The following is a 144,179-nucleotide window of genomic DNA, read 5'->3' as shown; positions in this document are numbered from 1 at the left end:
TTCATTTTTGCTAAAAAAGCGTCATTTTGAAAAAAAAAAACATTTTTTTATTGCTTCTAATTTTAGCCTATTGCTTATCGTTTATGTTAGATAGCCAGATAGTTCACCACTTCATGGCTAATTAGTAATTAATTATTTTTATTACAGTTAATTTGATTATTTGATATTGTTCAATGTTCAATTAAAGATATAGTATTACAGATTTAGAATTTTTAATTTTGTGTGTTCTATGTTGTATTTGTATAAGAATAATTATAGAGGATTTGAATGTGTAATTTAAAGTATTTGTTATAATGTATGCTATTATTTTAATTTATTATGTGCTTTAAGATTGATATTATTAATTTTGAAGGGTTAGAATTGAGTAAATATACATTATGTATGTTATATATATATAAACTTCATAACAGGTGAACCCGTACGAGTCTACGAGTTAACTCGCGAGTCGAGTCTAGGTCAGCTCCACGAGTTTACTTAGACTCGCGAGTTTAATAACCTTGAATTGCACGACTGTGTAAAACATTTTATTCTGTCAGTGCATTAAAATTAAACTCTATATATTTATAAAAATACTTTTTACTATTTCTAAAACTTAATCTAAGATCATTTAATAAAAATGTGTAAGATAATTACCATCTCGACTAATCTCACATGTCATTATTACAAATGCTTAATAAATAAGAGGATTAGTGCCAATTAATAAACTAGTATTAAAATAAAAGAAATATATTTAATCCTTCTTACTTTTTGGCATAACATGTAGGTATACAAACATAGATGACTATGAAGGTGGCTTCACAAGCTCAGACATTGAAGATTTATTGAAGAACATAGAATCCAACTATGAAAATTGGGTTTCAGCATTCTCCTTAGGAGTAGTGGATCCAAATGATATGGCCTCAGTGAACAAATTCAGAGAGTGCTTGCAAAGAATGAGAGGTGAAGTTGCACTCTCACTTGCTAAAACAGTGTTTTGCAGTGACTATAGAGATATTCTTGAGAAAGTTGAGACACCATGTACCATAATTCAAACCTCTAGTGACATGGTTGTTCCACGTAGTGTAGCTCAATACATGGAGAAAAAGATTAAAGGGAAAGTTACATTGGAGATCATAGATACTAATGGACACTTTCCTCAGTTAACCGCACACCTTGACCTAGTTAAGGTGCTTAATGGGGTTCTAGGCTTTGGCTTCAATCAAATTTAGGTGTCTTCAGTTTGTTCATGTTTTCTCTAAATAGGTTTGTATCTCTCGATTTGTCTTTATATATATCTATGTTCATATGTAATTGTAGAAGCAACCAAGTTGAGTTGCTCTAGTTAGCTCACTAGTCCGCTTAAGTAAGTGTCAGTCGCTTTGTGAATGCAGCAACCCATTGACCAGCAACAAATTCGTAAATAAAGCTCCAATCAGCGGTGAATTAGTCCTTAAACTGTCAGATTGGGAGATGTCATGGGAAACAAATAAAAAATATGTAATTGTAGAAGCATATAAGGGTCTCTTGGTCGATTGTTGTGGAAATAGTGTGGTTTTTGCCAATTAGTTATTGATTTGTTTGTAGTTTGAAACCCTCTTTTTTTCTTTCTTTGTTCAATGTAGTTTGTACTTTTAGAATTAGTGGTGTCAAATTGCCAATTAGATTTGTGCAAATGTACCTTATTTATATTTAGTTTTTCTTCTCTTTTGTTTTTTTTTTTTTTTTTCAACATGAGGTTGAAAATGAGTCTCCTCTAATTTATATTTGGACACCCATTTGCACAAAAACATATACCATTTATTTTAGTCTTGAAGTAGTTGCAACTAGAAAAAGAAAGAAATAAAGAAAAATAATTCAGCGCCGAAATTTTGACTAGAATGAAGTCTAAGAATACCAAGAATTTTGGATCGGATGTGAGTTCTTTGACCATATTCAATGTCTGAAATAGACAATTATTTTTTCACAGATTCTTGAGAAAAAAGTAGTCACAAAAATTACCAATGTGAGCATAAGCATATACCAGTACTAGTAAATATAGTGATCATGCTTTGTGTGTTAGGAGCACTCTCCTATTCTTAAGCTTCTTAGGAGATCCAAGTATCCAAAATTTTCAGGACTGATGTACCTACAATAAACAGAACACATGAATCATCAAGATTTTGCTGGAACAACTCCAAGAATAATCTCGGAATACAAGAGACTATCCCTCTTCTATTACTTTGTATGAGTTGTAATCACAATTTATGTTTCCAACTGTAGAAAAACGGTTTAGCCATCCAAGTGCGGACGCAATTCTAGCTTTTGACCTATTGATAAACACTTAATCCTCCGGTTGAAATTTTCGTTTTACTAACATAGACATAAAGCATGGAGATTCCAAGGTAAAATGATGACTGCATTACCATTTTATACTCATGTTAAGATAAAAGCATATGCAAAGATGCAGAAGAAGATTATGAAAGAGATACCCGTGTCGGAACAGGAAATCGATGATTACAAGAGAGCAATTCGGCTTGAAAAATTGTGTCTTCCTTATAACTTCTGCAACTTGCCTAATTGGTATCAACTTGAAGCTCTCCACCTCTCCATCTGATATTTTATTTAACTAGTTATTTCAGTGGGCAATGATTTGCCGAAATTACCTTTTGATAGTATAATTGAAGAACATGTTTAATAGGATTACCTTCATTTTTCGGTATGAAATTTTCAGGAAGCTTCAGATCATAACAGAATAGAACATCCCTCTTGTATCTGTACCCATCTATGTCCATATATGAAACAGCACTGACAGGTTTAGCCCTGTGAGGAAAGCAATGTGCCAAAATTAGACAGCAAAAGAGTACAAAAGAAAAAATCGTAGCTCGTGCTAGACTCGGATGGAAGATGGTGTGATAATGGGAAACTTACCTGATAGAGATGGACCTGGGTATTCCTGCTTCCTCCTCGCATTCCTTCGCAACATTCTCCTTACAATTGATTCCATGCGGCTGCAACAGTGCCAATTAATTCGATCGTTAAAGATATACATTGACTGAAGGTAACACTCAAATATAGTAAATTTATTCATTTGCTGATACAGGTTTCGTTCGATCATTACACATAGTTAACAGTGTTCAGGTCCTAACCAACAAAAGCTGGAATGACAAACATTTCCCAGCTCTGTGAATAACTGATTGCATATCTTATATTTTCAATTTAAGTTTGAAGCTTCAAAAACTTGCTAGAAATTAAAAGGGTTCGTTTGCAATAAATAAACAAAGAGACCCAACAATGAAAATTGAGTCAATGAGGACGGATGCAAGATAATAGATGAATGGGCTGGATATTTGAAATGGCGAGAGAATGTAAGATACTAAAATTGAAGCGGAAAAATGTGGAGTTATTGATATTGAGAAAAAGAGATCTCAAAAAACACTTAGAGGAGTGTTCAAAATACTTAGAACATGTTGATATGCCATGAGTTGCATATCGTTGATGTGAAAGATACTGAGGATTTCTGATTCCGAAATTCATGCTTCACAAATTATATATTGCAGATAAATAATTGGCCTACTTTGCAAAAAAATAAATATGAAATTACACACCAGTCCTCCAGCAACTAGGTGATCGAGCATTCCGGGATATGTTTGTTTTGTGTTACTTCTCTTCCCTACCCACAGGTGCTTCTGCCCATCAATCTCAACATAGCCATTCATATGGATTCCATAAGCCTAATCTTTGAAGAGGGAAAACAGGTTCATGAAAATTTATAATAAACAATAGCTTCAGCATATAAACAGGCCTATCAATTAGAGAGACTCTTGTGATACTTTGCAGTTATTGTAAACAAAGAATTCAAAATTGGCAACTTTCAATTCCACAAACTAATATAAACTCAGGCTCTATTTGGTTTGAGAAAAAAAATTTCTATTTCTAATTTTAGGATTTGGTGAAGAAAAACAAAACTGAAAGCAGGAAAAATAAAATAAAATCCTAATTGTTGCCCAAAACAATAACTTGTGGCTAAATGTGTTTCTGAATAGTAGAAATAACAACATAGATTTAGGGGAAAATTAATAGGCCTGGATGATAGAAAAGATTTAACATCTGACTATATGACTTCAAACATATGCAGTAACTGGGATAAGTTAGAAAGAGCATTTGGTAATTAAGTACATGGAGCATTTTAACACACACCTTTATGCCAAAATACGGAGCTGCAGCACGTTCTAATGAAAAGAGAACAGGTGAGCCAAAAGATGATACCACAGGGTAGAGCTGATAAAATATGTACATGAAGCATGTGTAAGGCATTAGAAAACCACCAAAAAGGAGGATGAAATCTGACATGTTCCACAATTATAGTAAGTTCATAACCAGTACCTCATTCCGTATACCTGGAATATGCTTCTCACCCAAACACTTTATTACATATGTGACCGCACTGGTTCTTTCCTCGGCCGTCTTCAGCATTGGATGCAAGGAAACACATTCACCAACGGAGCCTCCATTGGAGTTATCTTTGATATAAACGAACACGTCGCTAAAGCTCTTGAAATTCTCAACAAACCTGAACACGAGAAAAATCTAAAGAATTGATTAAGCTAGTATGCAACAAGATCAACCAATGGACGCTCATGCTAACTAACTAATTAACTAAATAAGCATGCATGAACATAGATAGCATAAGGCTGGTACGGTATGCAGTTTGTTTTGGCATGCGATTCGCTACTTTTGTAATTTAATTACAAGTATTCGTTTAAAGAAAATTCGTTACACAGTATGCAGAACTGGAATTCAGAACACTATGTGCAAGTAATTGAGTGAACCAAGATAAGTAATGACATGACACAACACAAGAATTCCAGTACCCAAAAAGAGAAAAAGAGTAACAGTTTGAACAAATCTTACCCAGCGTGAACGAATCCAACAGTTTGACCCTCAATGACAAATGGAAGGAACTCGGATTGTTTCCCCTGAAATCAATCTCATTGTCAGTAACATCAAATACTAGTAAACTCAATCATGCAAAGTATGGAAGACTCTACTATTTAGAATTAGCATGACCCAAATTTCAAAAATCAAAATAAAGAAGTAATGAATTTTTTTTTCTCGAAATTTACTCAGAAAAACTCGGCCCGTAAAGGGAGCATAGTTCAAGACAATTATAAACAAACCAAACATAGTCTCAATTATGTCACTTCTATCTAAGATAGTCCCTAATTCACCAAATCTTGTATGGATATTTGAAAAAAAAAAAAGGCAAGGCATTAACTTTGCTTCAGAGTTGTGTACCCAATGAGGAAAAGAAACAAAAAGACGTAGAAAGGTGAGAACTTTGCTTACAGAGCCACGATTGCACAATTGGACTTTGTGGAAGTAGCCATGGAGATAGGAAGAGTTGTTGTCTTCTTCTTCTTCTTCTTCTGTAGATTGAGATACGCGAAACACATCTTCCCAAGTGAAGGTTCCAGTGGCTAACGCAGAAGAAGAAGAAATTGAACAAGAAAAGAAGCTGGATTTGATGGAAGAAGAAGGAAGGAAAGTGGAGGGAAAGGGGAGAGAGGGTTTTGAGGAGTACAAGAGTGAAGAAAACGTTGACAAGGGTCGACACTTACATAAGCACCAACCCATTTTCAAAGACTGCTATTCTTGTATGCATATGCTGTGTTTTCTTCAAGCCTATGAAAACCCGTCATCCAACCGTTTATTGGTTTTGTGTTCAATCGATTTAAGTTATGTTCGCCAAATAATTGAATTATAATAAAGCAGGCTGCTACACATCTATATAATCATAAAATCAAGTTGGTAGAAGCTCAAATAAAATCAGTCGCGTTAAATGGAGAATGAAAAATACGCGTCCGACACGAAAGAAATTTCTCCTTTTTCATTTGCGCTTCATTATGAAAAAACATTACATCTTCAACACGAAACCAATACACCAAAACACTTATTCGCTTCAAATCTCTCTGAACATCACTCAATTTCAATCACATTTTCTGCAGAAATCAATACTGCAAAGGAATCGGAAGAAGATTTCGCAAGCAATAACCAGAAACAAACGAAAACAGCAACAAAGACTACCAAAGGTATAAGAAAACTACTGTTTATTTAAAATCTTGCAATGTCGCGTTTCACCTACTTGCATTTTAGTTTTACTGGTTTGATTTGCTTCGTTTAGTAGATTGAACTATTGTGAACGATTTTTACAGTATAACTAGGGTTTGGAATGAAATTTGTTGTTATTTTCGTTCAATTCAGTGGATAGTATAACTAGGGCTTTAAAATATATGTGCTTGTTCTTATTGGTGTGGATAGTTTAACTAGAGCTTTGTTACTATCTTCAGTACTTCTTTTGCATGGAAGAATACTATTCTTGTTGATTGAAAGTTGATCATCATTTATTAACCACATGAACATTTTTCGGTTCGGTGGCCTTTGTGATTTTGGTTCTGTGCATGAACATTTTTCGGTTCGGTGGCCGTTGTGATTTTGATTCTGTGCATGAACGATTTTCGGTTCAGTTGGTTGTGGCATTTTAATTACCTTGATTAAGATATATATGCTTGTGCTTGTTGATGTATTGAATAAGTTTTGTTTAGGACAATTGGCATTTTAAAGAAGCCAATTTGCAAAGGTCATTTTGAAAGAACACCTAATTCATTAAATTTAAAAATCTTTTCTTTTGAAAGATGTTGATTTGATTAAGATATACGTGCTTGTTCTTATTTGTGTGGATAGTTTAACTAGAGCTTTGAAAATGATTGTTACTATCTTCAGTACTTCTTTTGCATGGAGGAGTAGTATTCTTGTTGATTGAAAGTTGATAATCATTTATTAAGCACATGAACGTTTTTTGGTTCGGCACCCTTTGTGATTTTGGTTCTGTGCATGAACGATTTTCGGTTCGGTGGGCTGTTGCATTTTAATTGACTTGATTAAGATACATGCTTGTACTTGTTGATGTATTCAATGAAGTATTGACCAAAATTTTTCATTACAGCAAAACACAACAAGAAAATGGCAACAATGAAGGAGAAGGTACATTATAACGTAAGCAGATTAAATATATTTATCCGCTTTCATTCGAATAATATCTATTTTGTATTATAAATATATCCTCACATTCTGTTTCAAAACTTGCAGAAAACTCACTATTGCAGATGCCAAACAAAGGCAATAGCAACAGTGTAAAGGAAAATGAGTCAAGAAAAGAAAGATATTGTGGAAGAAATGGGATTTGGTATCCTGGCAAATGTCCTAGAAATGAACGTCTCTAATACACTGTTGAAAGAATTGCTTGATCGGTTTGATGAAGAGAAATGATGCCTGAAAACTCTCCAGGGGAAAATATACATAACTCCTCGAAAAGTAGCAGCTGCCATCGGCATAACCAACGGAGGCAATACATTTTTCACTTACTGCTTATTTTCAGTTCATTGGTATCCAGAAAATTAAACTGACCATTTTTTACTGATTTTTGCTATTAAAATATTATAGAAAATCGTTTTCCTGAAAAGGTTGATTACAACGACCTGAATCTAGCAGACAAGGAAATATTTGACAGCGTCAAAAATATTTTTTTGGCGACTTTGACAAGGAATGTGTTGGACATGAGTGTAGAAGGGGAGGAGAACCGGAAAAAATTCAAGAGGACTTTTGTTGTCTTCATACAAAAGTGCTTCTTACTCCCCACAATGGTAAGTGTGGCCTCCCCAATCCATAAGCCACCAATCTTTCATGTGGACAACATTCGGAAATAGAATTGGGCAAAGCATGTGCTCAACTTCTTGATGAAAAGAGTTGAAAACAAGAGAAAGAGGAAGAAACAGTCTGTTGATGGTTGTGTTTTTGTATTAATGTTGATATACTTCCACGAAACCAAGTTTCCCCGTCCGTTTGCACCTGATGCTCCCCCTGCACCATGGGTGGCCCATCGGACAAGGAAAATGATGATTGAACGGATTTCATTCAAAGCAACAAAACCATTGGTAAATATTCTACTAAAATTTCCCAAAAAATTTACGTTCAAATGCTTTTAAAATACTCTACTAACTAAATAAACTTCTGTTTTAGGTTATAATTAATTTATTTGTCCTACTTGCAATTCTTAGTTTGTTGATTTGAATGTTTCTGCATTAAGAAACATTTTTCTTGATGATTAAATAGTTTTCATGTACTATTCACCATATGAATATTTTTCGGTTCGGTGGGATTACTTCATTTGGTTCACCGGATTGTTAATGTGTTTTTTTGATGATTAAATAATTGAGTCCTTGTTTTTGTTGTAGGGACTTCTGTACAGAAAATAAAAAAGAAAGAAAAAATAAAAACAAGTAACTTGGACAAGAAAGAAAAAGGAAAGAAAATAAAAAAGAAAACTGTCGAGATGGATTCTTCTTCGGAAGAGGAAAGATTCTTTGAATCTGAATCCGAAAGCAAGTAAGTTTAATTTTGATATTGATTTCATTTAACTTGTATTTGCTTAAATTTGTTCTTATGTACTTGTTCATATGTATTACAAAGAAGAAGAAATAAAAAAAAAAAAAACGAAACAAAGAAAAGAAAACAACCACTAAAGGTGGTTAAAAAATAAACCAAAAAACAAAGCATGTGCCAATAGATTTAGAAAGTACAAGTGAATCTGAAAGCTAGTAAGTATTGCGTAATTTCTGTGAGACGTTTTGATGATTGCATATGTATCAATTTTTGTTCAGCAGATGAATTAATTTCGGTTCGGTGAGCTTCTAATTTTCGTTTTAGCACTTTAATTTAGTTCGGTTCAGTGGTGTCTGTCAGCTTGGTTGACTTCATTGTTAGTGTCTTATCTTCAGTATAAATTTGATGTGTTTGTTTGTATTCCAGAGAAAATAAAATCGAGAAAACACCCGTAATAAAAAGAAAATAACTGCAAAGGATGTCAAAAACACAAGCCCAATCTGACAAGGAGTAAGTTTCTCGAATCATATTTTCTTTTATTGATACTTACATTTTAGGTTCCTTGATACTTATTTTATGAACTTTTAGAACTGAACAAGCAAAAGACAATGCTGTCGAAAGAAGAAAATAAGCATTGGAGATGATAAGGGAAAAAAGATCAAAGAAAAGAAATGTTGGAGCTCAGTCAACAAACATTACTCCGGATCACTTTGACTCAGCAGAGGCACAAAATGAATTCTCTCAGACGTAAGATTCACTTTATTATTCCCGAGTTCTTTTTCTTTCTTTGCTTACTTTTGCTACAACCTTTTCTAATTCCTCAAGATTGAATTACTAATATTTATTTATCTTGCTTAGAGTGCCGACTGTAAATCTGCATAGCGAACAACTGTTACAGACTCAAGGAAGCTCTACACGTTCTGTAAATGTCGCGAGCAATAACAGGTAAATTGGTTCACTGCATATTGTACTTTCAGTTCAGTGGTTGCCCAAAAATGAATTTAATGTGTTTCTAGATCTCTGCTTTGAATCTTGGTTTCTAATTTTAATTTGTTATGTTTTTTAGGAAAAATACGCCTGAAAGCCCGGTAAAATATTTTAGAAAAAAGAAAATCTTCCCAAGAAAGGCTTCTAAAACTCCACCAGTGTAAGTTAAAAATATTTATGTTACTCTTTTAGATTTAGGTAATAATTCTTGTTTAATTAATCACAAGGAAAATGTGTTTAAATGTCACTAGAGCTACACCTGATTCTGAGCTACAAATCATTGAGTTTTGACAAGAAACTCGTTCTCAACCTTTGGAAGTGTGAGTTTTTCAATGTGCAAATTCCTATTTTTCAAAAAAAATTCTAATTATTCAACATTAACTTTATCCTTGTTTACATTCATTAGACCTCCTCTTGCATTGTCTCTTCCAAATTATGTTCAGAAAGAGTTGATCAGAGATGACTTCATCTATGTTCCTCCATAAAATGAAACACAACAAACTTCTAATAATGAGTAAGTTAATAAATATTTATTCACCACATGAATCTTGTTCAATGTTTACTGCTTATACATGGTTTAATTATGGTTCAGTTGAAACCAGAAATGAATTCAATGTGTTCTTGTCTTTGGACTCTCTTATGTTTATTACAGCTGCCCTCAAGAATCCAAAAAGTAGGGTGTTCCAGTGTCTCTTACGAGTTCTGTAATTGAAGACTTAATGAAAGATGACTATGTCTATCAAGTTTCTGATGAAGAGTAAGTTTCACATAAATTTTTTTTTATTAATTTTAATGGTATAGGATAATAATTCTGGGTTGTTATTGAACTGTTTTCTATTTAATGCAACGGCCCTGCCAAAGAACAAGAGTAACAATCCAAAGAAACTCCGGTGGCACAGCAATCTGAACAAGAAGCACCTGTTGATGTGTAAGTTTTACTACTTATATAAATACCGATAATGTTTACTGCTTATACATGGTTTAATTATGGTTCAGTTGAAACCAGAAATGAATTCAATGTTTTGTTGTCATTGGACTCTCTTCTATTTCTTATAGCTGCCTTCCAGAACCAAAAAAGTAAGGTGTTATGGGGTCTCTTTACGGGGTCTCTTACAAGTTCTGTTATTGAAAAGTTTTTCAAAGATGACAATGTCTATGAAGTTTTTGATAAAGAACAATTCCAAGAACCTCCAGTGGCACGGCAATCAGAACAAGAAACTCTAATCTTGTCATCATTTGATAGGTATGTTACTTGCTTTTCTTTAATATCATTTTTGTTTAATATCATTTCGGTTCATTGTAAGTTTGGATTTAGGTTCACTATTTGTTTGGATTTCGGTTCACTATAATGATTAATATCATTTTTGTTTAATATCATTGTTAAATATCTATCATCTTGCAGTGCTGCTCAACCTAGGCAAAAGGAAAATGAAAGGCCTTCCTTTAGCCTTGGGATAAGTCCACCAGCATCTCAACCAACTCAGCCCTCTCAAGAGAGTGTTTCAGAGCTTGAAATCCTGGCAGAGGCGGTGGTAGATGCTGGAGTGACAGCAGCATTAAATTTGCTAAAGCAACATCTTCCGAGCCAACCTTACCAGCTGTTGAAGTTTTCAAAACTCCGGAAAAAAAGATAAAAATCTCGAAGGAGTTGATCGAAAAGTGTTATCATTAGATGACACATGTGAAAAAGACAAATGACAGTAGCAACGAATATGAAGCAATATTTGTCTTGAAACATGGGCACTTTATGAGGGGTTAAGAGAATATTTCATGTCTCTAATGCTCAAAGAACAAGTGCATGCCTCGGTAAATTCTTTTCCAATTGTGTTAACAATAATAATTTTTCTAAACACTCTTATACAGTTTATCTCATAACTTTTCTTCGTGTAGGTTGTCAGTATGCATAGCATGATTCTCAACCAAATCAAAGTTTGGCGGTATTAGGAACAAATATACATTGTGCCGCTGGATATTGTGGTAAGCTAAATTTCTTATTCACTGCTGATTCCTTTTCGGTTCAGTCAGAATATTAATATTGGTTCACCTGATTCTTATGTGTTCTGTTGAGTTCTTTTGCATGAAGAAAACTTTTCTCTTGATGATTGAATATTTTTCACGTTTTATTCAGCATATGAATTGTGTTGGGTTCGGTGGAAATGTGATTCAACTGATATTCATTTTGCAAAATTTTATGTTGGGAACACATGACGTGGAGTACACTGATAAGAGGACAAACAAGGCCTACAGGTTTGATATTGAGCAGTATGCCCACCACCGCCAGTTTCTTGACAAAAGAAAACTTGCATCGCATCCATTTGTAAGTTGCAATTTCTAAAAATTCTTTGATAATTCTCTTGTTTGCTATTGTTTCGACTGAAATATTCTATAATTTTTCAAAACTTCAGCTATTTGTCCCAATTTGCAATGGAGGGCATTGGTGGTTGTGGATTGCTAATGTCAACAAAAAGAAATTATATGTCCTTGACCTTATCAATAAGCTGTCAGAACATATACCTAATTCGAGGAAAAAACTGAACAAATTTGTTGTAAGTTATTTTCTTGTAAATTATTCAAATTATTTCGTACATGAGAGGAGTTCGGTTCACTGTTGTTGGTTCTCTTTATTTACTTTTTTTTTTGTCTCTTTTAGTGTTTAATAATTTCCCAGATGAGGGTGTACACTGGGGCGGAACCCTTAATGGAGGATAGACTAGAAGAGGAAGCAGAGTATATCCAATTGAATGGTCAACGTACAGAGTAAGAATCTTTCTCTTCTATAGTGCTATTTTTAATGTGTTTTATTTTGTATACTATTGATCGTATTATGCTCAATTCTTGCTTAGCTATGATTGTGGAATATACGTGATGAAATGGCTTAAAACAATAGATCCACGAAAAATCAAAAGTGGGAAGAGATATAAATATAAAGCTTGGACACAAGTAAGTACTTTCTAAATTAATAAACTTCTTTCTTTTCTTATTTCATTCAGCTCAGTTGATAGTGTAACTAGGGTTTTGAAGTTAGTTGTTACTTTGTTGAATAGTTCTTTTCCATGTAGAAATACTATTCTTGTTGATTGAAATTTGTTCACCATTTATTCACCACATAAACAATTTTTGGGTCGGTGGCTCTTATAATTTTGATTCACCAAGTGAATGTTTTTCGGTTCGGTGACCTCCTTTTAATTTGTTCAGGGTTTAGGGTTACTGTGATTATATTTTTACAGTATAACTAGGGCTTTGAATGAAATTTGTTATTTAATGTGATTTTGATTTACTTGATATTTAATGTGTTCAGGGTTTAGGTTTATTGTGATTGCATTTTTACAATATGATTAGGGTTTTGAATGATATTGTTTTTATTTCATTTGGGTTCATTTCTCATGTAACTAATTCATTTCAATTGAAATGTAGAAAGAGATTGATGAATTCAGATACCAATATAGTCCAAATCTTCTGTTGCATGAAATGAACAAAATCAGAGACCAAGTGATTTGGGAATCTGAAGCAATAAGACTCTCCAAGCCATCTGCTGTCCTCTCCAGCCCTTATTGTAAATTCACATCTGGGAATTTAGATAGAAAATAGCATATACTAGTTGTAATTAACAATATTTTGTTTAACTTGTTTAAAAAGCAAAAAATGCTTACTTCAAATGTATATATGTCAATGTATGTATCAAACAATGCATATACTAGTTGTATATAGTTTGTTTAACTTGTTAAAAAAGCAAACAATGCTTCTTTCAAATGTATATATGTCAATGTTAATGTATATATCTATTCTTAATATCAATGTATGTATCAAATGTTAATATTTATATTTGATTCAAGATGGATTACTCATCTGAGATGTTAATTTATATATCTGTTGGAACTGTCTGGCTGCTGTTTTATTCTAGGTTCTCAGTGATTGCAATCACTATATTTACCAATACATTACAAACTCTAAAAGAACATAGTGAACCAAAATTAATACACTGGGCGAACCGAAAGTTGAAAACACACTGAACCCCTAAACCCTGAACCCTAAACCATAAACCCTAAACACTAAAACCAGAACCCTGAACCCTGAACATTGAACCCCTAAATCCTAAACCCTAAATCCCTGAAAACCATAACCCTAAACCCTGAACCCTAACCCTGAACTCTGAATTCTGAACCCTGAACCCTAAACCCTAAACCCTAAACCCTAAACCTTAAACCCTAAACCCCAAACCCTAGACCCCTAAAACTCTAAACCCTGAACCCTAAATTCTAAACCCTGAACCCTTAACCCTAAACCCTTAACCCTAAACACGGTGAACCGAAATTAATACACTAGGCGAACCAAAAGTTTGAAACACACTGAACCCCTGAACACTGAACCCATAAACCCTAAATCCCTAAAACCATAACCCTAAATCCTAAACCCTAAACCTTAAACCCTGAATCCCTATACCCTAAACTCTAAACCCTAAACCCTAAACCCTAAACTCTGAACTCTGAACCCTGAACCGAAAAACAAATTATAATTATTCAACTTAGAAATTAATATACTAGAGGAATCGAAAAACTGCATATATCAATATAGAATTTCACAAAAAAAGTGACTATTCATTAAAGACTATCAACATTCAGAAATTAAACCTGCTGTAACCATGGTGAACCAAAATTTGCTCATGGGTGAACAAAAATTTACATTAATAAAAACTAAAACTTGTACAATCCTCTCTTGGATAATTCATATCTGGTGCATTATAAAGAGTGGAGCTTGACTGAATCGATGATCCAGAGTCTAAAAGGTTCAACTACAAAAGATTAGTAAAATGAACAATTGAATTTTTAACTAATCAAAAGTAAGTCAATTTTACCTCGCTTGGAGTTGTCTTTTTCTTTTTCTTCATGGCATTTGAGATCTTTTTTTCCAGGTTTGATCCAAGTCTGTTCTTGGGCCGACCTCTTGTTTTGACACATGGTGGGCTTTGAAGGTCATTCATATTGCTTAATGTCGCTTCTTCGTGGGTTAACAAAATTTTTCCTTTGCTTCTCCCTTGATATTCTTCCATCTCCGCCATGACCTTGTCAAATGCTCGGTGCAAAATTCCGGTCAACTCTTCAGACTCGGATGCAAATTCACATATATTGTGTGACCGAAACACCAATTCGTCAAATCTCTTACTTCTTGGCTCCAGTAGAGGTTCATCTTGGCTGCTCTTGATGTGTGTATGCCTCCTCTTTATATTATTGCTCCAACGTTCTAATATGTATTTCGGTGCCACGTTATCCACTCACTCAAAGCTTAAGACACTTAGGGAATGGCGGCATAATATGCCCCTAGACTCAAACAGCAAGCAATGGCACTTTACATCTCGTGATACTGCGTCATAGGTGACGACAAACTTATTGAATGTGGAGTTGGAAACCTGCTCTATTACTTCATATGTTGTGAAACCTAGGGTGGAATGCATTGATCTTGTGATACAGTTCACTTTACCTCTGAATTGAGTTTGAAATTCCCTGAACTTCTTATGGGTATATACATGCTGAAACTGCGCCTCTATTGCTGATTTTGTTGCACACGGTATCACGGTGTGAAAATCTGCAGCATTGAATTCTCTCTCTACTTGCTCTCTGCTTGCTAAGAAATTGTCGTATTGCTTCACGAATTGTCTCAAGGAGCTATTCCGTGTGATGAACTTGTTGAAAAATGAATGCATGCTCTCGCTCCTTTGTGTGCTTCTCATCCTAACTCAAAAGTGGTGATCCAAGTAAACCGGAATCCATATATGACGATCCTCGTACAGCTCTGCAAACCAAACCGAAGCCATAAGGTCTGGTGAACCGAAAACAGTGCATGCTTTGGAAAAAAAAGATATGAGCATAAAAATAATTCGAATTTAAATCTCAATTACCAGAAAGCCACTTGTTGCCTCCGCGGCTGTACTTTCTAAGAAAATCGATCCAGTTTCTGTCAAATGCTTCTTTTGTGTACGAGTTCCAAACAACATGGCTCATCTCTTGTTAAATTTTGTTGTGTCCCTTGTAGCTATTTAATTTGCTTGGAATCTTCTTCATAATGTGCCAAATGCACCAGCGGTGAATTGTTGTTGGCATGCACAACTCAATTGTCCTTTGAATCGATGCGCATTGATCGGTAAGAATACCTTTTGGTGCCTTCCCTCCCATGCAACGTAGCCAATACTCAAATAGCCATTTGAATGATTGGATGTCCTCATTTTTCATCAGTGCGCATCCAAGAAGTGTCGACTAGCTGTGGTGATTCACGCCAACAAAAGAACTCAAAACCAAATTGTACCTGCATAAATAACAAGCACAAGGTTGTGAACCAAAATATATACACTCACTGAACATCAAAAATATGTTTGAAAGAACCGAATACCTATTTGTGTTATAGGTGGTGTCAAATGAAACCACGTCTTTGAAATAATCAAATGCAGCCCTGCTTCTTGCATCAGCCTAGAATGCATGTTTAATGCAGTGATCACCTTCAAGGTTGAGCTCAAAGAAGAAATTTTGGTTCTTCTCTTTCATTCTTACTAGGTACATCCCAAATTCTTTGGCATCGTCTTCTTCGGAAATATTTCATACTTCCCTTGTGATGTAATTCCTGACGTCTTTTTCTATAAAACCTAGTTTACGGTGGCTGCCAGCTACTGCCACAAATGATTGGTAAGTTTTGCTCGGTCTGATTCTGGCTTTCTCGTGGGTTTCAATGGTGCGACGCACGAACATGCTAAGCTCCTTGTGTTGTTTGAGCATCTCAGCCTGGTCTGGACAACAAGGATGTGAATGATTCAAAATAACTTTGAAAATTGTCCAAAGACCAACATCCTTCATTATGTGTACGTAAATTCTGGCCGGACAATTTAACCCAGCTGAAGGGTTTGTCTTCAAAATTGGAGATATCTTTGATTTCCACCTCCCCTCTCTGGAGCATACAATTAGTTGATTCTTAATCTTGTCTTTGTCCTAAGTCGTGTTCCTTATTTTGGTAGAAAAACCGGCACGTTTGGAATAATGTTTGTAGAACTTTCCAGCTTCTTCTAGTGTCTTGAAAATCATTCCCACTTTTGGGAAAAAATTTTCATCCACAACACAGCTGGTTTGCACGGTGAACCGAAATCTTAATTATGGTGAACCGAAATCTTAATTATGGTGAACCGAAATTTTAATTATGGTGAAACAATTATATAGTGCTTAGGGAACAAAACAGAATATATTCGTCTAATTTTTTTTAGACTCCTTTCTGCATACCGAACCGAACACATGCACATGGTGAATCAACTCTTTAGTACTTACCGAACCGAAAAGTTACTCACATTTACTCACATTTACTCACAATTACTCACACCCAGAGTTACTCACAGTAACATATTATCAATTCAATTCAATTCAGATATAGATCACCTCAATCTATTCAATTCACTTCAAATAAAATTAGCAATTACATTCCATTGAATTCGATTCAAAATTCAATAATCCAAACCTCATCAAATTGATGCGTTTCGGAAGAATTATCCAAATCGCACTCATTTAACTGATTTGAAGTTGATTCATTCATTGTTTCAATTCAGAAGTGCAAATCGAAGAAGAAAACGAAGAAGAAGATGAACGACGAAGCTAATTGCGTTGAAGTCAATCCAGATCCATAATGCAGAGAAGAAAAACGCAAATAGAGGAGAACAATAAATTTAATTAGGTTGAAGAAGAAGGAGAACAGGAAGAAGAACAATAACAAGAACAAGAAGAAGAACGCGAACAAGGTTTACGTTATATGAAAATGTTTACGTTGAGAAAGGTTGATCACGCAAAATAAGAATTACGTTATATACGTTATATAAGGCGCGTGTAAAACAAACGAGTGTGTGGGGCGTGGAATGGAAGGTACTTGGATACCATCCATATAATTTTTACATGGATGTAGAGCTTTTCCGAATTTAAAATTATAAAACTGTGACTAATTTATTATGGATTTATTTTCAATAAATTAATAATAATATATACTTTTTCAATGTATATAAATAAATAAATAAATAAATAAATAGTTACGTATTAAAATATAAAAATGGTAAATAGTTATTATAGCTATAAATGTTACTAAAAATTTATTATAATATTTTTTTAAGTGTTACAAAAAATATTTATTGTAATATTTTTTTAAGTGTTATATAAAATATTTATTATAATATTTTTTTAAAGTATTACAAAAAATATCTATTATAATATTTTTTTTAAATATTATCATGAAACAAAGATTTATTATAATATTTTTCATAATATTATATTATTATAGAAGATCAATTATGATATTTTTATTAAATATTATTGAATCTTTAAAAAAATGTTAATAAATTTTTTTAGTAATATAGAATATACTTAATATTTGTTAAAATATTATTAATTATTACCTGATATAACATATATACTATATATATACTGCTGTTTGTTGTATTTATAAAGAGTTAGCCTTAGTTAGTTCTCCCTAGTTTGGTTAGTGCAGGTTAGCGTAGTATATATACATATGTAGTTTGTTACTGTAGCAGTTACTGAAAACATTTCTTGAGAGAAGTCATAATGAAAACTCTCTTCATTGGCTCTGAATCTGAACTTGCTTACCTCTTCCCTCACACACCTTCAACATGGTGCGGTGAGCGTGGAAGCCATGGTTGAAGAGGGAACAACTTGATTTCTGATCTTTGTGACTAGAAAATTGATAATGAATCCATTCCCTTTTTAATCTCCTGTTTCAATTTCTCCATTCAATAGTTCTTTCACTTCTCACTTCGACATCGTCTTTGACCTAATTTCTCGATTCACCACAATCGTTCGTATTCTCACATCAATAATTTTTTTTTCCAATTCCTAATTTCTCTGACCTAATTTCTCCCCTCTCGATTTGATTTCTCAGATTTATCCCTTCCTCCTCTAAATTTCTTTTCTTCTCTTCTCTTGGACTCTCACGACAGTGTTTGATGAGAGTGTGTTAGTCTCCTCGTATGTTCATCAAAGAGTGAGGTAACAACTCCGATCAACGAGATCAAGGGAAGAAGGCCTGAATTCTCATCATTGAAATTCATTGAAGTTGTGCCGGAAATGGCAGATTCAAGTTTGGAAGGCTCGACAGGTGGTCCAAGAACCATGGATATGAATCAGATAGCATCATTTCTGAGTCAGATATCAGCGATTCAAGCGCACATCGCGAAAACCAGTAATCCAGTTCAAGATCCAACAAATGCCTATTTTCTTCACCCATCAGAAAACCCAGGTATCCCCATAACTACTGTTGTTCTTACTGGTCAGAACTATAGTACATGGAGTAGAGAAATGTAGAGAGCACTCAAATCAAAGAACAAAATAAAATTCGTTGATGGAAGCATCACAAAACCAGAGAGCACAGATCCATTGTTTGAAATATGGGAAAGGTGTAACACTTATGTAATTGGCTGGATAAATCTTTCACTTAGTCCAGATATTCGTCAAAGTGTAACATGGAACAATCTTGCTAGTGATTTGTGGCTTGATCTGAAGCAACGCTATTATCAAGGGGATAGGTACCGTGTTGGTGAATTATATGAAGAACTATACACATTAAGACAAGGCAAATTGGATGTGACATCCTACTACACGAAACTCAAAACAATTTGGGAAGAAATTGACAATTTTCGGCAAATACCATCATGTGAATGTGGTATCACGTGTCAATGTGATCTAGGAGTAATTAGAAGTCAAAGGGAGGAAGACAGAATTGTGAAGTTTTTGAGAGGATTGAATGAGCAATATTCTACCGTGCGGTCTCAGATCATGCTCTTGGACAAGTTGCCGAGTCTGAATGTGGTGCTCTCCAAGCTTACTCAACAAGAGAGACAGTTCCTCAGCCTTGAAACTACCTCAGACATTCAAATTTTGGCGGCACCTACCAATTCCTTGAACACTGCTATGCCTTCTCAAGGCAGAGGGAGAGGAAGAGGTAGGGGAGGCAGGTTTCAAGCTGGGGGGAGGAGCAGAGGAGGCAGAACAAGGATGCAGTGTTCGTTTTGTGACAAAACTGGACACACAGTAGATACGTGTTACAAGAAACACGAACTTCCTCCTCATCTAAGGCAAAGAAGCACTAACTCTGCCCCAGCAATGATGAATTGCTTCAACACAGGTGAAGAAATCGATGAGAGCAATGATGATCTCGGTTTCAATCAACCCCAGTTGGAGGAGAAGAAGACTACAGGGAGCGATTTCACTCCAGAACAAAAGGAAGCTTTGCTGGCCTTACTCAATAAGCAAGACGTGCAACATATTCATAGTGTGAACCACATTTTAACTCAACCTCAGCCACCTCCTCATGGTAAAGTGACACATATTCTGCATTTTAAATCTCACATAAAGGCTCTTAATGTTTGCATACAAAAGTATAAACCTTGGGTAATAGACACTGGTGCCACTGACCATGTGTCATATTGCCTCAGGGATTTTTCTGAAACATTTAAAATTGATCCGATCATTGTCAAACTCCCTAATGGTACTTCCACTGTGAGCTGCATCGTGGGAACCATTAAGTTTTCAGAAAATCTTTATCTTACCAATGCATTGTACATTCCTTCCTTCAATTTTAAACTCATATCAGTGTCGAAGCTAACTGCATCATTGCATTGTAAAATGACTTTTTCTGATATAAACTGTGAGATACAGGACAAACACACAGAGAAGATGATTGGTATTGCTAACTCTGTTGATGGTCTATACATACTAAATAAGCACAGCACTGCCCCTCTTGGCGAACACCATACTACACACCATATCACAGCACCCACACAAAGAGCACATATGCAGCATTTATGGCATGATAGATTAGGTCATATTCCTCATAATAGACTAGCTGTTATGAAGCAAACTTTCAATTTCATTGATTGTACAATAAATGAACATCCTTGTGACTCTTGTCAATTAGGAAAACAAAGAAGATTGCCTTTTTCTCAAAGTGATACTATTTTTTATAATAATTTTGATTTGATTCACATTGATATTTGGGGACCACTTGCTGTTTCGTCTATTGGTGGCCATAGATATTTTCTCACTATAGTGGACGACAAGTCCAGATTTACTTGGATAAATTTGATGAAGTCTAAGGCTGAAGCAGCATCTTTGGTGCAAAATTTTGTTAAACTTGTCAAAAACCAATTTGAAAAATCTGTAAAAATTATTCGGACTGACAATGGTCCTGAATTTTTAATGCCAACCTTTTATGCTTCATTTGGAATTTTGCACCAAAGGTCATGCATTGAGACGCCACAGCAAAATGGTGTTGTTGAACGAAAGCATCAACACATTTTGGCTGTGGCAAGGGCCATTATGTTCCACGCCCAAATACCTAAGTGTTATTGGAGTTTTGGAGTGATCCATGCAGTCTATTTGATAAACCGAATTCCCACACCTCGTTTACATGAAAAATCTCCGTTTGAAGTACTGCATAAATCACTCCCCCATATCTCTCACCTTAGAGTATTTGGTTGTTTAGCATATGCAAGCACGATCAAGAATAGCAGAACAAAATTGGACCCTCGTTCAAGAAAATGTGTTCACCTCGGTTTTAGGGAGGGTACCAAAGGTTATGTGCTTCTTGATCTGATTTCAAAAGAAATTTTTGTATCTCGAGATGTCAAATTCTATGAAAATCATTTTCCATATAATGCTTCATTTCAGTTGCCTATTGATTCTCCCCAAGAACCAGTTTTTCAGCAACGTAATACACCCCACGTCATGCATGATTATGATTTGTTTGACCACCACATAACCGATCTGCACACCCCTGCTTCCAATCCACTCCACACTAGTCAACCTACACCACACATACACACTGCCACACAGCCCACAGATATTGAATCCTCGAGTCCAGCAGTACATGCACAATCCACTCACTCAAACATTCAACATCATAATGTACCACCATCTTCTCACCCCACACCGAGAAGATCATCACGCATTAGTAAACCACCAGCATACTTAAAGGATTACAAATGCATGAATCTTACTAATAATCACAACAGAGAAACTTCTTCCAATCAACGATATCATATCTCAAAGTTTTTATCATACAAATCTCTTTCACCCATGCATAGTGCATACTCATTAGCTATCTTGAACATTGAGCCTAAATGCTATGAAGATGCCATACTTGAACCTTGTTGGCGAGAGGCCATCCGAGCTGAATTGGATGCTCTGAATGAGAACAAAACCTGGACATTGACTTCCCTTCCGAGTGGTAAGAAGGCGATTGGCTGTAAGTGGATCTTTAAGGTCAAATATCACCCTGATGGTAGTGTTGAGCGACATAAGGCTCGTCTCGTGGCAAAGGGGTTCACTCAAGTCCCCGGAATTGACTATAAAGACACGTTTAGTCCCGTTATCAAGCTAGGAACACTGCGGGTTGTTTTGGCACTGGCTGCTGTCAAGGGATGGCATTTGAAGCAAATTGATGTTAATACTGCCTTTCTGCATGGTGAGCTTGATGAGGAAGTGTACATGAAACCCCCCGAAGGTCTTGCGATAGCTCCGGATCAGGTTTGCAAGCTTGAAAAGTCTCTATATGGGCTTAAACAAGCTAGTAGACAATGGAACTTCAAACTGAAATCTGTTTTGCTAGAGTTAGGATATAATCAGTGTAAATCTGATTACAGCATGTTTACTAAATCCCAAAGTACTGGCTTTACAATCATTTTGGTTTATGTTGATGATTTAGTGTTGGCAGGGGACGATTTGTTTGAAATTGAAAGGGTGAAACAGACTTTGCATGACAGATTTCGGATTAAGGACATAGGTGATCTCAAGTTCTTCCTTGGTTTAGAGGTTGCTAGGTCTTCAAAAGGCATAGCTTTATATCAGCGAAAATATGTTCTAGATCTCTTGCGGGACACTGGCTTTGAGCATTGTAAGCCTGCCTTCACTCCCATGGACTATGGGACAAAATTGAGCAAGGATGATGGAGATAGTCTGCCTGATTCCTCCGATTATAGGAAAATCATTGGGAAACTGTTGTATCTCTCAAACACAAGGCCGGATATAAGCTTTGCAATTGGCAAGCTCAGCCAATTCTTGGATTGTCCCACAACTAATCACTTGCAAGCGGCACATAGGATCCTCAGGTACATAAAGAACTCTCCAGCAGCGGGGCTATTCTTCTCGGCCAATTCCGATCTATCTCTCACTGGATTTTCTGATTCTGACTGGGCTGGATGCCCCGACTCGCGACGATCAGTTTCAGCCTATTGCTTCTATGTGGGTTCCTCCCTTGTCACTTGGAAGAGCAAGAAGCAAGTAACCGTCGCAGCTTCTTCCTCTGAGGCAGAGTATCGGGCTCTTGCACTGGCCACCAGAGAAGCTCAATGGCTTAGTTATGTGTTGAAAGACTTAGGAGCACCTCTTGGTAAACCTGTAAATTTGTACTGTGACAGTAAATCTGCCATTTATATTGCTACTAACCCAGTATTTCACGAGCGTACAAAGCATATTGAGGCTGATTGTCACATTGTGAGGGATAAATTGCAAGAAGGCTTAATTCATCTTTTACCAATTTCTACACATGAACAAGTGGCAGACATCATGACTAAGCCTCTGGCACCAGGACCGTTCAACACATTGTGTAGCAAGCTTGGGTTGTTGGATATTTTTGTGTCCAACCCTCCCAGCTTGAGGGAGGGTATTACCTGATATAACATATATACTACATATATACTGCTGTTTGTTGTATTTATAAAGAGTTAGCCTTAGTTAGTTCTCCCTAGTTTGGTTAGTGCAGGTTAGCGTAGTATATATACATATGTAGTTTGTTACTGTAGCAGTTACTGAAAACATTTCTTGAGAGAAGTCATAATGAAAACTCTCTTCATTGGCTCTGAATCTGAACTTGCTTACCTCTTCCCTCACACACCTTCAACATTAATATAAATAGATAATATTTTAATATAATTTGATAAAAATTTTTAAATGTTAGAAAAAAATCAAGTATACAGTAGTGATACTTTTTCCCCCTCACATTCCAATCCCTTCTATCCTACTTACCAGTTGAATCTTTACTAGAAATAAAGCATGTTTTAAAATGTTCTTGTGTTTTATCCCTTTCCTTTTTTCGTTAATGGCTTTTATTTCTACCTTTGTCTGACATAGTATATTAATTATAGAATGCTAGAAAAAGACATGAATTATTGTTATATAAAACACAGTAATACGTAAAGTTGTCATAAATTCGTCTTACTTGCACAACTTTCAATAATAAATATACTGCCGCTAAATATATTATTCAGGTATTTAGTATGTTGTCTGTCTAATTATAAAAAAATTAAATAATTAATATTTAATTTAAAAATATAAAAACTAAAAAATTTTAAACATTTAAAAATTATATAAAAAATAAAAAATTAGACAAAAATTAGATACTAAATAAAAAATACTATAAAATTAATTATATATTGATAGTTGTATATCGAAAATATATTAAAATTAAAAAATAATATTACAAATATGTTACTGAAGACTCAAGTGTCGGTAACGGAATTTAATTAACCTTTTTTAAAAAATTAAAATTACATTATCCGACGGCCTCGTCATCAATAATAATATAATAAATAAAATATAACAGTGTGTAAAATTGGCGTAAATTCATTTATTACACATTTGAGTTCAGACTTTAATATTGATATATATTGCATTTTTGATAGATATAAAAAAAAAAGAAAAATCTCACAAAAAATATTAATTTTAGAATAAAATATATTTTTTATTTTTTAAATTAAAAAATTAAAAATACATTTAATTTAATTTACTTCAATTTTATTTCCAATATTTTATGGTTGTTTCAATTATTAAAAAAAAACTATGATTATGGTAGGTAATTAAAATGTCACATATTCATTTTAATAAAATGTATAAAAATATTTTTGAATGTATCCAAGTTTTTTTTATGTAGTAAAGAATACCTCCACAAAATATTTTTATATAATTTATTAACAAATATATACGATATTTATCATAAGTTTTAATTTTAATAAAAAGTGTTATTATATTAAATAGAGTTTCAATAAAGTGATATGTTGTACAAATTTTATCAATATAATAGTAATACATTTAAATTATTTTATCAACATAATATTTTATTTATAAAAACATTAATCAAATAATAGCTATTATTTTTGTTCTTAATATTTGGTTTCAATTTTAACCGTAACAAATAAAAACACACAACCGAATAAAATAAAAAAAATATTTTTATTCATAAAAATTTAAAACACTGAGATATTTATTCATGAATGAAAAAATTAACTTTGTGCCTACTAATATAATCTTTATGTGATAAAAGTATCCAAACGCTAATTAATAATCATATTTTTAAGTGAAATGTGAGTTTCATTTATTCATAAATAATTTATCAGTATTCTAAATTTTTATGGATAAAAATAATAGTTTACTTCAAAAAAAATATTTTAGCAATAATAGAAAATTATGTTGAAAACATAATTATTCTTGTATAAAGACAAATTCTAATTAATACAATTAACATTATACTTATTTTCATAAAATTATATTTTATTAGGAATAAATTTTAAAAAAAATTAATGCTACCTATATATAATTATAAATAAGACATACTTTAAAGTCACGAAAAATATAGTAAATATTTAAATTAATCTTGAATGAATTTTAGATGTGACACTTTAATTTTTAACAAATTTTTATTATTCTAAAAGTTCTAAAAAGTTATTTATGTCATCAAATTATAAAAAAGTTACTCTACCTTCAAGAAACTACTCTTCTTTCAAATCCTTAGAGAGATAAATTTGTCTAATGAAAATATTTTTTTATTTAAAAAAAAAAGTTAAAGAATAAACTATGCTATCTAACATTCTTCATAAATCAATTTGAATGCTTATTCTAAAAATTACAAAGAAGACGGGCAGATACTACACACATTTTTTAATGTATAAATAACACAATTAATAACTTAAATAATTAATTATGGTGGATGTAGAGTTTGTTGAATATGTATGTGTTGTGTTCACACTGCCCTTTAATTTTAGTCAATACATTAATGGATGGCTAACCGCTGAGTTAAGGCCAATTAATATTTATTGTCTTTATAATGTAGAATCCATTTTTAGCTCCATGAATCATGGCGGTTAGAAACTTTTTTGACCATCATCAAGATTAATTATGTTAAATAAAATTACGTAAATACATATCGATTCGGTTGTTCTATACATACATATTTTAAAAAGTATAATATCAGAAAATAGATATTGTCACTCGAATTTTAATTATGTCATTTTTTTTTTTTACAAAATTCACGTATATAATAAAAAAAGGAATCATTTATAAAGTGATAATTATCAAAAGTAAAAATAAAATTATCATTTTTCTAAAATTATATATTTTCATCTAATAGATATATATGTGTATAACTATATTACAATAAATATGGTAATCATATCATTTTAAAACTGTTGTTAAAATTAAAGTAATATTTTTTATTATTAAATAATATTTTTTAAAAATATTATTTAAAAAAAGTTATCAAAATATAAAAAATATAATTTTAATTTTAATAATATTTATATAATTATTATAGCCATCATAACACATAATCATACTAGAATCTATCTATATATGTATATATACTTTTTTTAATTTTTTCCCTCACATTCCTATCCCATCTATCCTACTCACCATTTGATGTTTTGACTGGAAGTAAAATATGTTTTAAATTCTTCTTATGTTTTATCTCCTTTTTTTCTGGATAATAAATTTTATATCTATCTTTGCTTAATATAGTATATCTGATTCTAGAATGCTACAAAAAGGCTCGGATTACTATTATGTAAAATAAAGTAATATGTAAAGTTGCAATAAATTTATTTATTACAATTTTGACTTTGGACTTAATTGTAATATATGACGCATTTTACAGTAGATAGAGAAAAGAAAAAATTTAAAAAAAATATTAATTTTAAGTTTTAGTATGTTATATTATATTTGAATATATTTAAAATAAGTATAATAATTTTGTGAATATTAAATGTGTTATATTTTTATAAATTATTAAATTTTATTAAATGAAAATAAAAAATTATTATAAAAAATAGTATTGATAGATAATAATAAATATATAATACACTAATTAGACGTTACTATTACATAAATAAACAAGTATCTTTTAATATACAATATTTTAAATAATAAACATAATTTTTTATTTTTAAATAATAAATATAAATAGATAAATATAAAAAATAATTTTTATTTATTTATTAAGATCAGTTATAGTACAAATAAATTTTTATAATATTAAAAAATATATTAAAATAATATTCTAAACTTAAACATAAAAAATTTAAAATAATTAAATTTTATTTTATATTATTTAAAAAATAATTAAATTGTTATATTAAAATTTTATTAACTAATTTTTTATGTAAAAATTATTATTATATAACATAATTTTTTATTAAAATATTTATAAAAATATAATTTATTTAAAATATTATATGTAATACATGAAAATGTTGACTTTTTTATTTTTTAAATGTTTTAAAAAAAATTTTGACCTTTTTTTAAGTTAAAAAAATAAAAGTGTCAATATTATATGTATATATAATATTTTAAATAAATTATATTTTTTAATAAAAATTTATATTATATAATAATATTTTAACAAAATAATTAGTTAATAAATTTTAATATAATAATTTAATTATTTGTCAAATAATATAAAATAAAATTTAATTACGTTATATTTTTATGTTATACTTAAAATATTATTTTAATATAATTTTTTAATATTATAAAAATTTATTGCATAATAATTTATCTTTATAAATAAAAAATATTTATATTTTTTTATTTATATATTTTATATTTATTATTTAAAAATAAAAACTATATTTATCATTTAAAGTACTATATATTAAAAGATATTTATTTATATATTAGTGACGTTTAGTGTATTCTATATTTATTATAATCTATTAATACTCTTTTTTTATAATAATTTTTTATTTTTATTTAATAAAATATAATAATTTATAAAAATATGACATATTCGATACATACAAAATTATTGTGCTTATTTTAGATAAATTCATTATATTTCATTTTTAACGTATTTAAAAATAATAGAAGAAAAGTTGGCTTAAAAAATATACAAAAGGAAAATTTTTATTCAATATAATATTGGCATTTTACACTAAGCGTTACACTATATATATATATGATAGTTGACTACGTACTAATTAAATTAAGGAGTAATTATCTAAATTAGTCCCCAAAAATTTTAGAATTGAATATTTTAGTCTCCAAAAAAATTTAATACACACAGATCAATTCTCAAAATTTTATTCCGGCAGACAAATCAGTCCCCAGTTCATTTTTTGGCAGAGTAATTATCCAGATCAGTCCCCAAAAATTTTAAAAATAGACATTTTTGTCTCAAAAAAAAAAAACTAATGTACAAATCAATCCCCAACGTTTCTTTCTAGTAGACATAACAGTTCTCCGTCTAAAAATAAAATAAAATAAAATAATAATAATAATAATAATAATTATTATTATTATTATATTATTATTATTATTATTAATACTGTACTATATATTTTTGTATTTTTTGGACAAAAATAATGATAAATTTATTCATTAAATTCTTTTATATATATATATATAGTCACTCAATAATAATAATAATAATAATAATAATAATAATAATAATAATAATAATAATAATAATAATAGTAAAATTGTTAGAGATTATTTTACAAAAAATTTAAGGTTAAAACCATTTGATATTTTTGTATTTAATATAATCAAAAGATATACTATTTTAAAAAATATGTTTGTATTAAAAAAATATGTATTTGATATAAATTCAAATTAAAATATTTTATTTTTATACATATTTTTTAATACAAACAATATATATATATATATTAAAATAGTACATCTTTTGATTATATTAAATACAAAAATATGAAATGATTTTAACCTTAAATTTCTTGTAAAATAATCTCTAATAATTGTATTATTATTATTATTATTATTATTATTATTATTATTATTATTATTATTATTATTATTGAGTGACTATATATATATATATAAGAATTTAATGAATAAATTTATCATTATTTTTGTCTAAAAAATACAAAAAATATAGTATAATATTATTGTACAATTAATAATAATAATTATTTTATTTTATTTTATTTTGGATGGAGGACTATTATATCTAACAGAGAGGAATGTTAGGGATTGATTCGTACATTAGTTTTTTTGGGGACTAAAATGTCCATTTTTAAAATCTTTGGGACTGATTTGGGTAATTATTTTGCCGAAAAATGAATTGGGAACTAATTTGTCTGCCAAAGTAAAACCTTGGAGATTGATTTGTGTATTAATTTTCCTTAGGAACTAAAATGTCCAATTCTAAAATCCTACTGATTTAAGTAATTACTCTTAAATTAAGTTACTCAAACACACACTGTATTAATTAAATTACTCACCCTCATATTATTGCTTTTGAATATATATTTTACCGTTTTGTTAGTTTGAATTTCAAATTAAACATTTATTGAGGAGAAAGAAAGTAATAAGTAGTCTTCAAATTAAACATGGCATTAATTAAGAACTTTCATCTTATTACTAATTAGTATTTCTCATTAAGACATACAACACTACAATATGCCGTTAATTAATTCTTATATTGACATAAGACTTTTATTAGAAGATTGTAGAATTCTTTTTTTTTTGTATATAGCACAATAAATGGATACAAATAATTTTTTCTTTATGAAATTAAATAAGTGAAATAATCAGATAAGTCAGCAAAATCAGATGCATACTATAATAATAATAATATTCAGTTTGTTCATTGTGTATACAACCTGATAACTACTTAAGATCAGATAGATCAACTTAAACATTTTTCCTTTTGTCACATCATAATATGCAAATAGCATAATAAAATATTTTAAATCCACTTAAACCCCAAATTAAGTCCTGATTATAATTTTGCTTGTTATGGTTACCATTTGAAAGAAGAATACTTTTATTTAGAAGCTAAATAAAAAGATGTTAATTATTACAACAATAATATATTATGTATATATATTCTTTTTCATCTGTTAATAGTATGAACAAATAAGTAGATTTTTAACGGAATGCTTCTTATAAAACTATAAAAATAAATAACTAAAATCAAAATCAAAATTTAATTTCGTGAATCATAACATTAAAATTTTAAGAGATACAGTAAACAAAATACATAAGATACAGTAGAAAAGATACATAATCTTTCTCTCTTTTTTATTCAAATAAGACAAGTTAATACATAAAAAAAAAAATAGACTACTTAACACTATATAAAAATTCTGAGTCCAAATGAATTATACTCTAGAGTATTGGCTTCTTATTTTATACTCTAGATTTTTTTTCAATTTGAACATCATATCTAGTTTTGTTTTATGATTATTTTTTTGTTTTTAATATTCTCTATCTTTTTAATTTGAACATCATTTTTTTAATTGTCTTTTTATTTTTATTTAATTTTTTATGCATATTTTAGGTTGATCGTAAATTAAATTAAGAAAAAAGTAACACAAATTTCGATAAAAATTAATAAAAAAATATTTTTTTTCTATAATCATATTCTCTAATTTATTATTGTTTCTTTTTAAATATGTATATCTCTTAATTTTTTTCTGCACCTCTTTTTTAATTTGAGTTTCTTTAGTTTTGAGTTCTTGTATAAAGTTTAGATTTCTGTCAGAAATAAAAATCAAGACAAAAATGACAAAAATTCTAATAAAATTTAATCGAGTATGTTTTCTTCTCATCACTTTAATTCCTTAAAATCTTCACTTTTTTTCAAAAGTTTCATTTTGTTCCTTCATTGTTTTTCATTTTTTTTTTTTTGAATGGCTTGAATTTACAGTAAAGTTACAAAAAACAAAACATCAACAATGACAATTAATCAAAATCAGAAGCGATTAATCATTGTGGTTGATGGTAATGCAATGTTGGTCCAATATTGGCCAACGATTATTTCAGAATACCTTGAAAAGATCGTCAGGTTTGATAATTCTTGCTATTCTTCAAATTATCCACCACAAATTTACATAAAAACATCAATCTTAAACACTATCAAATTTATAATTAAAATGGTTAAATTATTTTTTTTCATCTAATTGATAAGATCTGTATTTTTTAAAAGCAAAAACTCTTGTTTATTAGTGTATTGTGAATTGTGATTACCATCAAATTCATATACATATATAGTAACCAACACATGAAGAATTTATTTATACATACAAAAAAAATATATTTTTCAGATGTAATATACAGGAGATATCTTTTAATTCGTCCTTCAATTCACTCTTTTTTCAAGCACTAAATCAATTGTTATTTTTGTTAAAAAATTATTACCTATTGTTTTCAAATGGGTATAATATAATATAAAATAATTTAGCCGAAATAATAGAAAAACTTTTATCTGTGTTATATTTTTTTTTCTTGGATGCATGAATGATTTGGTTGAAGGATTTTTTATTTTTATTTTGTTGTTGATTTTATAAAAAAATGTGTGATTTAACTTTGATTGAAAAAGAGAACGAGCTAAATATGGCTAATGAACTATCTCAATTTTGCTATTAATTAACAACTCCAAGAAATAATAAACCAACTTTTTTGGTTTAATAAGATTACTTGTTTACTATATATTGAACCTAATCTTTAAACATGTTTAGTGTAATTTAAAAACTGAAAGATATCATCAGTATCAAATTTTGTTTCAAGATTGAAATATGGATGTCTTAAAATTCATTTTCCTAATGTGCGTATAATAACTTTGATCCTTGTTATAACAGGAATTTTTGTGATAACAATCAAGAACAGGTAACTTGTTCTTCATTTATTAAAAATTATTTCTTTTCTTTATCTCTATATATGTTACTTTACTTCCTTCTTTCTAAATTAAAACAGGAAAACAACACAGTTCATGAAGTGGGGTTAGTTATTTACACTGCCAACAAATCAAAGAATACTCATGGTATGGTTTTTATATATTCGTTGGCATTTTCAACACACATGATTATTTTGCACTCTGAGTAGTAAAATTTCAATTTCTAAATCTAGTTCTAACTATTATATGCGTTCTTCATAGGATCTGATCATATCAAATTCCTTGATTGGACAAAAGATATGGAAACCTTTCTGGGCACTTTACCATTTTTTGAGTTGACTGGTGATGGCTCCGACAAGTTACTCATGACCCAAGGACTCATAGAAGCTATCATGGTACACCAACTAAATAAAATATCATTTAATTTTGAACAAATTAATTAATATTTGTTATTTATATATATATATATATATATATATATATATATATATATATATATATAATTTTATATGAGATTTAATATGGGAGCCACTTAGATAAAGATGTTAAAAACGTCTTTTTTTAAAAAATTTTTTAAAAATTAAAATTTAACACATATAATCAATTAAATTGTATTATTTTTATTAAAATTAGACCGGTCAGTTTAGCAAAAAAATTAATAAATGAAATTTTTAAATCAGTATAAATTAATATTTTTTATAAAAAATTACTACAATATCCCTATTATAAAACAACTAAAATATCCCTATCATATTTGAAAATTTTAAATTCTAATCCTATAATGATAGAGAAGAAAAGAGTTAGAATTTAAAATTTTTAAAATTAATATATATAATAAGAGTATTTTAATCATTTTATATAATAAGGGTATTGTAATTATTTTTTATAAAAAATAATATTAATTTAGATGAATTCAAAATTTGATTCACTATTTTTCAGTCAAATTAATTTGTCTGACCTAATTTTGACAAAAATAACATAATTTAAATAATTATATATATTAAATTTTAATTATTAAAAAATATCTTTAAAAAAAAAACGTTTTCTAGGTCTTTATCGAAGCATCCCCTATTATAATAACTCGATTTAATAATAATGGTAAGTGAAAAATGTTCAGATTTGACGCAACTCTCTTAAATGGTAAAATAATAACTATATATATTCTTTATTCTTTATGATTAAATATGTTATTCTTAATGCATGTATATAAGTAATAATTAACTTATTTCAATTATTGTGGCCAAACCGAACAGATGTTTATCAAAGATCCTAAACATAATGATCAAAAGAAGCACTGTGTTCTGGTGGCATTGTGTGAACCTAATCCAACTAAAACCCTAATTACTTTGCCAGTGATAGAAGATGGACAATTTCTTGGCTCAATTGAGACCATAAACGGTGATATTTTTGATGTCATGCAAATATTTGCCATGGTATATATAATAATATCTTTCAACCCTCTCTTATTTTTCCAAATTAATTAGATTATTGTATTACTCTTGTATACTGATTATGCTCATATTATATATTACTTGCAGCTTAATATATCTTTTTCAGTGATAACACCAACTGTGCATCCAATTTTCAGAGCCATTTTTAATAAGGTAACATAATGCTAATATTTATGTCTATATATATTTTATTCCCTTTTAGGCCTCTTCCAAGAGATTGTATAGCATCTAATTAATAATATAAATTTAGTCCCAAGATATCTAATACTATGGATTTTATCAAGTTTTTAAACATTGAAGATAGTCAATTTTATTACACTACATAGGGACAAAGAGTGAAAATAAATATAAGCTTAAAAAAGTATGGTCAAATTGAAATTGTTTCCATAGATGAGTTTCATACTTGAATGAATAGAATTATAGAACAAGGAACTAAAAAGAGAAAACGAGAGATTGTAATTAGTGACACATAATCTTAAAAAAAAATGGTGACAAATCTTGCTTTAGGGGAATAACCTATATGGGGAATAACCTATAAAATTTAAATAAGAAGATTATATATATGAGCTCGTCAGAATCAGAAGATATTTAATTAAACTAAACTATTTGTTTGTTATTTCAAATAATAGACTTGCCATTTTTAGTTTGTTATTTGTGTACTATTTGATTTGTAGATGGTGCATGCTATGCTGATTATTACTATTACAGTTAAGGTAGTTATCCAACTTTAGCAATATTTTTTAAGTATGACCAAAATATATATTCACTGTAGCTACTATAACGATGATCATTATTGTATAATTTATCTTTGTAAATATATAATTTTATGATTATGCTACATGTACATCAAAGTCAATTACCAAAGTCAGCCATCAGTATAAAATATATCTCGGAATACAAATACACGTTATAAATAAATTAAATCGCACATGTATTTATACACAAATATATTGATAATTGATTTTAATAGTTGATTTTAGTATACAAATAGCATTTTTGATAATTTTAATATGTTTTGGTTGTTTTTATTGTAGGCAAACAACGTTGATGAGACAGAGATTTATGTCTTGGGAGGCAGAAATGGGGAGATAAGTGTTTTGTTGTCCAAAAATTTCGTAGAGGCACACTCAATTCTGCAGGGTTCAACAAGCAAAAACATCACAAATTTTATTATACAAGAACCAATAACAGTAGCAGCAATAACCCATGTTATACCTGCCAATAATGTTTCAACCACTGATCTTCCAGGTTATTATTTATACTTGTAGAATATATAATATAATAATGTGTGACATCATTTTCTTTAAAAAAAAAAAAGAAAAAAAAAAAACTTGTTGTATATAGCTTAATTTTATTCAATATTAATTGTTATATATAATGATTCCTTTTTCTTCTTCTTTTTTTTTAATTTATTTTTTAATAACAGTTTCTAAATGTCAAAGTTCGGCTGCTATTGCAACAATGGTTACTGGAGAGCAATCTTTGGACGCTGCTAGCACTGTGAGACTGGTACATATTATGTAACCATTATTATTTTATATTATTTAATACCTTGCTTTTTTTCATTTGGCAGAAAGAAATTCAACATATTTTGCTATATATAAGCATAATTTCTATTACTAATTAGTGATTATAGTGTTTTTCTATTATATTATTTGGGTTTATTATTATTATTATTATTATTATTATTATTATTATTATTATTATTATTATTATTATTATTATCTACTTTGGTTAATTATATTATTTCATTAAACAACTCAGTTGACCAAATCATTTTTGACATACATTTACATATGAATTTGGACAAAATTAATATTTGTTTTTATTTTTTCAAAGAATAAGTATATAAGAGAATTAATTTTTAATTAGCCAATTTTTTTATTATAAAATATTTTTAAGTCTTATTTTTTTGTGAGAGTTTAAAATTTAAGATTTAAGTTTTACAATTTAAAATTAATGTAAAATAATAATTTTAAAAGGTTAACTTATATTGATTGAAAAAAAAATAATTAGTTAGTAGCTTCTTGAGTTTTATTCATTTCCCATGTGCATATATATAGTTTCTAAAAACACATTTTGTTTTCTTTTTAAGGATCACCATGAGTCACAGGTTGATGTCCCAAATAATGCTACACCCACACCTCAGATTGAGAGACATGATGAAGAAGATTATTTTTCCTCCTCTTTCTTTATTGATGACATGATTGATGAATTAATAAAGAACAATAATGATGATGATGATGAAGCAGAAGGAATTGATGGTATCTTATCACCAACCAATGACATACCCAATAGTTCTGTACCATTGGCAGTGTTCTCCTTTGAAGACCTATTAAACCCAAATCAAGAAACAATTTCTTGTTCTTCTTCTAAGACAAAGGTTTCAGGGAAAGATTTTGAAGAAGTTGATGAACATGAGTCTGGACAGGCATTGAGGAGCACCACTACTACTAATGATGAACAACACAAGAACAAATCAAAAGACAAAGCTATAATGACTGATGATTCGTTAACTCAAGTTGCGGTTTCATCAATGGATGTTCCCTCTATTAATATTGCACCTTCTCCTATGATGATGAGTGTGGGATCAAGTAGTAGAATGGGTGTACCTAACCCTGTTCTTAACTCTGGAATTTCTTCATCATCAAATCCTGCTCATCATGTTCTCGAATCCTCTGCAGGTATATACTTATATTGATTCTAGCATATATTACTATGTAGAGAGTATCTACTTAGCAAAGATTTTTTCTATTTTTAATTGCAATATTAAGATATACTTATTTTTTTTCTTTTATCTAAAAAAATAATTTTATAATATAATATAAGAGTTTTTATGATTAATTAAAAACTTTAAAATTTGATTTTTGTTAATCTCAAATAAAATTAAAGAATTTTATTATAAGACAAAAAAAGATATACAAAATAAGTATCACCATACTTCAAGTTTAGAAGAAACTCTTGCATAATTCCACAACCATGTCGACCACACAATAAATATATAGAACACACATAACACACTAGTACATGCTTTATTTTAACAGTAGTAATACTAAAGAGACAATCTTATTTAACATTAAGATAAATTTTGACTATTTTTTATTAATTATATTTTTGTTATTAAATATTTTGGTTATTTTAATATCTTCCCATTTTCAATCTCCTAATAAACATTATTTAATTTGTCATTAATTAACATGGTAGTGGCAGAGACATCACAAGCAGAAGTGCATGATACAAGTGGTGGTATGTTGATTCCAGGAATAGAAGCTATGTTTGGGATTAACAAGAATCACAGTTTTACTCATCATCACAATCAATATCTCTCATCATCATCATCATCACCATATTATTCCTTGTTTCCTAATTCCTCATCACTTGGGAGTAGTAGAACTATGCATCAACTTGAACAATATCCATCATCTTCTTCAGCAATAGCACCACCAATAACTCAAATGGGACACACCTCGCTCCTTCAATTTCAAGAACCATATCCATCCTCATCATCAGCAGCAGCACTAAACCCAGACTACTACTTTCTTGGCGCTGCTAATAATAATAATGCAACAATAATGGGAGGAAATTACTCATCACCATCAATGCTGTTTCCATTTGAACCATCCCCATCATTAGCATCAGAATATGGAGGAGAAGGACCACATAGCATTGGATACTTCACACAGTTGTTGCGAAAACAGCAACAACATGCTACTCAAGCTTATTATAATAATCAGCATCGCCGCCATATGCATGCAGGGCCAACCACATACCATTTGCCTTACTCTTCTTCAAAGGATTTCAATCAGTATGTTATCTTTACATGGGAGGTAACCTCAATTGCTACATTTCTTTATACTTTTACCTTTTTTTTCATTCAAACCACGGATTTTTACTAATTTATTCGTTCTGTAAAATTGTTATTTATAAGGGATACAGTGGCTTTGAAATTTTAAAAATACTTAAAAATACAATTAGGATTAAGATTACATTTTTTACAATTTGAAAAAATTTTTAATTTAAAAATAAAAAATATAATCAAATTAAAAAATATTATTAAATCATACAAAATATATTTTTAATTTTAGCTACATATTTTTGAAGTGTTGTTAAAATTTTATAACTAGTATAATTATAACTACTTTTAAAAAACGCACGCATGCACCACTTGCATGGCAAAGTTTTTTCTTCTAAATTTTCACATAAATGTATATCTAAAATTCAAGTCTACTAGTTAGTACCACTCTGATCTGTTGTCAACTGAGCTTTTGATAATAACATTAATTTAAGGTGATTGCTACGGTACGATAATAAATTCATACGTATCGATACGTTTAAAATATGGACAAATAACAATAAGATATGTGGAATTTATTTTCCATGTCAGCATTTTTTTTTAAATATATAGTATATCTCCACTTTTACTAAAACACCCTTTTAATTAAATAAAAATAAAAAATATTTATTTATTTAATTTTATAAAAAAATTTAAACATCTTTTTTTTATTTGATTAGACAAAAATACCCTTTTAAATTAATCAAATTTTAGAATTCAATTAATCCTAATTTTATAATTTCAAATAATTGAAACAACAAAACAAAAACATATTAAAAAAACAAAAAATCAAAATTGTTCTTCATTTGTGTTAAACATATTAAAAAAACAAAAAACTAAAATTATTCTTCATCTGAATTTAAAAACCCTCTCGTTCACCACATCCTATGAGGGTAAGGAACCACCACATCCTTCACCAGAGAACCCTGATCCCTGTCAACCTCCCAAACCCAACCACAAGAAGCACACTATTCTTCACCTTATCCACACATGCAACAGCGACTTGGGGTCCGCCGCCGTGAACACGTGGTCCCTCCCTCCATTCCTCTGCCAGTACTTCTGCCCCTCCAGCCACTCCACCAGCGCTTCCTGCGTCTCCTCGTCACTGTATGCCGCCTCCGACCCATCGCCTTGTTGGCTCGTCGACACCAACTGGCTCAGCGACGAGAAGAACGGCAGGTAGAACAGCTCCGCTTCTTCCGGGTCCATCACCCGGGTCACCGGTGACCCTATCCGATCTGACTCTGGACGGTTCATGTCCAGGAACAGAAACCACTCTCCCATGTGCTGGTGTCCAGGGTAGCTCAGCGAGGTTAGATTCTCTGGCGTGCCGCCGCCTCGGGAGGCGGATCGGGTGGCGATGACACCGTAGGTGAATCGAATGGGAAGGTCATACATGTAGACCTTAATGGCGGAGGACGAGGAATCTGCAGTGGCTATGGCGGCGGTGTCGGAGCAGGGTTGACTGGCGGAGGCAAAATTTACTGTCATGTCAAAGGCGGAGTTGTCGTCGGATTCAGATTCTGGCATGGTGGTGTGGCGGTTCGGGAAGGCGTTGAAGAGTGCGCAAGTGACGAAGATTACGAAAAAGATTTTGCGTTTAGGAATAAAAGAAGAATGTTTAAGTCTTTTTATAAAATTAAATAAATAATTTTTTTATTTTTATTTAATTAAAAGGGTATTTTAGTAAAAGTGGTGATATACTATATATTTAAAAAAGAAAAAATTAAATGCTGATGTGGAAAATAAATTCCACATATCTTATTGTTATTTGTCTATATTTTAAACGTATCGGTACGTATGAATTTATCATCGTACCGTAGCAAACACCTTAATTTAATGGTTAATTAATAAATGATATGGTCAACATATTCCAGGTTAGATTTTTATGCTAAAATTGGTAACTCTAGCTACGTGCGTTTGCTACATATCATATAGTAGTTAAGTAGCTTCTAAATTCCTTGACCAAAATGCCCTAGTTTGGAATTTACTTATGAAACATAATCATGTAATTGTTCTATCATACTTAGATTGTTGTATTAGGAGAAGGATTGGTATGTGTTCACAAGTCCAGATTTAAACATTAAATTTGTTAATATTGGTTCATGGATTTTATACTAATAATAATAATTTTGAAATATATACTTTTCTGTTGTTCATCATCAGGGATCTTTAATTGCAAGTACTTATCCTTCTGGTGGAGTGTCCTCCTATAAAGCAAAGGTATGATAATATATATATAATGGTGGAGATCACAATACATCTTCATCCCAATAATGATTATATTTAAGTAGAGAAACAAATCTTGATCCGTTTCCTATATATTTCCTATTAAGAAGCTTGCACTACAATTATGAAATTTAATTATAAAATAATTTAACATATATTTTTTTCTTTTTCTTTTTTTATTTTTTATTTGATTTGTGAAATAGGCCTACAGGAAAAAATCGACACCATTTGAGTAAGTGTATCCTCCTTTATTTTACCTCTACATTTTTGCTTAGAAAATCAAGCAATGCAAGAAGAAGCTAAGTTTCGGATATATTTAGATGTAGATGATGATCTTAATATTATCATATTTAATTTACAATTTGCCATCCCATCACCTATCGGCTAGGCGTATTTCAATAAAATTGTAGCAAAATTAGAATATGCCAATGACCCACACAACTTAGGTGTCAAATAATTACGAATAAAATAATAAAAAATAATATTTACATAATTTTTTCTCATTTCTTATAAATCATTTTTAATACTAAACATAACTATATAAAAAAATTATACAAAATTAGTGTATATGATATAACTCTAAAACAATTATATATATGTAGGGTGCTACTTTTTATTTGCTCCTCTTAATTTTTCAGGCTTACTGTTCAGTGGAAGACCAAGATTTTCATAAGCAACTATATACCACAGAGGAATGTTGAACATACAAAGAGGTGATTTTAATGGCAAAATATTGCTCATTATGAGATAAACATTTTTTTTTAGTTTGTTTATTAATGTATCCTTGTATGATATGGAAAAAATGTTACTCACGTACTGCACAATGTGCCTCCTAACTCACACATACATGACAATATATTAATTGAACCTTTTTTAAATAATCAATTAACATTTTTGGGAACCCATATGTATTATTTAGCATTATTCTTTATAGGGATTTCTTATATTATATATATTCACATGCATTTGAAAAGCAGAGTATTGAAATTGAAGCCAGATTCTGTGTTCTTCCATGTATCCGAGTACAACAATCTTGACTTATATAGTCTTCTAATTGGCAGAAAAGTGGTGAGTTGCACACATAAATTAAAATTAACTCATTAGCTTCTCTTCAATATTTTTTTTTATTTTTTTATATATATAATTCTTATATATATATTCTTTTGCAGTATGCCAAAATTGATTTACCGTCACAAATATTGATGATAAGCCCAACAGATAATGTATTTTTATATGAGGGAATAGTTTTTCCTGGGGTGAGTGAAATTTCAATATTGATTATATATTTCACATTGTTATTATCCTCTTTTTTTTTCTTTTTTTTTTTTTTATCTTTCTTTCAAGTAACCATGCATCATTTTAAATAATTGAGCAACAGTTGCTGAAATTTCGTTGCTTTTTTTTTTTAGTTTTCATTATTTTAATTTGATTTTAATTAATTTCGATTGGTGGTCTATGAATTGCAGGATACTTACTTTATTGAGCCACCTTACTTTTATTAGTCGTCATCATTCATGCATTATCTATCCGATCCAATCAAGAGGGAGCAATGCAAAATCATGAACAAAAATGATGCTGAATTATATATTATGGATCATAAGGTGCAGAATAATGTAAAGATTCATGGATTCCCTGAACATATGAATTTCACCATGGAAACTTCCTCTAATAATTACCAACTGCTTAGTGGGAGAACTTATTAGTGAAATATATCACCTTAAAATACATTTAATATATATATATATATATATATATATATATATATATATATATAGTATAAATCTTACTAAATGAAGTTTGGTTTTAATTTGGATATGCTGGTTAGTAATTAATTGGATTGATTAGTTAGTTTTTAAACTTTCTGATGATGATAATAGTTAAACTTAATGGAAGGTTTAAGTAGTACAAATTTTGTGGTGAAAGATAAACAGAAGTTTAACCAACTTGGGTTGGTCGTCGAGTAGTAGTCAACTTACTCGTTTATTTAGGTAATTATTGGGAGCTTATTTCTGCGACAGATTAATCCTTAATTTGTCGAGTTAAGAAATATCATGGGCAATAAAAAAAATAGGCCAAACTTTATTGATGGGTGAAAAAAATTACAAATAGGTTCTATAGAACAACAAGCATGTAAAACTTTGAAGAAGAATATGAATTTCAAAGTGCACTGTTATTAGAGAGGTAGCTAGGCAATATATATGAAATCTCATAAGAGGGAGGGAGAGAATTAAACACTATTAGGAATTCTTGCATCATTAGAAGTGTCAACTGAAGAGGTGAATTGCTCTTAAAGACCTTGTAAAATAGATAGCTAGTGTTCTTTAATAATATAATCTCCAATAACTTTGATTTGCAAGGAGTGCTAGCTAGGTTCATTGCTTTGATGAGGTCTTTGATGGTGAGACCTCCTTCGGATTTAGCTTATTGGCAGCAAAATTCACTTGACATTCTACGCAACTCTTCAATCAAGGAGTTAGAAAATTTAAAACAAGAGAAAGAGTAAATAAATAGGAATTACTTTACGTACGGATTTTATCAGAATCAAAAATACTATTTATAGATTAAAATTAGTCATCAAAATTAATTGCTATATATATAAAAAAGTAAAATATATTTAATTTTTTATCTTTAAAATTTGTCAAAAATTTTAAAATATCTCTAAATTTTATTTTATTTCAATTTTTTTTTAAGTTTTTGATTTACATCAAATATAATTCTAACAGCTAAATTTTTAAAAAGTTTAAGACTAATCCAATAATAATGCATGACAATAATATCTGTTTTACTTATGTTAAAGGTTGTTCTTGTAAAATTGTTGTTGAATTAATTTTAAATTTTTTGAAAAATTAGCTGTTAGAAATATATTTGATACAAATAAAAAAATTTTAGAACAAAAATTAAAATAAAATAAAATTTAAGAATATTTTTAAAATTTTTAATAAATTTTAAATACAAAAAAATATATTTTATTCTGTATAAAATTATAAATATATGTATAATTTAATTTATTTTTAATATATATATATATATATATATATATATATATATTCTACCTTTATAACTCATTTTAGTGTATATGCAGTATAAGTGAGTCAAATCTTCTCTGCCGCCCATTAATTCCAACCTGGGACTTTTCTGAGCCACTTTCGCGCATTGATAAAAAAAAGTTTTTGCATTCGTCGATCCGTGACCTAAGCACTATGGATGGGAGTGTTGGATTTTTATGAAACTTTGTGGAGTGTTGGATTTTTATGAAACTTTGTGGAGTGTTGGAGCTGAAAAATATCACTAATTTGTTTAAATTGATCTCTTTGTCCATTATTCCTTTCAATTTCATATGTGCTTATAATGTTTTTTCGTTTTTTGGTGAGTGGATTGGACAACCCAATTTTAAGTATCCAATAAATTAGACAATCTACAATCTTAGATACACAACACACCCACACATTCCTCACACATTTATTACATTTTTCCCCTCAAATGCATCCTCTAAACCTTAGTGGTGGGAAGGGGTGAAACGCCACCTGAACTAAGACTCTTGGGCTGCTCATAATGTTTAAGATGTGTCTGATCCTCTACAAAAAAAATAATTGAGTTATTCGCAGATAGTAAATGTTTTTTTTGTTTTTTTTTGGGTCATGCAAATAGTAAATGGTTAACAATAAGGTTCTTCTTATGGGCTAATTTTCAATTCTCATATACGATCTTGTTTGCTTTGTGAAGAAGGAAAAAAACTTTCGCACATAGTAGGAACAGATGTGACGATAGCTAGAGGGTCTTGTAAGGATGTTTCTATTCGATTTGGAGAAACTACATGAGGTTAACTATCTTTCCATAACCAGATAATAACAAAACTAATGAGAGACATCCATTCCATTATATTCAACATGTTCATGTGTCACTAAATATTATTCAAGTTTTTTCATAAAAAATTCTAAATAATTCATCTCATCTAAAATTATCAAAAATAAAAATAAAATTATTATTTTTCTAATATAACTTTCATCTAAGTATATATGATTATTAGAATAATAATTTATATTATTAAATAATATTTATATAATTACTATAATCATCATGGCATAATTTTACTAGAGTTTACCTATATATGTATGGGCAGTGCTACGATACTGAAGGCTTTTTTTTTCTATACATGATGAAAATATGTAGCTGAAATTATTTTTATACATATGGTTTCTATGCTGAGTGTAGTAGAAACAATTACTGAATCAAAGACAGAAATATGATGAGCTTGTCACTTCAGGTGTTATAATTAGCAGAAGTTAATGCTAATGTTAACGGTGTAATTTGTAGACCATTTTTGGTGGGCCTAAAAATTTTGTACAAAGTGGTTATGGATCTTTTTTTTCCTTTTAAATTTAAAAATAAAAGTGTTATGGGTAGTTTTTTTAATTCAAGAAAGAGGATTATGGATAGCAAAAAGTAAAGAAAAAGAAAATCTATTGCTGAAAAATAAAACAAAAAACACTTGTTCTTGTCCCAAAAAAAAAAAAAAACCATGATGATGAACGTAACAGTGATGACATGAGCTGAAAAAAAGTGGCAATTATAGGAAGAGTAACACTAGCAATAATAATAATAATAATAATAATAATAATAATAATAATAATAATTAGAGAATTATGTTTAAGATTTAATAAACATCACAAATTGTTCGACTTTTTGATTTAGGATTTAGAGTATGTTTTGAGTGTGATAATTTTTGTGGAAGAACAAATTTTTGTTAGATGATTTTAGAAAAAAAGTAAATGAATATTGTTAGGCAGAGATAATAATAATTTATTTACTCCGTTAAATTATTGAATTTGATCCCATAATAATTTGTTATTCAACTTTTGATATTTAATAGTCAATTTAAGAATTTTATATTAGATGTCTATTAAAATGATCAATTCTCAGTTTAAATGAATTGGTGTTGTTTGTTAGAAATTAATTCGAAAGAATATTATTTATCTTCTTTTGAAATTAGCTTGAGCTTTTCCGGTAGTAACTGCATTAATTTAAAGAACTTTTTCAATTATGAATATTAGTAAGAGTTAGCTTCTAATTATATGAGAAATAAATTTCTAAATAATTATTTACTAATATGCATAGAAAAAGAGACATTTTGATTGAATTGTTAAAAAAAGATTACTCAATTTTTTCAAAATATAAAATCTAAAAAATAAAATTCTAAAATATATGTTATTATTTAAATCCTAAATAAAAAATTTGTTCTTCCACAAAAATTACCACACTCAAAACACACTCTAAATCCTAAATCAAAAAGTCAAATAATTTGTGATGTTTATTAAATCTTAAACATAATTCTCTAATTATTATTATTATTATTATTATTATTATTATTATTATTATTATTGCTAGTGTTACTCTTCTTATAATTGCTACTTTTTTTCAACTCATCTCATCACTTTTATGTTCGTTATCATGTTTTTTTTTTTTTTTTTTTTGGGACAAGAACAAGTGTTTTTTGTTTTATTTTTTAGGAATAGATTTTTTTTTCTTTATTTTTTGCTATCCATAATCCTCTTTTTTGGATTAAAAAAACTACCCATAACACTTCTATTTTTGAATTTAAAAGAAAAAAAGAGACCCATAATCACTTTGTACAAAACTTTTAGGTCCACCAAAAATAGCCTACAAATTACAATGTTAACATTAGCATTAACTTTTACTAATTATAACACCTGAAGTGACAAGTTTATCATGCTTCTGTCTTCGATTCAGTAATTGTTTCCACTGGACTCAACATATAAACCACGTGTATAGAAGCAATTTCAGCCACGTATTTTCATCACGTACAGAAAAAAGCCTTCAGCACCGTAGCACTGCCCTTAATATCTGCTTTTTCAATTTTTTTCTCATATTGTTAGTTAGATAGTTAGCTTGCTAATTATAGAGATTAGTTTATCATAGTCAAATTAGTAAAATTAGTTATTCACACATACATATATGTATATATATGTGACAGCAGAATTTGTAATGGTTAAATGAAATGTATAAAAAATATACTGAACGCAGTTTTACTCCCAATCTCCTCTCTCTCGAACTGTCTCCCTCTTACCTTCTACAATCTCCTTCTTCTTTCAATCAACGATTGATTCAGTCATGGATGCAGAACACAACAATTTTAACATAGTGCGATGAGTGTTCCATGGATTGAATTCTTCATTTCTTTTCTATACTCTCTTTGTCTCTATGTACTCTCTATACTCTCCTACCCCTAGCTTTCTTCCTTTTCCTTAAACCTACACCATAGAGTTTGATCAGAGTTCCTCACTCCACGATCTTATGATTTCGCTGCGGTGAGAACTCCAATCAACGGTACTAAGGGAAGAAGATTCTAAATCGGTCATTTACTAGATTCATTGATCAAAGATTTCAATTCCTGCTCCAATGGATTCCAATCACACCCCGAATCTTGGAAACATTCATCTCCAACTTTTGGCCCAAATTGTGGCGCAAATCACTAGTATGCAATCCGCATTGACGAAATTAACTGTGAGCCCTCATCTTGATTTGGCTCATCCAGCAGACAGTCCATGTAACCCTTTGATTTCTAGGATTCTCAATCATCAAAATTATCACAGTTGGTCACACTATATGCTATTAGCGCTTAAATCAAAGAATAAACTGACCTTTATTGATGGTACTCTTTCAAAGCCACCCGTAGATGACCCGTTGTTTGAGGTTTGGGATCGTTGCAATACTTTTGTTGTCTCCTGGATCGATCCATCTTTCTCTGAGCAGTGACATTGCTCAAAGTGTAATGGAGAATGGTATAGGCAAGGATCTATGGCAAGAACTCAAGAATCTATTTTATCAAGGGGATGTCTTCAAGATTGTTGAGTTCCAAGAGAAGTTGTTCTCAATTAAGCAAGGTGATCTCTCTCTGTCACTCATTATTTCACCAAACTCAAAGGAATTTGGGAAGATTTGGAAACTTTCAAACTCCTCCCACAGTGCAATTGCACACCAAAATGCACCTGTGTCTTTGACACAGTTAGCAACTATCGAAAGGATACTTTTGTGGTGCAATTCTTGAGGGGCCTCAATAAACAATTTGGAGGTGCTCAATCAAACATTATGCTCATGAACCCTCTTCCCTCCATTGATTCTTCCTATTCAATGATGTTGCAATAGAAACGGCAACTCTTAGGAACTGACATTGCTGAGCCGAGCCCTTTGTTGAACACTGCTTCATCTAACACTTTTCAATCTCGAGGCAGGAGAGGAGGTCAAGAATGCGGTCCAGGTGGCAGAGAAAATTTTAAGCTCTGTGCTTGCTGTGGTAAAACTGGACATCTCATCGACACTTGCTACCACAAGCATGGCATGCCTCCACATCTCAAGAAACAGAACCAAATCAATAATCTCACTGCTGAGGATGATGATCGCAGTGAACCAATTAGCTTGTATGAGAATCAGGAGGAATCTTCACATGCAAAGTTTACTCCAGAGCAAAAGGATGCACTACTGGCCCTTTTGTAGCATCATGGAGCCAAGGTCAATCATAATATGAATCAAGTTGCTCCAGCCAATGACCCCACTCCTGGTGAGCATCACTATGTTGTCATGTCAATTTGTTCACAGCACAATGACTCTTGGGTCATTGACACTGGAGCCATGATACATGTGACATATAAGTTAGATGCATTTGATTCGTACCATAAAATCAAGCCAGTAAAATTTAGATTACTAAACAACCAAATCATCATTGCATCTATTGCGGGTCGTGTCATTTTCTCAAAATCTTTATACCTTACAAATGTCTTATACATTCCATCTTTTGCATACAGTTTAATTTCTGTTTCACAACTCATTGCATCACTTGACTGCCAATTTGTTTTTAACAAATTTGGTTGTGAGATACAAGACCTTCCAACATGGAAGATGATTGGAGCAACTGATTACTTTAATGGCTTGTATACACTAAACACCAGCACCACCATACACAATACACTTCAATGCAGCTCACATGACACCACAATGCACAACACTAAACTATGGCACCTCAAATTGGGCCATGTTCCTTTCAATAAATTGCAACTCTTACATGATTTGTTTCCTTTAATTTCTAGTTCAAACTTTAATAAAACTGTGGCTACAAAGCCGTGCGATTCTTGTCAATTTGCTAAACAAAAGAGACTCTCTTTTCTTACTAGTCATAGCATTGTACACATTGATATCTACGGTCCTTTGAATGTTCTTTCTACTGATGGTAATTAGTATTTTCTCACTATAGTAGATGAGTACAGAAGATACACTTGGATATTTTTTATTAAATTAAAATCTGAGGCAGAAAGACTGATTAAAAACTTTGTAACCCTCATTGAAAATCAATTTCACAAGACTATAAAGTGCATTCGGGAAGGAGTTCTTAATGCATGACTTTTATGCAGCCAAAGGCATATTGCATCAAAGGTCATTTGTGGCAACTCCATAACAAAATGGAATAGTAGAACACAAGCACCAGCACATACTGAAGGTGGCTCGATCCATTCTATTCCACTCTGCTATCCCTAATTGCTATTGGGACTTAGCCGTCACCCATGTTATCCATTTGATTAATAGATTGCCAAGCTCCATCTTAGAAAATAAAACACCTTTTGAAATGATTTTTAACACCAAACCAGATTTTAAACATTTAAAAGTTTTCTGTTGCCTCCCTTATATCTCGACACTTGCAGCTAGTAGGATGAAACTTGATAAACGGGCCAGGAAGTGTATTTTTTTGGGATATAAAGAAGGGACCAAAGGTAACATTGTTTTAGATATACAGAGCAACCAATTGTTTGTGTCAAGAGACGTCGTGTTTTTTGAGTCAAGTCTGCCTTTCACTGAGGCAGCACCTCCCACAGCTCCTATATCTTACACAATATGTGCTAAGCCCGTTGACCCATTTCTATACACTGAGGCTTATGATACCACACCACAACATCACTATAATCACAATTCACCCAATATTTCATCACAAATGTCTCTCATTTCACAAAATTTATGTCATCAGATCACTCACATACCACTGAGGACTCACACAAAGGCTCTCACACAACCTCCTACGTTAACTCCAGTACTCCACTTAGGATGTCCTCAAGGATCCATAAAACACCATGCCACCTAGCTGATATTCAATGCATGCAAACCTCTAAACTTCTTATTGCACAATCATCATCTTCCTTGTATTCTCTTTTACATTGCATATCATACCATAAACTTTCATCCACCCACAAGGCACTGTCATGAGCTATTTCAAATGTATCTGAACCTTCATCTTATGAAGCTGTAACTCACCCCTCTTCCTCATGGCAAGTCTAAAATTGGTAATAAATGGGTTTTTAAAATGAAATTGAGGCCTAATGGATCCGTTGAGCATCATAAGGCCTGGTTAGTTATAAAAGGTTAATCCCAAACTCCTGGTTTTGATTTTTTTGACACATACAATCCCGTTACAAAGATGGCAACCCTTCGGACTCTCTTGGTAGTTTTAGCAGCTAAGAACTGGTATTTGCAACAACTCGATGTCAATACGGTATTTTTACATGGCAATCTAGATGAGGAGGTTTATATGCGAACCCCTAAAGGCCTTCATCTACCAAGACCAGACCTAGTCTACAAACTCAGAAAGTTTCTTTATGGCTTAAAACAAGCCAGCAGGCAATGGAACGTGAAACTGACTTCAATGTTAGTTAGTTTGGGGTACAAGCAATCCATCAATGATTACTCTCTCTTCACTAAACAATATGTCCAGTCTTTTACTGTTGTTTTGGTTTATATGGACGATTTAATACTGACAGGGGATGACCAAGATGAAATAAGAAAAACAAAGATGGCTCTAGATAAAGTATTTAGCATCAACGACATAGATGATCTCAAATATTTCTTAGGCTTGGAAATATCTAGGAGCAACAAAGGTATCTCTGTTTGTCAAAGAAAATATGTCACTGATTTGTTGAAGGACTATGACTTGAATGATGCCAAACCAGTTAGCACTCCCATAGAGTATACATCAAAACTATCCAGATCAACTGCACCTCTATATAACAATATTTCGGCATATCGCAGATGGGTTGGGAGATTGGTGTATTTGACCACGACAAGGCCAGATATTTGTTAAGCAGTTGGCAAGTTAAGTCAGTGTTTGGATTTTCCCACAACAGCTCACTATCAAGCAGCAATTTGTGTGTTGAAATACCTTAAGCATTCCCCTGCTATTGGCCTTCTATTCCCTACCTCTTACAACTTTTGTCTAAAAGGCTTCACTGATGCTGATTGGGCATCTTGTCCAGATATCAGGAGGTCAATTTCTGGGTATTGCTTCTTTTTGGGTGATGCTTTGGTCTCTTGAAAAAGTAAAAAGCAACCTACTGTAGCGAGGTCATCCTCCAAAGCTGAGTATAAAGCCATGGCAGCTGGTGTGTGTGAGGTTCAATGGTTGTCCTATCTTCTACATGATCTTAATATTTCTATTACTTAGCCTATTCCCTTTTATTGTGATAACCAGTCTACCCTTTATATTACTGCGAATCCCGTGTTTTATGAGAGGATTAAATACATTGAAGTAGATTGCCATGTGGTGCGAGAAAGAGTCGTGTCTAGATTAGTTAAATTGCTACCTATCTCAAGCAAAAATCAAATAGTGGATATTTTCACGAAGGCCTTAGCACCTGGTCCTTTTTAGAACTGTTTTAGCAAGCTAGGCCTGTTCAATGTGTATGCTCCTCCATTGAGGGGGAATGGTACCAGTGATTTTGTTACTTGATGATTAACATCTTCTCTTACTGCAAGTTAGTGATATGGAATTCTCTATTTTTCCAACTTAAGGGGGAATGTTAGTTAGTTAGATGGCATCATAGTTAGACTACAGTTTTTACTCCAAGTTAAATTATGACAGTATGCATAACTATCAACTTGAGGGAGAACGTTAGTTGGATAGTTAGCTTGCAAATTATACAAATTAGTTTGTCATAGCCAGGTTAGGAAAATTAGTTATTCATACATACATGTATGTATATATATGTGACAACAAAATTTGTAATGGTTAAGTGAAATGTATCAATAATGTATTAATTACTGAAGGCAGTTTTGTCTCCAATCTCCCCTCTCTCGAACTGTCTCTCTCTCACACTACTAGAATTTAGACATTTACTAACACTTTTTATCTAACAATTTTAAAAATGTTAGTAATACTAATAAAATTTTATTTTTAGTAACATTTGTAAAATAAATGTTACAAAATATATTTTTCTTAAAAGAAAAAAAATTAGATTTAAATGTTACTAAATGTGTAAACATGTGAAAATTATACTGAGATGTTATCTTTTAATCTCTTTCACGTTCTTCACAGCAGAGAAAACCACTTCCAAGTTCTAAGTTCCAAGTTCCATGGCATTCGCATCTCCTTCCTCTGCACTTCATCTTCTTCCTCGATCTCAATCGCAATCTGAATCATTCTTCAGATTTGGATTCTCCTCTCAATTTTGGTAAGCATTTTCTCTCTTCTTTAACTTTTTTCTATTCACTCAGTTTTTCAATTTCTCATCTCTTACTGATTTTGATCCAGATCTGAATCATGCATATGTAATTTCTCGCCTCTGGTTCATCCTTTCGTCGCCTACACTGTCGTTGTGTCGTTCTCTTCTCGCCTGTGCCATCGTCTTCTCCGCAGTCGTCTTCTCGCCGGTTCCATCGTTGCTCATCCCACGACTTGGTGAGTTCCAGATCTCTTGTTTAGTTATCTTCTTGCTCCTTCAATCCTCTTTAATCTTTACTAGATGATTAATCTGTAATTAATTTGATGTATAATTATTAGTTAATTTAGGTTTTTAATTGGTTATTTAGTAGTTAGGTTTTGAATTTAGGTTTTAATTAAGTTTTTTATTTGAATTTAGGTTTTAAATTTAGGTATAAATGAGTTTAGTTACACTGTCTTTTTAATTATTATTCATTCTGTTTTGCCAATTTCTTGCTTATATTATCTAGCTGTCCGATGCCAACTGACCAGAAGCAACTATTTCTTGCAAGTGTAACATAATAAAGGAGCAGAACAAGCTTAAGCTCTACAAGGTAAAAAGTTTATGATTTGATTAGTTGATTAGAAGATGTTAGCAAAACGTGTTACACTTGCTTTTTTTCATTTCCATCTTTCAGTATATTTGATCCCTTTTTCATCCTCATGTTGAAAATTAAATATCACTTGTAATTGTAGGTCGAACTAAATTATGTTCGCCACATGGTCAAAGATGTGTCCTGTCCTGCTAAGAACCTTGATCTCAGACTAATGCTATGCACCAAAAGAATTATAGCAGCTCCAAAAGTAGGTGTCGTTTTTATTCACTTCTAAAGATTACATCGCGCCAATGTTTTCGTGTAGAGATTTTGGTTATATAGTTTTCACAATCCTTCTGTTTACTTTATTTTTATTACATGTCAAATTGAATTGCTAAAGCATAGTTTTTATCCATTTCTTAAATAGAAAAAAAGAACATAGACAATGCAATTGAACTTACTGTATGTGCTCCTATCCCAGGATGATGAAATTTAATGCATTTAAAAGTTGATTGATTCTGTAGTTCTAGATGAAACAAAGTCATGTAAATAATGCAAAAAAATTAAGGAAATGAAACCATTTTGCTACAAACAAGCTGCCATCAGAGAGAAAATGACTATAATTTTTAAGAGCTATTCTTTAAGAATTATTCTTTCCTAATAAAGACATGATGGACTTTAATTTCTTCACCACATGTGGTAAATACGCCATTCAGTTCACAACATATTCTCTTTCTTCAAATATCTTGGCTGCTTCGTTGTTCATAATATATATCACTTTAACATTTTTGTATGAATTGAAGAGTGTGCTCATGAGTTACAAAAGAAAGAAATAGAAGGTTTAAGATCTTAATTTCTTTTTACGAGTTTAAAATAAACAACAGAAATTTAAAAATTTTGTTATATACTTTTATAATTTTATCATTTACCAAAATATTTTAGATAAATGGTAAATAATAATAAATAGGAATATAGTAATTTATTGGAATAAAGAGGTAATTAATTTATCAATTGTTCCCTATTATTCACTTTGATACTCTGCATTCTACAATGTTTGAGTGATCAATTCATCAAGCATGTGCTGTGCACTCACCTTACCTCATCTTCACAACTCTACACTTAAAATCAAAATCATTCATTCCCTGTTTGCAGCTTCTTGTAACTAATAAAAATTATTACTACATCCAGATTAATTGATAAATTTATTATCTAATATTTGCTCAACCTATTTAATTTTGGTTACTCCTTTCAATTTTTGCCACATAAGTTTCAGATTTTACACAGATTCTATTTCTGAATTACCAAGTCCAGAGAGAGATGGACTGACGAAGAACACGACAAGTTTTAGTTTCTCAAAATACGCTGAGTTTGGCTATGCATTGGCTCTTAAGTTCACAATGATTCTTCAACACACACACACATGCACAGATTGGGATCAACACACTCTAAGAAATGGTGAAATTGCACTTTTATAAGATTAGATTGAATGAATAGATGAATGTCTTTTAGAAATTCTCTCCTCTCTGTTCTAAACTTTCTCATTCTTGATAATAGGACCAGCTTTAGCACCCCAAGCTAATGATAATGATAGTAAGTAATCATGTTTTATGTTTAGTTTAATACTAATAATAAATGTGTAGTATTTTTCGTATAATTGTCTTTTATTTATTGATTCCCATAACAGGACCAGCAACTAAGAGAAAAGGGGTCTGACAAAGGGTCATTCAAATTTCAGTGGGCTTTATGATATTCTTCTCAATGTTAGATGAGTAGTAAACTGTGGGGCAACATTAGTCTTAACTAAATTTACTTTGACAGTTTATTTCATGATTTTTTCTTAAAAAGCACAATATACCTCTTCAGAAAAATTTGGAGCTTTCTTTCCATCAATACCCTTACCTATTTTTTCAGCTGCACACTGCATTCTATTTGGTCTTGTAGGTGAGTATAAGCTACAACCGTTTAATTCATTTCACCTTCAATTTCATTGGAGCCTATCTATGCTTCAATCGTCTATATATCTTTTGATGACAATTGCTCTTTGCATGTTTCAGCTTCTGTGGGACTATCATTTCTGCAGTTCACTAACATGAACTCATTGAGGAACATCCAAACATTGTAGTAACTATTATAAGAGAAGTAATTCTTTGTTGTTAAGTGCTTTTTCAGGTGTTACTTGCATCAAATGTGGGAACTCGATGAACAAAGAACTGAAGATAATGGTGAATGATTCCAGTAGTGAAGTTACTCATCATCATGAGGATGGAGCATTTGTTAAAGGAGAAGCCATGTACTTGATTTTTGATGATTTGAAAGTGCTTTAAAGCTCTCCTAGAATCTTTGTGAAGGAACTTGTCCAGCTTGGCTACAAAGATTTCAACAATTTGACAAAAATTTATCAAAAATGTTGGTTTGAAGGAGGTAACTTTGCTTCTTTTTTTTTTATGAGTAAAATCATAAGTATATTTTGCATCCGTTAAATTTTCATCATCCTATTTTTATTATCGATCTAACCAAAGACTGAAAAGCATATGTAATGATTGATGAAGGTGCTAAAAACCTTTCGATCAATTTCTTCTATGATGATTTTTTCCCTTTATTGGCATTGTCTCTTTAGATTTTGGAGTTACTAAAGCAAGCATTAACTTGGAACACGTTTTGTGACATAACTACCTGACTTTATGCTCTTGCAATTTATGATTGTTTCTCAAATTATTTTCAGGCATTGCTTAACAAGTGGTCACCAAGATCCTATCTATGTCTGAGATTGTCACATAAAGTCAGTGACTCAACATCTTTTATGTCGCATAAAGCTCTGCACATGAAAATGGGTCTACATAGAGGGAAGCAAGTTCTGTTCTTGTCGAGTCTTCAAGTTTTCATTAATTTTTTTCATCGTTTTATTTTGTGATTTGTATGTTGATATTGAATGAGGAGTGAACCAAGACATGTTTGATAAATACATTTTTCTAGGATTAGTATAATAACCAAGTTTTTTATGTACTATGTATCACTTTTTTTTTTCTTTTTTATATGGAATGTTCATAGAGTTTAAGTGGTATAAGTATTTTTTTTCTTTTCTCATTTTATTTGCATCATAAAGCAAACTTGTACAATGATTATTGATTAATGAAAGAAGCTATAAAATTTTATTTTATGAATTTAATGAAATATTTCATGTTGTAGTAATTAATTTTAGTATATTTATATTGTGGATAATATAAAATAAAAAATAGTATAATATAACTAAAAAAATGTTACTAAAGATCTTTTGTAATATTTTTTAAGTATTACAAAAAAATATCTATGGTAACATTTTTTTAAGTATTACATAAAATATCTATTGTAATATTTTTTGAGTGTTACAAAAAATATCTATAGTAATATTTTTCTAAGTGTTACAAAATATATCTATTGTAACATTTCTTTATGTTATCAAAAAAGGTCTATTGTAATATTTCTCATAATATTACTATAGAAGATCTATTGCAATATTTTTATTAATTATTATTAAATCTTTAAAAAAATGTTAGTAAAACTCTTTAGTAATATAGAATATATTTAACATTTGTTAAAATGTTACTAATTAATATATATATATATATATATATATATAAATAACATTTTAATATGATTTAGTAATATTTTTTAAATGTTAGTAAAAATTAAGTATATAGTAGTATCACTATCTACACTTTTCTTTTTCTTTCAATCAACAATTGATTCAGTCATGGATGTACACATTTCAATTCCATCTATTCTACTCACCAGTTGAAATTTTGACTGAAAATAAAATATATTTTAAATTTTTCTTATACTTCATCTCCTTCCTTTAATGGTTTTTAATTTTTTATGTCTTCTTTGCTTAACATGGTATATTTGATTCTAGAATCATAGAATGCTACAAAAGGACACGGATTACTATACTATTATGTAAAACAAAGTAATATGTAAAGTTATAACAAATTCATTTATTACAGTTTTGACTTTAGACTTAATTGTAAATTTGTGATATATAGCGTATTTTACGATAGATAGAGAAAAGAAAATATCCCAAAAAAATATTAATTTTTAGTATATTTATTTAAAATGAATAGCAGAAGAAAAATTGGATAAAAGAAAGATACAAAAGGAAAAATTTTATTCAATATAATATTGGCATTTTACACCAAGTGTTACACTATATATGATATAGTTGACTACTTCGGTCACTCTCAAACACGAGTTAAGTCACTTTTATCCATGAGATTGGCAAGTTGCATTGATTTGGTCCTTGACTTTTTAATTGTTACAATTTAGTTTTTTAGATTTTAAAAAATGCACTAATATAGTCCCTCTTCAACGCCATTAGTAAGATAGCTCAAATCTTGCCATATTAGACATATTAAAACAACGTTTTATACATTTTGATACTAAAAGAGCACTAAATGATGTCATTTTAGAATTTGAACAATATTAAAAAGGAGGGGTATAACGTTTTAGTATTGTTCAAACCCTCAAACGACGTCGTTTAGTGCCTTCTTTAGTGCCAAAACGCATACCATGTCGTTTTAATATGTCTAGCATGACAAGACTTGAGCTACGTCACTAACGGTGTTGAATTCTAGCGACGGAAGATATATAAAGGATTACATTGGTGCACTTTTTTTAATCTGGAGGACCAAATTGTGACAATTAAAAAGTTAAGGACCAAATCAGTATAACTCGTCAATCTCAGGACCAAAATAGGGTTTAACTCTCTCAAACACTTACACTGTATTTATTAAATTACTCACCCTCGTATTATTACTTTTGAATGCATATTATACCATTTTGTCATTTTGAATTTCAAATTAAACATTTATTGAGGAGAAAGAAAGTAACAAGTAGTCTTCAAACATGGCATTAATTAAGAACTTTCATCTTAACTAATTAGTATTTCTCATTAAGACAACACTACTATATGCCTTTAATTAATTCTTATATTGACATAAGACTTTTATTAAAAGATTGTAGAATTCTTTTTTTTTCTTGGATAGCACAACAAATGGATACAAATAATAATTTTTTTTAGTGATTGCTACGGTACGATGATAAATTCATACGTACCGATACGTTTAAAATATAGACAAATAACAATAAGACATGTAGAATTTATTTTTCACGTCAGCATTTAATTTTTTCTTTTTTAAATATATAGTATATCACCACTTTTACTAAAACACCCTTTTAATTAAATAAAAATAAAAAATATTTATTTATTCCTTTATTTGATTAGACAAAAATACCCTTTTAAATTAATCAAATTTTAGAATTCAATTAATCCTAATTTTATAGTTTCAAATAATTGAAACAACAAAACAAAAATATATTAAAAAAATAAAAAATCAAAATTGTTCTTCATCTGTGTTAAACATATTAAAAAACAAAAAACCAAAATTGTTCTTCATCTGGGTTCAGAAACCCTCTCGTTCACGCCTCTAAAGGTTTCAGTCTTCTTCATCTTTTTCTCTCCTCTTCCTATCCTCTCTCTCTGTCTCTTAACCTTTTCCAGAAATCTCCTTCTCTGGAATCCGTCCATCGAAAAGTTCAGAAACTTGCCGTCGTTGGAAAATCAACGCTTCTCCATCGTTACCTCGAGGTTCGACTCTAGGGTTCATACTTTGGGATCTGATTCATGGAGAAGGATTCAGCACTTTCCCTCCCCTCTGAAGCACACCAAAACGGAAAAATCCTAGCAATAATTGACTGCATTGATCTCGGTAGCTAGCCACCCACGGAATTTAAGGAGCCTAAAGGAGAATGAAGGCTAAATCGCTCAACTGGGCAAACGATGCGTCTTTCTCCTCTATGGAAGTTCTTTGAATGCCCCTTCGCCCTCCATCGTCGAGCCCCGTCCAGCCGCCATCGTCCAGCACCTCTCCCTTTCTGGCAGCCACCGCGTCTTCCTCCACTCCTCCCTGCACTCTGCCACTCTCTGTCTGCATCATCAAGAATGGAGTCTCTGACTTAGGTTGGTTCTTGATTTGTTTTGGTCTGATTTTTCACTACTTCTATTTGTTTTTTTGTTCTGTTCTTGAGTTAATTCTAGTTTGTTCCTAAGTATTGTAGTACTTGATTTTAGTTATGATTTTTAAATTTCTTGATTCTTGGTTGGCATATTTTCTGCAGTTCTCTAGTATTCTCTTGGTTGCTATTCTTGATTCTTGATTTTTGTTATGATTTTTTAATGCTTCTATTTTTTCTTGTCTGTACTTGAGTTGATTCTGTTCTTTGATTTTTGATTCTTGATTTTTCACTGCATCTATTATGATTCACCATAGCACGCTATTTGATGTTATTTCATATACGAGTGTTTCATTTATATCATAATTAGTAATACAACTCTAAATCTTTGAAGTTTGGCTAATTATAATTCATAGAGCATGTTACAAATCATTTTTATAAAACTCAGAAGAAAATTGAAAAGCTGCATGCCTATTGAAAGTTGAAACCAAATTAATAGTACTGTTTTAACTCTTTCCTAGTAGTCAATAGCAGAAATAAGCATTTGGTTTAAATATGCATGTAATGTTACAAAGAATTTGATCCTTGTTACTTATCTAGCTTAAATTTGAATTGTTTTTACCTTCTTGACTAAACAGATTTTTGTCTCTCTTAATGACTCTTAGTTTATCACTGTAAAATTGATGAGCAAACCAGAGAGTTTTAAGGAACTAAGACAGCGATGAAAGAAAGAAATACTTGCTATTTAATTCTTTGTTGATTGTCATTATCAATCTTATATTTGGTTTAATATTTCTTCAATGGCATAGAACTAATTTTATTTTTTGTGCCTTAAAATACTAGTGAAGTCACTATCATAGTACTAAATATGCTTCAGGGATTTGTAAGGCTACTAGGGTGCTGCATTCAAGCTGGGGAAAGATTGTTGATTTATGAATTTATGAGCAACAAAAGCTTGGACTTCTTCATATTTGGTTTGACTCCTGCTGAACCATACTCTTCTTTTCATTTAAGAATGATTATGCAACTCTTAAAACCTTATCAGAATATTAGTCCAACTCATTTTCTTTAAAATAGATTGTGAGAAGGGAAAGCTACTAGATTGGCCAAAGCATTTTCATATCATCAATGGGATTGCCAGAGGTCTTCTTTATCTTCATCAAGATTCAAGACATAGAATAGTTCATAGAGATCTCAAGGCTGGGAATGTTTTGTTAGATGATGAATTGGATCCTAAAATCTCAGACTTTGGAATAGTAAGAAGCTTTGTAGAAAATGAAAGCGAAGCAAATACAAGACATATTGTTGGAACTTAGTAAGTGGCTAAGTAAGCATTTATATGACATGTTGATAGGAATGAATAAGATCATTTTTTCTTGATTTGAAATTGTATGTTGATATTTTGTGCAGTGGCTATCTATCACCAGAGTACATAGTTGGTGGGCTGTACTCAACAAAATCTGATGTCTATAGCTTTGGTGTACTAATATTAGAAATAGTTAGTGGGAAGCGAAATAAAGGATTCATCGATATTGACCACTACTTTAATCTTCTTGCCGATGTAAGAATTAATTTTTCATTTGCCCCTAATTTTTATTTACATTTCTAATCAAGTAGCATCATCTATCTAGTCAAATTATTCTCATTAGACAAGATCTAATTGTTGTTATCACAATATCTAAATATCTGAATGAATATATATATATAAGGCATGGACACTTTTAGCCAAAGGCAAGTGCTTAGAAATAGTTGATGTATCGATCAGAGACTCAATTAATTTGCCAAAAGTCATAAGAACAATTCATGTCGGTTTACTATGTGTGCAACAAAATCAAGAAGATCGACCAAGCATGTCATATGTGCTTATGATGCTGAGTAGTGAATGGGAACTATCTCAGCCAAAGAAGCCAGGGTTCTTTATTGAGAGAGATGTGGTTGGTGACCATTCTACATTAAGCAACAATGAACTCATGGTTACTCAGGTCCATGCGCGTTAGAATTTGATTAAAAATTTATTCTGCAGGATCTCAACATTAAGCTCAAGGATGATATTGATAATTGGCCAATTCAACTTACAATAAATGACATTTCTCATAACAGTAGCAAAATGCTTCAAATGAAATTTGGTACTACTGTGAAGTGCTTGAATAGGAGTACTTGTAACTATGATTCAGGGATGGTGTGGAATGTTGATATTTTTTGGTTATGAGTCATGCCTATTTGGTTTATACTCTATGAACGGGGTTGAAGTTGAAAAGAAGTGCACACAAAAATATGAAAAGTACCCAAAAATGAATTCAGAGGAAGGAACAAAGTAAAAGAAGGAAGCGTAAGAAAAAGATCCCTTTGGTGGATCCTGAATCTAAATAGAAATGAAACTATATAATAGACAAGAAAGTGCACTCAATGAGGTATAGGTATAATTATAAGAACATGTATAATTATAAGTAAGAACATGTTGTAATGATATATACATTTAGAGTGAACGTTTTTCTTTTGCCTTAAAGTATGTTAAACTCTAAAATAAACTATCTAGCATCTAACAATGTCAGAAATTTTATTAGCTGAATTTACTGCACAATTCCCTGATGAAAAGCTAAACTGATGTGGATAAAAAGCAGGTCCCTTGGCCTTGGTAATGGTTTCTCACCATTCAGCATTAGAACTATGGCTGACATGTCTAGCCTATTCTCTGGTCTCTCTTGTACACATAAAAGCCCTATGTGAATGCATCTTAGCACTTCAGATTCTGCTGCAGCAACTGAGTCAGTTAATGATTCATCTATAAGCTCCAATGGCCTCTCTTCACACCACAGCCTCCATGCCTAGAGCACATGAAAATTGAACTTTTGAATTGTGAGATCACTTTGGAATCTGCAAACAAAAATACAGTGAGATTAAGTTGAATAACCTTTAGGCTTACATGCCCAAGAAGATCAAGATCATTATCATAAAAAAAATCCCTATTTTTGTTAGCAAAAGCTTCTACTAGCCTCAGTCTGAAGGAGCATGTTAGAGATATTAGTCAAGTTAGAGAAAGTTAGTTAGAGGTTATGATAGCTGTCACTATACTTTTAAGAAGTAGTTATACATTTGTTTAGTTTGTTAGACACTAATCCTTGTATAAATACACACTCACCAACTTATATCAACTAGTTTTCATTCTTATCAAAAATAGCATTCCTTCACTCTCTTTGTTCTCTCTCTTCAATTCCTTTCACTCTCTGATACCTTCAAAAATAAACAGGATATTTGACCTACAATTTCTTTCACTCTCTGATACATCAGCAATTTTTCTACTCTTGTTGCAAATCCATGGCTATAATAAGTATTTCAAACTTCTGCTTTCTTCCATTGCACTCTTCAACTACCAAATATTAGTAATCTCAGTGTTAAGGAAGCTCCTAAAATAGAAGCCTTAGAACAAATAGAGAAAACCTGAACTAGTATATCTCCTATAAATAGCAAGTTGGTTTTATTCCGTTATTCAATATATCATCCTGGAATTTTTACACAGATTTTGTTCTTCTAATGTCTCATTTTTTCTTTAGTTGTTTTGCTTTATTAATTATCATCATAAATCATAAGTATATATTAATGTTTGCATTTAGTTCTTACATATGTCCAAAGAGAGAATAAATTGTTCTTTATAAATATATTCTGAATTTTCTTGAGTATATATCTCTACTAATCTCACAATCTATATAATCATTCACAACCTAAAGAATAAGTTTCCTCTAAAGAATAAGTTTCCTCTAATTTTCAAATTTTCATTCACAACCTAAAGAATATCCTATGTTGTAAATCTAGTGGTTGAAATAATGTAGCTGTCAGAGAAGACAAAATTGGATCCCAACCGTCTGCCACTTTTTATCACATATGTTTATTTGGGCAAAGTTGACTGCTTAAAAAGAGTAAGTTTATATCATTTTAAATTCATATTAGCAAATATTGGCATAAAATAATTTTAATAACTAAAATGACTTTCTCTTGATTAGGCCTTTATCCCTATATCTGAAACTACTGACGAAGGTCATGAACACTGGTACCTCGTAGTGATTGATCGTGTTAAAAGACAAATCATTTTGCTAGACCCATTACCCATTGAAAAACAGTTCAAGCGAAAGAGGACAGCCTTGAAATTAGTAACTATATTTTCTTTTTTTTTTGTTAATTATCTACATATATGACTAAAAAAGCAAACTCTAACATAGACATAAACAAGCCATTTATTTAGGCGATGTATTGGAAGATCGTTCATTCTATGACTTTGAGACCACTCCAAATCTGATTTCTTCACAATTTGAATTTGAAGAGCCAGAAGGCCTTCCAACCCTCGAAGCTGGATCGTAAGATCGTATAATTAGTAGTTATTGATATGAAATTTATGCAATTATATAATACTCTAATATAGCTTCCTCGATATGTAGGAGTGATGCCGGTGTGTGGGTTGCAAGTTGGATGATAGCTTGTTTTGAAGATGATCATTTTAACATAAAGGTAATGTTATGCACTAATCTTTTCCTTCGTTCTTTCTTTTATATTTAGGTAGTTAAGCCTAATGTGTAATTATTCAAATTTTATTAGGTGGATGATGGGGTTCGCATGAAGATTGCAGTCTCACTCGTGTTAAAGAATCATAATATGATCAGCTATAGGGTAAAAAAAATGCCATTGAAAATCTTAATAAACTGTATGATAATCACCATCATGATGATTATGAATTTCCACAAGATTAGATTTACAACATAGGATATTTTTTATTATTTTTGTTTTTATTATTTTCTTGTGGGCATATGAACCGTCTAGTGACATACGACATTATATTTTGTTTACGTTTGTGTTGGTATTTGTTTGTCGGATTATTTAATGTCTCCATTTGACTATGTATGAATTTATACTCTTTTGGTGATTGAAATTTTGTTCTTTTATACTCTTTTAGTTCAGTGGCATCGTCTTTCTTGAAAGCATGTTTCTCTTGCGGGGATGACCCTACTCTTTTATAATCATGAGAGTCCGTCTATTCTAAAGTTATCCTTGAGGCTTCAAGTTCTTTCACTATGCTGTGCTGGATCTAAGGCTATCAATGATCCAAAAGGTTAGTTAATATGATCTTGATATCTTGAGCAGAAACTGTTGTAATTATCATTATTGTTGTTGTTGTTGTTGTTATTATTATTATTATCATCAATGCTTTTTATAGGAAAACTCTAGTTACTAATGCTTTTTATATGAAAACTCTATTCCCCCTTATGAAAAGTGCCCGTCTTTTTGAGATTTTGGGTTGTTTGGTTATGGAAATTATATCTGGAGTCATTTGAAAGATTAAATTTGTTAAACTGTTAGTTGGGATGTTTTTAAGCTGTTCTTTTTCCTTGGTGTCTATAGGGCATGAGAGTCATGGAGTTCATCTCTGTCACAAATGTGGATGGCCTTTCCCGAATCCACATCCAAGTGCCAAGCACAGGCGTGCTCACAAGAAGATCTATGGAACCATTGAAGGTTACAAGCTGTGTTCCTCCGAGGAACAATCTCGCTCAAACAGCTCAGATGATGGACATGGTTTTGATGATGATAAAAAATCTCCAGGTGATTTTTTCTTCTTTTTCCAGAGTGTAAATATGCAGTGTCTAATGTAGTGTGTTGACTTGGTGAGAATATATGGTTTTTTATGAATAAATGGTCTTTGATATTAGTGTTATGTTCTAAAATGGCTAGGTTGTTTTATGTTTGTGCTGATATTCTGTTTATTCGGTTATGTCAGGTCCAGAGGTCTTGAATATAGGCAACAAGGAGAAGGATGATAGTGGAATTGGAGATAAAATAAATAGATCAGAAGATGAGGTGTTTTCAAATGCAGTTGCAGATGTTTCAGATAGTCAAGGAGTTACGGAATCTCTGCAGGAAGGTAGTTTGGACTCAAGTACCAGTTTAGAACGGGACGGCAAAGATGATCCAAAATTTTCAGGGTCTTCCAAGGACAGTGATTTTAATGGTAAGAACTAAGATGATAGGTTTAAATCACATGTTCTCTTAGTTTTATGGCTCAGTAAAATACTTGTGCCTGAAAATTTGAAAATTAGAGGAAACTTATTCTTTAGATTTTGAATGATTATATAGATTGTGAGATTAGTGGAATGAATTTTATTCACTTCATCTGTGCACATTGAATTGGATTTGTTCAACTTAGTACTAGTCATTAGAACTTTTATAGAAAGGTTTCAGACTTTCAGCCCTACAATTTTGTCTTAATTTGTCACTTAGTATTTTTATTCTGTGGCTCAATAGTGTGTGATAATTCATTTCACAGATGCGGTTGAGAGTCAGTTAACTATTGAGTCAAGGGATGGCTGTCAAAATCAGCACACTAAAATTTTGCAAGGTGAAAGGGTTGAAGAGGAAAACTTACCAGAATTGCAAGATCAATTGTCAGGATCCACTGCGACATCATTATCTGATTCCATTGCAGATTTACGAGCCAAAGAATCAGCTGTTGTCCATAGTAAAGATATCTTTGGCTTGTCAACTGAATCACATCCCAGCAAACCTGAAGCCGTGCCGGATTTGTTGCCTAAAAATACAGTCAATGCCGGTGAAAATGTGACAGATTGCAATATGAGATCTGTTGTATTGGATACTATTTCGGAAGGAAAGGATGAGGTTAACCTCACAGTTAGTGATTCTACTACCTTTGGTTGGTCATTCGAATCACGTCCTGAAAAAGCTAAAGCCATGCTAGATGTATTGCTTGAAAATTATATCCAAGCTGGTGAAAATGTAACAGATTTCAGTCTGACATCTGCTGCATTGGATACTAATTCGAAAGGGAAGGACAAGATTAGGTCTGATCAGGATAAAGATGAAATTATAACCCCTTCTGATGCTGTTGTGGGTGAAACATGTGAAGGGGAGTCTAAAATGGCAGTTAAGGATGCAATGAATGTTGGCTTGTCAACTGTATCAGATCCCCATAAAGCTGAAGTGATGCCCGATGTATTGCCTGAAAATAAGATATATGCTGATGAAAATATGAGAGATTGCATTTTTACATCTGAACTGGGGACTAGTTTGAAGGGAAAGGATGAGATCAAAACAGATGTTGAAGAAGTTGAAATTATAGTCCCTTTGGATACTGGTGTTGGTGAAAATGAAGTTGACAGGCCTTTCAGTTGAGGAAGCTATTGGAAAGGATTTACTTATACTGGTTGAGGATTTTTTAGCAGAGATAGTCAAGAAGATGCTGGACATGGCACTGCAGGGTATGTCTTTTTTCTATTCACCATTTTATCCTTTTTTTTTCAATTATTTTGGAACAGGCCAAGAAGATTACAATAGATTAAGACCTTTAAGCTATCGAGGAGCTGATGTATTCCTGCTAGCATTCTCTCTTATAAGCAGGGCTAGCTATGAAAATGTTGCCAAGAAAGTAAGATTGGTATATACTTATTATTATTATTGTTCTTTTTTCTCTCTACTCTGGACTAATTTTTTCTTTTCCTCCTTTTCCAGTGGATTCCTGAGTTGAGGCATTATGCTCCTGGTGTTCCAATTATTCTTGTTGGAACAAAACTTGGTTAGATTCTTGTTCTTTCTTTACCTTCTTGATGTTTGATGCCCTTGTTATCTACCTGATAACCTTCAGCATGATAGTAGTTCCGTGATCCTGTGAAGTTTCATCTTATTATCATACTAATTGCTGTCTTTTACTCATACTGTGTTTCTTTCATTATTAGAAAGTTGGGGAATAGATTCTGGATTCCAATGTCATTGCTGTTATTTTTTTCCCTTTGATTGCTTGTTATTCAGTAGTGGTTTAGAGAAGGAAGTTCATCCTCGAAGGTTACCTAATTCATGACTTTAATCAATAATTGATTCAGATATACCAAACCATTTCATGGAATGCTTTCTTAATTTTTCCCTTTACCTCCTTGTTTAACTAAAAGGCTAATGTAATGATTGTTTTAAAAACTAAATGGATGTTGATAAATCTTGAAAAAACCTTGATTTATGAACAGTATTAGGAAGTTTAAAGTGACAGAAGATTGCTACTACCTAACATGAGTAATTTGTCGTGGTAGAGCTGGTGTTTCCATAAGTTCTTTTCTTATTGACTCGTTAGAATTTCCATTTCTGATAGTCAATAACAAAAGTAGAATTTCTATTCTGAAAATTTTGTCTTTGGTCTCAATTTTTCATATAGTTTCTTTTGGAATTTTTGTTCTCTCATATATAGTGCTAACTTAATTATATGTATTTAATGCTTTCATTGTAAAGGTGTCATTATTAACTTGCTTGGGCATTTCTTGACAACCAATATGCGACTTGTGTAGATCTTTGGGATGATAAGCAGTTTTTTCAAGATCATCCTGGTGCAGCGCCTATCACCACAGTGCAGGTACTTCCTAGCTTTCATTGCTTCCATTACCAATATCCATTGCTATCGCTTTGTGTCTTATTTCATTGCCTTTTAGCCTTTAGTTGGTGTTCATAAGAGAGACCATCTGCTTACTTTATACATTAGTGATCTGATTTTCTCTCTTTGTTGAAGGGTGAGGAACTGAGAAAACTTATCGGTGCTCCAGTTTACATCGAATGTAGTTTAAAAACACAGTAGGTACATATATGTTCTCTACATCTATAAAAGTTCCAAAGGTTAGATAATATCACGTCCCTAACGATATCTGCCTTTGAATACAGAATGTGAAGGCTGTTTTTGATGCGGCCATCAAAGTAGTTCTCCAGCCTCCAAAGCAGAAGAAAAAGAAGAGAAAGGGTCAAAAAACCTGTTTCATATTGTGATCTTCTCAGTTCTAAATTGGTAGTTGGTAGAGGATGACATGACTATAGCCATTTCTTGGTAGTCTTTGCCATTCTATATCTTTGCAACATAACACATGATGGTGTTGGTGTTCCGGAAACATTACTGAACCAAATATTCGGACGAGAGGGACAAGAATCCGAGGAGGGTATTAGTCTGCCCATCAGCAGAAAGTTGTTGAAGCTGATGAATGGAGACGTGCGGTATCTGAGAGAAGCTGGCAAATCATCTTTCATCTTAACAGTTGAACTGGCTGCTTCCCAGAAATTGATTGCTTAAAGTTATAGGAAAATAAAGAAATACTTTGAGTTTTTGTACATCAGAAAAGCAAGTGTGCAAGAAATCACTTTTCTTGTACAACATACCTTAAGAGTAAGAGTAACATAGTCTCAACTCTCAAGTCTTAACGCTTCTGTAACTCCTTGTACGGTACGTATGTATTAATCTTCACGTTATTCAGCTATTCATATAAATTATTATATATTTATATTACTTACTCTTCCTGCAATTTTAGATTATTTAAGAAGCACTTTTAATAATCAAACATTAAACAAGTCTCTGAAATTGCTATTATCCCGTCTTCACATGCTTAGTTGTAATATGATGAGGTGTGGTTTCTTTTTCTTCTTTTTCTGATGTGAAAGAAGCACTTTTAGTAATTAAACATTAAACATTAAGCATATTGGTCTCACAATCCCTTGCAGCGAGGATGCATTCCTGAACCTCACTTGTCAATTGAGTGGGCAGTAAATTGTGCTCATAGAGACTGACATAGATTAGTTGAGATAAATTTTGTACATAAAGCTCTTTCTTTTCATTTTGAAGATTGTCCATTTTGGTCTTTTCCTTGTATCATTCCTTTGAAAGTGTAAAAATAGTACATGAATGAAAGAAAGTTATTGCATCTCATTTGTTAACTAATTTATTTTTTATTGGCTTTATTGAATCTAAATCATCTTTTATATCTTTATGCAGCAAATCAAAATTAAGTTCAACATTGTTTTGAAGAAATTCACTGAAGTTGATGATCCATTTCATTTAAATTAGAATTTTGAATGGCGGTTGAAACTACAATTGTAAATCTGTTATGAACTCACGGTTTTCTTATATTAGAAGTAAAAGGAAGAGACATTTCATGTCATTATAAATAGTAACACAAGCTGGAGACATTCCATGATTGAGTGTCACGAACTTCAATTTTCACAGTGATTCTAGTTTTACAGAGGGCTGTGTTATAGAACTGCAAATTCATATCTTAACCTTTAACATCTCCATTTGCATTCACATAGATTGCTCATAATTTCATAATGCAGGAAAAAAAAAGGTGAAGGAAACATTTAATTATCCAAACTTGAATGTAATTTTGATTTGCTGCATAAATAAGAGATGATTCAGAAAATTTAACCAAAAGTTAACCATATATTGAGTAAAATTGCAGTTGGCCTTGAATGAAAATAGAACTTAAATCAGTTAAATGTAAGACTGATCTTTGCTTTTCGAAAATGTTAAGGCATTGCTAAAACATCAATAAAGAAATAAGAGAACAGACATATATAAATAAATAAGCCATACATCCCATGTTAGAAATTTCTTTAGCTATAAAGGAGATGTTATCAGTTGAAATTTATCCTTTGTTAGTCTAAACTTGCATTGGCAGGTGGTAGAATCAGCTTCTTGTGTATCATTGGTGCCATGAATTAAAGTTTTCTATAATTCTATCCCTTTTTTCTATATTAAAATCTTATAATTTTTTAGACTTGAGAATTAGTGCAACCTATGAGAACAAATGAACAATGAAGTATGGTTTATCTTACACCGGGCAGAATTGTTACAACTAGATACTGCATAGGGTTCCGTTTGAAGAGGTAAGATAAAATATTTAAAAAAAATGAAATACTAGAGTAATTGAATTCTTTCTTTGTCACTAAACCAAAAAACAGAGGAAACACTTTGAACTTGTCATAGTAATGGTCATTCTTCTTTCATTTACTTTTAAAAATGTGTAATCTTTACAAGTAACCTATTGTACAAAATGTGTGTACTAATCTATGTCAGTCTCCTGCAGCATGCGATTCATCGTCAATTCAAGTGAAAAGTGATGATTTGTTGGAAGACATCTTCACTGCATGGAATTGTTAGACCTCCCATAGGATGATCATATCCAAACTCTTCCTCAGCTTAGCTCATCAAGTCTTGGATTGAAGGTTGGTTCAAGTATGAAACGGGGATCAAAAACCGCTTCTGTTTCTCTCCGACATACACTGCTAGATGCCCCTTTGGGACTTCCACGGATTTTGAAGCTGCTTGGCTAGCTGAGAATGATGATGTCCTTCGAATAACAGGTAAACGGAAACCCATTTTTTTCTAGTATGTATGTAATAATAACTGCAAGGGAAACTTCCCAAGTTTAAAAGAAGAATGTGCTTTTAAGTGTTTGACACTTAAGATTGTCAATGAGTTGTGTTGTTTTTGAAGGCAAGAGCAACTGTATTTAAGCATATTCTTCTCACCACACCCTTTTTCTTGTAGTACCCCTTCTCTGCCAAGGCCTTGCTCATAACCTTAACAATGATTCCCTCACGCAACCAATAGTCCTTCCTGTTGATTTTCTCCTTTTTCTTCTCCTCTTCCCTTATCAATTCTTCCAAGGTTGACTTTCCTCCATCGCCACTCTCTTTTCTCTTCAAACTATTTTCCGGATTCCTTTCCTTGTATTTATCTTCCTCATCCTCATCAAACACAGCCTTCTTTGATGAATTATTAGAATCATTAACAATGGAGTAATTCACAGTAAAAATAGTAAGATTCACATATTAATTAACACTTATTCAACCCATAACAAGTTCACAAATTAACTAACAACAATTATTCAATAATTGTTATAAAAAAATAACTAGAAGCTTGAAGCCCTAGAATAGAGCAGAGCAGATCCTGAGCAAGAGCGGGACAAGGGCACGACCGAAGGGATGATAGGTGGAACAGAGATAGCGCCGGCGACGATGGAATCGAGCTGCGCGACGGTGCTTTCAAAGCTGAAACAGTAGCTGCACGATGGTGGAACAGAGCTGCACGATAACGACGGTGGCTTCGAAGCTCCTTTCGGCGACGGCGGCGGGAGATGGACGGAGGTGAGGGAGTGAGATCAATGACGGAGAGAGGAAGGAGGAGCTCGAGGGTGATGGGAGGGATGTGTTCGCGTTTAGCCGTTGTGTGGAGCTAAGGTTGCTGGGTTGGGTAATTGGCTAGGGCATCCCAGCAAAACGATGGCGTCTTGCGTGCGACACAGAGACAGATGAGAGAGATCGAGGAGCAGAGAGAGGCAGACAGAGAGGATAGGAAGAGGAGAGAAGAAGATGAAGAAGACTGAACCTTCAGAGGCGTGAACGAAAGGTTTCTGAACCCAGATGAAGAACAATTTTGGTTCCTTGTTTTTTTAATATGTTTAACACAGATGAAGAACAATTTTGATTTTTTGTTTTTTTAATGTGTTTTTGTTTTGTTGTTTCAATTATTTGAAACTATAAAATTAGAATTAATTGAATTCTAAAATTTGATTAATTTAAAAAGGTATTTTGTCTAATCAAATAAAGGAAGGATGTTTAAGTCTTTTTATTTAATTAAAAGGGTGTTTTAGTAAAAGTGGTGATATACTATATATTTAAAAAAGAAAAAATTAAATGCTGACGTGAAAAATAAATTCCACATATCTTATTGTTATTTGTTTATATTTTAAACGTATCGGTACGTATGAATTTATTATCGTACCGTAGCAAACACATTTTTTTTTTTTGAAATAAGTGACATAATCAAATAAGTCAGCAAAATCAGATGTATACTATAATAATAATAGATTTATATTTTTTAAATTTTAAATTTTATTTTAAAAAATAAAATATGATCTATCATCATTTATTTTATAAGTAAAAATTAAAAAAATATAAAAAAAATATTTATAATAAAAAAATTTATTTTATTTTTTAAAATAAAAATCTAAAATTTAGAGGATTCAAATTCAATAATAATATTCAGGTTGCTCATAATGTATACAACCTGAGAATGATAACTACTTAAGTAGATCAACTTAAAATTTTTTCCTTTTGTCACATCATAATATACAAATAACATAATAAAATATTTTAAATCCTCTTACACTCCAAATTAAGTCCTGATTATAATTTCGCTTGTTATGGTTACCATTTGAAAGGAGTAAGAATACTTTTTATTCAGAAGCTAAATAAAAAGATGTTAATTATTATTACAACAATATATATCCTTTTTCATCTGTTGATAGTACGAACAAATTAGTATAACGTAATACTTCTTATAAAACTATAAAGATAAAAATTTAAAATCGTAAACCTTAAAATTTTAAGAGATACACTAAAAAAAATGCATAATCTCTGAAAAAAAAAACATAATATTGTTGTGATATGAATATTTATAGATGGCTGAATTTTTTAAGTTGAGAGGTTCATAGAGATCGCATTTAATAAAGTTTGAAAAGAATATTTATTGTGAGTGTATAAATAAAGTAGTATAGTGTGAAGCAAGACACACAACAACAATATATAAAAAACACCTCTATCTCTCTCTTTCTTGTTATATATATGCTGCAACATATATTAGTAAATATATATGAATTATCTCTATTATATTAAAATAATAATATTAGTAAGGGTAAAGTATATTTTTTGTTCCTGAAGTTTGGCAAAAGTTTCAAAAATACTCCTAAGTTTTATTTTGTTTCAATTTTGTTCCAAAAGTTTTCGATTTGCATCAAATATACCCTCGACGGCTAAATTTTCAAAAAATTTAAAACTAATTTAACAATAATACATAGAAATTATGCTTGATTTGCTTATATTGAGGGTTGTTCTTATGAAATTGTTATTGAATTGGTCTTAAATTTTTTAAAAAGTTAGCCGTCAGGGGTATATTTGATGCAAATCGAAAACTTTGGGATAAAATTGAAATAAAATAAAACTTAGGGGTATTTTTGAAACTTTTGTCAAACTTTAGGGACAAAAAGTATACTTTACCCTAAAAATATTAATACTAGAGACTTCTATTTATATTTTTTATTTTATATTTATTTTCTCTTATTTATTTATTTATTTTACAGCACGTTATCAGCACGAGACTCTAATCAAAATTTAGGAAAACTTGTGTAATAACTTTTTATTATGTCGAAACTTTCTCATCTTAAATATAATGTTCTTGATATATCTGAAAACAACTACTTATCATAGATATTTGATGTCGAAATTCATCTTGATTTAATGGATCTTGAAAATACTATTAAGACTGAAAATAAAGTATCACAGAAGGATAAAGGCAAAGTCATGATCTTCCTTCGTCGTCATTTTGACGAAGAATTGAAAAATGAATATTTCACACTAAAAAATCCTGTAGATCTGTGGAAGAATCTTGAAAAAATGTATAATCATCAAAAGACATACAGTGATATTTTCTCAAGCCCGATATGAGTGGACACACTTGCGTCTACAGGATTTTAAATCCATAAATGAATACAATTCAGCAATGTTCCGAATTATCTCACGAATGAAATTATGTGGAGAAAAGATAACTGATAATGACATGTTAGAGAAAGCTTTCTTGACCTTTCATGTCTCAAATGTACTCCTGCAGCAGCAGTAGTATCGAGAAAAATAATTTAAAAATATTCTAAACTAATTTATTGCCTTCTTGTTACTGAACGTAACAATTAATTGCTTTTAAGAAATCATGAGCATGTCCAACTAGTGCCACCCCATTTTCTGAAGCAAATGCAGCAAATTATAACCCAGAATGAAGAGGTGAATGGCAAGGTTTTGGTAACAAAAAAAATTAAGAAAAAAAATTATGTTCACAGAAAGGATCTCACTAAAAGTGGGATAAAGAAAGAAATAATTGACAAAATAAATCAACAAAGGATCAATATTTTCGTTGTGGTGGAAAGGGTCATTGATCTTGTACCTGACATACTCCAGGGCACTTAGTTGATCTTTATCAAGTATTCTTGAAAAAGGATGACAAATGAAAGGAGACAAATTTTGTTTGCAAAGATGTTGCTGAAAATTATACCACTCACTATGAAGTATCTGATTTCTTTGAAGATCCTGAAGAAAATATTGATCATTTAATCAATGATGGAAAAGTTTAATATTTGGGTTTGTGAAGTACTTATGTAAATAAATAATGAAAAAAAAATTTGGTAAGTTTTATTTTCTATACATTTGAATTTCAAATATAATGTATATAAATAATGTTTAATAAAATGTTTATGTTTATGTTTAAGAATTTCGAAATCACTAAATGTGTCAAGTTCTAAAATAATAATAATAATAATAATAATAATAATAAAATTTTTAGTATATGACACTATTTTTATGTACTATCCTTCTTAAAAAATAATTTCAATCAGGAATATAATTTTATTGCACATGTACTCTTACTCATTTTATTATTATTATTATTATTATTATTATTATTATTATTATTATTATTATTATTATTATTATTATTATCTTTGAAAAAAATATCAAAGACATATAATGAAGATGTTTGTCTTACGGATAGTACAAGTTCGCATACCATTCTCAAAAGTAATATATATTTTACTCATCTTGTACCAAAAGAAGAATATGTTAATACCATTATTGCCTTAGGCAATGTGATAGAAGGCTCCAGAAGAGCTATAATTTTGTTTCCTGATGAAACAAAATTCATAATAAATAATGCATTATTGTCAACTAAATCTCAAAGAAACTTGTTAAGTTTTAAAGATATTCGCCGAAATGGCTATCATATTAAAACAATGAATGAGAAAAATCATGAGTATTTATGTATCACAGCTCATGATTTAAATAAAAAGGTTATATTATAAAAGTTACCTTCATTTTCTTCTGGGTTATATTATATTAAAATCAGTGCAATTGAATCATATGTCATTGTAAACAAAAAATTTACTAACCTAAATAAATTCATACTTTGACATGATTGATTGAGGCATCGTGGAACAACCATAATGCAGCGAGTTATTGAAAACTCCCATGGATATTCACTAAAGAATCAGAAGATTTTTAAATCTAGTGAATTTTGTTGTGCTACATGTTCTCAGGAAAAGCTAATTTTAAGGCCATCACCAATAAAGATTGGATTTGAGTCTCCTGAATTTCTAGAAAGGATTCAAGGCGATCTATGTGGACCTATTCATCTACCATGTAGATCTCTTAGATATTTTATAGTCTTATTAGATGCATCTTCGAGATATCACATATGTGCTTATTACATGTCTTCTCGCAACCTGGCATTTGCGAGATTACTTGCTCAAATTATTCGATTAAAAGAATAGTTTTCAGAAAATCCAATCAAAATAATCCGTCTTGATAATACTAGTGAATTCACCTCTCAGGCTTTCGATGCTTATTGTATGGCCAATGGTATAAGTGTTAAAAATCTAATAGCTCATATTCATTCACAAAATGAACTAGTAGAATCACTTATTAAATGGCTCCAATTGATTGCTAGACCTTTACTTATGAGAACAAATCTTCTAACCTCTGGTTGGGGCATGCCATTTTATATGTTGCAGTACTTATTCGCTTAAGACCAATATGTTACCATCAATTCTTTCTTCTGCAATTAGCTTTTTGGCCAACAGTCAAATGTTTCCCATTTGAGAATATTCGGGTGTGCGATATATGTTCCAATTGTCCCATCTTCTCGCACCAAAATGGGACAAAAAAATTTTGAAATTTATGTGGAATATGATTTTTCCTCTATAGTGAGGTATCTTGAGATACAAATTGGAGATGTATTTAAAGCCCGATTTACAGATTGTTATTTTGATGAATCAAAATTTTTAACATTAAGAGGAGAGAATAAGCTTCTTGAAAAGGAATTTAATTGGAAATGCATCATCCATGATGCATTTAGATCCTCGATCAGAGTAATGTGAACTAGAAGTTCAAAAGATTATACATTTGCAAAGAATAGCAAATGAATTGCCTAATACATTTTCTGATACGAAAAGGATAACCAAATTCTACATACTAGCTGAAAATATCCCAATTCGAATTGATGTTCTAGTTGGACAAATAGCTACTGAAACGAGTACACGCCAGAAACATGGTAGACCAATTGGTTCCAAAAATAAAGATTCTCAAAAAAGAAGAGAGGCATTTGATATTACCAAGACAAATGGTACTCCTGTTGAAAAAGATAAAGACATAGAAGAGATATCAGGAAGTGTCCAAAATTCTGATATAGTATTGACGCTAGAAGATGTTCAGGTACCTGAAAATTCTAAAAATTGGAAAAATGATGAGATCTCGATTAATTATGTCTTTACAGGAGAAAAATAGAACCAAAATAAAATAATTATCAATGAAATATTTGCATATAATGTGACATTACACATCATGCATGAAAGTAAGGATCTTGAGCCAAGAACAGTCGAAGAATATCAACAAAGGAATGATTGGCCAAAATGGGAAGAAGCTATGAAGTCTGAATTAGACTCACTTACAAAGCCTGGAGTCTTTGGACCTGTTGGATACAGGTGGGTATTTGTGAGAAAACAAAATGAGAAAAATGAAGTTGTACGCTACAAAACTCAACTTGTGGCACAAGGTTTTTCACAAAGGCTCGATATAGATTATGAAAAAACATATTCTCCTGTAGCAGATACAATAATATTGTGTTATTTGGTCAGTTTATCCGCATACCATAAACTACATATGCATCTAATGGATGTGATGACAACTTATTTATACGGATCATTAGATCGTGATATCTATATCAAAATTCCTGAAAGACGAAAGATATCTAAACCATCCAATAAATATTCGCAGGGGTTATACTCAGTTAAATTGCAAAGATCTTTATATGGTCTAAAGCAATCTAGACGAATGTGGTATAGTCGTCTTATTGAGTATCTGACCAAAAACGGATTCAAGAATGATGATATCTGCCCATGTATTTTCATAAAGAAATCTCCATATGGATTCATTATAATTATTGTGTACATTAATGATTTAAATACCACTGGAACCCCTAAAGAGATTCTAACAATTATAAAATCTCTAAAAAAAGAGAGATGAAAGATCTTGAAAAGAATAAATTTGTCTTGGCTTGCAAATCAAGCATACAAAAAATGGTATCATTTTTCAACAAACAACATACTCAGAAAAGATCTTGAAGAGATTTTATATGGATAAGTCACATCCATTAAGTACCCCAATGATTGTAAGGTCTTTGGATGTGGAAAAGGATCAATTCCATCCTAAAGAAGAAAATTAAGATATCATTGGTCCTGAAGTACCATATCTCAATGCCACTGAAATATTACTGTATATTACTAATAATACACGACATGATATATCATTTTCTATAAATTTACTAACAATGTATAATTCCACTCTAACCATAAGACATTGGAATGGAATCATACAAATCTTTCAATATCTTCATGGAATAGTTGATATAGGACTGTTTTATCTATATGAATCTAAGTCACAATTAGTTCGCTATGCAGATACAGGATATTTGTCTGATCCACACAAAAAAAGATCTCAAATAGGATACCTATTCACATATGGTGATACAGTTATATCTTGGAGGTCCACGAAACAGACGATAGCAGCAACATCCTCTAATCATGCTGAAATACTAGCAATACATGAAGCAAGTCGCGAGTGTTTTTGGCTCAGGAGTTTAATCCAATATATTCTATCATCATGTAGATTGACTGATAGAAAAATAGCTCCAACTGTTCTATTTGAAGATAATACAGCATGCATTGCTCAACTTAAGGGTGGATACATTAAAGGTGATAGAACAAAGCATATTTCTCCCAAATTTTTCTTCACTCGTGACCTTCAAAGTCAAGGAATAATTGATGTCTAATAGATCCACTCAAGCGATAATCTGGTAGATCTATTTAGAAAGTCACTTTCAAAATCCTCCTTTAAAAGATTGGTACATCATATTGGGATGCGCCGATTTCGAGATATTAAATAATGTTGACAAGAGGGGAAGGTTGTACTCTTTTTCTTAGTCAGGTTTTTGTTCCTATTGGATTTTTCTTGACAAGTTTTAACGAGGCAGTCCCCATATCACAAAGGATATTGTACTTTTTTTCATTCACTAAAATTTTTTTCCATTGGATTTTTCTTTAGTAAGGTTTTAATGAGGCATAATCCTAAATGGACATCTAAGAGAGAGTGTTGTGATATGGATATCCATGGGCGGTTGAATTTTTCAAGGTTGGGAGGCTCATATTATCAAGAGAGATTGCATTTAATGAAGTTTGAAAAGAATGTCCATTGTGAATGTATAAATAGAATAGTATAGTATGAGACAAGACACACAACAACAACATATAAAAAATACTCCTCTCTCTTTATATATACGCTGTAACATATATTAGTAAATATATATGAATCATCTTTATTATATTAAGATAATAATATTAAAGAATATTAATACTAGAGTCCTCCATTTATATTTTTTAGGGTAAAGTATACTTTTTGTCCTTAAAATTTGACAAAAGTTTTAAAAATACCCCTAAGTTTTATTTTGTTTCAATTTTGTCCAAGAAGTTTTCGATTCCAATGGTCGTGTCAATTTTGTAAATTTCATTGTCGCTTTCTCTAAATACACTTGGATTGACCTAATCAAATCTCGATCTCAACTCAAATTAATGTTTAATCATTTTCAACAAATGGTAGAACTGCAACTAGACATAAAACTAAAGATGTTTCAAAGTAATAATGCAGCTGAATATCTTAGTTTGTCAAAGCATTTACAGAATATTAAAGTGATTCACAGTTTTCATGTCCCTACATTCATCAGCAAAATGAAAATGCTGAACAAAAGCACAGGCATTTAGTGGAGATGGAACTGACATTCATAGTTGAGGCTACAATGCCAACAAAGTTCTAGGGTGAAGCCTTCCAAACTGTTGTTCATCTAATCAATGCACTACTAACTCCTACATTGCAGAATTAATCGCCTATGAAAGTACTTTTTGGCAAGGCACCTGCATATGAGGCCTTGAAAATCTTTGGTTGTCCGTGCTACCCACATATGTGGCCTTACAATCACAACAAATTGCAATACATGTCTGAACCAGCAGTGTTCATTGGTTATGGGAGCTCTTATAAGGGTTACAAATGCCTACTACCATCAGAAAAAGTGGCGATCACTAGAAATGTGATCTTCAATGAGAAGAGATTTTCCTTCAAAGAGAGCCTAACTCACTCTTTAAATCCTCAACCCAAATCACCAGCCTCTCTGATCCTTCAATGCCTACAATCCCCATCCTACCTCCAACTACACCTCCCCAACAAAATCCTATCCCAAACACCATACCAACCCTACATCAATCTCCCCCAACCTATACCGGAACCAATACGGCAACACATACTACTCAACCAAATTTATCCACTTCTATGCAATATCAACCCTCACCTCCTGTCCTACACTCTTCTTCTCCATCTCATCTCAACTCATTGCCTAACTCAAATTCTCTCTCTACCACTTTATTAGATGCACTTTCTGCTAGACAATTCCAATTCCTATTCATTCTCTTGAAAATTTTCTACCCTTCTCTTCAAGCTCAATTTCTCAGAATTGTCATCCTATGGTTACCAGAAGCAAATTAGGCATTTCCAAACCAAAGGCACTTTAGGTGCAGGTTGACTGGTTGAGCCCAAATCTATGAAGCAGGCTTTGTCAAATCCTAAATGGAGGGCTGCTATGGATTCTTAGTATTCTACTCTCATGCAAAACAATACATGGAAGCTAGTAAAATTGCCACCAACTAGAGAACTAATTGGTAGCAAGTGGGTGTTTCAAATCAAGTACAAAGTTGATGCTCCATTGACAAGTACAAAGCTAGACTTGTTGCCCAGAATTTTCATCAACGACCAGGTTTGGATTATAAAGAAACATTCAGTCCTGTAGTTAATCTAGCTTCAATTTGCATCATTCTGTCACTTGTACTTGCAAATTCCTAGACATTGAAGCAACTTGACGTCAACAATGTATTCTTGCATGGTGACTTAGCTGAAGATGTGTACATGCATAAACCACAGGGATATGAGCATGGAGATGGTACTATAGTTTGTAAGCTGACTAAGGCTCTTTATGGTCTTAAACAAGCTCCCAGAACTTAGTATGTGAAGCTGTTGGGAGCATTCAAAGGCCTTGGCTTCACCCCCACCAAATCAGACACCTCCCTCTTCACAAGGATTACTCCTAAGTCTAGACTTTATGCACTTGTCTATATAGATGACATTCTCTTAACTGGTGACTCTGATTCTGAAATTGCACATGTCATTTAGCAACTCAATCGGCGTTTGACCCTCAAAGACATGGGTAAATTACATTTTTTTTTTAGTGTGCAAGTGACAAAGAATATGTTTATACATGCGAATAACTAACACAAAGAATTTATTTATACATGCGAAAAAATATGTTTTTTTTAGATGTAGTATGCAAGTGATATCTTCTAATATGTCCTCCAATTCATTCATTTTTTAAGCACTAAATCAATTGTTATTTCTGTTAAAAAATTATTATCTATTATTTTCAAATGGGTATAATATAATATATAATAATTTGACCGAAATAATAGAAAAATTTTGATTTATGTTATATTTTTTATTTTTTTCTTTGATGCATGAATGATCTGGTGGAAGGATTTTTTTATTTTTTATTTTTTATTTTATTGTTGATTTTATAAAAAAAATGTGTGATTTAATTTCGATAGTGTAGATGAGTCCACTGTAGTTAATATAGATGAGAGTGTAGCTTATAATATAGTTAAAAGCAGGGAGTTATGTTGTTATGCTTAGTCAGCAATAGGTAGTTATGCTCAGTTACTATATATGTCGCAAACTGTAATTACATTCAGTGAGTTGGTTAATCATAATTCACAATTCTCTCTCTCACTGCTTTCTCTCCATTCTCTCAACAATTTAATGAGATACATGACTGATACCTTTCAGATTGAAAGAGAAAACGAGCTAAATATGGCAAATGAACTATCTTAATTATGCTATTAATCAACAACTCTAAGAAATAATAAACCAACTTTTTCGTTTACTAAGATTACTTGTTTACTATATATTGAACCTAATCTTTAAACATGTTTAGTGTTTGTTTTTTGGATAATTCTCGAACTCACAAAACTCCCAAAGAGGAATGTGAGAACTTACAACAGTTATAGACATCCATAATAAATCCAACAACCTTAAAACTAGCATAACATATCATAACAATACATCAAGACAACATCAAAAGATAAAAAACAAAAAACACTGTGAACTATCAGCCTATACAGGATAAAACACCATAATCAACTAATGGACGGCTAGAATATCTCATTGCTTGAGATTATCTTTGCCAAATATATCTCTCCTCCCTATGCTCTTTTTTTTCGAGACCCTTGGATCCCTTTGTCTCCCCATTTTGAAGTTGCGACTATCTTGCTACGCGTGGTCCTTAATTCATAACTTCTTCATTCCTTTGTCCGATTTCCACGTGTTTCCCACCATATGATGAACATGGTTTGTTGAAGTGCATGGCCCATAACCAGGAGGGTAGGGACATGATCCGCCTGATAACTCCTCAACCTTTTCAACCCAATTAGGCCCAACATTGCCCTCATATAGATTATTGTTATATTGAGTCAAGCCACCATTAAGCCCATCGTTCCCAAACATCAGCATCTTCATATTAGGATTTGGCTCCTAATTCATTCTTCGTTCAAGTAAGATTTCACAATTGTTTCCGTAATAGTCATTCTCAAAAAAATAGTTGTGGCCCCACCATGCACTATAACCAATCACCTCATTCACTCCATTCATCCATTTTGCCATTAAATTTCATACAAGTCGGTCCCATGTTTCTCTTGAACTTCCATCTTCTTTTGTGAATAATGGGAATGGATTTTTTCAATTTTTTTAACAATTGAAAAAATAAAGTGTCTCTTACTATTAATTTATAAATGAGATAAAAAATAAATATAAGAGAAAACAATAAAAAATTAGAGGTCACATTTTACACCTTTAAATTTTTTTAACAATTGAGAAGATTTATTCCGTAAATAATAGCCTCTTGTATTTCCGAAGCCATTGATAAGTTCTTTGAAGTTTCAATAGTTGCACATTATGATGATTATCGTTGTCATGGATTACTCTTGTTCCAGTGTCCTCGTTAGCATTACCTTCACAATTTGAACTCCTTGGATGAACCTAAGCGCTGCAAATTTTCCTTCCAAACTCTAACAAAGGCTTCAAATTATATGTTCTTATCTTTCATTGTGATCCATTCTTGAATAGGCTCTCATTGATATAAATCTATTAAAATTCTTGCAGTACAATAGGAACAATTACTCTCTGTTAAATCATCTAACATAAATTTTAGATGTGTTTGATAAAATATTTAAAGTGAATTTTTATAGTTTTAGACATATATTTGAGTTTAATTTTTTTTTTTGTGTATGTAATTTAAAATCATAATGTCAATAATTTAGATGTGTCAATATATAATTTTAGATGTGTTTACGTTGTTTATTTAATTTTAGATGTGTCTTTGACATGAAATTTGAATATTTTGAATAAGAAAAAAAATAATTAAAGTGAGTTTAATTTATTTTAAAAATTTCAGTGCACAAAAAGTTGTTACAAATTTTATGATTTGGTTTGCAAAAAGTTAATTCATTGCAAGTTGTTATAAATTTTACAGTGATAAATATAATAATAAATTACATAAAAATAAAAGTGATTTCTTAAAAATAGAAAATATGATTAATTAAAAAATTAAAATAATAAAATATTAAATTTAAAAAAATAAAGGATAATATTTAAAAGATGAGTAATATTTTTTAGAAAATAATGTAAAAAATAATTTAAGAAATTTAAAAAAAATTAATAGAGTCAATTATAAATTTAATAATTGGATAATATTGTTAAAAAAATCATCTTTTATAGTAACAAATTTATAATAATAGTTTTAATTTTTTTAGTTAATTTTATCAATATTTAAATTTTTAATGATTAAAAATAATTATTCATTCTTTATATAATATTAGAAAGGAAAGATGCCTATAATTAATTTTAAGCAAGAAGATTAAAGTAATTTGAGATTTTTTTAATTTATTTAAGTAAAAAATCTTTAAAATAATCTAAATACAATATTTAAAAAAATAGCTAGGAATAAAGAAAATATTTATTTTAATTTTTTATTTAAAAATATTAAAATTTATTATTTTTATTATTAATTTAATTTTTTAATTTAATAATTTAATAAAATAATATAATTTATCTTATATTTTTAAATATGAGTAAAGTGACAATTAGATCTTCGAAGATATTGATCTTGGATTAATTAGTCCTTGAAGAAAGAAAAGTACCAATTAAGTCTTCTAAGATAGTAAACGGTGAATATTTATGTCCTTCTGTTAATGAATAATACAAAACGAAATCGAATTGTCTATGTATTTCGTTATTTACAGTGGTACATGTTTTGTTATTGTCACATGAATAGAAAAATGATGTAGTTTTGGACAGTAAAACATTTATTATCTTTTGAGTTTTTATATACCCTTTATTAACTGCTCTCTATTTATCACAAATCCTATCAAAACAAGTGAAGTTTTGTTCTAAAAATTGTTATCTACATGATTATCTTTCATAAATAAACATATCTCTATTTATCACAAATTCTATCAAAACAAGTGAAGTTTCGTTTGAAAGATTGTTATCTACATAACTATCTTTCATAGATAAACATGTTAGATATATAGTGAATAAATTAAGAATTGAACTCACAACCTCTCTCATGTAATATCTTGCAATAAATAAACAATTACTAAACTAGTTAGTTAATTTAGTAATTTAGAACATTTATTAATATGTATAAAATTTGGAATGATTGAATTTTATATTTACTTTGAAAAAATTTGATATTTTTGTGGATAGAATAGGATAAAATTTAAAACTTTAGGATGCGAATAAAATTAAGGTCGAGAACCACAAGTAGAATAAATTAAAATTTTAATAAAATTTTTAACTCAAAATTAAAATTAGATAGGTACAAATCCTACTCTACCCTACCTAAATAACTATTGCAGGCCCTAGCTAACGGTAATAAACAATAAATTCATCTTTTCGTTCCTTTTAGAAAAGAGTTCCAGGTGAAGTGCGCGCGAAACACAACAGAGTCAACGCTCCCAAATAATAGTACGTTCAAGTCACATTCACAATTGTGATTGTGTGAAGTGTTGTCATTCCAATCGCAGAAGGTTACTCAGTCCTACATCCTCTCTGTCTTCGCCTTCTTCACTCTTCTCCTTCCTTCTCTCACGTGGATCTTCTCAAGTTCCTCTTCTAACTCGCATTTATTTCAATTTCACTCCGCCTATTTCCACATGTTGGATTTTTCTCAATGAATCTTGCTTTTTACATTTCCGACAAACAATTAGATATTTTGATCCAGTTTTTTCAAAGTTCTTTGGTGAATGGATATTCTGCTTGTGGTAGGGAGTGGGCAAATGATGATTAGTTTAGGGTTTAACAAATATCTATATGGTATGGATTAACTTATTCAATTGTTAGTTAGTTACCATGCTTTACATTTCTTTACATTTCTGGAACATTTTTTAATTAGTTAAAATTCTTGTTTTATTTTCAATTCATTCTTCTGGACTTCATCTTTTGCATTTGGCTAATTTGTAACAAAACAGCAAGTGGCCAAAAAAAAAGAATAGAAAGAGCAATGCATCTAAGTCAAATTTCTTTATTATATGATGATATAGTACATGAAAGCGTTGACCCTTTTAGAATTTCAAAGTGGTATGTTTTTGAAAGAAAATTAGAAGATGCAGGTCCTTGAATTTCATGCAATCCTTTAATTCTCAAATCAAAGTACAATATGATGTCAGAAGTGTCACATTTCTATCTAGTAATTTGTAAATAAATTCCAATCTGAATTCACCTTACTTGGCCTATCTTTTGGTGATATTGAATTGCACATACTTTGGTGGTAGAACTATGTTATTATAATTTGACCAGGTTGAATAAATATACAATTATTTTACTTTCACATGCTTTTTTGTTTTTTGGGTGACTAAACATTTTCAAGTTATTAGTTAACAGTGTTCCATTTTGTTGAGTTAGGAGTTAGGAAACGTTTTAAGAATTGTGTCATTTGATTCTCTTAAACTACGTATGTCTACAGTAAAAGTCCTATTGACTTATTGTTAGACACTAGAATTTAATCTTAACATAGTGTTATTTTAAGTAAAAATGGTTCTGTTATATGGTGTTGTTTCACAAGGCACGCATATTATTTGAATTGTCAGTTTCAAGGGATCTATTTTATAATATAAAAAATATATTCTCTAAGTTTCAATAATAGAGAGGATTTGAAATTAGCTTAACTTACATGCAGTATTGCACTTTGATACAAAGGAAAAATAGATAGACATTTTCACATCCCCTACCTAGCTAGATCGGCGGCGGCAATCAACATAATAGATTTATTAGGGTTCTTTTAGCACTTTCTTAGATGTTGTGATGTTGAATCTTTCTCAGGGATAGCGCCAAGTGAGATGAGGAGAAGATGCAGTACCTTGTATTTTTATTCTTAACCTCTTAAGTTGGCCTGTTATGCTTAATAGTTAAGCACAATTTACAGTACATGCTATTAAGTTATTAATTATATAAATTTTTTGAATTAATAATCTGGTGTCAAATCCTTGAGATTCTACTCGAATATCCATGACTGAAACATCTTTTGAAGTATTAGATTATAGGCGGATCAGTGGGTAATTTTGTTTAAATATTGAAGGCTTCATATGGAGTATGGTTCTTTTCGAAAGTAAGGATATTATGGGTTATTGCCATATTGAAAAATATAGCAGGCCTACGGTGAAAATCTCTACTTAATAGGAGAAGGTTTTATTGTTGTGGTTGTCTATGGCGAAGATCTCCAGGTTGCCTTTTAAATTTTAATGCCAAAAGTCACGCTCATCGGAATGGAATGAGTTTGGTTATTTATTGGTTGCAACTTGCAAAATACAATCCTCACGACTTATGTGAAAAAAGTGAATCTTTGACCGGTGAAAATGCCATCATGAGATTTATTCATCACATCTTGTTTGTGGTTTATGCTTTTGTTATCTCTCAGTTTCCTGTTTTTTTTAGAAACAAAGGAGAACAATACAATAAGATAGAGCACATAAGAAAGAAAACCAAAAGAAAATAAAATGGACAAAGTTACTTCTATAATTCTTTGGTTACATCAATGTCATTTTACTCATTTATAATCCAATCACTATATAAGTCATCATCTATCTCAAGAATAAGTTTTAAATTCTAAATTATTTTACTATTTTAACATATTTCTCATACTATAAGCGTCATAGCATCATTTATAGGTATCCACTCAAATTTCTCTGGAAGGCCAAAATATATTTAGTCTTTAAAATAGAAGAACGAAGCTTAATCCCTTCAAGAGCCCAGATATACATCATCGGACAAGATTACGACGCAAGAACTTCTATATGAAACTTGTTACACTATGTGCCAATGAAAAATCAAAGTCAAATAATGGCAAAATATATCCTTACTCGTTGGTAACTTCTTAGCAAAAACACAAGTGATAATATAAAAAAAAATACTCACATATTACTATATGACCGGGTCATGCTAATCATTTCCTCAAACTTTCTATATATTTTTATTGCAACGGGTCATTTAATTAATTTGAGTTAATCAGTTAACAATGGAATAAACTTGTCAATCCACCGTATTTGTCATTATATCTTGTGGCACATTCTTAATTGGTTGACAAAGAATTCATTGGTAAGTAATGCTAATATTGTATACAATCTCTCATGCACAACTGTGTATTAAGTTGATGTGACCACGTCCCCATGTTTATATATCTTTCAAATTTGACCATTACAGCTAGAGCTAAGCTAACCATAAAATTTAGTGCTAAAAAAATATGTGCATCCAATGATAATAGATCAGAGTATGGAATTGAATTGTGCTTATTTAATAATTTGGTAGAAGTTAAGGCGAACTGACCTCTAAGCAATTTGGTATACATTTTTTTTTAATGTTTTCTATTTTTAAGATTTATAGAAAAAAATAGTTATAGAAAATAAAAACCAGAATACAAGATCTTATTTTTTTTTGGGTTTTTTTAACTTTTATTTTATTTTTACAGAATTCTGAAAAGTAGAAAATAATAACTCATAAAGATACACTAAGAAATTAGTTACAGCATATGTTTGGTGGACACTTTCATATATACTCAAGCCATGTGAAATAATCAAACTTGCTTGCATGATTTAAGGGAAGGGAAGTAGTGGACTTCTTTTGGTCCAGCCTTGCACTTTGAATAGTGAACAAAAATTTAAATATATATCAATCAAAGACAACTTGTCCTAGCAAAACCAATGACTTGGTAGTTGTTGTTTAATTAGGAATAAAATGAAATTAAAAAAGGAACATATGAAGTCAATGTCAAATTTGTTAACCTGAGCCTTTTCCAAGTGAGATATATATGCTAGAAGTCTAGAACTACATGCATATAGCTGCATACATAAACCTTTTAAAGTTTTAATATCTCCATATATAAACACACATATTCTCTTAGTCTTTGTTGTTTAGCTAAAATGTATAATGGTGAAGGAAAGACAGCACAATCACCATTCAGCTCTGCATCCACCGGAGCATGGACAACAGGGTTATGTGGTTGCTTTGAAGACCCTGGAAATTGTAAGCTAGTAGCTCTTTAATTTTACCAACTCACAATATTGTTACTTGGCACAGTTTTAAGTTAAATTTATTATATTGTATTATTGCATTTATCATCATTTGAAGCCACTTAATTTTAAGCATGATTCATTTGCTTTTGTGAAATGGAGCTAACATATATTAATTATAGAGGATATTAATTGGAAAATAATGTTATTTACACTTAATGCATATGTAGTTATGTACATACACTAATGAAGTTGGAGACAATTTTCAGCATAATTATACTAAGTGTATATCAAAATTAACTATCAATGTAAATTATATATTGAAATACAAAATATACAATAAAAATGTATTAAAATATACATGTATATACATAAATATAACTGATTTTGGTGACTGATTTTTAGTGTGCAAATAATATTTTTATTTTCGATATACTCTCATGAAAGGCTAAATAATCTTCTTGACATTATTTTCAATAATTTAATTTACTTCGGGCTAGCTATATTTTGCTGGATTTTACTAACTATATATTTAATGTTTTTCCCACTCTGTTATGAATATTATGAAGGCTGTATGACCTGCTGCTGTCCATGTGTCACCTTTGGTCAGAATGCTGAAGTTGTAGACAAAGGAAGATCATGTGAGTAAACATATTAACAAAAGTAATGTTTTTAATGATTAATTAGCAAGCAGTTTTGAATTTAATTACACCATCTTCAATTAGCACATGATAGTATGTGACTATACTTGAATTGCTGTGCTACTCTCTTGCAAGCTTTTCATATCAAAGTCAATACTTTTTTTTTACTATTATATTAGATAAGATAAGATGTAATAAATTCATTTTTTTATAGTGGTTTTATATTTTGTGAATGTTTAGATGTTATTAAATTGTAATTTTTTTAATTCTTTAGTATGTTTGAAAAATCTTTTGAAATAAAAGTAAGAAATTAGTAAAAAAAATTCTTTTTTAGATGTGTTTTAATGTAATAAACAAATGAAAAATTAAAAAATCATTTTAGTATGACAATGCTACTGCGACTATCGACTATGGTAGTTATGGTGTTTTAAAAACTGTTGCTAAAATTAAAGTAATATTTTTTTATTGTTAAACAACGCTTTTTAAAAAGTATTGCTTAAAAAAATATTACCAAAATATAAAAAAATATGACTTTAATTTTAACAATACTTACATATTTACTGGCGTAACATAATTATACTAATTACTAGAATCCATTAAAACAAAAATATTATGTGCACACACAAAAAAACCACTAAATCAGTCACTATATATTTATATATAAATATATGTGTTATTTAATTAATTTTTAATATATATCACTTAATTTGTGAGATAAAAAATATTTTTATATTATTATTATACTTAAACTTAAATATATTTAGTAAAATTCGTTTTTTTTTTTTTTTTTTTTTTGCTTTTGGATTAAATTAACCAATTTATTTACAGCTTGTGCATTTGCTGGAATGATCTTCTATCTGCTTTCATACGTGGGATGTGGATGCATATATTCTTACACATACAGAAGCAAGCTAAGAGGACTCTACTCTTTGCCAGAAGAACCATGCATGGACTTTTTTGTTCACTGCTTTTGTGGTTCTTGTGCTATTTGCCAAGAGTATAGAGAACTCAAAAACCGTGGACTTGACCCTTCATTAGGTATATATCAATCAGTATAACTTTTCTTATTTTTATATTTTTACTTTATATCACCTATATATGCTATTTATTAGAATGAGATATAATTCTTGATATATCACCTTAAATTTTTTAAAAAAGAAGTATCATGATATCATAACTTTTATAATTTAAAAGTTTAGAATTTGATTTTTAATAATTTAAAAAAAAATTAGTATAATACAAATAAAAAATATATATAATTTTTTTTTTGCAAATTCCAAAAATAAGCTCTTGCATTAAAGACGTACTAAAGTAAGATTTAACTATTTATGTGTCTATTTTTATTTGCTTAAATTTTAGAAAAAATAGTATCATAACCCTATTTAAACATTGTAAAATTGTCTAATAGATTTGGATTGCACTAACTAAATGTATGGATTGAAAGCTTTAATTAGTTCAATATGAAGTTGTTGTCAAATAACTTTGAAGCGTTGAGAGAACATTTCTCATTATCATTTGATCATTATATTATATAGTTTGGTATATTATACTTTATAAAGATACACATGAATATTGGTCTAATATTTTTTATGGGGAATGCTAGGGGATAATGACTTTGTTGAACAATATGAACAACCACCAATCAAATAAAAATACACTATACCTCCAAATTAATCCTCTAAATTTAATATTAAAATAACCATCCGTACACTAGTAAAATAAACATTCGATATATCTATTGTTTACATTATTTAATATTTTGATTGTTTACCTGTACTTTTCTTTTTTGTATATACTGCATAGGTTGGACAGCCAATGAGGAAAGAATGAACAGAGGCAACCAAGTGGCTCCACATGTTCATCCCGCCATGACTCGTTAAATGGAATTGTTTGTGGTCTTGGATTCCCTCTATTTTAGAACATCTTACTTACTTGTGTTTAATTGTTTGTTTACTATGTTGGATTTATTTTTATTTAGTTTCGTTGCTTTGTATTATTGTTTTCCCTTTAGAAAAATTCAATAACAAGGCGGATTTATTTTTATTTAATTTCGTTGATTTGTATTTCCGTTCTTATTATATAATGTTTATCTGTAATTTTAATCGATGAATATGAACAAAATAAATGTAATTTTTCCTTTTTTTTTATCTAAATATAAGATATTAATAGTTTTATTAGTAGGAGACCATCTTTATTTTTTGAATTAGTTTTTGAACTAAAACATGGCTATTTAATTTTTTAAAAATTCAACAATAAAGTGTAGAAGAATTTATACACATAAAATGAAATATAACACATTGACACATAATAAATTAATACTTAAAAACAATTTTTTTAATTTTTAATTAACCCAAATTATATTCAAAGTATAACTCAAGTTGGTCTTTTTTATTTTTGTTTACATCGAGATATCCATCAAACGGAAGTCTAATGGGTACTGCAAAGACACAAAATAAAACAAACAAACTCCATTTTTATTTTTTAATAAATATCGAACTCGAAAAAAATGATTAAAAATATACAGATCCTCATCCATGTGACTTGCGTTGGTCTCAAATTAGCCCTTTTGTTCAACTCCTTCATCGAAGATGGATCCATCTTCACTAAACGGCCCATATTCTATTTGTTGAACCCCCTTGAAATTTTGGTTGCCAGAATAACAACTCTAATATGACATCTGGGGAAAGAGCATTTCGTGTTCACCTGATGCTATACGAATTAGGTACACGTAACATAAGTTCATAATATATAAGGAGATAGAAAAAGGTAAAAGGAAAAATAAAGAATGAGTAATTAAAACTGGCACTTTAGTCATTTTTATCATTCATGATTTAACTATGACATTACAACTTTCCGTATCACTCAAATTGGGGTAGTTGAAAACATGCATTCCTCCATTGCTAACTCTTCCTAGCATGGATTCACGATGTTCCTGTGTCATGTTCATCCTCCTCAAACTTGAACATGAAAATAGTATGTTCATCACCATTTTTGTCCTTGTTGAAGAGTCTACTGTACACTATTCATGATATATGAACCGGAATGCCGTCGATTTCAGCTCTTTATTGTCCCTAAACTTCCACTACTTCAAGCACTTTATCTGTAGCATCCGGTTTCCATTAACGGAGAAAGAGAGCTTGGAGGAGGCAAAGTTGTTATTTCTGGAGGAGTCGTAGTCGATTTGAATATGGTGGGTGATACGAACATATAATATACCAATTAGGAAATAATTAGCTATTAGAGAGTCATAAGTATTCGTAAATATTAGTGATGAGAAAAGGGGCCTGCTACACATGCAAGTAAAAAGACCGTACAAGTTTTACAAGTTATCAGCCCAAACTTCATTAACACGCGCATTAACTCATTTTGAATGGAGCGTAACTACACGCGCCCCACTCAAACGGTTCCTCTTCGTCTTCTTCTTCTTCTTCTCTTCTTCTTCGTCTTCGTCTTCTTCCTCTTCCTCTTCCTCTTCCTCTTCCTCTTCGTTTTTTTTTTTCGATTTTCATGGTTTCTGAAATTCTTCTTCTTCTTCTTGCTGCACGTTCTTCTTCCTCTTACTCTTCTTCTTCTCCTTTTCTTTCGTTTCTGCACGTTCTTCTTCTTCTTCTTCATTTACGTCTTTTCTCTCTGTTTTCTCTTTTTTTTTTCGATTTTTCATGGTAAAATCGTTTTTGAAGAAGAAGAAGCAGCAGAAGATGAGGAGGAGAAAGAGAAAGAGTTCTGAATTTTCTTAAATCCTTTGGGTGTATTTTCTTAAATCCTTTGGGTGTATTCCTATAATCGTTTGGGTGAATTCTTGTAACCGTTTGAGTGTATTTTCTGTAATCCTTTGGGTGTATTTCTGTAATCATTTGGGTATATTTGAGTGATATCTAACTGATATCTATGGGTGTATCTGACTCATATCTATGGGTGTATCTTACTGATATCTATGGGTGTATTTTTCATTTCAGAAAAAATAGCAAGTATTACAGAAATACACCCAAACGATTACATAAAATACACCCAAGAGATTACAGAAATACACCCAAACGATTACATAAAATACACCCAAGAGATTACAGAAATACACCCAAACGGTTACAGAAATTCACCCAAACGATTATAGAAATACACCCAAAAGATTACAGAAAATACACCCAAAATCATGCATAATTCAGAACTCTTTCTCTTTCTCCTCCTCATCTTCTGCTACTTCTTCTTCAAAAACGATTTCAGAGCTTGATGTCAAAAAACAATAGAAATCAATAATAACGAAAAAAGAAGAAGAAGAAGAAGGTGCAGCAAGAAGAAGAAAAAAGAAAGAAGAAGAACGTGCAGAAGAAGAAGAAGAAAAAAAAGAAAAGAAAGTGTAATGAAGAAGAAGAGGAAGAGGAAGAGGAAGAAGAAGAAGAAGAGGAAGAGGAAGAAGAACGTACAGCAAGAAGAAGAAGGTGCAATGAAAACGTGCCATAACAGTATGTGGAGGAACTAACGTCAACGACGAAGAACAAACCAGTGAGAAAGGGGGAGAAAAGAACGATCGAAAAAGAAGGAGAAGAAGAAGGGATGTAGCGCGTGTAAAGAATGTAGCACTTACAGCGAATTTTGGGGATTAGAGTTTAATTGACTTGTAATACTTACAAGCCCTAATTGCTTGTACGCAGAGCTCTCATTTAGAGTTTCATCCTCAATTCAAAGGAGAAAATTACTGTATTATTTCTTTATCTCAATACTCATACTTATATATTTTTCATTTTCATTTTTTCAATTTAGTTCATATGACTACTTTATTGGTATACTTGATTGTTTACAACTTATAAATTTTAATTCTAACATTGGTACTTTCATTGAGAGTTGAACTCAAGTTGTTGAAAATATCCTTCCTATATTCAATGGAATCAATGGCTTCGAATGGCCCATCTTAGCCGAACGATTTGGGATGTTCGTGCCAGAAGTCAAAGGTTGTTAGAAGTTTCGAGTGTTTTGAAAACATTTGATCTTACTTTTCTCATCAATTCCAACCTGTGCCCACTTTTGGCAGAAATTTGCTGAAACGGAGTAGAAGACTAGGAGATTAAGTGGGAAGAGATTAAAACCAGACTACTGCTATCAACAGAGCAAAAAATCACAACAACGGATCACAATAAGTCCCAGAGTATGAAATTGATGAAGGAGATGTAAAATTAAAAGAAAACTTAGATATGCATTTGGAGCATTCAGATATGGAAGTAACGGATCCGACTGAGAGTGAAGATGTAGCAACGGTACATCTGCGAGTCACAGTGGCATACAACGCACGACCAACAATGTGTTGGAAAATAAAAGAACAAGACACACACTCACGAAAAATATAAAATGAAGAGGAATGTATTGAATGTATTTGTGTGTTGTTATTTTAAAATGATTATTACATATGTATTTATACTTTTCTTTGACATCTAAATTTAATACATCCTAATAAATAAATGGTTTAAATTAAAACTAAATATAGACAATTTATTCAAATTGTGGTTTCTATTCATTCTTGAATTCTAACCATCAAGTTTATTTTTAACATCCTCTTTTAAACTTGATAATTTTCTGACTCCAATCATAATCCTTAACTTTTGAAAAGCATCATATTTCAGAGGTTTTGTGAAAATATCAGCAACTTGATCAAGTGATTTCACATACTCAACCTCCACATGCATGTTCTCAATACATTGTCGAATGAAATGATACTTTTTTTCTATGTGCTTGCTTCTGTCGTGAAACATTGGATTCTTTGTTAGGACAATCGCTGACTTATTGTCTATCATGACCTTGGTGGATTCAGCTTGCTCAAACTGAAGTTCCTTCAGTAGTATCTTTAGCCAAATTGCATGACATGCACATGCAGTGGCAGCAACATATTCAGCTTCACAAGTTGAAAGAGTGACTATAGGTTGTTTCTTTGAACACCAAAAAATTGCATTATTTCCTAAAAAGAAAACAAAGCCGGTAGTACACTTCCTGTCGTCAATATCCCCAGCATAATCACTATCACAATATCCCATTAATTTGAATTCATCTAAAACTGAATAAAACATGCCATACTCAAGAGTGCCTCTAAGATAGCGAAGAATTCTCTTGGCTGCCTTCATATGGGTTTCTGCTGGATTTTCCATGTAACGACTAACTAACCCAACTGAAAATAAAATGTTAGGTTTGGTACAGGTCAAATACCTTAAACTCCCAACGAGACTTCTGAATAATGTTTGATCAACTTTTCTTACTCCTTCTTCCTCTTTGGAAAGTTTGACTCCACACTCCATAGGTGTATTGGTAGGATTGCAGTCTAGCATGTTGAGTTTCTTCAATAGCTCTCTTGCATAAACCTCTTGTGAGATGAAAATTCCATCCTCCATTTGTTTCACTTCAATTCCCAGATAATAAGACATTAGTCCCATATCACTCATCTCAAATTCTTGAGCCATTACTTTCTTAAATTCTTCAAACATTATTTGATTGTTTCTTGTGAATATAAGATCATCCACATAGACACAAATAAATAACAAATTTTCTTTTTCCTCTTTCACATAGAGTGCATATTCATGAATGCACCTAGTGAAACCATTATCTTAAAAATACGTATCAAGACGATCATTCTAAGCTCTTGGAGCTTACTTCAGTCCATATAAGGCCTTTTTAAGCCTTAACACCTTATCTTCATAACCCTTAATAACAAAACCCAAAGGTTGTTCAATATAAACTTCTTCCAGAAGATTACCGTTTAGAAAAGCAGACTTCACATTCATTTGGTGGATTTTCCAGTTGTTCTGTGCTGCAAGTGACAACAATAGCCTTATCGTCTCCAAGCGAGAAACTGGAGCAAACACTTCATCATAATCTATTCCTTGCTTTTGTTTATACCCTTTTGCAACGAGTCTTGTCTTATACCTTTCTACATCACCTTTAGAGTTTTTCTTAACTCTATAAACCCATTTGACTCCAATAGCCTGATGACCACTTGGAAGTGATGTAAGTTTCCAAGTGTTGTTCTTCTCAATTGCTTGAATTTCTTCCTCCATAACTTGTATCTATTTCTCATCTTTGACAGCTTCTTTAAAACTTAAAGGCTCATCATTGGAGAGTGAACACAATAAATTTTCATCCTCTAGTATTTCTGTTTGCTTATAGAGATCAGGGAGATTTCGATATCTGTGAGGGTCTTCGCTTGAAATGGAGGATGGAGATGACGATGATGATGCTAGTGGGGTTAATGCTGGTGTTGAAGGATCGATTTCACCTTGCACTTCTTGCATCGGGGCTTCTTTTTCCTCAAAGTAAGACAGAAAATCATAAGTGACTTCATTTTGTGTACTCCAGTCCCAGTTTGCATTTTCTTCAAACTCAACATCTCTGCTTATTATTACTTTATTATTAATGGGATTGAAGAATTAGTAGCCTTTAGTATTCTTCTCATAACCAATAAATACAAGCTATTGGCTCCTATCATCAAGCTTCGATCTTTCTTGCTCAAAAATTTGGACATATGCAATAGATCCAAATACCCTTAAATGTGATACATTAGGCTTCAAACCACTCCATGCTTCTTGAGGTGTTATATTTCTCAAACTCTTGGTAGGTGAGCGGTTTGAGAGATAAACCGCACATGCAACTGCTTCTCCCCATAACTCTTTTGGTAATGACTTACTTTTTAACATCGTTCTTGCCATATTTAGAATTGTCTTATTCTTTCTTTCAGCAACTCCATTTTGTTGAGGCGATCTAGGAATAGTTAGGGGACGTCGAATACCATGATTTTCACAAAACATCTTGAATTCATTTGAAGTGAATTCTCCACCTCTGTCAGTTCTGAGAGCTTTTATCTCATAGCCACCTTCTTTTTCAACGAGGGCTTTAAACTTCTTGAATGCTTCAAATGCTTCGCTCTTTTGCTTCAAGAAATAAACCCATGTTTTTCTTGAATAATCATCAATGAAAAGCAAAAAATAAGCGCTCTTACCAAGTGACAAAGGCTTGATAGGTCCACAAACATCTGCGTGGATAAGCTGAAGTGGCTTGGTAGCTCTTGATTTGGACTGGTTTGGAAAACTCTTTCTTGAATGTTTTTCAAGTAAGCAAGCTTCACATAACTGATGAGGATGATCAATTGTTGGAATTTCTTTTACCTACCATCTTCTTTGTTCCTAATTCTTTGAGCCCATCAAAATTTAAATGTCCATATCTCATATGCCAAATCCATGGTGGATCTTCAATACATGACTTCAAACATATAGCTCCACCGCTTCTCATGTTTAACAAGAACATACGATTTCTTGTCATAGAAACCTTAGCAATAAGATTTTCATTTTTATCTCTAAGCCAAAGATAGCGATCTTCCATGACTATCTTACAACCATTCTCCATAAGTTGTCCAATACTCAAGATATTATTCTTCATCTTTGGAATGTAATAAACATTGGAAAGAACCTTATGACTTCCATTCTTCAGCTCGAATAGAATCGTCCCTTTGCCATCGATCTCTACTTTTGATTCATCACCAAAACGCATGTGTCCTTTTACGTTGGTGTCGAGTGCTACAAATTTACTCCTATCACCTGTCATATGGTTGCTAGCTCCATTGTCAAGATACCATGTACTATCTTCAGAATTTTGATCTTCCTTGAGCGTAAGGAATAATGTTGGTTCTTCAATATCTTCACTGTGCACAACAAGTTTATTTTTTTCTTCTTTGGATGTCTGACACTCCCAAGAATAATGTCCATTCTTTCCACATGAATAGCATTCAATGTGTGTTTTGTCAACTGTTCTTCCTCTTCCATGACCTCGAACAAAATTTTGATTTCTTTTCTCTTGATAATAATTTTTCTCATCTCTTCCTCTTCCGTAACCATGTCCTCGTCCTCTTCCACGGCCTCGACCTCGTCCTTGTCTACCACTTTCGTTGGTTTCTCCTCTACCATTCTACGAAAGTTTTGCCTGCAAGACATGCTCCACACGTTCTTGCTTGCCTTTATCCATTCTTTCTTCATGGGCCTGTAAGGAACTATTCAACTGATCAATGGACATCGTATCCAAATCTTTGGACTCCTCAATGGCTACCACCATATGGTAAAATTTTGAGTTGAGAGAACGAAGGATTTTCTCAACAACACGAACATTTTCTAATTTTTCTCCAATCCTTTTCATTTGGTGCATTACTGTCAAAACTTTGGTGAAATAATCCAAAATGGATTCAGTCTCCTTCATCATTAGAGACTCAAACTCAGCCCTTAGAGTTTGAAGACGAACCTTCTTCACCTTTTCAACTCCTATGACGGAATTTTCAAGAGTATCCCAAACTTTCTTTGCATTGGTTATATCAGCAATCTTCTCAAACATATCATCATCCAAGCTTTGATGAATGATAGTAAGTGCACATTGATCTTTCTTTCTTTTATTTTCTAATTCTTCTTTCTGAGCTTCTGTTAGCTTGTCCACATTCTCTGGTTCTACGTACCCTTTCTCAACCATCTTCCACACTCCTTGAGCACCGAAAATTACTTTCATTTGGGCTGCCCAATTGTCATAGTTGAGCTTAGATAATTGTGGGTATTGAAAAAATAAAGTAGTTCCTTTTGACGAAGACATTTTACAAGTGACTCTGATACCACTTTGTTGGAAAATAAAAAAACAAGGCACACACACTCACGAAGAATATAAAATGAAGAGGAATGTATTAAATGTATTTGTGTGTTGTTATTTTGAAATGATTATTACATATATATTTATATCTTTCTTTGACATCTAAATTTAATACATCCTAATAATAAATGGTTTAAATTAAAACTAAGAGGCCTGCTACATATACAAGTCTTTTTGGCTTACAAGTCTTACAAGTTAGCACAAGTCCAACAAAAAACACGCATTACACTCCCACATTCAAGAGTAAATAAACGCACGTTATTTAACCACTTCCTGTTTCTAAAGCGCGCTACTCACCATGCATTATAAACAACTCTTCTTCTTCTTCCTCCATGAAAACGAGTTTCTTGCCAAATTTGAAGATAATGGAACTTTAGAAATACACCCAAACGATTACAGAAATACACTCAAACGGTTACAGAAATACACCTAAACGATTATAGAAATACACTCAAAGGATTACAGAAATACACCCAAAAGATTACAAAAACTACACCCAAAGAATTTAAGAAATACACCCAAAATTCGTTGAAGTACACCTTATGCATAATTCAGAACTCTTTCTCTTTCTCCTCCTCATCTTCTGCTGCTTTTTCTTCTTCAAAAATGATTTCAGAGCTTGATGTCAAAAAACAATAGAAATTGAGAATAACGAAGAAAGAAAACAGAGAGAAAAGTACGTAAATGAAGAAGGAGAAAGAGAATGCAAGAAACGAAAGAAAAGAAGAAGAAGAAGAGGAAGAAGAACGTGCAGCAAGAAGAAGAAGAAGAAGAAGAAGAAGAAGAAGAAGAAGAAGAAGAAGAAGAAGAAGAAGAAGAAGAAGAAGAAGAAGAAGGTGTAGTGAAAACGTGCAGTAACGGTTGAAGAAGGAGAAAGAGAAGGCAAGAAACGAAAGAAAAGAAGAAGGAGAAGAGGAAGAGGAAGAAGAACGTGCAACAACAAGAAGAAGAAGGTGCAGTGAAAACGTGCAGTAATGGTTGAAGAAGGAGAAATAGAAAGCAAGAAACGAAAGAAAAGAAGAAGAAGAAGAAGAGTTAGAGGAAGAAGAACGTGCGCAAGAAGAAGAAGAAGGTGCACTTGTAAAGACTTGTATAAAAAAACGCTTGTATGTGGAGAATTTCTCTAAAACTAAATATAGACAATTTATTCAAACTGTTGTTTCTATTCATTCTTGAATTCTAACCATCAAATTTATTTTTAACACAATGGTGCCGCGGTTGGCGCCGTCACGAAGGAGGAAGGAGACGATACTGTAAAGGAAGGCGGCGGCTAGGTCCAGAGTGGCAACGAGGACAGCATCGCGAGTGGTTCTGCGAGTGTGCTTAGCGGTGGCATTGTCGTAATGCGAGAAGGAGAACTGCGAGTGACAAACAGTCATGTGGTGGCAGCACTGAGTTCCAACGGAGATCTTCGCCGAGGTTGGCTCCGCCGTGCTTCTCCAATAGTGGCTAAACCACCGGCACTTATGGCGGCGACATTTCCATGGAATTGGGACCGTGAGATCACAACCACCAGGATACCACCACTCAACCAACACACCGAGGACAGGGCGGTGACCGTAGCAAAGGTGATGATTCTGAACTCTACGAAGATCATGATTGGCTACACGAAGGAAGGTCCACCGGCAGAGGCGCATGACCCGCCAATGTCACCGAGTGTGAATCCGGATGAGGTAAGGGTAGAAGTGTGCGATATGAAAGAAGCAGCGTCACTGTCAACAACAATTATTGAATTGAATCTGTAAGAGAGGAAGAAGTCGGTGTCGACATCATCCAAATTGGGTGGCACGTGAAATCGGATTGTGTCAAAAACAGGGAGGAGAAGTCGATCGTACCCCAATTGGTAGCGGTGGCAAGATGAAGGATCAAGGGGAAAGAGGCATACGGGCGGGGTAGTTTCTATCTCTGTAGAAAATGACGAGTTGGTTGGGCAAATGATTTCTGAGGCAATTGACAAAGTGAGACCAGAATATGTCTTATCCAATGAGTCTTTATCATCATTTGAGACTACCTTTTAAGTTGAAGAAAGAATGGAGATCGACAGAGGACATACCTCCTTTCAAGTTGTTACAAACCCTGAAAAGTCGATTATTGAATTCGAGAATAAAAGTCTTGATTACAAATCAGAAGAGTTCGACAATTAAAGATATAATTCTTCTATTGGAAAAAATAGCTTAAATGAGAGCTCCTTTATTTGTAATTGCTGAGGAAGTCATTGGTGAGGCTTTGGCTACCCTTGTTGTGAGTAAGTTGCAGGGTATTTTTCATGTTGCTGCCATCAAAACTCTTGGGTTTGGTGAGCATAGAAAGCCCCTACTTCAAGACCTTGCTATATTGGCGAGTGATGAGTTCCAAGTAATTGATTTGGGATTATTTGTTGAGAACATCTCAGTTGAACAATTTGGTATTGCTCGCAGAGTAACCATCTCCAAGAATTCCACAACTAGTATTGCTGATACTGCATCAAAAAATGAGTTACGAGCTAGGATTGCACAACATGAACTTCAGTGGGAAGATGAGAGCCACAATAAAGCTATTGATCCTCCATTTGACTATATTATTGGCACGGATGCTCCCTATGTTGAGTATCTATTGGAACCTCTATACAAACAATACTTGCTTTATATGAATCCAGGACTACAACTTTATTCAATGATCGTGATAATTTTAGAGTGGACAATGATCAGTTTATGGCAAGAAGCAAGAATTTATTTGATGGGACAACAAGAGGCTCAATTACTATGAAACAATTTCCACAGTTACATTTCAAGCAATGAGATCTTGGAAGATTATGTTTTGTAGACTATGGAATATCACTAGAAGTCACATATAATTTTAGGAGATCTATTTGATTGTTATTTTAATTTAAGTTGCAATGCCTTTTTCTGAAAATACCAACTTTGAGAACAAGATTGTTTTGAGGGGTGGATAGTTGATACGAACATATAATATACCAATTAGAAAATAATTAGCTATTAGGGATTCATAAGTATTAGTAAATACTAGTGATGAGAAAAATAGTATATATAGAGATATGCACTACACTATTGTGCAGAGAAATTTGGTTAGCTTAACTCTCGTTTGGAGTTTCACCCTCGACTCGAAGGAGGAATTACTGTATTTCTTCTTCATCTCAATATTCATACACATATTTTCTATTTTCATTTTTTCAATTCACATCTCATATGACTACTTTATTAGCATATTTTATTATTTACAATTCGTAAATTTTAATTCTAACAGTGGGTCTTGTAGTCGAAGATAGCGGTGGTGAAATAAAGGAGGTCGGCGAAAATGTGTTCTTTCTTGAGGAAAAAAGTTGGGGGAGGGAGGAGAGGAGGCGTTGTTAGTATGGATAGGAAGAGGAAGAGAGGGATGAAGAAGAAGAGGAAAAAAGAGAGGTATATAACGAGAGAGGAGAGAAAAAGAAAGAGGAAGAAAAAGAGTGAAGATTCTTTAAAAAATGAGAATTTAGGTGGGATTTTTATTTTTACTTCTAAATTTAAAAAAGAAGACCAAAAAAGGAATTCGGTGATACAATTAGATGAAAGGCAATTTGAGTCATATTTTAAAATTTTAGAATACAATTTGGATCAATTAAAAATTAAGAGGCCAAATTAAATTGGGGTCAAATTTAACTTGAGTTTTTATAATAATTTCTGTTATTCTGCTTTTGTTTTAGTCAAGTAAAATCTGATATTTTTGTAATGAAATTCATCCCATATTCTCTCTTTCCTTCTCTCAATCTTCTCTTTCAATTCCTTTCTCGGCACATCTTCAAACCTATGTGCTATTATTTAATCGCCATTCTCATGTTTATCAACATTAGTGCAAAGGGTTAAGTACTGAAATCGTCCCTAAGGTCTGAGGTGAAAATCAAAATCGTCCCCGACCTTTTTTTATTATTAAAATCATCCTCAAAGTTACAAAACGTTATAAAATCGTCTTTTTCTACTTTAATTTTATTTTTTTACCATATTACCCTTCATTATTAATAAAAATAATTAAAATTAAAAAAATATTAAAAAATTAAAACAAACCCCCCCACCCCACCCGTAACTCTCCCATCCCACTCCCTCACTCACCCTCCCGTAACTCCCTCACCGCCACTCCCTCACCCTCCCCTCTTCCCCTTCCTCTTCTCACTTTTTCCCAATCTCCTTCCTCTTCTCACTCTTCCTTTCTTCACCACCATCACCACTGCCACCATAGTCATTCATTACTCATAACAAAACAAAACAAATTAACAGCAACATTTACAAAACAAAATAAATCAACAGCAAAATAATTCAATAAACAATTTTAATAATCACAACAATTTGAATAAACAATAATTCAATAATCATCAATTACAATTTCAGTTTTCAGATCCAAAAACAGCAAAACAACATAAACAGATGACCACAGAAATTCAAGCAGAAGCAGGGCAAAAGCAGAAGAAGAAGCAAAACAAGCAGAAGCAGAAGTTCAAGCAGTCACAGAAGAAGAAGCAGGACAGTCACAGAAGAAGAAGCAGCGCCGGCGAGATCCCCCTTCCGATGACCACGCGGCGGCGGCGACGGCGGCGAACCCTAGAAACGAATAAGTAGAGCGGCGACGATGGTGAGAAGAAAAAGTGAAGTTGAAATTAGGATTGGAATTTTGAAAAAAGGGGCATGAGGAAGGAGATGGGGTTACGGGAGTGGAGTGAGGGGGGTAAGGGAAGTACGGGAGTCGAGAGTCAGAAATGGGGTGTGGGGTGAGGGGTGAAGGGTGAGGGGTGAGGGAGTGGGGGTGAGTGAAAGAGTGGGGTGAGGGGGTGAGTTACGGAGAGAGGGGAGGGGAGGGGGGTGAGTTACGGAGGGAGGGGAGGGGAGGGGGTTAATATTATTTTTAATTTTAATTATTTTTATTAATAATGAAGGGTAATATGTTAAAAAAAATAAAATTAAAGTAGAAAAGAACGATTTTATAACGTTTTGTAACGTTGAGGATGATTTTAATAACAAAAAAAAGGTCGGGAACGATTTTGATTTTCACCTTAAACCTTAAGAACGATTTCAATACTTAACCCTTAGTGCAAATTATGTTTTTGTCTGAGTCGCACGTTTTTTTCCCCAACTTGTCAGTAATGAAGATTTGACATGGAAGCACCAAAAATATATTTTGGGCCAATTAGGCTAAATCGTAAACTCAAACTTCTTAAAGCCCAAGAAAGAAAAACCCGTACCAATCGTAATGCAATTATGCAAACGGATGTTGACAAATTAATAATGACCACTACGAAGAAAAAATTGAAAATGAAAAGGGAAACACATGGATTATGAAAGAAATTATAACGAATCGTAACGAATAGAAAACTAGAAAAACCCAGCTGAAAGGCTTAAACTCTATTTTCTTCAGAAACATTCAGATCCGTTTTTCTTCCGATCACGCATCACCGCCCAAACAGTTTTTCCCGTTCTGTTAATAAACCTGTTAGTTAGTTAGGTACATAAGGATAAATAATTTGAATCAGTTGACGAAAAAGAAATTGCCATTGCCGATCCAAGAGAGCTCGGAAATGGAGGCTCCGCAAGGTGGATCCGGATCTGACAGGGACAATCCCTCAGTTTCTCCGATCTCCGTTGTCTCCGCCTTCTGGAAAGGTATTTCAATCTCTATAGCAATTCACATTACAGTTTTTCCGTCGAATACTTCACTTGCACGCTTCACTTCAGCTCCATCGCTAAGCACCTACTATTTCCATCGATTTTCGCAGCTGCATATTAGTTTCTGTGTTTATATGTGTGCTTATTTTGCATTTTGAGCCTTAATTTTTGCTTGTTCGAGTAGATGTATATGATATTTGGTGCTTGTGGAAGACTTTTAAGGCATGTTTGGACAACTATTAATTAATAAGTCATTTTGGACTCGAATAAGTTATTTCAGCGAAGAATTTTTGCTTTTTGATTTTCAGAGTTTGAGCTGGAGAAGGAGAAATCAGTATTGGATGAGCAAGGGCTTCGCATTGCAGAGAACCAGGAGAACAGTCACAAAAATAGGCGCAAACTTGCTGAGAACACTCGAGGTATTTCAATTTGATGCTTTTGCTACTTTTATTCCTTTGCTTCTCCAAATTAAGGTATTGATGAAGATACACGAAATGGTTGCAACGTGCAATTACGCAAGTGTATAAATTTGGACATGTTTTAGTTTGATTTATGTGTTTATGGTAAAGGAATGAATGTGTCTGAGAAATCATAAAAATGTGCTGCTTTACAGACTTTAAGAAAGCTTCGCCTGAGGATAAGTTAAGTTTGTTTAATAGCTTGCTCAAGGGATACCAGGAAGAGGTTGATAATCTTACTAAGAGAGCGAAATTTGGAGAGAATGCTTTTCTCAACATCTACCAAAAGCTCTATGAAGCTCCAGATCCTTATCCAGCTCTTGCATCGATTGCTGTAAGTTTCTACTGTTTTAACTTAGCTGCACCCTGTTTTTTCATGTTTCATTCCCTCCTTTGCATGAACCTATTGAACTTCTGCAAATTAATTGTATATTTGTGCACGAGATGGAACAGCGGTTCTTTTCTTTGTTGGGGGGCGGTTGTGGACAGGATGCAGTTTTATGATATTCCTTCTTAGTTGAATCAACCCTAAATCTTTGAGACAAAACTTTTGCTTCTATGATGACTCTGGTTTTCTCCCCACTTTCCCACAGTTGTTTTTTAAGGGTGTCTCTAAGTATTGAATATAAGTGAAATTGGAAGCCCTGCTATGTTCTTTGTATGTATGATTTGATTGTAGACACCAATTTAGGCTTCGTTCAGTACTTAATTATACTTCTATGAAATTTTATTTCTCCTACCTTCTAATTTGTATTTATGAAACTTGTGTGCACTGTCATGTATCTACTTTTTTGTGTATGGAAGTCAATGCACTTATCATCATCTACCTGTTCTGATATATTTTCTTGGTACAGGAGCAAGATATCAAGTTATCTGAGTTAGAATCTGAGAACAGAAAAATGAAAGTTGAGCTCGAGGAATTCAGGACAGAGGCAACTCATTTGAAGAATCAGCAGGCTACAATACGAAGGCTTGAAGAGAGAAACCGGCAATTAGAGCAACAGGTGATTAATGCTTATAATATGACGTCTCTCAATTTTGGATGAAAATTCCTGTTGCTTCCCTTAAATGTTGCTTCCTATTTTGGTTTTATATGCATTTTTATAGTCGAGGATACATTATGATGATCTGTTTTGTCTTGTAGTCATCTTATACCATTTTTTCCTCTTCCAGTTTAATTTTATGACACTTTAAAGGAATGAATATAGTTTTGTTGGAATCACTAATACAGTGTCAACTAAGGGTGGCTTTACATATAAGCTTTTATCTAATATCCAGCACTATATAACGTAACTACTCTTGAATCTAATGTTGGGTATTACATAATGTCTTCCACTTCATATAAGAGGAGAACTATGTATTACCAGGTGTTGGTGTTCCGCTATAGTTCTGGTAAAAATGTTCCCAATGATTCACCAATTTTCAACTTTGAAATTACCAGCATGTGTTGCATGTTTCATGGTGCACGCTGTGCAAAGGAGTGAGTGTGTGGGCATGCACACGCCCAGGCAAAAGCCACTGAAAAACGTGTTTGTGGTAAATAGTTTTTTAGATTGTTGTGTCCACTTGCATTGTCTATGAATAAATTTTGGCACAACGGTTTTTGGTTTTTAACTATTGGCATTTCCGGTTTTACATGTCTAGTATTAGGGAATTTCTGTGGTGAAAAAGTTATTCTTTCCCATAATTATATTCGTATTTATCTTATGATGCATTTGCATGGTTATTAGAATTCTGTGAATCTCATACATCTTTAAAATTCGATTACCATTTAGAGCTTCCTGTTTTTTCTGGGCTTCAATTTGACATTTAACTTATGTGAGCTAGATGGAAGAGAAAGTGAAAGAATTTGTGGAAATTAAGCAACGCAGTTTGGCAGAAGAGAACCAGAAAACTCTGGAAGTTTTGAAAGAAAGGTGTCTTCTTATCTCCTGTTGTATATTTTTTGTTTGGTTCATTATGGGATATTGCCAAATTTAGGTGATCTTTTTTGTGTTAGCACTCCTAGTATTGCCAAAGTAGACTACAGGGAAAAAAAAGATCTTGTAGAAGTATGGGATTAACACCCCACGTGAGAATAGAAACAATATGACACCAAGCAACTATCTGCGCACATGGAAAAGTGGTGGGATGAAAGCAAAAAAATCTGTTATAGTCAAGTATAATTAGGAAAGCAAGGGAAAGGGAGAGAGCAAACAAGGATTGACTGTGGAATTGATTGTGATGAGAAAAATGATATGACTCGTGTGAGTGAGGGAAAGTCTATCTTTGCAAATGTGTTTTCTATAGTTGGGAGTTATTCTCACTTTTTCTATAATCAATTACCTGGCTTCCACTCAGTTTGTCCTTCTTTTCTGTACTTTAGCTGAACACCATTCTATTGAAACCATCTTTATCTGCCTTACCATTGTTTATCCAGACTGATAATCACTTTATTGTATGCAGGGAAGAAGCACTGCAGGAGCAGTTGCGGCATGCCAAAGAAAGTGTTTCGAACATGCAGAAATTACATGAACTTGCACAAAACCAATTATTTGAACTCCGTGCCCAATCCGGTAATAAAATATCTCCATTTAAACTTTTGGGCATACACTATTACACTCCCTTACTTAAACCTGTAACATCAATCATTTACATTGCTATACAATCTGATCTTGGCAGTTGGCACTATGCCTTCTTTCTGCATATTGAAGTTTTGATTCACTGAATATTGTTCTATATATATACAAATAATTCTCGTGTTTTCTCAAAATCAGAGGAAGAGAGGGCAGCTAAGCAATCAGAGGTCAATCTTCTGATGGATGAAGTTGAACGAGCACAAGCAATGCTTCATGGTTTGGAAAGAGAGAAGGTGCAATGTACAAACTTTTATTTTATTTTGAATTTTGATCTTGTAATCAAGTAGCAGGTGCATTCTACAAGTTTTGCTGCTTAGAAAAAGTATATCCTAATATTAGGTTTAGGAAAAAATTAGCTAACAAGCCTATTTCAATGGTGGCATCCAAAATACCTAATGATTATGGGCATTCATTATATCTAGTTCTTTCCATTTGTTTCAGAATCTATGCAATCTCATAATCCAATATTCTTAGCTTTATTCTCGTGTAGCTTTCAGATGTGAATGTTATGGTAGATGATCCAACATACAAGAGAATAATATAAATGAATGCATTTGGGATTAAATTGGAGTAGCACCTATTGGGAAGTTAATAGCAACTTGACTGAGGTTGTTTGGTCATGTACCAGTGTATTTCTAATGAGGAAAGTGGATGATGGAATATAGTCTGAATAACAAGGAATCAAAGATAATGAAGGGGAAAACTTTAGGTGAACTTTGAGAAAGCAGTAGCTTTAAATGTTTTTTTATTTTTTTATATAAAAAAATAATTAGTTTGTCATAGAATGCAATCATTGTTTCCAAGTTCCAAGCTTTCCTAATGAGATACAATTTCAGTGTTGTACTGTTTTTTTCTCCATGTTAGGTTCCCTTTTCCAAGAAACAATTTATTGTTTCTGCCTAACTAGTAATTTTGTTACTGCTGCAATCAGTTCAAGTTCTGCCAGACTTCTGTTTGTTATATTGATCTATCTTTGTCTGTGCAGGGGGTCCTCCGGTCTCAGTTACAAACAGCTAACGAAGCAAGTGAAATTAAGAAAAGGTATGGTGGTCATTATCTTAGTTTATTTGGAAAAGTAATATTCTGTTCCTGAAGAAACAATAGTAATTGATGTACGCATTTACACATATTTTGCTATCTAAATGGATAACATCCGTGTTTAACTATTTCTACACAATGGAATACTTTTCTTTGGGATATAAGATGGTTTATCATAACCTTGTTATCCATCATACAGAAACTTATTCAGTACACATATAATTGTTATCCTCTTCCATCTATCTGTCTCTCTATATATGCATTCTCATTCCTCAGTACTGCTCAAATGTTTTTATTTTTCTTATTTTTAAATCATTTCTTTTTTAGTTTCGAACAATATTTTTCAGATTACTGTTTGCTTTTATTTTGCAGTGACAATTTAGACTCAAATAGTGTGCTTGAAAATTCTTTAAATGCTAAGGAGAAGCAAATCTCGGAACTGAACATGGAGCTGCACAATATTGAAACAACCTTATCAAATGAAAGAGAAGAACATATGAATGATGTCAAGAAACTTACTGCAATGCTCAACGAAAAGGTTATTTTCAGTAGGCCAAAGTCTTCTAAATACAGATTTGTTCATGTTATCTCATAAGTGATTGTGAATACCCAAAGATTTTGGTTCCACATTTTTGGATTGTAAGTAACTTAGTCCTCATCAGATGCATTACTAGTTGAAATACCAGCAATTATACAGAACTCCAAATCCAGTTACATGACACATGAATTAGGACTAATAGATGTTTAACCTCTCAAACTCGTTGAGAGATTGAAAAGTTATGCTTCATTGATATATATTTTTGTCTATTCTTTCTTTAGCTTGTTTTCCTTCCATCTTTTTTGAAAAAAAATAAAAATAGAAATAAAAATAAAATCTGTATAATTGTTCTCGAAGTACTCTCTTTAATTATATTATGGGCCATATGCTGTATTTTATTTCCTTTTTCCCGACCTTAAGCTCTTGGTTTTTTTTTGTGCTCCACTTAATATAGGAGGCTGCTCTTGAAGCGATGAAGAAAGAGCTTCTAGCAAGGCCAACAGAAAAAATGGTAGATGACTTGCGTAAGAAAGTGAAGATTTTGCAGGTAGATTTATTTTTCTCTGGTTTTGCTAATGTGCATTTTGGTGACCTCTCTGTTTTGGGTGTCACTGTCTATCGATCTATCTATCTAACCTTTTGTTAGCTACATGCAGGCTGTGGGATATAATTCAATTGAGGCTGAAGACTGGGAAGTGGCTACAAGTGGGGAGGAGATGAGCAGGATGGAGTCTCTTCTGCTTGATAAGAACCGTAAAATGGAGCATGAGCTGACACAGTTGAAGGTATGAATGGTTTGTTTCGCAATGGGACATACATTCGTGCCCCCACCCTCACCCTCCAAAATAAAAAGTATTTTGCAAAAGAAAAAGAAAAGGAAAAAAAATGAAAAATCATAATACATATTTCCTGGTAAGAAAGGCTTATTAGGAAAAACCATGGTTCCTACACACGTTGTCCATGTTGTGGAATTAACAATAATTTTTTGCATACTAGACTGTTCTTAAAGATAATCTGGAGGTGTTAATGCTGGCCATTTTGAAGTCTCTGTTATCTTGATTACTTTATTGTTTGTAGGTCACACTTTCTGAGAAAACATCCTTACTGGAAACAGCAGAACAGAAGATAACAGAACTTACAGCAATGGTTAATGAGCAACAGAAGTTGATACAGAAGTTGGAAGATGATATATTGAAGGTTTGGAACAAGTACCACAAAAACCACTATTAGTATTTTCTTCTGTATAGACAATTAACCCCTCATTTCCTTATTTATTTAACTTTTTTATTCAATTACAAGTTATGATGAAATTCTCTTTTTAATTTCCTGAATATATCTAGTGACTTGTTTTTAACTTTTGTATAGGGATATAGTTCCAATCCCAAAGATCGCAAAGGAAACTTCCTTGATGACTGGGATCTTTCAGAAGCTGGCAGTGGTGAGACATCTGAGGTAAATTTCCCTTTCCATAAAGGAGTGTACTGTAAACCATCACTTATCCTTTTCCTTTAGGTAGGAGTGTTAATCACTTAATCCCCTTGAAATTTAATTCAGGAAATTAAAAGATCATGATTTTGGGAAACAATAAAAGAAAAAAAAAAATAAAGACTGGCTAAATAACTGGATTTAGTGATAAATTATGAATCAAAACTTTCTGTTGCATCAATGTTCATTTGAATTTAAAGAATTCTTAATTTTCTTATTGTGCACCAGAGTACAGACCAAAGGCAAGTATCCTTAGACCCGGATCAGAGCTCAATGCTTAAAGTGATATGTAATCAGCGAGATCGATTTAGGGCACGCTTGCGAGAGACTGAAGAGGTATGCTTATTATCAGTAATACGTAGAACTATTTCTTTTTTATACATGTCCAACATTATCAGTAATACGTAGAACTATTATCAGTAATACGTAGAACTATTTTAGATATTAGATGCTATATTGTTGACTCTCTGTATCGTTAACTTTTAATAGGAAATAAGACAGTTGAAGGAGAAGATTGGGGTATTAACTGTGGAACTGGAAAAGTGCAAAGCCGACAATGTCAAGCTATATGGGAAGATTCGCTATGTCCAAGATTATAATCTTGAGAAAGTCGTTTCTAGGGGATCTAAAAAGGTGTTCTAAATGTTACTTTGTTTTAACATCATCCTATTATTTTCTTTAAGTTCATTCATTTTTCAAAAGTTTCTTTTACCCTAGTGTTGTATTGTGATTTACATTCAGTATGCAGAAGATCTTGAAAGTGGCTTCGCATCTGATGTGGAATCTAAATACAAGAAGATATATGAGGATGATATAAACCCTTTTGCAGCATTCTCAAAGAAGGTAGCTCGGCTTGGCTACTCTAGTGAAGAATAGCATTTTTCTTGTCAATTGCCTAACATTTTAAGTTGGTAATTAAGTGGCACAGTTTGTCTTTCTAATGAACTACGTTTATGCTGAAACAGAAAAGCCCGTTTCTCCAAGATAACTGAAATCATAACTATGGTTAATGCTGTCATACAGAAGTTTCCCTTAAAACTGTGTTTTTATGAAATTTCATTTGTGCAAAATGTAGTTTCAGATATATTAACGAAATTGGAAAATGGTATATGGCTAGTCTTCAGATACTTGCCACAATAACCGTCACATTGATTTAAGATCTGAACTTGCATTTGTTAAATATGCATTTTACCTGTTAGTGTTGGAGAACACTGCTACTAGCAATTACTGATGTTTAGATCTCCCTTTTCCATCATCCACATAATATATATCTGTGGTTGGAGGAGGAAAGATCTGATTGTTGGGAACTTGTAATACTTATCTATCATTATGTGGGATTCATTTTCTAACCAATATTATTTAACTTTAATTATGAACTGATCCATCTGTTTTTAATATAACTAGGAAAGGGATCAAAGATACAAGGAATTGGGAATCAGGGACAGAATTACGCTCAGCAGTGGACGATTTCTTCTTGGTAACAAGTAAGATTCTGTCTTATTTCTAATAATAATAATTTTTTTACTGCGTAAATGGTTCATAAATCTGTTCAGTCAAATAAAAAAAAATGGTTTGTTAATCTGTTCTGTTAAAGGGGGGAAAATGGTTTATTAATCTGTGCTGCTGAGGCGGTAATCTTACGAAATTCTTAAACAGATTTGCAAGGACTTTACTTGTCATTTAACTGTTTAACCAATCATGAGTAAAGAAAAATATGTGCTTTCGGGTGTTGGAAGCCCTTGTCCATCTCAATGGTTCTTGTCTTGGAAGAACTTTCTCTGCTAGTGTGGTTAGTCTGTCACGGGAGTTTTCTCAATTTTCTGGTAGCAGTTCATTTACCCTGTGTTGAGTATACCTAATTTTGTTGAACTTGATTTGCTGCTCATTGGTCTTCATCTTGTCACCTCTGTTCCTGTGTTGCCCTGTGATTCTTCATTTTAACCCACCGTTGTGATAGTACTAACCAGTTTCACTAATGTTACGACATCTTATGCTTCTGATAAGATATTCCACGCGTAAAACTGGAAGTTGCAACAACCTTTTCAACCATTCAAGTTATTCCTGATATATATACATCAGCTCCCGAAGTTACATTGCCCTATTTCCGTACTTCATTATGGTGCTGCAATGGCCATAGTCTAACTTGAAACGTAAATACAGCCTTCATTTGGTTATATATTTTGCTATTATAGATAACTACTTCTTGCACTCCTTAGCTTTTTGGTATAACTTCATTTTCACCGAAAGTTTCTAAGAGGAAGGATTTGTCTCATTCCCAAGGTAGGTTAAGGACTATAGGGCATGCCATAAAGTTATGGGTGACCTACCAACAACGATTGAACACAACATCTTTAACTTTGTTAAAATTTTCCAGTTGGGCAAATTCTTAATAATCTAATTGGCACTTGTTCTGCTTTTTTAACTGGTGCTTTGAGAAAAAACATTGAAAATTGAATGTATCGTTTATTTTTGTGTATGTGGATAAAAAAAGGTATATTACATTGTTCATTGAGAAAATAATGGTTTTGCAGATATGCTCGAACTTTTGCATTCTTTTATACTATTGGATTGCATGTCTTGGTCTTCACCTGTCTCTACCGAATGTCAGCTCTGAGTTACCTTAGGTAAATATCTGATGACCAAATTTTCACTATCGTAACTGCTACAAGATCAACTTTAGTAAATGACTATAGTCTAACCCTTTTTATTTTCCTACAGCAATGGCCCAGAGGAATTCTTGGTTGGAGAGAAGAATGTTAATCTTCCACGGGCACCATAGTGGCTATTCAACTATAATTTTCGGTGGTGGTCATTTTCTTCTACTTGAATGGTACAACTAAAATTCAGAGGTCATTTTCTCAACTTGTACGGTGCACGTGATGGGTTGGTCAATTTTTACCAATGGTGTGTGACCACATTGTCAATATTCAATTAATATAAAATAAATTTACTGTTTGTACATATGATAGTGTTGTTTAATGCAAATGGGATATAGGATATTCAATGAATACTCAATACATTGTCAATTTCAATTAACATAAAATACAAAAGAAAATGGGTACACATTGTCATTAGTCAATACAATTTTTAATGAGATATAGTTATATCTTTCTTTTCCCCGATAAACTTGAGAATGATAAGACACTTATATATAATTATAATCAATAGTTAACTAAATATTTAAAGTGCGTTTAAATATGAGTTCTTTAACAATATCAGAGAGGTTATACAAGTAATAGATGAAGGCTAAGCTAATGAGAATACAAATACATTGGCTCACAAGGATTATTATATTTGAGCCACATTAATTATTTTACTTAACTGGTTAAATTGAAATGTCCTTGTCGCAGTTGGAAAGAGAAAATGGCAATTTTGCGGGGAGATAAACTCAATTACTGGGTATTATCTCGAACGGTGGATTTTGTGTGTCTGAATCGACAATGCCAGGAAACGATTGACTGCCATTGAACATTGATAACCATGCGTTAGATTTTCATTTTTCTCCTTGATAATTCATTTATTTCTCAATATTTACTAGAGTGAGGATCATATTACATGATAAACTCACTAGACTCAATAGGATTCACATTTATTACTACAAGGTCTAGTACTCTAGTAGTTGTTAGCTATATCCTCTCTGCTGAGTTTTACTTTTCATCTTTTCTAAACATATTCTTAAGAAACTCAAAGCAATAGCATTAGATGAGGACGGTTTAAATTAAATTTTTATATAGCAAGATTTATGAACATCGCCAGCCACCCTTAAATTAATCTAAACAGTTCTTTAATTGAGAAGACTGAGTTTTGGCACATATAATTCTGGAATAATAAAAGAAAGGGGGGAGGGGGAGTATTTTTGACATAATCATTCAGCTTTATTATTTGCTACAAAACATCTTCACTCTTATAGTAAATATCTCAAAAATTATATGAAATTCCTAATTAATTAATTAATAATAATAGTATATTAGAATTTTAAGATTAATACTAAATAGTAAATACCCACTAAAAATTACACACATTTTCCTCAATATATATGAAAAACAAGAATATAAAATGTGTACTGCTAACAATTTTGAATGTTGTCCTTAGCTAAACTTGAACCAAGATTAAAACTAATCCTAGAGAAAGACGTCATTGGTTGTTCAACATGAAAACAACACTTCTTTGAAGAAAGTGAGTTGGGTTAGTGATTAAGTATTGTCATTAATCGTCCAAAAAATGTGTTAAGAAGTTTCCTTTATAAGAATAGCTGTTCCCTTCAATTGGTTAACTATAATATAATTCCTCTTTTTGACCATACTCGATAAAAGGTAAAGGAAGAAATGTCTACAAACTTTGCTGTCATATTCATCATGATCCCTTGTGAACTTGATCTTCAATAGTGTAGCGTAGCAGTACAACCTATCTCAATTAATTCATACCGTTAGTATGGCAAACATGATTATTGTCAACATCCTTTAAGAGGCTTCAAGGGGCAAATCTCCAAGTGGTTTCACAGAAAGGAAGGAAAGAAAAGAAGAGAGAGGGGGGGGGGGGGGGGGACCATATTTATTTTAAAGGTGACACAGAAAAAAAATTGATAATGTCACTCTATCTTCACGTAACTTTTTTTTTTTTGTATAAATTTGTAGAGAGATGAGTAGTATTATTAAAATAGTTACCTTTAAAATTTTAAAAATGCTGCGGTCAGCAATATTGTTTTGTTACAATATTGTTCTGGAGACTTTATTTTCTCATTTCGTAATTCAATAACATTAGAGTAATCTTTCTAAGAAACTATAGGAATTATTTATTACCAGCTTTTAACAAAGGCCTCCTCAATGCATCCCATATCCAAGCAAAAGAGAATGGTGGGGAAAGATGAACCCCAAGATTGGAGGCTTCACTTGTGCCATAACACACGATCATATATGACTGTGTTTGGTTACAATGATAAGACAAGATATTGACATAAAAGATAGATATACAAAAATTAATATTTTAATATTTTATTTAATGATATATTAAATATAAAAAAAATTATAAAATTTTAATTTAATATATTTTTATAAACAAATTTAAAAAAATATAATAATAAAATATATAATTACAAAAAATTAATAAAAATAATAAAAAATTAAAAAATAAATTATATTTTTTATTAATATTTTTATATCTTTTTTATTAAATAAAATATAAAACATATTAATTTAATATTTTTACATATAATATTTATATTTATGTCTTATTTATTAAATATAATTTTATATTTTTGTATCTATTTCAGTATCATTTGCACGTAAAACAAACGTCCCCATATATCTTGGGAATTGCATCAGCTTTTTAAAGCATTCTTGGGTGACCTAACAATTACTAGTTTAGATGTAAATTCTTCGTCAATGCCATGATTGTTGGAAGTTGGAACTAAAGTCCCCTCTTTTCTCTGTTTTTACTTCAGCTTATCGCAGTCCAACCACTTTTTTTAATGGATTTAGCTAATTATATATATATATATATATATATATTGTGTAAAGACTAAAAGACACTTATTTAAATTATTATCAGGACTTTGTTAACTTATATTTTAAGGACACATTTTTTAAATATTATAAAAAATATTTAGTTAAAAATTATTAAAAAATTATTTTTTATATATTTAAAATAATTGAATATATTAAAAATTAAAAGTTTTTTTTATTATTTTAATAAATCCTTATTATTGATAGAAACTTTAAATATTTTGTTTAATAAATAAATAATAAAATATTGAAATTTAATTTTTTTATAAATTTCTTTTTTGGTACAATAAAAGTTAATTGTTTTTTACTTTAAAAATGTAAAATTAGAATTTAATTTTGATGCGCTATCAATCCGTCATTGTAAATTAGTTTTACACATGTATTCAATTTGCGATGTCATATCAATAAAAATAACTATTTTTTACATTGACTGTGTAAATAGTTATCCAAAAGAAGGGATGTGATTACACGACTATATAAAACGCTTTATACGGTTAGTGTATCAAAATTAAACTCATAAAATTAATATTAATAGTAAATTACCTTAGTTTTCTAAGAAGAGGTATCGAATTTGATTAATGAAAATAAAAAATAATTTTTATAGATGTCTCCTACTCTTTGAATCGAATTTATTCCGATGATAATCTAAATTATTTAAACTTTTAATAATAGAAATCAGATCTTAAATTAAATAAATAAATAAATTGAATAATTCTTAGTAAAATATATAGAAAATGCTTAAGCTGATCCTACATCCACATGATCACATGATTTTTTTTTTTTAAAGAAAGAATGAATTTTCATAGACAATATTTTACAATTTTAAGCCAAGCAAGCAGCCACTTCCTTAAAACTATTTGGCCAACTTTAAATTCTTGTTTCTTATGTGCTTAGGATATGTATGGTTTATAATTATAAATCATCACTATGTATCACTCTAACTCTCTTGTTTTATATTTTGCCATGTATCTCACAATGATTTCTGACTATTAATATATTTTGGATCACTAGCACGTTCTTTCAGAATATGCTCCCTGTCCAAACTTCTACTTGAAGATAAATTGCCCAAATTATGTGGCAGTGCATGCATGGTATCAGTAATAAGTCACCGATTTATTCCCCTCTCTATTTTCTCTTGTTTTCTTCTAATTTTTTGTACCTTTTTTTTATCTTGATATATATTCTAAACAATTAATTCGAAAATAAATTACATACAACCCATGAACTAGATTAGTTCCCTAGAGCCTAGAGGCCAATGTTTTCTTTATTTAAAGAAAATAAATGACAAACTATCTATTAACTTGATTAATTCTAGTTCCCAGTCACCATTCTTTTCTTTATTTAAATTAGAAAAAATAGATGGCAAACAACTATATTTAAGTTGATGTCAAACCTGCTTCTATCAAAGGAACATGCATACCGTATAAGAATGATGATACCAATTTGGCCAACTGATTAATTCTAGCATATCAATTTTGAAGGTTCTCTAGAGCTTAAGAAAGGGATTTAAATTTATGGTCTTTTTTAAATTTGTATATTTTAATTTCAATTTAGGTTAATATCAGTATTGCTATGGAGTCTGATCTGCAATGTTGATTATATAGGAGACAATTTTATTTTGTCTCTTAAAAATTAAATAGAAACAGAATAAATGTAATAGTCTAAACCACTCGCTAGTACAATATTGTCCGTTTTAGTACACAAGGTCTCACGGTTTTGCCTTTGACGATAGCGGGTGGTCTGGATTGTTACAATAAACATGTTACTTTTGAATATATTGAAATGTTATGACTTTTGTTACTTTTGAATATATTGAAATGTTATGACTTTTGCTAGATTGATTATACAGTAGATAATTTTATTTTGTCTCTTATCAAATAAAACTAGAAACAGAACAGAGAAGAGAAACGACACAACCATATATCCTGGTTTAACCATTATGTGCAACGTGACTTACATGGATCTAGTAATTTTCACTATCTTTCACAAATATTATAATCACCAATTTTTTAGGATTTTATCCAATTCTATCTGGGACAAATCAAATTTTTACCCAAACTTGACTTGGCTAGGTTCACTCCCTAAACTTTCAACCACTAAATGTTCACCCAACTTAGCAAGAGAATTTTCTCAGATCATGAATACAAAACAGAAATATATACAAAAGAGTTTGACATAATTTTCTAACTTTTTCAAGATTACTCTCTTTACCTTTTCTCTCAATGGCTTTTACTGATACTTCACTTAATGCCTTTTTTCATTGAAAAAAAAATGAAGAAAGATTAATACTGAATAACAGAAAATTTAATGTAAACCCATTAAGGAGAAGAAAGTTAAGCTCGAAAGCTACAAAGACCCAAACCGTGTGCTCACTCTCCTTACTTTAATTTCTGGCCATTTACCTTTTTTAAATAAGAGTAAAGCTTTCAAAACTTGAGCTTGGTTTAACACCTTTGACTTGTTCTACTTTTTCAAAATCAGAGCAGTAACGGAAAGAAGAGATGGGACATGAGTAGTGATTAGAGTTGACATGCATCCTTACCTAATTTCTTATATTCTCTTTTGCCTTCAAGGATATGAATCATTCATGTATTCTTTGGTTCCAAATTTTGTTTTTGACTTTTGATTTATAACAGTGATATACAACCTCCATTTTCTTCATCTTTTTCGAATGGTGCATGTAGTAGAGAACAGCAAAGAGAACTAAGGTGTCGCAAAGAGTAACTTTTTTATAGGAACCACTTTGAGACAAGAGAATGTGGATGATGATTCTGTACAACTGGACTCTAATAGGACCTAGAGACCGATAGTTTGGAGTGACATCATCCATGAGAGAAATGTTCACATATATATTGGCCAAAACATCTTTGTGTAAAATGCCTAGATCATTATCCCATTTTCCAGAGACGTAAGCATTTACACATATGTCATAGTAATATAAGGCTTCACTAATTAATTTTTTATTCAAATAATTTCACGTCCTTAACATATGAATGAACCATTTCTTCATGATAGTACATATTTGCATAGAATTCTCAAACCTGTAACATCCTGGTTTCCGTGTTAGAGTCGCGTATGTGAGTTGTACGTTTTGTTCGCGTAACGTCTATGATAATTTTTTTATAATATTTAAATAAAATGAATAATAAATTAATATTAATAGTATGTTATTATTTAATTTTATTTGATGAAGGATGGTCACTTGATATTGGGTCTGGAAGATTTAAAAAGCTCGGCTTTACTAATGTCATTTATATTAGTAATTTATCCAATCTTTATTCTAATTAAATACCACCACTTGAGATAATTATTTGAATTTTTACCATGCCCAATTACCTTAATTACCTTCCAAGATAATTAAAAATTAACCTCGCTAACTCATCGGCTCAAAATCATGACAGGCAGCACTTAATGCGCCATGTGTCGCGACGCATGCGTGCCCCCTTTAATTAAGTGACATTAGTCACTAATTACATGTTATATAAGGCACTAATTTTCTCTCTCTCCTTCGAGAACAGCCAAAGACATGCATGGAAGGAATGGATATTTTTTTGTTGATTTTTAGACTTTCGAGCATGATTTTTTTGAGATTTGTGACCCCCACAAAAATTATGATCTTATAAAAGTGACCGTATATTCTTCTTCTATGCAGTGACGTGTGTTTTGTTTAGTGGAATCGCGAAGTGGAGCTGTCCTTGCTAGGAACCAGTTTGACCGAACCAAGGGAGGGGAAGAACTACCGAGTTTTTGACGTTTTCGCTCCGTTTGACCGATCAAAAACCTCCTCCAATATCTTGTGTGTGTTTTGCACTTCACAGAGGTAGGGTTCAACTCATTAATTAGTTAAAATTATGAATTGATATATATCGTTGAATTATTGTCTGTTGATAACTGTTGCTCAAATCTGTGATTGTTAGCTATTAAAATTTTAGCTGAATTACTGTTGGTTTTGTTGTTGTGTTTCGGCCATATTGAGATATAAGGCACTGAGATGTTGGTGTTGAATAACTGGCTAAAATCTGAATTATATAATAGTATACAACTGAGTTTTGACGGTCGGATTTTGATTTGGAATTAATTATAACTAAATGAGTATTTTGAACGGAGGTTTTGAGTGAAAAGAAGCAGAGACTTGGCTTTTGAGAAAGATTTAATGAATAAAATTATTTAGTTATAAATATATAAATTCTATTAAATTAATTGAGTTTGGTTTTTGAAGAAAAATAATGGGTTACAAGAAAGGGTTTAAAGCGGAAGACGGTTTTGTGAAAAATATGATTTTAATTGAATGAAAAATGTTTTATTTTGAAAACGAAAGAACTGTGCCTAATTTACTTATTTAAATTAAATTTTGGATGTTTGAAAGTTTATAAAATATTTTAAATACTTTATAAAGTAACCAGTGAAGACTGGGTCTCTTTTATAGAAGTTTACATTTATTTAGAGTAATTTTAAAGTACGTCAATTTAATTGAAGTACCTTGCAGAATATGTCATTTTTCAAAATTTAAACATATTTATGTATTTTATTCCCATGGGCATATTTATGCAAATTTTTAAAAATATTTATAGAATTTAAGCATAACTCTGATATATTTGGAAAAGTAATTCTAAAGTTAAATCTCATTACCCATTCTGTTTCAGTTTATTATTTTGGAGAAAATTGTGGTATTATGGATAAAGAATTATTATATCTTGAAAGATATTTGATTATGTGATGAGATGATTGAGGTTTGACATGCAATACTATTGACTCTTCTTGTCATCGATTTATTCGGCAGATTTTCGAATAACGGTATGGGCGCTATAACCCAAGAGCGTGCGGGCGCTATAATCCAAGAGTGTATCGGGAACTATACCCCGAAGCGATGGCAACGAGAGACAACGTCCGTAAGGATGTAATTTCGGGAGTGGATCAAAAACTGGTAGATGAGCTCATTACCTGTATTAGGGCTAGACATGCATTAAACTTATTTGCGCATATTTCTTGTATGTTCTAAATTTGTTCTTGTGGTTGTATGTAATGTGTTGTTTGCTCTTGATTGTTTTTTTCCCTATATTCCTTTGTTGTAGTCTCATTGATCTGGGACACGTAGCCAATTTATAAAAAAACAACTTAACTTCTTTCACCCCAACTCTACAAAGAACTTCCCAGTTCTTACCCCCTATCTTCCTATCCCCCCCTTCAGATGGATACGGGTGTCATTTTCTATGAGCTTGAGCAGCCTTATGTATACGAGGATCCTGTCCTTCACATCTTCTATGTGGTGGCCGCGAAACCTCGAGTCTGTAAGTACGTAGTTAAAGATCACCCCTTTCAGCACTCGCTAGCTTCAACCCTCTTCGATCTTGATGCACCATATGATTTTCCGCTGTCGTGGTTACATCCTGATTCTATCCACTATCCTTTTGATTTCATGTATGGAGATTCTGTTCCAGCATAGTAGAATGGTTAGACGGTGCTTGAGCCTAGCCCTGTCATCGATGACTACATCCGTGAGTCTCCTCCAATAGGTTTGGATATGTCGATAGAGTCTCTTTCTACTCGCTTCTCTGACCCTTTCACCATAGATCCTATCGGGACTTCCACCACAGCTTCTGGTCAACCCTTAGCATTTGAGCAGGTTTCTCCTAGTGGTACAACTTTCGCAGGCAACAGCAGTGATGGTAGTCTCCAGAGTACATCAGAGGTAATCGTTATTTCTGACGACAAGGACATCGAGGAGATAGAGATTGTGGATCTGACTTCTGCGAATGATGAGGATCCTGAGATGGATATAGAGATCCTGGACTTGACTTCTAACAGTGATTAGGTAGTGACATCAGCATCTTCTTTTAGCATTTCTCCAGTTTAGTGTGTCTTTTGTTTTAGACTCTCAATTTTCTTTTTCAAGAAACAAGGTTATAAGACTAGGCTAGTTTAAGCCTATAATCCAGAGATGTTTTGAGTTGTATATATGTACATAACTATGAGGGAGTAACTAATTTTTCATCTTTTGGGTGCTGTATATATATATCATAGTTTATTATCATGATTGTGTATGTATCTGCTTATCGCTTTGGTTTGCGTAATCTCGCGTTTCTCTTGGGTTGCGATTTTATTTTCTTTAAGTAAGGTTTTTCATAAAAATCGAGTTTTGTTAACCCGATTATAGGCTTGATATTATTAATAACAGTGTTAGTGTAGTTTCAAGTTGGTAACACTCGATGTTTTGGTATGAGCATGCCATACTGAAAATTGGATCGTTACAGAACCAACTCAGGGTAAACTAGTTTTCGAATTTTAAAAAGATTTTTTCATTCCAGATAACAGTATTTTCAACAAATTTCAAACCTTTTTTAGCCAAAGCATCTAAAAATCAGCTAGATATGTTGAACATAAGGGGCGATTAAATACCACATCCCTGTGAAATTCGAAGTTCATGCTTGAAAAGAAGTGAAAAGGGGCAAAATAAGGATGAGAAAAGTTACCAAAATGAGACTTGAAACCGACGGGATCAGAGTTGCAAAGTTCCTTTACAGACTGAAGAAAAGGTCAACGATTACCTTCAGTAGAGAAACTTGAGGGAGCTTTGGGAGTAGAACGTCCTTGTGGATGAGATAAGGAACGAGGAAGAGGAGACATAGGTGGTTCTTCCTCGGTCATAGGCTTCTTACCCTTGGCCGCATTTGCCCTAGCGGTGCCAGCTTCTGGAGGTGCCGTTGATGGATGGCGAGAAATTGTCTTCGTTCGAGCCATGGTCGCGAGAATGGGAGAGGAGTGTGAAAAGGAGTGTGAGTGAATGTGTATATAGGTGTGTGCTTGCCTCTTTGGAGGAGGGTTTTGAGGAGGACGGTTTGCCAAAGAACCTCTGCAGGTAGCCACCTTCTTTCTCATTGTAATGAACACTAATGAATGCATTTTTTGAAAATGATGGAAGTTGAATGAAGAAGATAAACAGTTTTCAGTAACTGCAATGAATGCTTATACACAAAATGATCTTTCAAAGTATTTTGAAATGGTATTTCAAAAAGGATTTTATGAATATTTGCAAGTAAGCATGTGAAAAGACAAGTAAAAAATATCTTTGAGAATCTGAACATGACTTGACCTGGTAGAAAACATAAAAGTAAATATTTTGAATTTATGATAAAAAATATGATGAGACCCACTTCATAATATAGAACTTTCTTTTGGACCCAATGGTAGTTTTTAAGGAAACATAAGAGACCACCAAAAAAGAGTTTAGCAAGCAACCCTCAGCGTTGAAAAAAAAAACTAGAGGGGTTCATCATCTGTCGAGTTTTGTCTCCTATCGATCTAAAAGACAAAACACACAGAAAATTTTATTATCAAATTAGTTCAAGGATTCAGCACAAATAATGCTCAAGGCTATTCTCAACTTTCTATATTTAGACAGTGGTTTAGTAAAGATATCAGCAAGTTAGTCATCAGATTTTACAAATTGAATGTCAACATTTTTCTTTTGAATGTGTTTTCTAATAGAATAAAATCTCACTTCAATGTGCTTAGTTCTAGAATGTAAAATAGAATTTTTTGAAACGTTTATAGCACTCATATTATCACACAGTAAGAGAATACTATTGACTTGCAATTTGTAATATGCAAGTTAGGTTTTTAGCCACAATAACTGTAAACAACATGAAGATGTAGTAATATATTTAGCCTCAGCTATAGAAAAGGCTCCAATGGCTTGTTTCTTGCTAGATCACACATTGAGTGACTATCCAAGAAAACAGCGAATTTTGGATGTGCTCCTTCGGTCTACTCGATCACTGGTAAAATCTGCATCACAATAATCCACTATGCCAAATTCATCAAATTTAGGATATCATAAGCCAAAATCAAAAGTGTCATGAATATATCTAATGATTCTCTTGATGGCTGAAAGATGGGATTCTTTAGGTTGTAATTAGAATCTTGAACAAACTTTAACACTTTGAACTATATTAGGTCTAGATGAGGTGATGTACAAAAGTGAGCAGATCATTCCTTTAAACCTACTTTCATCCACATATTTACCATTTTCATCCTTTTCAAGTCTAGAGTTTGGATGCATTGGTATGCTCATTGGCTTAGCATTTTTCAAACCAATTTTTTTAACTAACTCTTTGGCATATTTTCCTTGGTGCATAAAAGTGCCACTAGAATTTTGTTTGATTTGGACTAAGAAAAAATGTGAATTCTCCCATCATACTCTTATCAAACTCACTAGTCATTGATTTGCTAAAATCAGCACACAAAGATTCATTAGCCGAGCTAAAAATAATATCATCCACATAGACTTGGACTAGGAGAAAATGATCATTAGATTCTTAATGAAGAAAGTTGTATCCGTGATAGCTCTTTAAAAATCATTTTTCAATAAGAAAGATCTAAATCTTTCATACCAAACTCTAGGAGCCTGTCTCAAACCATAAAGAGCTAGAACTTTTGAAAGTTTAAAACCATGGTTTGAAAAATTTTTATTTTCAAAACCGGGAGGTTGAGCCACATATACTTCTCTATCAATGATACCATTCAAAAAGGCATATTTAACATCCATTTGAAAAAGTTTGAACCCTTGGTATACGGTATATGCAAGCAACAATCTTATGGCCTCCATCCTTGCAAGCAGATCAAAAGACTCGTCAAAGTCGATTCCCTCCTCTTGATCATACCCTTGAGCCACAAGTGTTGCTTTGTTCCTTGCTATGCTACTATCTTCTCCCTACTTGTTTCGAAAGATCTATTTTGTTCTCGTCACCTTCTTCCCATTGGAGCTTGGTACTAGTGTTTACACTTCATTTTTCTCAAATTGAATAATCTTTTCTTCCATTGCTTTGACCTAAGATGGGTCTTCAAGAGCTTCCTTTATAGTTTGTAGTTTAATTTGAAAAATGAAGGCAAGATTGTTTTGTTTCATCCTCCTTCTATTTGAAGATCTAGTGGTGACACCTTATGATGGATCTCTAATAATGAACTCTTGTGAATAATTCTTCAAGAATTTTCATTCTCTTGGTTTGGGAGACTTAGGATTAGATTCAAATGAAATTTGATTTGATTGGCTGCCCTTTTTAGAGTTTTCTGCAGAAGTGGGAGATAAAACTAGTTTGTCTCCTGCAGAATGATCTGCATTATCAGAATTAGGTACAACTTGCTTAGATTATCTTTTATCTTGAACTTGTGCTTTAGTTTGGTTCTTCTCAGCTGAGTTACCTGCATCCATATCTTCTACAACACTTGGGACAGAATTAAAATCATAGAAAGTAACATATATGATCTCTTTAATGGTCCTAGATTCTTTAAGGTATACTCTATAAGCCTTGTTAGAGGTTGAATATCTCATAAAAATACATTCATATGACTTTGGATCAAACTTTTTGAGATTATCTTTCGTATTTTGAATAAAGCATTTACATCCAAAGACATGAAAGTATTTTAGGTTTGGAGAAGTTCCTTTTCGTAACTCATAGAGGGTTTTTTTAACCGTTTTATGATAGTTCTATTTAAAATATAATAAGCTGTATTTATAGGTTTAACCCAAAGAAATTTGGGTACATTACTTTCACAAAGAATGGCTCTAGTCATTTTTTGAAGGTTTATATTTCTCCTTTCTACAACACCATTTTGTTGAGGTGTTCTAGGACAAGAAAAATTGTGTGATATACCTAAATCATTACAAAATAATTCAAAATCTTAATTTTTAAATTCTTTTTCGTGACCATTTCTAATAAAAAAAATTCTCAAATCTTTTTCATTTTGAACATTTTTGCACAAAATATTGAAGGCTGAAAAGGCATCATTCTTGTGAGTTAGGAAGAGAACCCAACCGAATTTAGTATAGTCATCAACCACAACTAAGCCATAGTATACCTCTTAGATTTTGAGTTCAACTAGGACACAAAAGATCAATGTGTAACAACTCCAAAGGCCTCTTAATTGAAACGTCTTTCTTTTATTTGAAAGAAATTTTGGTTCGTTTACCTATTTGGCAAGCATCACAAGTGATGTCTTTGTCAAATCTCATTTTAGGAAGATCTCTAACTAAGTCCTTTTTAATTAGCTTATAAATTTAAAACATGTCTGCATGTCCCGATCTCTTATGCCATAACCATTTTTTCGAATCTATGGAGGCGAAACATGCTATATTTTGTTTTCTAAGTTCCTCTAAAGTGAGACTATACACATTGTTACATCTTCTAGCAACAAATAAAATATCACCAGACTTTTTATTTACAACTAAGCATTTCAACATTTTGAAAGTAATACAATATCCCAAATCACAAAGTTGACTAATGTTTAGAAGGTTGTGCTTTAAGGCAGCCATCAACCAAAAATACATGTCTATGAAGGTAGAAAAATTCTTACATACTTTATCTACGACAATGATCTTGTCCTTTTCATCATTTCTGAAAGTCACGAATTCTCCATCGCACTTGTTGAGTTTGATAAAGAATGTGGACTTTTCGATCATGTGCCTTGAGCATCCACTATCCAAGTACCACATATCCTTTTTCTTCTTGGATGCAAGGTAATTCTGTATAATACTTTAGGTTTTGATGTTAAACCATCTTGGTTGCCTAAGAACACTGAAATTGCTAACAACCTTGTACATTTTTTCCCAACTTTTCTTTTAAAAATAAAACATTGATAAGATGAATGACCATATTTTTTCATGTTTGACAATGATTCCTCTTTGCTGATTTTTGCAAGTGATAAGAGGTTTGAAAATTTTTGTTTTTGGAAGTTGAAGCTTCAGTTTCAGCAAGGAATTTTTCAAAAATAGCTTCATTTTTGTCCAAATATCCTAATCCAAATTTTTCAAATAAGGGTCTTTGACTAGTTAATAATTTGTCCAAGTTTTCAGAATTTTGAGCAAATTCTGCTATGTCTTGATTCAAACATTTAATCACTTTATGCAATATTTCATTTTCATTAATTCTGTCTATTAAAGCAATAACCGAGTACTTCTCTTTAAATTTTTCATTTTTAATTTTGAGTCGTTTATTTTCTTCAATTAAATCAACAGCACTTTTGGCTTCACTCAATTTTTCTTTAAGGAATACATTTTCAACTTTTAAGGAATCATTTTTAGACTCATATTCATAGCATTTATTCAAAAGTTTTCTAACATGAGCAATTAAATCATCAATCATTTGATAGAGTTCTTCATTAGTAAGGAAGGAATAGTTTACCTCTTCTACTTGATCTTGGTCAACCACAAAACAAGCTTGCGCTTTGTAATTTGATTCTTTATCATCTTCAGAATTATTTTTCAAGTCCTCCCATGATGCCATCAGCACCTTCTTCTTGTCTTTGCTCATCTTGTCCTTTTTTAGCTTGGGACAGTCATACTTAAAGTGACCATCTTCCTTGCAATGATGGCATATGACCTTGTTGAAATCCTTCTTGTGTTCCTTTGAACTTGAGCATTTGTATTTTTTTTACTCCTCGTGAGTCTTCTCAACCTCTAGCAAAAAAAAAAAAAAAAAATTTCGTCATCTGAAAAATTATCATCGAAAACTTCTTCCAATGACTCAATATTAGATTTCAAGGCCACTCCTTTCTTTTTAGTGTCACGGTTCATGTGGGTGGTTTCATAGGCAAGTAGTTTTTCTTTCAACTCATCATATGACATTTGGTTTAGATTGCTACTCTCAGAGATGACAGTTATTTTTGTTTCTCACTCCTTGGTGAGACTTCTAAGTATCTTCCTCACTAGCACTTGTTCTGTGTGAGTCATCCCCATAGCATCCAAGCTATTGATGATGACTGAGAATCTCCTAAACATCTCATCGATAGTTTCTCCTTCCTTCATTGAGAACATTTAATATTCTTTTCTTAGCATATCGATCCTTGTTTTCTTGACTTGTTCGTTGCCTTCATGGGTGACTTGGAGTTTATCCCAAATCTCTTTTGCTATTTTGCACCTTGATAAGTTATGGTATTCCTCAAAGCTAATTAAGCAGTGCATCATGTTGATTGCTTTTGCGTTTAGCTCCACCTTATTCTTATCTTCGTCTTCCATTCAACTTCTCTATTGGGAGTCACCACTTCTTCTGCACTTATTTTCGTTGAAACTTACGGACCATTCATAATGATCTTCCAAATGTTGTAATCAATAGACTACACAAATATTCTCATTCTCTCCTTCCAGTATATGTAGTTTTTGTCATTGAAAAATGGAGGTCTGTTGTTGGACTGATGCTCAGTGAGTGTGTAAGGCACGATGTTTGCGCCGATGTTGTTGGCCATTGGATCTTTGCTCCAAGCAGTGAAGCTTAATTCTTTGAGACCAAGCTCTGATATCAATTGAAAGTTCTCTATAGCCTAGAGAAAGGGAGGTTTAATCTATGGCCTCTTTTTAAACTTGTATACTTTAACTTCAATCTGGGTTTCTCTCAATGTTACTGTTGAGTCTGTAATGTTGATTATACAAGGGTTAATTTTGTTTTGTCTCTTAATGATTAAACAGGAACAGAGAAAACACATTACTTTTGAGTATACTGAGATGTTGTGACTTTCGTTGGAGTGATTATGTAGGAGACAATTTCATTTTGTCTCTTATCGAATAAAATCAGAAACAAAATAGAGAAAATGATACAACCATATATGTTGTTCAACCACCATGTACAATGTGGCCTACATCCAGTCTCTACCACAACCGTGGTAGAATTTTTACTATCTTTCATAAAGATTACAATCACCAATTTTCTCGGATTCTACCCAATCCTATTTGAGACAAACCAAACTTCTACCCAAGCTTGATTTGGCTAGGTTCACTCCCTAGACTTTCAACCACTAAGTACTCACCCAACTTAGCAAGAGAATTCCCTCAAGATCATAAATACAAAATAGAAATACATATAAAAGAGTTTGACATAATGTTCTGGATTTTTTAAGATACTCTTTTTGCCTTTTCTCTTAATGACTTTTACTGATACCTCACTTAATACCTTTTTCTATTGAAAAGAAATAAAGAAAGATGAATACTGAAGAATAGAAAATTTAATGTAAAATTCTGAAGGAGAAGAAAGTTAAGCTCAAAAGCTATGAAGACCCAAACAGTATGCTCACTCTCCTTGCTTCAACTTCTGACTATTTATCCTTTTTAAAGAAGAGTAAAGTTTCCAAAACTTGATTTTGGTTGAACACTTTTGACTTGTTCTTCTTTCCCAAAATCAGAGAATCAACACAGAGAAGAGATGGGATAGCAGCAGTGATTAGAGTTGGCATGCATCCTTACCTAGCTGCTTCTCTTCCTTTTTCTTTTGGCTTCAAGAATCTGTGCCATTCATGCATTCTTTGGCTCTAAATTTTATTTTTGACTTTTAATTTGTACCAATGATACACAACCTTCATTTTTTTCATCTTACCCAAATGGTGCATGTAGGAGGAAGGCAGCTTCAACAAGATACAATAGAAGCACAAAGATGAAAATATTGTTCTGATTCAACCTTTGATTTAATTTTTGTTTTTATGTCCTAGCTTCTGACTTTTCTTCTTCTTCCTTCTTTGTTACTTGGATTTAGTAATCACCTTTTGTGTCCTAGCCTTTGATTTTTATTTTACTGATTAGCAAAAGGCTATGTTGGGAAATGGTAATGGCTTGAGAGTTACCTTTACATATAAGAGGGTAAAACTAAAAAAAATAAAATTTGATAATGTTCTCTTTGACATTAGAGATAATGAAGGAGGAAAGCAAAAAAGCTTACCAATTTTTGACATGGAGTGTGGCTATTTGACAGTCGATTTCTTTCAGAAGCTTCCTTAAGATGTTGACAAGGGTGGCAATCCTACTCACTCAATTTTTGATAGATATAATGATTCATATCTAAGGAGAATTGGTAAGTTCTACCAAAAAAATAAGAATATCTAATTCAGTTTGTAATTCCGTAATTACAACCTATTTCTTATTATGTTGAAAATGTATAAAATAGAGCAAAATTATTGAATAGAGCAGAGTTATCTTGAAGCTCTCTAAAGTCCTTTGAAGTTTGAAAAATTGTCAACAATCCCCATCAATGACAATAATACATTATCTTTTTTATGATTTTGCTTTTGCTTCTACTTTTGCATCTGATTCTAGGGTCCAACAAAGACGTTGCTATGTCGAACTTTAAAATGTTCTGACATATATCTCTTTCGTGTTATACTACATTTCGTCTACAACTAGAGTTTCAAAATGATATGCTCATGAGATACATACCATAACAAAAGAAATACTACAATAATATGGTCTTTCAGGTCGTTTGTTCTAGGAATCATGATTTTTTTTTTAAGTTACAGATTTAGCTTATAAATCTCGCTTCATTTTTGTCAAGAGACACCTATCTGGCTATGTTTCGTGTATCGAAGGTTGAATATGATACAACTGCAGAAACCAATGAAGCAATAGAAGCTACAAAAGAAACTGATAAGGAACCTGATAATGCTCAATTTTTCTAAGTAGATATTGAATAGAGCAGAGTTACGTTGTTCATAAATTATTTTTACTATTTTTTAGTGTAGAATGTGGATCATAAATATGATGTATTTAGGAATTTTTAATATTTTAAATTCTATTTTCTATGTAAATATTGTGAATGTTTTTGGTATTTATTTGAAAAATTAATCTATGCTTGATTCTTTTTATATTTTGTGGAAATATATTTATGAAAATTAAGTTTTAATGGTGGTAAATGTGAAATTAGTAAAAATTTATAACTATAAAATCAGGAACAACAACCGATTTAGTGACCGATTTAGATTTTTAGTTCAGGAATTAGCGACCGATTTTAGATTTTCAAATCAGGCATTGGCCACCGATTTCATGGCAAATAATTTAGCGATCGAAAAGTTGGTCGCCATTTAGCAACCGATTTACTCAGTGACCGATTTAGCGACGAAAAAGTTTGGTCACCATTTAGCGACCGATTATGTTAGCGATTGATAGTCTTTGATGAGGGTTTGGTAGCCTTGTTAAAAAATCAGTCGCTATTTTCTAATTAGCGACCAAGGTTTTAGCGACCACAAAAAACGATCGCTAAATCGATCGTTATTCCGGTAATTTCTTGTAATGTGAGCTTCCTTTTTTTGCTTGCTTTTAAAACTTTTCAACCTTGATTCAAGGTTAATCACGTGGATTGTAGTGCTAAAGAGAGAAAGAAGTGTTAAGTTGCTTGGTTATGGCCAGAGAAAAAGATTGTTGCTTTCCTCCTTGTTTTGTGATCAGCAACAATTGTCATGAGCCACAAGATCGAGAATGAAATGTCCTCTTTTAGTTTTGGACTTTTTACACTATTGAACTTGTTTTGAGCAATTTATTTTCTTGTACAATAAACATACACGTCACAGATATTTTTGGGCTTTTAATCTAAGACTATAATGTTAGTCATCATCAAATTATTATTTTTATTTTCTCAAACTCAACAAATTTATATCTTTTGTTAAAATAAAATGATTGAAAAATTAGCATATCCTCTTTAAAGGAAAAAAGCTTCAATAATCTACATCAGAAAAAAAATTATACTGTAAAATAGTTTTATATATGCATTTAATTCAGTAACGTCATATTAGAAATAATTATTTTTTATATTGACAGTGTAAATAGTTATCTAACAAAATAAATACGATTGAACGACTGTGTAAACATATCAGTACATCAGAATTAATATCTTTTCAATTAAAATATAGAATAATTCAATTAATTTTAAAATTTTCATGCATTAGATCATTTATGATTTTAATTTTATATAAAATCTCAATTTTTTATTTAATTGAGGGGATTAAAAATTGGATATTTTTCTTAAATAAAATAAAAAAATAAATTAATTTTCCAAACATGATTTTTGAACTTTATTTTTCAGGATACGATTTTTTTTGTATTTATAGCAAGTTCGTCGCATCCTCCGACGAACTCTAGGTTGAGCTCGGAAATAAATGCCTGTTGGAGAGCGGAGCTGAGAATCACAATTTCATTCTCCACTTTCGTTCTCATTGTTGGTATTTTCTGTTTTACAATGTCAAGAAATCTATTTTTATCCATTCATTACGATGGTGAAATAGTGTATGATAAAGAAGGTTCTATCATTTTTAGATCGGGTCAATGAATAATTACCTATATGACACCGAAAGTGAATAGTCTAACAGCGTTGAAGAATCTGATATTGCATTCCATCGGTTAGCAAGAGACCAAAATGGTGAAAACAATTTACTACAGATATCCAACCGAAATAGATGGCAGTTTATTTTATAAAAGGTATATCACAGTTGTCTTGTCTCTGTTGATAGTATATTTATTAGACCATTGTTGTGAGAAAAATTTTTGTTATTTTGAATTAGGTATCGTTTACGTGACGACAAAGACGTACGTCTTATAAGGTTGTGGCACGACCGATGGACAAATATTCACTTGTTGGAATTATTTGTGTTTCTCGTTGAGTTGGGGGCCGAGGATCGTCTGCAGATACTGTCGACGATAGTCTATTGAGTGGAGCTGTTAGATGAAATATCAGACGGAAGATGGTGGATCTAAATATGACACCTGAAGGTAGTCAAGAAGGGTCTAATAATGATGTTCGTAATGCTGACTTGATGGATGACGATGTTGAAAGTCATGAGAGTTCTGGTGTTAGAGATTCGATGATGGATCATTATGAAGTTAAATCCGATGATGGAGACGATGCTGATGATGAACCACCTGAAATTTCTAATGATGATGATGAGGAAGAAGAGATAAACTACTACGGTGACACACAAATCGCTCTGACACAGCCTGCTATTTTTCAACCATATGATTAGCCGGACCACTTCTCTAGGTTGAATCTCGATGCAATGACTTCAGATTGGTCATTTATCCAGGGTGGCCCCGAAGAGGATCCAAACAATGAGTTCGAGATTGGACAACAGTTTCAGAACAAGGAAGAAGTTATGTTGGCAGTTAAGAGGTACAGCATCAGGAGGGCTGCGGAGTACAAAATAGTAGAGAGTGACCAGTTGAGGTATAATGCACAGTGTATCCAGTTCGGACCCGGTTGTAATTGGAGCGTACTAATATCATATTGCCGAAAACAAGAAAAGTGGGAGGTTAGGAGATACACTGGTCCTCATACTTGCATGCAAACATCGATGGGGCAAGACCATCGTAGGTTGGATTCAAAGGTGATTGCTCAACATATTTGCACAATGGTCAAAGCAGATCTAACAGTCAGCATCAGGATTCTGCAAGGAGGTGTGGAGAATCACTTCGGTTACAAGGCGTCCTACAGAAAGGTTTGGCTTACAAAATAGAGAGTCATTGTTAGAATATATGGCGATTGGGAGGAGTCATACAATGAGCTTCCTCATTGGTTATTCGCAATGCAGATGTACTTGTCTGGTAAGATTTATTTCATAATCATTGTTCCCTATTAAAAAATACACCATATACAATATGCTAATTGAAAATGGGTCTTTAGGTACTTGGGTATAACTTGTGACACAGCCTTGGCCTGGTTCTGCCGACACAGTCATTTTCATCGGGTCTTTTGGACGTTTCCACCATGTGTTTAGGCTTTCAAACATTGCAAGCCACTTATTTCCATTGATGGCACCCACTTATATGGTAAATACGGTGGGACGTTGCTGATGGCCATAGCTCAAGATGGCAACGCAAATATTTTGCCTATTGCATTTGCCGTTGTTGAGGGCGAGACGAAGGAGGCGTGGTCGTTCTTTCTTTCATATCTGCGGCAGCATGTGACACCACAACCCGGTGTCTTAGTGACTTCAAACAGGCACAAATCATTGATGGTGCGCTGAACGCCGAGAGAAGTTTATGAAAACCACCACATGCCTTCCAGACATTTTGTATAAGACACATTGCTGCCAACTTCATGACTCACTTCAAGAATAAGGACTTGAAGAAGGTACTGATTAACGCAGCGATTCGAAGTTGTGGTGTGAGTTTGCTCACTCTTTTGGCCATCTGAGGGGCAAAAATGTAGCAATCACAAACAGGCTTGAAGAAATGTCACGGTCACAGTGGGTGCAGTATGCGGATGAGAGTCGTCGATTTGGTCACATGACGACGAATATTTCCGAGTGCATTAACGTTGTGATGAAGGGTTCTCACAATTTGCCAGTCACGACTCTTGTTAAGTCAAGCTATTTCCGTGGATAAGGCCACATTATTGCTCACTTTCATTAACTAGTTAATAATTTAACGAAGGGTTTTTACAAAAAAAAAAAGATAATACCTCTCGACAAGCGAAAAGCGACAAGTATCAAATCTATTGGGCCGTAGCAGCGGAATATGGTGATAGGCCTAGGAAAGCAGCAAGCTGACGCAACCACCCAAATTGCGCTGACCATGCTCCGTGGCACGGCACATCTGGCGGTACAGCCATGCTAGTACAGTTGAGTCCCACGATAACCTACCACATGTCTCAAGGTCCTCTAGGAGGGGGAGCTACCTGATGTGCACCCAAGAGTCAGATGCATCTGGGAATAGGATACCCCCTATCAACTGCATGATGTACCCTCTTGTGCACCTCAATAGGTGCTCCTTAGTGGCATCTTGCTCTAGCTTTCTGCAGACCATGTGAGCTTCACAATCCACTTGGTATATGATTGTTTGTCCTCTTCTGCGCCAGGAACAACACTCAGTAGCTGCTGACAAAAGTCCTCAATGGTCCGTCCCTGATGATGCTGCTCCCAACCACCTATGCATCCATTCACAGGATGATAGTCATCTCCCCGCATGGTAGATGAAACGTGTGCGACTCAGGCCTCCACCTCTCTATCAACGTGGAGGCAAGTGGCTAGTCGTGCTCGAACTCAGCCATATAGGCCATATACTCAAACCCGTCTCGTCTAAGATATGGCCTAATCTGCTCCGGCGGCTGTATCATCAAATTCCGCCTGGTGCGCAAGATCCGAGGTGCCTACCAAATTGAAAAATAAAATTTAAAAGAAAATCACCGTGGACACATAAAATAACAAGTTCATTTTTTATTAATTACAATGAAATAAACAACAATGATAAAAGCATACCACTCGATCAAGTCTGCCAGCAATGTGCTCGGCCTGATCTAATCTGTAAAGCGTCTACTCGTAGCCTAATAACTGTTGCTCCATCTAACCACACTCTATAGTAATAAAATAACATATACTAAACTCAGTTCCTTTCACATCAACAAAATTCTTAAAAAACGTATTTAAAACTACTAATTGTCTACCTTACTTGTTAATCAGTTTATAAACTTACTAAATAAAATTTAACCCAACTACATGACGTCGTCAACTAACACCCTAAACAACCCTAATCAATAACTAATTGAACCCTAAATTTCTCTAATCATGTTTCTTTCTAATCTAACTTAACCTAACTAATTATTCCACTAATAATTACCTTGTAATTTACAACTTAAACTAATTATTCTGACTAAACTAACTAAGAATTGACTAACAACTTATACTAATTTTATAAACATTAAACAGCAATTGTACTTGAAAACAATAATATAAAAAATCTAACTAACATGTTATATACTCTAACTAACATGTAAACAGTAATTCTAATTACTAACATGTAAATAGTAAATCTGTAACTCTAACTAACATGCGACCATTAACTAATAACTTTAACTAACATGTAAACAATCAATCTAACTAACCTAAGAAAAGTAACTCTAACTAACATATTATTTACTGATCTAAAACTGAGGATGTCATGGATAACGAACTTTACAGACGTTAAAAGACGAAAAGGAGGAACAAAGTAAATTTGGATGAGAAATTAGGAGAGAAAAGGACAAATGAAAATAGCCGCACCATATTTATACAGTGCGCCGAACTCAACCTAGAGTTCGCCGGGAGTGTGACAAACTTGCTATAAATACCCCAAAAAAAAATCATATCCTAAAAAATAAAGTTCAAAAATCATGTTTGGAGAGTTAATTAATTTTTTATTTTATTTAAAAAAGATTATTAAAAATCACATCATACATATATTATGGTATCTTTTATTTCAGTAAATTAAGAATTAATTTATTATTATAAATTTAAATTTTAGTTATAATTTTTTATTAATTAATAAATTATTATATATAAAAAATAAAATTTAAACTTTAATATTTATTTAAGTGAGTAAAATAAACTAACTCTTAGACAAAAAAAAATCCAATCTGATACAAGATTTCATGATTTTACTTTATTTATTTTTATTTTTCGTCCCAAGAATTTGTGAATGAATCCATGCAAATGCATATCATAGCATTGCCGTCAATCACGATTAATATTGACCCCTCAATTCAATGTTTTGGGACCTACCATTGTGCCCCGGATAAACTGCTGTATAACAACTCTCCAACATGCAATAATTTCTCTCACACACATATATAAGTTCCCATCTAACTAAAACTACAAAAGCTACTACTATACATAACATGTCAACACATACACCACACTTTATTTATTTATTTCTAACCTCACCTTTTATAACGCACTAGTCACTACTTTCTTTTGAGAAAAGAAAATGATATCTATACACTAAATTTGATATTTATTTGAGATACTCATTTTGATTTAGGCGTATACTACTGTGCAGAAATGAATTTGCTTTTACATGATGTGCAGATGGAGACGTGTGGACGTCTTGTGAGCTTTCGGTGTTAGGCGCTGTATAGAATAATAATTTTCTTGTAGACAAATGCTTGGATCCCATATTAGCAGACTGTGTTCAGTTTATCGGGACCCCCACTTGTTGTATTTAGCGTAAATAAATATGGTTGAAACTACCTAATTTCGATTAATCCAGTAGTCAGTTATTCGTTTAGTTAATAAAATATGGTAGGTTTAAATTTTGTCTTGTACATATAGTAATTTATTGACTAATAATAGACTCTTAAATATAATTCAAATCCACGATAAATTAGTCATTAACCTATCAAATTAGAGAATATCATAAACAACTAAAAATAAATATGATTAAAGCTAATTCCAATTATAATTCGATTCATTAGATGAAAAGAATTAAAAAAAAAAGTAAAAAAATAATTTTTAAACATGAGATAAACTTTGAAGTAGTCTCTGAAGTTGTACTCGACCCTTAAAGTAATCTTCGAAGTTAATAATTCCTCAAATTCGTCCTTAAAATTGCACTCCGGGAAAACTGAGCTGGACTGAAACGACGTCGTTTTGTATTTATTAAAAAAAAAAACCTAATACCCAATACGACGTCGTTTTATATTTATCAAAAAAAAAAACTAATCCTTATCTTCACCAATTCTCTTCTTCACTGATGTTCTTCTTCTTCTTCAATTTCATACAAGCAACAACAACAACATCTTCAGAAACCAACAAAAATCACAGAATTGAAAAAACTAACAATTACAAAAAATCACAAAAAAGAACCAACAACAATTAAAAAAGATCAATTAACCTAAATTACCAGCATCAATCAACCGATCAAAAACAACAATCGCAAAAAACAGCAACAATTATAGAATAAAAAACAACAAAAAATCAACCATGGCAACTACATTAAAACACAATCATGAGCAGCAATAATAATCCAAAATATTAAACAATAATGATTCAATAACTAAAAAAATTAAAAAAAACTCACATTTGCTGCAGAGAAGAGAAGAAGGATGCAGAGGGAGACAGAGAGGAGAACAGAGAGTAGACGGCGACAAATAGGGAGGGCCGACGAGTGCGGCGGGCTCGAGAGCGAAGACGTCGGCAACGGAGGCTTTGGGGCGGTTGACAGAGCGCTTGAAAATAGTGGAAAAGTGTGAAATCTGGACGGCGAGGTCGAAGAGCACCTCGATCTCGTGGTGGTGCGAAGAAGCAGATTGGGAACGTGAAAGATTAGGTTGGGGAGGGACGATCGGTGCGGCACCGAAATGGAGGCCGGCGACAGAGAGGGTTGAGGAAAGCTTGCTTGTGAGGGAGAGAAGGGGAAGGGAAAGGGCAGATTGGGGAAGGGGAAGGGGAAGGGTTGGGAAAGGAAAAGGGAAGGCTCGGGGAAGGGGTGGGGACGTGGGGTTTAGCGTGTTTTTATTTTACTTTTTTTTTCTTCTTTTTTTTTAAATAAACACAAAACTACGTCGTTTTCAATGTTCTTTTTTTTACTTCTCAAAACGATGTCGTTTTAAGATTCCGATGAATGAAAAATTTCTCAAGGACTACTATGAGTCCCGGAGTGCAATTTCAGGGACGAATTTGAGGAATTATTAACTTCGGAGATTACTTTGAGGCTTGAGTGCAACTTCAGGGACTACTTTGAGACTTATCTCTTTAAACATTAGAGTAAATATCTTCACTCGAATTAAGAAAAAAGGAAATAATGTGGGAACATGATATGGCATCAATCGTGTAGGAAACCTGCCGGAACTAACACTGGTTCGACAGATCTGCACTTGCGTTAGTAGAGGCAGCTTTGATGAGTGCAGAGCGTTGCTGAAGATTCATAGAAAGGGCTATGTTCCGAGGTCGTTTTAGTGATAAGCATCCCAGTTGTTGTGGTTACCAGTGAGTCAGAAGTGTTGGTGTATTGACTGTGTTGGTGTGTTTTGGGTTTTGTTGACCGCATCGAAAACTTCCAACTGGACAAAGTAAGTTGGTATTTAGGGTAGGGAAATAAGGGCACGGATTCGGTACGCCGGTCTCTTTTGGGCACCAAAACACCAAAAACTTGTTTGAATTATTGGTGCGCCTAGACATTTACAAATAAAAATTTTATTTTTTATTGGGGTTTATTTGGTAATTATATTAAAAAAGAGGGGTCATATTATAATTTATTAACTTACTCGTTTAGTTTTAGTTTTACAGTTTACTCATTAGATGATAGAGTCCTGATAGCTGAACCTTATGCTTTTCATCTCCATTTTTGCTTCTCCCAATCTAAAATAAGATTAGGATGCTAAATGAAAAGAAACTGAGGTCTTTAACCTTTGAGGCTCTCTTGAATCATGCACTGGCACTCTTCCACGGTTGTGCCGCTATTATTGGATGAGTCAGTGGTGCACGAAATTGTGATCTCAGGCAACGGCGCCAAAAACTCTGTACGCACGTCTTAATAAATCGTTTTTCATTCACAACTTCGATACAACTAACCAGCAAGTGCACTGGGTCGTCCAAGTAATAAAACCTTACGTGAGTAATGGTCGATCCCACGGAGATTGTCGGCTTGAAGCAAGCTATGGTCACCTTGTAAATCTCAGTCAGGCGGATAATAATTGATTATGGAGTTTTCGAAATTTAATAATAAATGGATAGAAAATAAGGATAGAAATACTTATGTATATCATTGGTGAGAATTTCAGATAAAGGTATAGAGATGCTTTCGTCCCTCTGAACTTCTGCTTTCCTACTGTCTTCATCCAATCAGTCTTACTCCTTTCTATGGCTGGCTTTATGTAAGGACATCACCATTGTCAATGGCTACTTTTCATCCTCTCTGGAAAATGGTCCGATGCGCTGTCACTGCATGGCTAATCATCTGGAGGCATCACCATGGTCAATGGCTGCATCCTATCCTCTTGTGAAAATGGTCCAAATGCTCTGTCACAGCACGGCTAATCATCTGAGGTTCTCAATCATACTGGAATAGGATTCACCCTCCTTTTGCGTCTGTCACTACGCCCAGCACTCGCGAGTTTGAAGTTCGTCACAATCATTCAATCCCAGAGTCCTACTCGGAATACCACAGACAAGGTTTAGACTTTCCGGACTCTCATAAATGCCGCCATCAATCTAGCTTATACCACGAAGATTCTGATTAAGAGATACTCATTCAATCTAAGGTGGAACGGAAGTGGTTGTCAGGCACGTGTTCGTGGGGGAATGATGATGATTGTCACGTTCATCACATTCATATTGAAGTGCGAATGAATATCTTAGAAGCGGAATAAATTGAATTGAATAGAAAAACAGTAGTACTTTGCATTAATCTTTGAGGAACAGCAGAGCTCCACACCTTAATCTATGGAGTGCAGAAACTCTACCGTTTGAAAATACATAAGTGATGAAGGTCCAGGCATGGCCGAATGGCCAGCCCCCAAACGTGATCAATAGATCAAAAGATAATCCAAAGATGTCAAATACACTAGTAAAAAGTCCTATTTATACTAAACTAGTTACTAGGGTTTACAGAAGTAAGTAATTGATGCATAAATTCACTTCCGGGGCCCACTTGGTGTGTGCTTGGGCTGAGCTTGACGTTTACACGTGGAGAGGTCATTCTTGGAGTTGAACGCCAGTTTGTAACATATTTCTGGCGTTCAACTCTGGCTTGTGACGTGTTTCTGGCGTTTAACTCCAGACTGCAGCGTAGAACTGGCGTTTAACGTCCATTTGTGTCATCTAAACTCGGCCAAAATATGGACTATTATATATTGATGGAAAGCCCTGGATGTCTAATTTCTAACGCAATTGTAAGCGCGCTATTTTGAGTTCTGTAGCTCCAGAAAATCCACTTTGAGTGCAGGGAGGTCAGAATCCAACAGCATCAGCAGTCCTTCTTCAACCTCTGAATCTGATTTTTGCTCAAGTCCCTCAATTTCAGCCAGAAAATACCTGAAATCACAGAAAAATACACAAACTCATAGTAAAGTCCAGAAATGTGAATTTAACATAAAAACTAATAAAAATATCCCTAAAAGTAACTAGATTCTACTAAAAACATACTAAAAACAATGCCAAAAAGCGTATAAATTATCCACTCATCACAACACCAAACTTAAATTGTTGCTTGTCCCCAAGCAACTGAAAATCAAATAGGATAAAAAGAAGAGAATATACTATAAATTCCAAACTATCAATGAAACATAGCTCCAATCAGATGAGCGGGGCTTGTAGCTTTTTGCCTCTTGAATAGTTTTGGCATCTCACTTTATCCATTGAGGTTCAGAATGATTGGCATCTATAGAAACTCAGAGTTTAGATAGTGTTATTGATTCTCCTAGTTCAGTATGTTGATTCTTGAACACAGCTACTTTATGAGTCTTGGCCGTGGCCCTAAGCACTTTGTTTTCCAGTATTACCATCGGATACATAAATGCCACAGACACATAATTGGGTGAACCTTTTCAGATTGTGACTCAGCTTTGCTAAAGTCCCCAATCAGAGGTGTCCAGGGTTCTTAAGCACACTCTTCTTTTTCTTTGGACCTTGACTTTAACCGCTCAGTCTCAAGTTTTCACTTGACACCTTCACGCCACAAGCACATGATTAGGGACAGCTTGGTTTAGCCGCTTAGGCCATGATTTTATTCCTTTAGGCCCTCCTATCCACTGATGCTCAAAGCCTTGGGATCCTTTTTATTGCCCTTTCCTTTTGGTTTTAAGGGTTACTGGCTTTTTGCTCTTGCCTCTTGGTTTTAAGAGCCTTTGGCTTTTTCTACTTGCTTTTTCTTTTTCTAAATTTTTTTCGCCTTTTTTCTTTTTTTTCTTTTTTGCAAGCTTTGTATTCACTGCTTTTTCTTGCTTCAAGAATCATTTTTATGATTTTTCAGATTATCAAATAACATGTCTCCTTGTCATCATTCTTTCAAGAGCCAACATATTTAACATTCTTAAACAACAACTTCAAAAGACTATGCACTGTTCAAGCATTCATTCAGAAAACAAGAAGCATTGTCACCACATCAACATAATTAAACTAAGTTCAAGGATAGATTTGAAACTCATGTACTTCTTGTTCTTTTGAATTAAAACATTTTTCATTTAAGAGAGGTGATGGATTCATAGGACATTCATAACTTTAAGACAAAGTTACTAAATACTAATGATCATGTAATAAGACACAAACTTAGATAAGCACTTAACATAGAAAACGAAAAATAGAGAATGTAAGAATAAGGAATGAGTCCACCTTAGTGATGGTGGCGTTTCCTTCTTGAGGAACCAATGATGTCCTTGAGCTCTTCTATGTCTCTTCCTTGTCTTTGTTGCTCCTCCCTCATTGCTTTTTGATCTTCTCTAATTTCATGAAGGATGATGGAGTGCTCTTGATGTTCCACCCTTAATTGTCCCATGTTGGAACTTAATTCTCCTAGGGAGATGTTGATTTGCTCCCAATAGTTTTCTGGAGGAAAATGCATTTGAGGCATCTCCGGGATCTCATGGTGATGAGCTTCATGCGTCTCTTGAGATCCATGAATGGGCTCTCTTGCTTGCTCCATCATTTTCTTAGTGATGGGCTTCTCTTCCTCAATGGGAATGTCTCCTTCTATGAAAGCTCCAGCTGAGTAACATAGATGGCCAATAAGATGAGGGAAAGCTAGCCTTGCCATGGGGGAGGACTTTTCGGCTATTTTGTAGAGTTCAAGGGAGATGACTTCATGAACTTCTACTTCCTCTCCAGTCATGATGCTATGAATCATGATGGCCCGATCCACAGTAACTTCAGATCGGTTGCTAGTGGGGATGATGGAGCGTTGGATGAACTCCAACCATCCTCTAGCCACAGGCTTGAGGTCCAGTCTTCTTAGTTGAACCGGCTTGCCTTTGGAGTCAATCTTCCATTGAGCTCCTTCCACACATATGTCCATGAGGACTTGGTCCAACCTTTGATTAAAGTTGACCCTTCTAGTGTAGGGGCGTGCATCTCCTTGCATCATGGGCAAGTTAAACGCCAACCTCACGTTTTCAGGACTAAAATATAAGTATTTCCCCCGAACCATGGTGAGATAATTCTTTGGGTTTGGGTTCTTACTTTGATCATGGTTCCTAGTGATCCATGCATTGGCATAGAACTCTTGAACCATTAGGATGCCGACTTGTTGGATGGGGTTTGTTAGAACTTCCCAACCTCTTCTTTGGATTTCATGTCGGATCTCTGGATACTCATTTCTCTTGAGCTTGAAAGGGACCTTGGGGATCACCTTCTTCTTGGCCACAACATCATAGAAGTGGTCTTGATGAGCTTTGGAGATGAATCTTTCCATCTCCCATGACTCGGAGGTGGAAGTTTTTGTCTTCCCTTTCCCTTTTCTAGAGGATTCTCCGGTCTTGGGTGCCATCAATGGTAATACAAAAACAAAAAGCTTATGCTTTTACCACACCAAACTTAGAATTTTGCTCGCCCTCGAGCAAGAGAAAAAAGAATAGATGAAGAAGAAGAAGAAATAGAGGAGAGGGAGAGAGAGATGTGTTTCGGCCAAGAAGGGGAAGAGAGGGTTGTGTTGTGTGAAAATGAGGGAGAATGGAGGGCTATATATAGGGAAGGGAGGGGGGTAAGGTTCGGCCATAAGGGTGGGATTTGGGTGGAAAATTGATTTTTAATTTTGAAGTTAGGTGGAGTTTATGAGGTAGGTTTATGGGGAAGAGTGGATGATGTGAGTGGTGAAGTGGTGATAGGGAAGAGAGATTGAGGTGATTGGTGAAGAGTTTTGGGAAAGAGTGTTTATTGGGAAGAGAGGATGAACATTGAGAAGAGGGAAGAGAGTGAGTGGTGGTAGGTGGGGATCCTATGGGGTCCACAGATGCTGAGATGATCCTGTGGGGTCCACAGATCCTGAGGTGTCAAGGAATTTCATCCCTGCACCAATTAGGCATGTAAAATGCCTTTGCATGCAATTCTGGCGTTTAAACGCCGAACTGATGCTTGTTCTGGGCGTTCAACGCCCAAATGCAGCATATTTCTGGCGTTGAACGCCAACCAGATGCTTGTTTCTGGCGTTCAGCGCCAGCTCTTCTTCACTGCGCAGTTCTGGCGTCTGGACGCCAGGATGCTGCTTGTTTCTGGCGTTCAACGCCAGAAACATGCTCTGTTTTGGCGTTGAACGCCAGATAGATGCTCCTTACTGGCGTTTAAACGCCAGTAAGATCCTCCTTCAGGGTGTGATTTTTCTTCTGCTATTTTTGATTCCGTTTTCAATTTTTATATTTATTTTGTGACTCCACATGATCATGAACCTAATAAAACATGAAATATCAATAAAATAAATTAAAAATAGATAATTAAAAATTGGGTTGCCCCCCAACAAGCGCTTCTTTAATGTCAATAGCTTGACAGTGGGCTCTCATGGAGCCTCACAGATGTTCAGAGCATTGTTGAGACTCCCCAACACCAAACTTAGAGTTTGGCTGTGGGGGCTCTGGTTGACTCTGTTTTGAGAGAAGCTTACTGTGCCTCTTTTCCATGTTTACAGAAGGATGACCTTGAGTTTTAAACTCAAAGGAGTCCTCATTCAATTGAAGGACTAGTTCGCCTCTGTCAACATCAATCACAGCTCTTGCTGTGGCTAGGAAGGGTCTTCCAAGGATGATGGATTCATCCTCATCCTTCCCAGTATCTAGGACTATGAAATCAGCAGGGATGTAAAGGCTTTCAACCTTTACTAACACGTCCTCTACTTGTCCATAAGCCTGTTTTCTTGAATTGTCTGCCATCTCTAATGAGATTTTAGTAGCTTGCACCCCAAAGATTCCCAGTTTCTCTATTACAGAGAGGGGCATGAGGTTTATCCCTGAACCAAGGTCACACAGAGCCTTTTCAAAGATCATGATGCCTATGGTATAAGGTATTAAGAACTTTCCAGGATTCTGTTTCTTCAGAGGCAATGTCAGTTGATCCAGATCACTCAGTTTATTGGTGAACAAGGGAGGTTCATCTTCCCAAGTCTCAATACCAAATAATTTGGCATTCAACTTCATGATTGTACCAAGGTACTTGGTAACTTGCTCCTTAGTAACTTCCTCATTCTCTTCAGAAGAGGAATACTCATCAGAGCTCATGAATGGCATAAGGAGGTTTAATAGAATCTCTATGGTCTCTAGATGAGCCTCAGATTCCTTTGGTTCCTCAAAGGGAAACTCCTTATTGATCACTGGACGTCCCAGGAGGTCTTCCTCCTTGGGATTCACGTCCTCCTCCTCTTTTGTGGTTTCGGCCATGATGGTCATTTCAATGGCCTTGCACTCTCCTTTTGGATTTTCTTCTGTATTGCTTGGGAGAGTACTAGGAGGGATTTCAATGACTCTTTTACTCAGCTGGCCCACTTGTGCTTCCAAATTTCTAATGGAGGACCTTGTTTCATTCATGAAACTCACAGTGGCCTTAGATAGATCAGAGACTAAGTTTGCTAAATTAGAAGTATTTTGTTCAGAGTTCTCTGTCTGTTGCTGAGTGGATGATGGAAAGGGCTTGCTATTGCTAAACCTGTTTCTTTCACCATTATTAAAGCCTTGGTGAGGCTTTTGTTGATCCTTCCATGAGAGATTTGGGTGATTTCTCCATGAGGGATTATAGGTATTTCCATATGGTTCACCCATGTAATTCACCTCTGCTATTGCAGGGTTTTCAAGATCATAAGCTTCTTCTTCAGCAGATGCCTCTTGAGTACTGTTGGATGCAGCTTGCATTCCATTCAGACTCTGAGAAATCATATTGACTTGCTGAGTCAATATTTTGTTCTGAGCCAATATGGCATTCAAAGTATCAATTTCAAGAACTCCCTTCTTCTGAGGCGTCCCATTGCTCACAGGATTCCTCTCAGAAGTGTACATGAACTTGTTATTAGCAACTATGTCAATAAGTTCTTGAGCTTCTGCAGGCGTTTTCTTTAGGTGAATGGATCCACCTGCAGAAGTATCCAATGACATCTTAGCTAATTCAGACAGGCCATCATAGAATATATCCAGGATGGTCCATTCTGAAAGCATGTCAGGAGGACACTTTTTGGTCAGTTGCTTGTATCTCTCTTAAGCTTCATAGAGGGATTCACCTTCTTTTTTCCTGAAGGTTTGAACATCTACTCTAAGCTTACTCAGCTTTTGAGGAGGAACGAACTTGGCTAAGAAAGCCTTGACCAGCTTATCCCAAGAGTTCAGGCTATCTTTAGGTTGAGAATCCAACCATATTCTAGCTCTGTCTCTCACAGCAAACGGGAAAAGCATGAGCCTGTAGACTTCAGGATCTACTCCATTAGTCTTAACAGTATCACAGATCTGCAAGAATTCAGTTAAGAACTGAAAAGGATCTTCAGATGGAAGTCCATGAAACTTGCAATTTTGTTGCATTAGAGAAACTAGCTGAGGTTTCAGCTCAAAATTGTTTGCTCCAATGGTAGGGATAGAGATGCTTCTTCCATGTAAATTGGAATTAGGTGCAGTAAAGTCACCAAGCATCCTCCTTGCATTATTATTATTTTCGGCTGCCATCTCCTCTTCCTGTTCGAAAATTTCTGAAAGGTGCTTGCTGGGTTGTTGTAATTTAGCTTCTCTTAGTTTCCTCTTCAGAGTCCTTTCAGGTTCTGGATCTGCTTCAACAAGAATATTCTTGTCCTTGCTCCTGCTCATATGAAAAAGAGGGAACAGAAAAATAATAATAATAGGGATCCTTTTTACCCAAGTATAGAGGTTCCCTTATGTGAGTAGAAGAAAAGAAGAGAAAATCTGAACTCAGAGAGAGAGAGAGAGAGTTCGGATTTTTGGTGAGTGAGGAAGAGATGTTAGTAAATAAATAAATAAATAGAAGGAGATGAGAGAGAGAGAGAATTTTCGAAAAATAATTTTTTTGAAAAAGAGTTAGTGATTTTCGAAAATTGTTTTTGAAAAAGGTTACTAATTTTCGAAAATTAAAATAAAAAATTAAAATAATTAGTTAATTAAAAAAAATTTTTGAAAAAGAGGGAGATATTTTCGAAAATTAGAGAGAGAGATTTAGTTAGGTAGTTTTGAAAAAGATAAGAAACAAACAAAAAGTTAGTTAGTTAGTTGCAACAAATTTTGAAAATCAATTTTTGAAAAGATAAGAAGATAAGAAGTTAGAAAAGATATTTTAAAATCAAATTTTTGAAAAAGATAAGATAAGAAGATATTTTTGAAAAGATATGATTGAAATTAGTTTTTGAAAAATATTTGATTTTTAAAATCACAATTAATGACTTGATTCACAAGAAATCACAAGATATGATTCTAGAATTTAAAGTTTGAATCTTTCTTAACAAGCAAGTAACAAACTTGAAATTTTTGAATCAAAACATTAATTGATGATGTTATTTTCGAAAATTATGTGATAAAGATAAGAAAAAGATTTTTGAAAAATATTTTTAAAATTTTCAAAAATAACTAAGAAAAATGAAAAAGATTTGATTTTTGAAAAAGATTTTGAAAAGATAAGATTTTTAAATTGAAAATTTGATTTGACTCATAAAAACAACTAGATTTTAAAAAGT

General features: G+C 32.4%; 9 protein-coding genes, 1 long non-coding RNA gene and 1 pseudogene across 10 annotated transcripts in view; 8 read left to right on the top strand and 3 right to left on the bottom strand.

The window, feature by feature from the left end:
• The window catches only part of LOC148566132 (strigolactone esterase D14-like), a 6,179-nt gene extending 4,609 nt beyond the window's left edge, over positions 1 to 1,570 (top strand). The window contains exon 2 of the mRNA XM_088488807.1: positions 764 to 1,570. Coding sequence (XP_088344933.1) covers positions 764 to 1,208 — 445 coding nt within the window. The 3' untranslated portion in view covers positions 1,209 to 1,570. The remainder of the gene's footprint in view (positions 1 to 763) is intronic.
• Positions 1,571 to 1,879: 309 nt separating this feature from the next.
• On the bottom strand, positions 1,880 to 5,693 carry LOC107644341 (nudix hydrolase 20, chloroplastic). The gene is made up of 9 exons (XM_016348178.3): positions 5,305 to 5,693; positions 4,870 to 4,934; positions 4,342 to 4,528; positions 4,156 to 4,236; positions 3,564 to 3,689; positions 2,887 to 2,966; positions 2,663 to 2,778; positions 2,448 to 2,568; positions 1,880 to 2,104 (listed from the first exon to the last, which is right to left on the bottom strand). Exons 1-9 carry the CDS (start codon positions 5,590 to 5,592, stop codon positions 2,035 to 2,037), a joined length of 1,134 nt encoding a protein of 377 aa, XP_016203664.1. The 5' UTR covers positions 5,593 to 5,693; the 3' UTR covers positions 1,880 to 2,034.
• A 24,661-nt stretch (positions 5,694 to 30,354) lies between these two features.
• Positions 30,355 to 40,523, top strand: LOC107641243 (uncharacterized). Its single transcript, XM_088488924.1, has 16 exons — positions 30,355 to 30,486; positions 31,280 to 31,307; positions 31,395 to 31,461; positions 31,576 to 31,709; positions 32,568 to 32,747; positions 32,853 to 32,918; positions 33,800 to 34,013; positions 34,192 to 34,274; positions 34,861 to 35,449; positions 35,970 to 36,592; positions 38,764 to 38,820; positions 39,030 to 39,058; positions 39,465 to 39,539; positions 39,804 to 39,894; positions 39,996 to 40,082; positions 40,293 to 40,523. Exons 1-16 carry the CDS (start codon positions 30,377 to 30,379, stop codon positions 40,326 to 40,328), a joined length of 2,469 nt encoding a protein of 822 aa, XP_088345050.1. The 5' UTR covers positions 30,355 to 30,376; the 3' UTR covers positions 40,329 to 40,523.
• Positions 40,524 to 50,196: 9,673 nt separating this feature from the next.
• On the top strand, positions 50,197 to 52,716 carry LOC107644339 (uncharacterized). Its single transcript, XR_001621308.3, has 7 exons — positions 50,197 to 50,330; positions 50,411 to 50,557; positions 50,830 to 50,913; positions 51,056 to 51,163; positions 52,163 to 52,350; positions 52,450 to 52,485; positions 52,580 to 52,716. It is a non-coding gene; the product is annotated as an uncharacterized LOC107644339 (long non-coding RNA).
• Positions 52,717 to 58,730: 6,014 nt separating this feature from the next.
• Positions 58,731 to 64,053, top strand: LOC107644337 (uncharacterized). The gene is made up of 11 exons (XM_088487396.1): positions 58,731 to 58,862; positions 58,904 to 59,059; positions 60,708 to 60,794; positions 60,879 to 60,994; positions 61,095 to 61,229; positions 61,311 to 61,380; positions 61,468 to 61,539; positions 61,849 to 61,978; positions 62,269 to 62,469; positions 62,645 to 62,875; positions 63,191 to 64,053. Exons 1-11 carry the CDS (start codon positions 58,731 to 58,733, stop codon positions 64,051 to 64,053), a joined length of 2,193 nt encoding a protein of 730 aa, XP_088343522.1.
• A 73-nt stretch (positions 64,054 to 64,126) lies between these two features.
• On the top strand, positions 64,127 to 65,977 carry LOC107644336 (rac-like GTP-binding protein ARAC5). The gene is made up of 6 exons (XM_088487395.1): positions 64,127 to 64,139; positions 64,197 to 64,306; positions 64,390 to 64,453; positions 65,211 to 65,275; positions 65,429 to 65,490; positions 65,728 to 65,977. Exons 1-6 carry the CDS (start codon positions 64,127 to 64,129, stop codon positions 65,975 to 65,977), a joined length of 564 nt encoding a protein of 187 aa, XP_088343521.1.
• A 1,800-nt stretch (positions 65,978 to 67,777) lies between these two features.
• Positions 67,778 to 68,056, bottom strand: LOC148566131 (auxin-induced protein X10A-like; annotated as a pseudogene).
• Positions 68,057 to 85,311: 17,255 nt separating this feature from the next.
• On the top strand, positions 85,312 to 88,199 carry LOC148566130 (cell number regulator 2-like). The gene is made up of 4 exons (XM_088488699.1): positions 85,312 to 85,500; positions 86,057 to 86,128; positions 86,957 to 87,166; positions 87,932 to 88,199. The coding sequence occupies exons 1-4, from the start codon at positions 85,398 to 85,400 to the stop codon at positions 88,006 to 88,008; spliced, it is 462 nt and encodes a 153-aa protein (XP_088344825.1). The 5' UTR covers positions 85,312 to 85,397; the 3' UTR covers positions 88,009 to 88,199.
• A 6,863-nt stretch (positions 88,200 to 95,062) lies between these two features.
• Positions 95,063 to 95,647, bottom strand: LOC110272141 (uncharacterized). The gene has a single exon (XM_021124002.1). It carries the CDS (start codon positions 95,645 to 95,647, stop codon positions 95,063 to 95,065), a length of 585 nt encoding a protein of 194 aa, XP_020979661.1.
• A 5,383-nt stretch (positions 95,648 to 101,030) lies between these two features.
• LOC107644335 (protein CASP) lies at positions 101,031 to 110,633 on the top strand. Its single transcript, XM_016348177.3, has 19 exons — positions 101,031 to 101,409; positions 101,721 to 101,831; positions 102,026 to 102,204; positions 102,725 to 102,874; positions 103,698 to 103,786; positions 104,316 to 104,425; positions 104,627 to 104,721; positions 105,474 to 105,529; positions 105,899 to 106,064; positions 106,519 to 106,611; positions 106,721 to 106,849; positions 107,142 to 107,261; positions 107,430 to 107,516; positions 107,778 to 107,885; positions 108,039 to 108,182; positions 108,291 to 108,392; positions 108,954 to 109,033; positions 110,081 to 110,173; positions 110,268 to 110,633. The coding sequence occupies exons 1-19, from the start codon at positions 101,325 to 101,327 to the stop codon at positions 110,326 to 110,328; spliced, it is 2,058 nt and encodes a 685-aa protein (XP_016203663.1). The 5' UTR covers positions 101,031 to 101,324; the 3' UTR covers positions 110,329 to 110,633.
• A 19,214-nt stretch (positions 110,634 to 129,847) lies between these two features.
• Positions 129,848 to 130,813, top strand: LOC148566129 (uncharacterized). Its single transcript, XM_088487393.1, has 2 exons — positions 129,848 to 130,285; positions 130,565 to 130,813. Exons 1-2 carry the CDS (start codon positions 129,848 to 129,850, stop codon positions 130,811 to 130,813), a joined length of 687 nt encoding a protein of 228 aa, XP_088343519.1.
• Positions 130,814 to 144,179: the final 13,366 nt, after the last annotated feature.

The sequence above is a fragment of the Arachis ipaensis genome, chromosome B5, assembly GCF_059453495.1.
Source record: "Arachis ipaensis isolate K30076 ecotype BB chromosome B5, ASM5945349v1, whole genome shotgun sequence".
Lineage (NCBI taxonomy): Eukaryota > Viridiplantae > Streptophyta > Magnoliopsida > Fabales > Fabaceae > Arachis > Arachis ipaensis.
This window is presented reverse-complemented; position numbering and strand designations above follow the sequence as displayed.

Bases quoted from the DNA above. Each gene is read 5' to 3' on its own strand.
- LOC107644341 (XM_016348178.3), bottom strand. From the start codon at position 5,592: ATGGGTTGGTGCTTATGTAAGTGTCGACCCTTGTCAACGTTTTCTTCA. The intron at 2,967-3,563 runs GTGTGTAATTTC...GCACTGTTGCAG, and splicing joins ACCTAGTTGCTGGAGGACTG to CCGCATGGAATCAATTGTAA. The intron at 2,779-2,886 runs GTAAGTTTCCCA...CTTTCCTCACAG, and splicing joins CCCAGGTCCATCTCTATCAG to GGCTAAACCTGTCAGTGCTG.
- LOC107641243 (XM_088488924.1), top strand. From the start codon at position 30,377: ATGACAATTAATCAAAATCAGAAGCGATTAATCATTGTGGTTGATGGT. The intron at 30,487-31,279 runs GTTTGATAATTC...TTGTTATAACAG, and splicing joins TACCTTGAAAAGATCGTCAG to GAATTTTTGTGATAACAATC. The intron at 31,462-31,575 runs GTATGGTTTTTA...CGTTCTTCATAG, and splicing joins CAAATCAAAGAATACTCATG to GATCTGATCATATCAAATTC.
- LOC107644337 (XM_088487396.1), top strand. From the start codon at position 58,731: ATGTCATATGTGCTTATGATGCTGAGTAGTGAATGGGAACTATCTCAG. The intron at 59,060-60,707 runs GTGTGGAATGTT...GAAATAATGTAG, and splicing joins GTAACTATGATTCAGGGATG to CTGTCAGAGAAGACAAAATT. The intron at 62,470-62,644 runs GTGATTTTTTCT...CGGTTATGTCAG, and splicing joins TGATGATAAAAAATCTCCAG to GTCCAGAGGTCTTGAATATA.
- LOC107644336 (XM_088487395.1), top strand. The intron at 65,276-65,428 runs GTACTTCCTAGC...TCTTTGTTGAAG, and splicing joins CGCCTATCACCACAGTGCAG to GGTGAGGAACTGAGAAAACT. The intron at 65,491-65,727 runs GTAGGTACATAT...ACATGACTATAG, and splicing joins GAATGTAGTTTAAAAACACA to CCATTTCTTGGTAGTCTTTG.
- LOC148566130 (XM_088488699.1), top strand. From the start codon at position 85,398: ATGTATAATGGTGAAGGAAAGACAGCACAATCACCATTCAGCTCTGCA. The intron at 86,129-86,956 runs GTGAGTAAACAT...ATTTATTTACAG, and splicing joins TGTAGACAAAGGAAGATCAT to CTTGTGCATTTGCTGGAATG. The intron at 87,167-87,931 runs GTATATATCAAT...TATACTGCATAG, and splicing joins TGGACTTGACCCTTCATTAG to GTTGGACAGCCAATGAGGAA.
- LOC110272141 (XM_021124002.1), bottom strand. From the start codon at position 95,647: ATGAAAGTAATTTTCGGTGCTCAAGGAGTGTGGAAGATGGTTGAGAAA.
- LOC107644335 (XM_016348177.3), top strand. From the start codon at position 101,325: ATGGAGGCTCCGCAAGGTGGATCCGGATCTGACAGGGACAATCCCTCA. The intron at 102,875-103,697 runs GTGATTAATGCT...TATGTGAGCTAG, and splicing joins ACCGGCAATTAGAGCAACAG to ATGGAAGAGAAAGTGAAAGA. The intron at 107,886-108,038 runs GTATGCTTATTA...AACTTTTAATAG, and splicing joins GCTTGCGAGAGACTGAAGAG to GAAATAAGACAGTTGAAGGA.
- LOC148566129 (XM_088487393.1), top strand. From the start codon at position 129,848: ATGACTTCAGATTGGTCATTTATCCAGGGTGGCCCCGAAGAGGATCCA. The intron at 130,286-130,564 runs GTTTGGCTTACA...CCATGTGTTTAG, and splicing joins ACAAGGCGTCCTACAGAAAG to GCTTTCAAACATTGCAAGCC.